The 144,179-nt window shown below is 42.8% G+C and overlaps 3 protein-coding genes and 1 long non-coding RNA gene across 19 annotated transcripts; 2 read left to right on the plus strand and 2 right to left on the minus strand.

Moving 5' to 3' along the window:
* The first annotated feature begins 11,400 nt into the window (after window positions 1-11,400).
* RAP1GAP (RAP1 GTPase activating protein) lies at window positions 11,401-62,505 on the plus strand. 15 transcript variants are annotated; one of them, XM_026852324.1, is made up of 24 exons: window positions 11,401-11,527; window positions 19,519-19,612; window positions 20,068-20,103; window positions 26,063-26,110; window positions 27,213-27,251; window positions 27,349-27,540; window positions 35,768-35,871; window positions 37,850-37,928; window positions 38,229-38,282; window positions 38,373-38,456; window positions 38,669-38,769; window positions 39,420-39,549; window positions 39,800-39,955; window positions 42,230-42,301; window positions 42,479-42,565; window positions 43,214-43,348; window positions 44,910-45,056; window positions 46,277-46,380; window positions 48,656-48,730; window positions 53,458-53,584; window positions 53,671-53,773; window positions 58,860-58,945; window positions 59,099-59,170; window positions 62,394-62,505. In XM_026852324.1, the coding sequence occupies exons 1-23, from the start codon at window positions 11,463-11,465 to the stop codon at window positions 59,120-59,122; spliced, it is 2,142 nt and encodes a 713-aa protein (XP_026708125.1). In that variant the 5' UTR covers window positions 11,401-11,462; the 3' UTR covers window positions 59,123-59,170; window positions 62,394-62,505. The 15 variants fall into 15 exon arrangements, 14 of the variants coding, with proteins under 14 accessions (XP_026708125.1, XP_026708106.1, XP_026708097.1 ...); XM_026852305.1 differs by lacking the exon at window positions 62,394-62,505 and adding an exon at window positions 61,098-61,986; XR_003398779.1 differs by lacking the exon at window positions 58,860-58,945 and having other exon boundaries at window positions 48,659-48,730; window positions 58,986-59,170; window positions 62,394-62,441.
* Window positions 62,073-70,595, minus strand: GSTK1 (glutathione S-transferase kappa 1). Of its 2 annotated transcripts, XM_026852703.1 has the most exons (8): window positions 70,473-70,595; window positions 68,959-69,040; window positions 68,030-68,158; window positions 67,603-67,703; window positions 67,166-67,201; window positions 64,327-64,443; window positions 63,716-63,809; window positions 62,073-62,449 (listed from the first exon to the last, which is right to left on the minus strand). In XM_026852703.1, exons 1-8 carry the CDS (start codon window positions 70,536-70,538, stop codon window positions 62,400-62,402), a joined length of 675 nt encoding a protein of 224 aa, XP_026708504.1. In that variant the 5' UTR covers window positions 70,539-70,595; the 3' UTR covers window positions 62,073-62,399. The 2 variants fall into 2 exon arrangements, with proteins under 2 accessions (XP_026708504.1, XP_026708513.1); XM_026852712.1 differs by lacking the exon at window positions 68,030-68,158.
* Window positions 70,596-70,834: 239 nt separating this feature from the next.
* Window positions 70,835-81,931, plus strand: LOC113482314. The gene is made up of 4 exons (XR_003398819.1): window positions 70,835-70,935; window positions 71,382-71,505; window positions 72,213-72,542; window positions 81,921-81,931. It is a non-coding gene; the product is annotated as an uncharacterized LOC113482314 (long non-coding RNA).
* A 3,197-nt stretch (window positions 81,932-85,128) lies between these two features.
* LOC113482024 (antigen WC1.1-like) lies at window positions 85,129-111,248 on the minus strand (the record flags this gene model as incomplete). The annotated part of the gene is made up of 15 exons (XM_026852209.1): window positions 85,129-86,708; window positions 92,307-92,459; window positions 94,650-94,733; window positions 95,732-95,827; window positions 96,112-96,249; window positions 96,552-96,587; window positions 96,783-97,097; window positions 97,181-97,243; window positions 97,989-98,303; window positions 104,470-104,784; window positions 105,519-105,836; window positions 106,055-106,366; window positions 107,188-107,502; window positions 109,092-109,400; window positions 110,921-111,248. Coding segments are annotated over 15 exons (3,204 nt in total), but the record flags the coding sequence as incomplete, so codon positions are not given.
* Between the last annotated feature and the right edge of the window lie 32,931 nt (window positions 111,249-144,179).

Genomic DNA, 144,179 nt, shown 5'->3' on the forward strand with positions numbered 1-144,179 from the left:
AGGCACCTTTCCCATTTCCCGGGATCCCGCCCAAGGGAGGGGACTCCTGCCAGAGGAGAGAGTCTGGGCTGATGGCTTCCGATCTCCAGGGATTCCCCAGCCTGAGTTGGCCTGACAGGGGCCGCTCCTTGCCACCCCTTGTACTGCAGGATGCTTTAACCCCTTCTGGTCCCTTCAGAATTTCAGGCTGACAGGAGATGTTTGTGGGGAATAGTCCCAGCTGGCTCATACTATCCAGACAGAGAGAAACTGAGGGTAGTTTTATCCCTAATTCTGCAAAATAAACTTACTTGTCCAATTGCCTTTCCACCAAGGCACCTCCCTATTGTCCTCCCCAGCACTGCATCCATCCAGGACTAACCTCCCTTCCTCCCCATCCTGGATATCTTTCTAACAGTCCCAGTGCCAATTTGGAGACTTGTGGATACGAACATAGCACAAAAACTTTGCATGTGTGCCCCGTCCCTCTTCTTGGATTAGACCACTACTATTCCCCTTGTTTGAATACCATTTAATTGCTGCAAACTGTTGAACTTGTTGACCCAACCCAGGCAAGGCCTGTATCTTCACCTGTGTGCTCTTCAGCCTTTCCTCACTCTAATGACTTGCCTTTTCGCTGTAAAAAAAGTCTGCCCATCACTCTGTTTTAACATAACCCTGGCAATGCTGTCACTTCTCTGCCTTGATTTCACATGTAATTCACAAACATGAACTGGCTTCGTATATCCATGTATATGGCCTTTGAGGGACTGGGCTGACTCAGAGTATAAAGAAAGTTTTTCTTTTGTTAAAATTATTAGTTAAAGCCAATTATGAAATTAATTGTGTAGTAAAGCCCAGGAACTAAGTCCTTTCTCTTAAGCATGATTATTATCTAGATAATGCACTACTCTTTGCAAAATATGGGCTTATTAAAGCGCCTTCCTCTGCTAGCGCTGTCCTCACATCTCATGTTTACATCCGCTCTTGTTGAGCGCTTGCGATATACTTCCAGGGCAAGACTTGCTGGATACTAACAAATATCCAAGTAAAAACTCTCTCTGATTTTCAGAGTGCTCTCACATATGCCAAGAAAATTTCTACCCGCTGAACGATTAGAAGACTTGATGACTTCTGGCTAGAAACCAGTGGTGAAGAATTTTGACGTGGTTATGATCTGATACACTGCAGAACTTGAAGCTCTTACATTTCATACTGAAATTATGAACTCTGAGCTTTTGAACTTTCCATGCTACAGGTGTTCTAATGTTACTATAAAAGCCAGCAGAGGAGCTCTCTAAGACTTGTTTTGGAGTTTTAGAAAGCAGGCATTCTTTATTGCTGCACTGGGTGCACATGCAAATAGCTTTGCAAAAAGTGAGCACACCTCGGATCTATAAGCAGCCGATAATAAACAGGGAGATTATGCATATTCATAACTTTTCCAAGAAATGAGTTACATCTGTATTAGATTCCCTGGAATTATTTACAATATCTGCATCGTAATTACGCATGCGCTTTCTTGCTGGGTGGTGGTCTTGAGGGGTCTCTGGTGGTCATTGGTAGTCTTCCTCACCATGTCTGCTGGTTGACCTCTGTGCTCATGCATGCTCACAAAGGTCTGTTTAAGAGGTGTTGTACAGCTGTGTTGTGTCTTGAGCTTTTTTTTTTTTTTTGATTTGTCCCATCCTTGTTCCTGTTATCTTAAAGAATAGGACCCAGCTGTCTTATTTATTACTGTCTTATCTTCAAACCCCTTTCTTCTTTATGAAAGCACTAACCTTGAACCTTCAGCTGTGTCTGCACATTCCAGAAGCTACATTGATATTGACCTACTTTATTCTTAGTAAAAAATATTTAGCAAGACGAAAAGCAAGACAAAGAGGAAAAAAAATGTTAGCAAGACGTTTTGGCTTACACTAACATGCAGTGAGTAAAATCATAGAATAAATTAAGATAGAAAGGTCTCATTTAGTCCAACTACTCTGTAAAAAATGGACAACTTCAAAGCTAGAACAGGTTGCTCAGGGCCTTGTCCATACATTTTCTGAAAATCTCCAAGAATGGAGATTACTCAGCCTCTCTTGACACTTCTTTCCAGTACTGAACCACCCTCATAGAAGCAACCAACTTTTCCTTACATATAGTTGAAATTTTTCTTGGTGCAACCTGAATTCGTCCTTCCGCTGCACACATATGTGAGAACTTAGAAACCACTTCTGTGGAGAAACTACTAACTCTTTTCTGAATCGTGGCCATTCCAGTCATCTCTGAAATTAGCAAGTAATTCCTTAATTTCTGTCCATATGAATTTTCCCTGTTGACGAGTATTCAGAGTTTTACTGCTAAAATATCATCTACATTATACAGTACTGATAGTCAGATAAATTAATAAATAATTCTCTGTCCTGGTTCAGCTAGGAGAGTCAAGTTGTCCCCAGAAGAGAGAGAGGGGGAAGGGATCTCCAGCCGGGTTATTCATACCATGCTGACGTCAGGTGGAGGGGCAGAGCCTTTTTCACCATGCTCTTTGGCGGCACCTTGCTTTCCGTAAACCAGCTAGCAGTATTTCTCTGTATATTGTTTGTCTTGTTCACTGTTATTGCTGCTTATTGTTGTTACCATTGATACTGTTGTTGTTCAAATTGTTCTATCACTCTGTTGTATTAAATTTCTTGTTATTTTAGCCTGGGGTTGTGTCTCACTTCCAGCCCGACCGGTGCGGGTGGTGGAGGGGCAACGGCAACGTGCTCTCCGATCCCGCAAGGCTTAAACCTGCCCATTATTAATTGGCGCCCAACGTGGGGCTCGGAATAAGAATAAAAAGGGACAGACCCTGACCAGAGTGTGATAGAGCAATCTGTTGGGTGTAATTTTTTTTTTTATTTGTTTGATAAGAAAATGTTTGTGATGCTGGCCCACATGTTTGCGTGGTGGGGCTGGATTAATCCTTATATCCAGTGTATAATCCCAGTGGTGGCGTTTGTTATGGGTGGAAAATGTGTAAAGGTTCTTATGTTGTTATATGGGCTATTGAACGCGTATGCTGCCTTTGTATCGCTGTGTGTGTGGGCGGGCCGGTATTTGTTTGCCATTTGGGCTTTTGTTAGGGGTCTCACCTCCTCTGTGGGTGAGGCATGGGAAGAGATCCTCTTGGCTTTGGGGCAGTTCAGCCCTCCCTGGAGCCTGCAAGCCAGCGTGATTGTGGCACTATGCCTTCTGAATGTCTGCCTGATTTCGGTTTTGGCCATATGGTATTTCTCTGATAATAGCAGTGCCCAGAAACCTGCCCCAAGGTCAGATAATAGTGAGTGGCAAGGGGTGTGGGAAAAGATCAGCAAAGGCCTGAGTCGATGGGCACCCCCAATGCTTTGAAACTTGACTCCTGAGCAAATGTAAAGCCCTGAGAAGCTGATGGAGTGCTTAGAAAGGGTGTGTTACCAAACTGGCAAAACCCAGGAGACACAAATCGCTGCAATGTGTTGGGGACTTGCCCATGCATACCGTGTCCTCTTTAATAACACCCACTGCCCTCAAGGGGAAGAAAAGGCCACACAAACAATATCTGAACCGGGGGCACAGGCAGAGCCAGTCTCAGTCGCCTCCACCAGCACAGCGACTGAGCCAGAGAGCCAGGCAGTGCCAGTGTCAGTCGCCCCGATACTGAAAACAAAATATACAGGAAAGTCAGTTCGCAGAGTGAGGGATGAGGATGAGCCAGGCCCATCAGGGGAACAGGAGGAAGGACCAGAAGTGATCATCCGATCTCTGTCCCTGACTGAGCTGCGAGATATGCGGAGAGATTTCAGCCGACTGGGAGGTGAGCAGATTTGCACCTGGCTGCTCCGATGCTGGGACAATGGAGCCAGTGCTTTTGAGATGGAGGGGAGAGAGCCCAGGCAGCTAGGATCTTTGGCCAAGGATGCTGGCATTGATAGGGAAATAGGGAAGCAGACTCAAACCCTCAGCCTTTGGAAGCAACTCCTGTTTAGTGTAAGGGAGAGGCACCCCTACAAGGATGATATCCTATGTCAGCTAGGCAAATGGACCAGCATTGAGAAAGGCATCCAGAACCTCAGGGAACTGGCTGTGTTTGAGATGATCTATGGTGATCTGAATGATGGTCACCCATGGACCCAGATCAGGCCCCTTGCACACACCTGATGTGCCGAAAGTTCCTGAAGAGTGCACCAGAAGGACACTCAAAAGCGCTGGCAATAGTGTCCTGGTGGACAGACACCCAGACTCTAACAGTGGATGGAGTGGTTGGCAAGCTCTGGCAATATGAGGGAAATCTCACTTCATCTCAACATTCCTGGGTCTCAGTTGTGGAGGAACTGTCTCAGAGAGTCCAGAAAATGGAAGAGGACATGTCCTACATTCCACCTGCACGGACTAATGTCTCAGCCATTACAAGTAAACGTTTCCCCACCCAAGAGAAAGGCAGCAGAAGGCACACACCACGAGGCACCCTGTGTTTTTTCCTCTGTGACCATGGAGAGAACATGAGGAGGTGGGATGGACAGCCCACTGCTGCCCTAGCTGCACCAGTAGAGCAGCTGAAAGGGAAGACCATCACAAAAGGGGAGTCCTCCAAGAGGAGTGCAGCTCCAGTGTCCAGTCAGAAATCTCCCAGGCAGAATAGAATGGTGAACGTTATGTCTGACCCTCTTGAGGGGACCAGTAAATCATTCTCGCAAGAAGTGAGTGATGATGAGCAGGATTAGAGGGGCCCTGCCTCCAGCCAGGTGGAGGAAAGTGATAATCGGATTTACTGGACAGTGTGGATCCGATGGCCTGGCACGTCAGACCCACAAGAGTATAAGGCTTTGGTGGACACTGGCGCACAGTGCACCCTGATGCCATCGAGCTACAGTGGGGTTGAATCCATCTGCATCTCCGGAGTGACAGGGGGATCCCAACAGCTGTCCCTACTGGAAGCTAAAGTGAGCCTGACTGGGAAGGACTGGCATAAGCACCCCACTGTGACTGGCCCAGATGCCCTGTGCATCCTGGGCATAGACTATCTCAGGAGAGGGCACTTCAAAGACCCAAAAGGGTACTGGTGGGCTTTTGGTGTAGCTGCCCTGGAGGAGGTTGAACAGTTGTCCACCTTACCCGGCCTCTCAGAGGATCCCTCAGTGGTGGGGCGGCTTAAGGTTGAGGAGCAGTGAGTGCCGATTGCTACCAGGACGGTGCCGCGGCGGCAGTACCGCACCAACCGAGATTCCCTGGTCCCCATCCATCAGCTGATCCGTTAACTAGAAAACCAGAAGGTGATCTGCGGCGGGCGGAGGAAGCAAGCAGGCGATTCAATGTGAATGATAGAGCAAGCTTCAACTTTATTGAAAGAAATCACACCTTATATCAGCACTCTACAATACACTACTTGCAATTCTATTGGATACATTTAAAAGCTACATTATAACATCTCAGCCATTGGCTACATCTAAAAGGTCACACTATAATATCCCAGCCCCTTGTGGCATTTCTGGTATGCATAAACATTTTTCTTGCTGTGAACCTGCTTCCCACCCAGGGCTGTTTTCTATCACCCCCAAGGTCATAATGCGCCCCAACTTATTTCTTTGTTCTCACAACAGTCCTCGTTAGCATCACTGAGCCTTGAATGTCCTTCCTTGTTAGCATAACTGTACCCTGGGTTTTTTCCTCTGTTTACCTCAGGTGGCTGTGATCGACTTCTGCAGGGAGCTATGGCCGACCAGCTCCTGCAGGGAGCTATGGCCTTGCTCTCTGCAAGCTGTTCTCCAACAGTGATCAGCAAAACTCACTCCCCCTTCAACAACCCTATATGGCCAGTGAGAAAGCCTAATGGCGAATGGAGGCTAACTGTGGACTACCGTGGCCTGAATGAAGTTACGCCAGCAATGCGTGCTGCAGTGCCAGACATTATGGAGCTCTAGTATGAACTGGAGTCGAAGGCAGCCAAGTGGTACACCACGACTGACATTGCTAACGCATTCTTCTCCATTCTGATAGCGCCAGAATGCAGGCCACAGTTTGCGTTCACTTGGAGAGGCATCCAGTACACCTGGAATCGATTGCCCCAGGGGTGGAACCACAGCTCCACCATTTGCCATGGACTGGTCCATACTGCACTGGAGAAAGGTGGGGCTCCAGAACACCTGCAGTACATTGATGACATCATTGTATGGGGGAACACAGCCGAGGAAGTCTTTGAGAAAGGGAAGAAGATAATTGAAATCCTCCTGAAGGCCAGCTTTGCCATTAAGCAAAAGAAAGTTAAGGGGCCTGCAAGGGAAATTCAATTCCTAGGGATAAAATGGCAAGATGGGCGTTGCCACATCCCAATGGAGGTGATAAACAAGATAACATCCATGGCCCCACCAACCTCTAAAAAGGAGACTCAGTCTTTCCTGGGCGCTGTGGGGTTCTGGAGGATGCACATCCCGAACTACAGCCTAAATGTGCGCCCTCTCTACCACGTGACCCGTAAGAAGAATGATTTTGAATGGGGCCCTGAGCAACAACAATCCTTTGAACAGATTAAACAAGAGATTGCCCAAGCAGTAGCCCTCGGGCCAGTCCGGGAAGGGCAGGAGGTTAAGAACATGCTCTACACCGCAGCCGGGGAGAATGGCCCTACCTGGAGCCTCTGGCAGAGACCACCTGGGGAGACCCAAGGCCAACCTCTAGGCTTTTGGAGCCGGGGATACAAAGGCTCTGAAGCTAATTACACACCAACTGAGAAGGAGATACTGGCAGTGTACTAAGGAGTTCGTGCTGCCTCAGAAGTGGTCGGCACTGAAACACAGCTCCTCCTGGCACCCCGACTGCCGGTGCAGGGGTGGATGTTCAAGGAAAATCCTCCTCCACACATCATGCAACTGATGCCATGTGGAGTAAATGGGTTGCGTTGATAACACAATGGGCTCGAATAGGGAACCCCAGCCGCCCAGGGATACTAGAGGTGATTACGGACTGGCCAGAGAGCAAAGATTCGGGGATGTCACCAGAACAGGAGGTGACACGTGCTAAGGAGGCCCCACCATATAACGAGCTGCCAGATGAGGAGAAGCGATATGCCCTGTTCACTGATGGGTCTTGTCGTATTGTGGGAAAACATCGACGGTGGAAGGCTGCTGTATGGAGTCCCACATGATGGGTCACTGAAGCTGCTGAGGGATAGGGAGAATCGAGCCAATTTGCAGAGGTGAAAGCTGTTCAGCTTGCTTTGGATATTGCTGAATGGGAAAAGTGGCCAAGGCTCTACCTCTACACCGACTCATGGGCAGTAGCAAATACCCTGTGGAAATGGTTGCAGCAATGGAAGCAGAACAACTGGCAACGTAAGGGTAAAACCGTTTGGGCTGCTGAAGTATGGCAGGACATTGCAGTCCGTGTGGAAAACCTCGTTGTGAAGGTGCGCCATGTGGATGGCCATGTACCCACGAGTCGGGCCACTGATGAACATCGACACAACCAGCAGGCAGACCAAGCTGCTCAGATTAGAGTGTTTCAGGTGGACTTGGACTGGCAGCAAAAAGGTGAACTGTTCATAGCCCGGTGGGCCCGTGAGACCTCGGGCCACCAAGGTAGGGATGCAACATACAGGTGGGCTTGAGATCGAGGGGTGGATCTCACCATTGACACCATTGCAGAGATCATCCATGGATGTGAGACGTGTGCTGCAATCAAACATGCCAAGCGGGTGAAGCCCCAGCGAAATGGAGAGCGATGGCTGAAATATAGATATGGAGAGGCCTGGCCGATCGACTCCATCACACTGCCACAGACCCGCCACAGGAAGCGCCACGTGCTCACAATGGTGGAAGTAACCACTGGGTGGCTGGAAGCTTACCCAGCGCCCCACGCCACCGCCCGGAACACCATCCTGGGCCTTGAAACCCAAGTCCTGTGGCGACACGGCACCCCAGAGAGAATTGAGTCAGACAATGGGACCCACTTCTGAAACAACCTCATAAATGCCTGGGCAGAAGAACATGGCATCGAGTGGGTCTGCCATATCCCCTACCACGCACCAGCCTGTGGGAAGATGGAGCGCTACAATGGACTGTTAAAAACCACATTGAAAGCACTGGGAGGTGGCACCTTCAAAGACTGGGACATGCATCTAGCAAAGGCTACCTGGCTCGTCAACATAAGAGGATCTGCCAGTCGAGCTGGCTCGGCTCAGTCGAGACCTCCACGTTCTGTAGATGGGGATAAAGTCCCTGTGGTGTGCATGAGGAATATATTGGGAAAAATGGTCTGGTTTAGTCCTGCGCCAGGCAAAGGCAAAGGCAAACCCATCCACGGGATTGCTTTTTCTTGCCCAAGGATCTGGGTGCATCTGGTGGGTGATGCAGGACAATGGAGTGGTCCGATGCGTACCACAGGGGGACTTGATTCTGGGTGAGAACATGCCGTAAATTATGCTGTGCCTGTGTAAATTATTACTTTTTTATTGTTAACTGCTAAATGGCAGCTGGACATGACGCAGATGGTATAGAATAAAGGGGTGGATTATGTCCTGGTTCAGCTAGGATAGAGTGAAGTTTTCCCCAGCAGAGAGAGAGGGGGAAGGGATCTCCAGCCGGGTTATTCATACCATGCTGACGTCAGGTCCAGGGGCAGAGCCTTTTTCACCTTGCTCTTTGGCAGGCACCTTTCTTTCCGTAAACCAGCTAGCAGTATTTCTCTGTATATTGTTTTTCTTGTTCACTGTTATTGCTGTTTATTGTTGTTACCATTGATACTGTTGTTGTTCAGATTGTTCTATCACTCTGTTGTATTAAATTTCTTGTTATTTTAGCCCAGGTCTGTGCCTCACTTCCAGCCCGACCGGTGTGTGTGGTGGAGGGGCAACGGCAACGTGCTCTCTGATCCCGGCAAGGATTAAACCTGCACATTCTCATGTTATGATGTTCTACTAGCAGGCAACTTTGCTTAAAACTTGAAAATAAAGTGAGTTGTTATCTATGGGCTCTGTCAGGAGGATGATGCAGTTTCGTGGGCCAGTTTAAAATAGTGTTGTTTGCAGAAAAAGGAGTCTTGCCCTTTCCAATTTCCATCCCCTTCTTTGCACCAGCACTAGCATTCAGGATGTCGCCCCAATCAGATGGCTGATCCGATTGGGACTGTCAGTGTTATATGCAGGTGTCTCAAGCTGTTTATGCAACTGTATTGAAGGACTTTGAGCTCTATTTCCTTTTCCTGGCTCTGGGTGGCAGTGAGGTTTAGTGTCTCTGTGCCAGTTTACCCGTATGTGGAATAGCGGCACTAAAGGAACCAATATCAGTAACATAGTGTGATATCTTCAAATAAAGGTAGCAAGGAAACATGAAGTGTTAATGCTTATATGGAAACAATTTCTTCTAGACTCTTTATTGACAAATGTGAAGACCCAGTCAGTTTATAATCTAAGGGTGATTTAAGTGCTTGTAGAAATATCAGGATATTATAATTTTATTAATCAGGTTATGAACAATACTTATTTAAAATTGCAAGATACCATAGTAGTCACACAATAAGATCTGTATAATATTGATAATAAAATGCATAAATTTGTGTTCCTGTATCTGTAGGTAGATATACAGGTATTGATATCTGCCATTTATTGAAAAGCTAACCAGGACTGCTTTACTAATATTTACAATGCCAGTTTTCTTACTTTTATTGAGTTCTACCATACTTTATTCTTAGCCTACTTTTCTGGAAACAAAACATGTTTTAGCCAGTTTGTGTGGGTGTGTCTGCATACCATTATCCCTTAGTAACCCTTGCAGTAGTTATCTTCTTTCAAAATTAGGGGATGGAGGTCTCAAAGATAGTTTGTTAATTTGATAATTTTCTCAAAATTATATTTTATAAAATAATATCTTTGACATACCTTTGATAATTATCTCAAAAGATAATTTGTCCTCTCATCTCAGAAAAAAGGTTACTATAAACTTAATTAAAATAGTCAACAAGGAAAATAAAATTTCCCATAAGTGCCCCAAAAGAGGGAAAGTTTGCAAAGTGAGCCTCATCAAATATTCAGCACAAGAGAAAGGTCCTGTACGTGCTCCAGCAGATTCAGTCAGAGTTCCTAGACCTGGAACAACTAGACAAAACAAATCCATGGGAAATTCATTGTTGTTCAATCTATAGAACTTGTTGTTTCCCATGCTTATGTGAAAAAAAAAAGGTGCAGACCTTCTTTTTATTTAAAATAAAACATTTCCACCCTGCATAATTGTAGAGAAAGGCTTGACAAAGCTTGATCTGTGAAGGTTTGAAAACAACAACATAACTAAAAATATTTGTAGGTACCATCTTGATACCCTCTTGAAAATTGTTGCTGGTTTTCAGGAGTCTTACAACTGAGCTTGCAATACCAACAATCATTATGCAACAATTAGGCCCTTTATTTTTAATGGAATTTCAGGAATCTCTTTATTACTTCTGGTAAAATTCCTGCACAAATTTTTTCAAAATATGGGAAAAGTTAAACAGGGCAGGAGAGGTAATCATGACCTACTGTTTGAACACTCTAGTGTGCTTTTTTTTTTTTTGTCTCCACAGTGCCTCTGCCCTGGCTATGTTCATGGGAAGAATTAACAGAAGAAACTACTGTGATGTTTGAGATGACTTAGTAGAAGGTCCCCCTAGCAGACTGATGGTACCAGAATGAGTCAGACTGAGTTAATCCAGTGCAAAATTGAGTGGTTAATTTGGCCTGTGAATTAAACCTAATTTTGCTCTGAGACAGATCTAAAGCGCTCACCCAGTTGTAGGTAGTAGCCCCCTACAAAATGCTTTAAATGCCTTCAGCTAGGTCTGCCAGAAGTTATTTTACCCTTGCCTAAGGCTGGTACCACATAGGAAATTCTTTAGTTATCTGCAAAAATTGTGACTGAACAATCATTCCAATCTACGGGTCAGTCTCATGACTCATGAATACCAAAAGCATTTGCAGAAAGTACCATGTCATCCTGTCCCCTCAGATTATCCTCTTTCGGTTCCTTTGCTATGCAACTTAATCAGTACTAAGAAAGCAGTTTGCAGATTTTTCCAGTCTGCTGCTTTCCCTTCCTACTCTGATCATGAATTCACATGACCCAATTCACTGTCACCAAATAACTGTCATTATACTTGAGAAGACTAAAAAAAATAATGTGCTTTTATGTGGAAAAAACCCAAAACAAACAACAAACCCTCTCATTTTTAAAGGTCATCCCTGCAGGTCTGGGAGTAGCAGTAAAAGGAGCAGGATACAAGTGTGCTCCATCTATGGAGCTGCCAGTCTGGCCCCCTTCCCTTAGGACCAATCTTTGCTTAAGAGCAGGGCTGCTCCCCAGACCAGGTGTTCGATCGACAATGATCTCTAGTTTCAAATCCGACAGCACCGATCTCCTCACTCTCTGCTCATCCGCAAGTGGGGGCAGCGGAAGAGAAAGGATGGGAGGGAGAGGGAGGACACTGCAACCTACTTGAATAATTGATGGTGTAAGGAAATGAGAGCAGCTGGGTTCCCTGCCTCCATCCGCTCACCAGCTGGGGATGAGAGATCCTTGCTCAGGTAGGGGATGAATGGCTCAGCTGCTTTTATTCTCATCTTGCCTGCAATTCCAATTAAAGATATTTTTGCATCTAGAAGGAATGGGAGCAAAGGTAGCTGGGGGAGGGTTGATCCAGATCTTCTGTGCTGCTTGGTTGTGTAACGGGTGTACCTTGGGGCAGTTTCCGCCTCAGCAGGGAAAGTGGCTGTATGCTTTTTAAAAGACGTTGTGCTATACTGCATTGTGTAGAGAAGCAGCTGGGGAGAGAGAGAAGGAGAGTGGAAGTGGGGATGCCTGTGTAGGTAATGAGACAAACTGAAGAGGCAGAGGGGCATGAAAGAGGGTCTGTCCAGACTCAAAGGAATGCTACCCTGATTCTGTCAACCTTTGAAATAAAAGGAGTCTAAGTGGGCAGTGGAAAGTGCTGTCTCTGCACACTGGCTGCTATATTTAGAAGCTGTGTGCACAGATTTGTAGAAACAGTTAATGTGAAAACATTTAGGTTTCTATCTATGAGTTTGTGACAGAGTGTAACATTATAGTAAGACAAAAAAATACAAATTCTGCCTTGAAGAGTTTACTGTTGAAGGATGTGCTGCTGTGTTTCTGTGATACTGTGCAGCTTCTGATGTTCTTAAAATGACTCAATTAATAACATTGCAGAGATCAGATTCTGTATTACAGCTAATACAGACTTCTGTGTGAGCAAGATACAATGCTAATTCAGTTACAAGAATAAAAAAACATTTTAACAAAAACTGTGAAAATACATAGCAAAAGGTATAGATGTCAATTACTATAATACATATATTAACATACCTGAAAGATACCTGAAGGAACAGAAACTTGCGTGCCAGTCCCTAAAACACACAGAACTGTAGAATGAATAATGATCTATGCGAATATAGACATATATGGATTACAACGTGGGACTGTAAGTACACAGAATTAGTCATATAAGAATGCAAGTATCAACAGAAATTAAATCTACTTAGTACAACTAAAGGCTTATATTGTTGCATCAGCTGTGTAAGTTGAGGAACAGTAAGGGGAAAGGGGGCCTGTGATTTGTTCACACGTAGAAAGGATTTCATCATATGATTGTTGGTAAAGGAGGCTAATTAAACAGTAATTAGGGTATCTAATAATTGTTCACTGGTTTGCTGGTGCGTCTTGAGGGCTTTGTATGCAACTGGAGTTGCACAGGTTAGGTGAAGCTGTGAGGCAATTAAATGAAAGCAGAGCCCGGTGTGGTTTTGTATGTGAACAAAGTTGGTTCTTATCCGTAGTGGCAAGCTGACGAAGAATGGGAGAAGGACTCAAGCCTCTCTATGTGCTTTGCTTTCACCAGGGCCAGGCTTGGTATTGCTGCTGCTAATGACACTGGGATGGGGGAGGGCAGTAGTTACTGCTGGCAGCCCTCTCTAGCAGCAGAAAATAATGTCTCTTCCTCTTTCCTGGAAGCAGCAGAAGTGGCAAGCTTGGCTCTTTACCTTAGCCCAGTCACAACTCTGCTCAGAGATCCAGGTGGATCAGGAATAAGAACTGCCTGTGCAGACAGCAGCTGCTGTATTCAATACCCTGGACATATCTGGGAGGCATCTGGAGTGAGGAGGGGGCTGCATGAGTTTGCCCATAATCTAGCATTAGATCTGATGGGGAAAAAAAAAAAAAAAAAGAAAAAAAGAAAAGAGGGTGACAAGAGGAAAAGGAAACACCTGGCCTCCATGCAAGCTCCTAAACCAGCAAGTGGATCTTCTCTTTGTCCATTCAAATGTCATTGCCACCTACCTTGATTGATTCCTTACTCCTTACAGTCTCTTTTCCCACTCACAGACCCTTGAAGCCCCCATAATGATTTTTATCCAGGACTTTCATCAGTAGGAAGCATTAGGATGAAATTGCTGCACTCTTATCCCTAAAATTTTGATATAGCTGCTTGCTTTTTTTTTTGGTCATCTATATCAGCTATCTCATATTTTCTGTCTGGTGTCTGTATTCTGCTTTCACTTGTCCTTTGCATCCTTTCCTAGCTGTCTGGCTCGTCCCAAATTCTGTCTCGTTCTGTAGTTCCTACTGTCCCATTTATGAATTAGAACAAACTCAGTATGAGGCAGACACTTGGCATAAGGTTGTAGCTGCTGTCTTTATAGGCCCTGGTATAAAGAAGAAACATTACATCAGCCTATGGAATGAAATGGGGAATCACAGGAAAAAAAGTATGTCCAGAAGAGCTCTGTGTTCTTATTTAAACACAAGTACATACATACTCTTGCAACAGAAGATTCTTATCCTCAGTTTTTATCAGGAATGATGATCTACTGATGAGTGAATGCAGATACACTCTCTGAGGTTTCAAGGTTTCTGACCTCTTAAAATTTGAGCTTCTCTAGAGAATAGCTTAAGTTAGATCAGTGTGCTATTTCATAAGGGAGATGTAGAGCCAAATCTCTGTAGTACTTGATGTAAATCAGCCCCAAATACCAAAGGCTGATGAGTTTGTTACCTTTTTTTAGTGTTCCCTTGAAGGGAGTGGTAGGTTGTGGGGGTCTGCCTTAATGCTCACTTTCCCCTCTGGATACTGAGAGCTTCGGGACAGTTGAGTAAGGGACCCCTCTGCCACCTTTGATCAACACAGTCTGACCATCACTGACAGCCCAGAGTGCGGTTTCTTCCTCGGCTCGGCTGTCCCGGCAGCGTTCCTGTGGGCTGCGCATCACCCGCGGCTTCCCCAGAAAGGGGGGATCTAGGGGGAACTGACCTTCTACAGCAGAAGGGGCAGAAGTCATCATTCCATCCCTCGTTCTTTCATCTTTCCCCATCTCTCCTCCTCCTCGTCCTCGTCCTCTTTGTTTTTCCCGCGGCCGCGACCCGGTCCCCGCTGTGAGGTGGCCTTGCGGTCTCTCCTTTGAAGCCCGGCTTGGGAGGAAGAGGAGGGGTGGGGGCGGGAGCCGGGGCCCTTCTCCATGGCGAGGCAGGAGCGGAGGAGCCTCCTGAGGGGGGAACCCGGGCGCTGACTCAGCAGGGCAGGTCAGCATGTTTTCCCGGGAGCACGGTGTCCCCGCTCTTCCCGGGCGCCTGGCTCCCTGCCCTGCCCTTCCCTTCCTTTCCCCCGGCAGCCCAGAGACAGGGCAGGGCAGCGGCTTCGGGCGTTTGGGGTGAAGCGCTGGACCCCGTCCCGACGCCGGCGGTGGCCCCCGTGTTGTGGGAGTGGGAGGAAGAGCCCTCGGGGGTTGCCCGAAAGAGTGGGGGGCCGAGGAGAGAGAGGCCGGGGAGAGGAAGGTGAGGGACGGCGGGTCTGGCTCTGGCTTTGGGGGCCCCACTCCGGTCGGGAGGAGGGGGGCGGGTGAGGCTGGGCGGCTGCGCCCCTCACTGAAGGTAAAGAAGGGCCGCAAGTGAGCCCCTCTGGCTTTTCCCCTGCCTCCCTGGGAGGGGATGAGTTCTCCAGTTTGCTCTTCCCAGGAGGTGGGAGTGCTGGTGCGTGGCGAGATTTCCCTCGGGAGTTCTCCTTTCTCCTGCCCTGAAGGGTAGTGCCTGGTGAAAGCCAGCCGGGTTCTCCGGGCCTTTGCCATTCCCCGCTCACGTTTCGGTGGGCCTCCTGCACACGTTGTCGGTGCCAGGAGAGGCAGATCCTGAGCAGGCATTGCCCGCATGTGCGAGCAGAGGCTCTCACGGAAGCTCCCCAGCAGCCAGGAAGGGGCGTGCAGCTGGAAGTCAGATTCTGTGGGCAGGGAAGTTTGTAGCCAGCTGAGGGCAAACCTCGTCTCATGTGGAGTACTTGCTTCCTTTTCCTAGTTCTCTCGTGGTAATTCCTTCTCTTGAATTTTAGGACTCTGTGTGAGCAAAATTCAAAGCTGTACACGTGTTCCTAGAGTAAGGCTATTCATGTCATGTTTTCGGCTGTCTTCACTGAACACCTAAAACTTGTATTTGGTAGAGCAAATATGTCCCTCTAAGGGAGGAAGGAGGCAGTGAAAGAGCTGTTGCTTGCTCAAGGGAGGTGGTTGCTCAGAATTTTCCATATGAGCATTTCAGGACTGATCTTGTTTAAAATTATACCTTCAGTTCTGAATTGCCTGTCCTGTCTTAGTGAAGGATTTTAAAAAAGTATCAGTGTCTCGTTGCCATAATCACTCATCAGGCTGGGATTAGTTATTATACTGTCATTCCATAATTAGCTGTAAATCATGCTGTATTGTTTCTCTTATTGGAAGGTTTCCAGATTAGCAAAGGTGTTTATAATAGCTATGTACCCACTTCCTGTGAACTTTCAGGAAGACAGTTACCTGAAGATTTGTCTATTCAGAGTGCCAGAAATGCTCTTTACCTCTGGAGTACCTATGAAAGGATGTATAAAATCTGTCAAGGCCAATCTGTGCTTTTTTCAGAACAAGCATTTGCGTTGATTTGGTTATTGAACTGGCTCAGCTATAGCAGTTAGGAATGATTTTGCGGGAGCTGTATAGAGAGATCCCAGGACTGAAATAGCAGAGGATGCTGCAAGACAGGAATACAGGGCATGAGCAGAGTTGTGTGTATGGAGATAATGGTTTAGAGGTCTGCTAAGGTGCTTCTTGAACTGTTTCAAAATTGAAAGTGGAGTCTTTAGTGGTAGATCAGCAGTGTCTACTTTTGGTTTGGCTACCTACTTGAAATTAATGCATTGGTTACTGTCACTAATAAATCCTAGTTTAGTTTTCAGCATTTTCCAGGCCCTCTGTTTCTCTTTGTTGCCATTTCCTGAAAATAAAGATTCAGCAAGCATACATTTGCAGATACATATTCCACTCCCACTCTGCAGAATTGCTTTTCTTTTTCAGAAGAAAGCTTTTCTGTGATCAGAGTTTGAAGGTCCAATTTGAAAAGAACTGTGTTCTCTTTCTATAGATAGAGCTTAGTGTTTTTTATTCCAGAATTTCAGAATTCATGAATGAACTTTCAAGCAATAGTTGTGGTGGGCCCAAATTTTAGTGATATTTTATAAAAGATAACATAAAATCTGAGTCATTCTTTTGGATTTTTAAAGTCCCTCACCACATTCCTAACCTGAGATCGTGACAGAATTGAGAACATCTCTAAATGAGACCAGTGATTTTGGCATCTGCTGGAGTCATTTTGACAATAGAACTGTACTACAATTAAACGGTAAAGAGCAGTTGCTGCACGAAGTGTTCTGGGCAGTCCAAATTGTAGGGATGAATTTATGCTGAGTGTGCGACAGGACTGGTCACACTGACATCATGTAGGAGCTGCTGGATTTTCATGTTGCAGGTGTGTATTTTACTCTCTTTTGAATGATTCAGGATTCAAACCAGTGACGTGCCAAAGGGAAACACTATAGCATGCAACAAGGCCTTAGGGCATCCAGTTGCACAAAAGTGCTACTTCTCTGGAGATGGTTAGTTGCTGAAAATGAGAATTTATCAAATTAAGTTGTTACCTTTTTAGTGCTCACAGGAACTTCAGTTTTATAAAAGAAATAATGAAAATCTTTCATGTACTGCCTTGGACATACATTTTATTAGTTCCAAACATGCTTCAAGTAAATAAATAAGATAATAAATAAAGCATGTGTTGATGTAAGTATTCATTTAAAATACATTTGCCATCTAACTAGACCAGTATTTATTTAAGGATGTCAAGACTAACTCTTACATCTTGCTCTCATATACATTATGGCTTTAATCTCTAGCTGCATTAAACATCTGCATTTTAGGAGAAATCTCAGGATGGAAGCATTGTGTTACTTTGTTTAGATCAACCTATATACAAGTTACATGATACCATTGGGCTACTACAATAAATTATGAATTGTCAGATAATTGGTAGGCATAGAGACTCTTGGACCTTGTAATAGTCTGTAGCTTCATGATTACAGCAATATGTTACACTTCTGTGCAACAGGGAATGTAGCCACTGGTTTCAAAGCAAGAGTCGGCATGACTTACAGATACTGATCTCTTATCATAGAAGCAGTAGGAGTCATGCATTAACAGCTAGAGGGTTGCAATTGATCTGCACTATATGATCACATAACAAACATGACCACTCAGTGGATAAGGAATTGGCTGGATGGTCACACTCAGAGTTGTGGTCAATGGCTCCATGACCGAGTGGAGAGCAGTGACGAATGCTGTTCCTCAGGGGTTGGTGTTGGGACTGGTGCTGTTTAACATCTTTGCTGTAGACATGGATAGTGGGATCGAGGCACCCTCAGCAGTTTTCTGATAACACCAAGCTGTGTGATGCAGTCAACACACTGGAGGGAAGGGATGGGCCATCCAGAGGGACCTGGACAGGCTGGAGAGGTGCGACCGTGTGAACCTCATGGAGTTCAACAAGGCCAAGTACAAGGTCCTGAACATGGGTCAGGGCAATCTCAAGCACAAACACAGGCTGGGTGAGGAGTGGGGCGAAAGCAGCCCTGCAGAAGGACTTGGGGTATTAGTGGATGGAAAACTGACCATGAGCTAGCAATGTGCACTCGCAGCCCAGCAAGCCAACCGTGTCCTGGGCTGCATCCAGAGCAGTGTGGCCAGCAGGGTGAGGGAGGGGATTCTGCCCCTCTACTACACTCTCATGAGACTCCCCCCTGCAGTGTGTGTCCAGCTCTGGGGGCATCAACATAATAAGGACACAGACCTGCTTGAGTGGGGCCAGAGGAAGCTGTGAAGATGATCAGGGGGCTGGATCCCCGCCCCTGTAAGGGCAGGCTGAGAGAGTTGGGGATATTCAGCTGGAGAAGGCTTCAGGGAGACCTTACAGCAGCCTTCCAGTACTTAAAGCGGGCTGACAGGAAAGATGGGGAGGGGCCCTTTCTCAGGGACAGTAGTGTTAGGATGAGGGGTAACAGTTTTAAACTGAGAGAGGGTAGACTTAGATTAGATACAAGGAAGAAATTCTTCCCTGTGAGGGTGGGGAGGCCCTGGCACAGGTTACCTGGAGAAACTGTGGCTGCCCCCTCCCTGGAAGTGTCCCAGGCCAGGTTGGATGGGGCTTTGGGCAACCTGGTCTAGTGGAAGGTGTCCCTGCCCATGGCAGGGGGGTTGGAACTAGATGATCTTTAAAGTCCCTTCTAATGAAGCCATTCTAAACGTATTCATGGTTGCATTACAAAATGGCGAGTCTTGTATCTTGTATTAGAATCTTGGGCTTTGTTCCCAACCCCATCTACGTGACCTTCATCATGACTTAAACCCCAGTTGTGACTGCTAGTAAAAACTGTGAATGGCATGGAAAGTTTATTAATAGTAGGAGAGCTGCAGCTATCAGTGAGACTGTCCATAGTGCAATGAGCAATGCAATATATGTCTCTTACAGTGTATTGTTTGTGTTACTTTTTGATTTCTCTTCTATGAAATCAAGTAAGTGCTGCTGCTGTTTGTATACACTGCTGCTGTAATAATAACCTATTTTTCAATAGAAGATGTGCAGACAAAAGCCCATCTAATGCGCACGTTGGCTTTGCCAGCAGTGGTAACACAGAACCATGCCTGTATCTTTCCTGGAGGGTGTATTCGTTCTGTTCTAGCACTTGTGTCTGTTATGTTCCTGTCTTGGAGACTAATACCCAGGCTGTGGCAACTGGGGCTGTCCTTTAGGTGCTGATTTCAGTGATATTTCAGAACTTTCAGGTCTTTTTAAGGTGGTTCAGCTTTGAAATCTGATCCCAAAGCTTCCTGTGAGACCTGTCTGCATTCTGCTGACAATCTAAGATAGAGGAAGAACTTGGCAAAAAAGATCATTCAGCACTTGCACAACAAGTTGTGAGGAAAAGTGTGTGTGAACAGAGACAGAGCAATCAGGGCCAGAAGCTTTTTGCTGTTATATCCAGGATGTTTGCAGGTGAGAAGTGGTAAGTTAAGACAGCTCAGGGACTCTCACAGGGTATGACAGCTTCCTCATAGGCAAGAAGTGGTCTGGGGAGAGGAAGCATAAGCAGAACACAGCAGAAGGCACTGCAGGCAAGCACTGGCATCTTGACCCCCCCCCCCCCCTCTGTCTCTTGCAGGAGATCTGAGGAGGGGGTGTGCTGCTTCAGTGATGTTATAGACTCACCCACCCAAGGCTTTCCATGTGCTCTTGCTCCTGCTGTCCCCAACAAGGTAAAGTCAGTCCATGTTCCTCTGGCTCAGGGTTGGAATGTGCCTTGAACCACTGGGCAGAAGAAAGGGCTGAAAGCAAGCTCGTGTGCATGCATGTGTTATAGCTATAGTTGCCCACTTCCGTGAGAACCCTACACTTATTCATTTAATCATTTCTTATGCTATACTGTATCAAGTCAGTAGTCTGACCTCTTGAAAGAGAGAAATTCATGATACCTGTCCAATCAGGGTCCAGGTCAAGCTTTTGCAACACAACCTGAAGTCAGTTTGGCTAGTTGTATTGTCCATGCTATCCATTAAGGAAGAATGATTCTATCTTGTCTTCAGTGTGCAAGTAGTTTCTGTGCCAAAACATGGAAGGAGCTGTTTGCTCTGGTATCTGGGTTACCACAGAAGATAATGTTAGCTTTCACAAGTGTTGAATTCTTTTCCCTGTTGTCTTTTCCTTTTCACAGACTGTGGACTTGTTTGAGATGATTGAAAAAATGCAGGTAAGGAGAAGTTATTCTGTCAGACTTTGATATCTCTTGATTATTCATAGCTAAACAAATAATCAGCTGCTATATCTCTTGTCACTTCACTGCCAATACTCTAATTTGGGCTTGCAGAATATTTAGCTCTTCTAGGCCCAAGCTCCTATACCTACTCTTTCAAAAGCATTTCCTGTGCTCATTTTTCCAACCAACATGATGGAAGGAATAGACTCAAATTATATTAATTCTATCCTTTGCAGAAGTGTGATTCTGAGAGAAAATCAAAGTTGCATTAAGGTATCTCTGGCAGCTTCTTCAAGAGACTATGTTTCTGCTGGGTAGCAGCTGCTAATGACAGGCGATTAATGGGATATTAACATAACTGCATTTAACAAGGACAAACAATTTAGTAAATAATTACTGTAGTCTCTATCTTTAACTTGCGCAAGGAAGAAGGGACTGGCTTAATTCTCTTATGGAAATATGTGCATTTAGTTGCATATATTACATTACAAAACTAAAATAGTCTTAAAGGGGAAAAAAACAGCCTTGCCCTACCAAGTAAAGAGATAGTAATATAATGATATGTTATATATCTAACAACAAAATCCTTAAATTTTTCAGATGATCTGTTCTCAGAGCATCCTTACAGACTACCAGTATTTTCTCTAAGAGGTACACCTTCTTTAAAATGCTGTGGTTAACTTTCACCTAACAGCATGTAACACGACACACAACTCCTCCCTTTTATTATCTGCAGGAATAAAATTATAAGAAACAATTAACTTTTTTTTTTTCTGGAATTTGGCTGATCAAATTATGGATATGAGGAAAATGCAGTAATTTGGTAGGATTATAAAGGTGAGGAGGTGGAAGGTGGCAGCAGAATGCTGATTATTAGAGTTATGAGGCTGAAGTACTATTTGGCAGATGAGAAAGGAGAAGTAGGGGAAGGAGGGGCCTAGGAGTGTATCTTCTGTATATTCATGTGTAGACAGACACAGGCCTTGTTTGGTTTTGGTTGGTTTTTAATTTAACTTGCTTTGTAACCTGACTTGCACTAGGAGAATTAATAACTGCTGCTTAAGTATGACAGCAATTGTTTTGAAAGAAGGGAAGAACTATGTTTTCCAAAAGAAAAAACTCCCCACTCCAATATTTCTTTTTATTATTTGTTGTGATCTTTCTTTATATTTTTCCTAATTATTTATTCTTTTCTGGTTTTACTTTCCCTTTCCTTCCATTTCACTGTCTCTCTTTTAGATTTTTTGAATCATTCTTGAAAATTAAATTTGGGATTTTCATTAGCAGTGAAGTGAGGAAAAGGCAAAGCAGGAGACTTGAACATTTCTCCTGTAAAATAACAACAACAAAGACACAGAATTAGTTTGTGAGTACTTTAACAATCAGGTTGGAGTATAATTTTTTGACTGAAAATTAACATAACCATTTTGTACTATGTGTGATGAATTCACAGGTAAAGTTGTGCTCTCTTTTTAAACTGAAACCTGTCCTTGAGATCTGGGAATGAAGTTTGCACACACCCCCTGCCTTTTTTTAAAAAAAAAATCTTAATAGTCATTACTTGAAGAAAATGGGCTACTGGGACATTGCTCTATGTGTACAGATATAGTGAAGTCACAGTAAATACTTTGTTAAGGACACTTAGGGATACATTGTTCCTAGATTGCTTCACAGTTCCAGCAGTTAAAAAGCAAGCAAATCTTATTTCAGCCAATAAACCCAGATGTTTCAAGTCTTCATGTCCTTACATAGCCAATCCCTCTTCTCTTACCTGCTTTTGTCTTTTATGGTGTGTTGTTCACTACCTCTATTCTGCATTTGTACAGTTTCAACATATCTTTCAGTCTTATTTTCTCACAACTCCTTTAATGTTTTCTTCTTAGGTCCACATTTATATCTAAGTTGTCGGTTCTGAGTCTCCTCAAGGTACTGCTCTTTCCCCTTAAAATACATGTGTTATTGTAGCATTGTTGTGCCATGTTGGACCTGACTGTAGGTCTGGACAGCTCTTTTTTTTCTGCTATCTGTTCTTTCATCCTGCTCAGGCCTGTCTTCCCTGTACAAGACCCTGGGAATATCAGATTCCCAGACTGATGCTGTCTCCAGTACTGCCCAGGGGGACAGTGAGGGAGGGCCTTTTCTTAAAGGTGGTGCTGCAAGCCAAACTAGACCAAACCGGAAGGGTATCTCAACAGGTAGCTGAGACTGCTATACTTTATGCCTGTCCTTTTTGAGGAATGACAGGGATCATCAACCAGTTGTTCTGCCCATGCTTTGACACTTAAACAGCTTATGCTGTACATTCCCTGCAGTCTTGCTTAACCTCTGAAATAAAGCTTTGGACTATACAGACCAGGCCTGTGTTCAATCTTTGCCCATATCTTAAGCTTCACTCTGGAGGAGAGGTTGGTAGATTTAGGCTTATGTCTTCTGCTACCAGGAGCTCCTTTAACACTGCAGTTATGGAATGTGCTGGCACGTTCCTCCACTCTTTGTCGAGGCTCTGATAAAAACAGCTCCTTTACAGCAGCCTGGGAAGTTTTCCCTCAGGCCTCTCTTGAGATGCTGGCCTCCTACCAGGACCTCCTTTGAAACTGGAAAGTTTTTGCAGTTATTGGATCTGCCAAAAATGCCAGGGAACAGGAGAGAGATCTTACACAACTGCCGTTTCCCAGCCTCTGTTTGTGTGTGCGGAAACGCCCAGCGCATAGCAAGTTTGTCATGGTACTTTCCACAGTTCATTCTGGAAGGCATGGGGATGCTTGGGGATGCTTTGTACCTATGTGTCCCTCCTGTCTTCATCCTATTTTGATAGAGCATAGGACTTGTTGCCCCAAAGAACTGTTCCAGAGACCCCTATTTCAGAACCTAGCTTTCCTCATGAGACCCAACACACTAGGTCGACAGGTGAAACTCCAGATCACATCAACAAAACATCCATTTGCACTTTGTCATGTACTCCACTTTCTTGTATTTATGACTTCCCCAACTGCAAAATGGTTACTTACTACCTCTGGAAAAGGTAAAGATTACTTGTCAGCCTCTGTTCCATCTGAATTTCACAACTCGCTATGTCCTGGTAATTTGTTGTTCATTCTGTCTGTGCTGTCATTGCAATTTGAAACAAATCATCTGATTTCCCTATGAAGAATAGTTCTAATTTATTCAGGCTTTGTTTTTGAAAATGCAAATTTAAAAAAAAATAAATTGGGGGGGGTATCTCTCTCTAAGGTCAGCTTTTATAGTTTGATCCTGTGTCACCCTGTAGACTTTTTGGCAAGCTTCTTTCTCCTAATATAGTTAAGGAAAATATTTTTTTTTTACTATTGTTATCTGCAGATTGTTCCTTACTTGCTTTACTGTGTTTCTATATTTAACCAACTAAAACTTGTTGTTAATGCTATTTTTTGAGGTTTTGTTCAGACCTGTGAAGAATACCCTCATGCATCTGCTACTAGTGTCCCTTACCCTGGAGTTTAGCCATACCGGTTTACTTTTGGTGTTTCTAAGAGATTTTTGAAGGTGTTATGTATTTGTTGTGAGCTCAAGGTCTGGCTCCTCATCTTTTAATGAAGGTTATGGCTCATTTTTCAGGTTCTTTTAATAACCTTTCTCATTTTTCTATAACCTCATTTTTATGTGTAGTGGATACCTTTTTTTTTTTCTTTTGTTGCTCCTTCAAGGAGCATCCTGGTCATTATTAATCCTTGATGTAATGTTACTATTGTTCAGTGTTAATGTTGCTGTACTGGCAGTTTTTTCACCCTATAGGGCTGAGCATTGGTGCCAAACTTTTGCTCTTGAGCTTCTTAAATCTCCATAGCAGAGCTCCACTGAGATTTACATATTTCTACCAGATCCTAGTTTACAAGTTAGTTCCACTGTCGAATACTTGTATAGACATAGCTGTTGTAAATCAGATCCTGCTCATTTTCAGAACAAAGTTGAGAGCTGCTTATCCTGTTTGGTATCCCTTATTAGCCAGTCCATTAACCAGTCATTGATGGTATATAAAAAATGTAGTCTCAGCATCATGTTCCAGTATGAGAGTTAACAAGATTTAGGTGACAGTAATTGAATACTCATGTTTGAGTATAAGGGAAAGCTACAACTTCAATCCTGGTCTTCAGCTTCCAGTGCAAATTTTGCCTCTTACTCTTCTGTCTATATTGATGCCCACTGGGACTCTGGCCAGCATTTCATGCAGCCTGTTGGCCCCCATATCTTTTTAGCTTCTTGTGTTCTGGGCCACTGCTCAGTCTGTATTGGGGCTATTCTCACTAAATTTTTCCTGTTGTGTGCTTCTGCTGTGAAAGTGTGGTGGAAGAGAGCTACTGTTGCAATAGTGAGAAGGCAGAGGATAGAATAGCCTTAAGAAAAAGAATCAAGTCTGGATGCCAGCTGCTGTTTCAGGAAGTAATTAGGCAACCAGTAGTCTTTTGCCCTGCCATTCCAACCCAGCTCACATTAACGGTGCCTAGGAAAGCAGATGTTCATTCAAGGCTTTGCTATGTGGCTCCTTGCTGCCTGCAGAAGTCTGTTGCACTAGTCAGATGAATAGATGGAGAGCAGCTCTGATTTTCTGTCTTACCTCCAAGAGACAGATTTGTTCCTTTATGTGGATGGAAGCAAGACACATCATCTGCTTAATAAGAGATTTAAGCAAGAAGACTTAATAAGTCTTCTTGCTTAATCCTAATCCTCAAAACAAGTGTTTGTTACTTCTCTTAACCCTGCTCTGAGGTTCTTTGTGCTCTGCTTGACAGTATCTTCCAGGGAGAGGGAAGAGTAGAACAGGAATGAATGGTCTGAAATGCTGTTCTTTTGTGTTCTGACTTTATCTCTTCCCTTTTTTATTGCTTGGGATAGGAAGTAGCTAGAAGAGATTAGGGAATTAAATAAGAGAATCAATTTGGGAGATAGTTGACAGAAATCTAAAGTATTCTGCTTTTTAAGAAATATAAGGTGGTGGGGGAGCTTTGTCATTTTTAATGCCAAACTAGGGGACTGGCTGTCACATCCCTCTCAGATGAGGGAGACAAGTGACTCAGATTCTCGAATCCCTAACAGAGTGGACAATGGTGAAACAAGTCTCAAAGTCCAACCATTTATTAACTACCCACAGTGTACTAACTGAACACACGATAATTGGCTAAGTAAGTTGTGGTAAGCGATACAGTAAGCCTTGTATTTCTTAATAGAAAAAGGAAAAGAGGGAGATAGAGAGAATAGGGAAATACAGATCACCAGTCTGGGTTTCTGTGCTGATCCTGCCAGTGAGGGTTCCAGGAGGCAGCTGTCTTCTTTGCTTCACTGCACGCTCCAGGACCCCCCTCTCTTTCTCCCCCTTGATCTATACACACTTGGGTCTGTCCCCTAGGTACACCCACATACCTATGTATCCCATGGATGGGAGGGATGAGGTGTTTCATGGGATGATGTAATTAGCATGATCATGACAGCCCTCGTTAGCATATTGAGATGTGTTAACTTTAATATGCATTTTGTGGATAATGAAGCAAATGTAATTCACTGGACAGATGGCCCTTGAAATTTGCCCAGGTGCCCCAGAGCAGAGCCATCCTGTCTCCACAGGGCTCCCTCCTCCAGCTGCATCTTGTGTTAGTGGGACAGCCTTATCAGCTTTGACCTCCACACTATCCAGCCCATGACTCATAGTTTTGTCTTGCGAGTGTTTGAGGCATTCCTTCAATCAGCCTCAATTTTTGCTTTCTCGGGCTGTTTTTCTTAGAAACCAGGCCTGTGAGAAACTTTCTCTCACACTGGCCAAGTTCTAGCTTTATGTCTCCTGTTTATTCCAAATTTTCATAAACTAGAAAATTATATAGAGAGACAAAATATTAATATTTGGCATACAGAGAAGAACACAGAGGGTAAGTGAAACAGACATGCTAAACCACAGGATTCACTGTCTGTGACTTTATGTTTGCAGGGAAGTCGTCTGGATGAACAAAGATGTTCCCTTCCAGCTCCTCTCAAGGTCAGGCCAAGTCATTGTGGCTTCCTAAATTGCTGAGAATGACAGATAATTATTGACCTGTCTTGAAGTGTATTTTCATCTTGGAGTGAACATGGTGCCTACAAACAGCCCAAGAACACACATATGCTTGCGCTGTTTGTTTTTTATTTTTTTCTTATAATGTTGCTGCACAAGAGGGTGAAACTGTGTAGCTGAAATAGAATCAGTACTTCCCTTTTTCAGATTTAAGTGGTTATTAGCAATCTTAGTTTTTGACCAAGTAATTTCTTAAATTTAATTCAGTGTAAGAGTCATAATATTACTTGTGAAGCCACATTGCATTTATTTCAATAGTCTGCTTGAGGACTCATATAGATGCTACTAGGAAGCTGGTTTGTTTCCCTCAATATCAGGCCAATAAGAACAGATCCCCATCTGTAAATTCTCAACTCTTCCTCTCCATTCCTTCAGTCTCAGCTCAGGCACAGTAACGTTAAAATCAACCTTGACCTCGAATTTAATCTTGGAATGATCTTTAAAAAAAAGCCACATAGAGAATTGATACAGCTCAGTTCTGACAGATAGTCAGTGCTCTTTGTGATGATGGAAGGGACATCCAAGAGGTATAAAGTGACTCAGATACTGCTCCTATTCCTGCAGTAATGCCTCAGCACTGCTCAGCTGTATACTACAGGTCTAGCTATGGAGATGATACAACCTTGATCTCAGTGTAAATAACAGTACTATTTCTACCATCCCTACTGTCAGTCTCTATCTGCAGAAGAACAGCAACTGTCTAACAGTGTGAGGAAGGAAAGGAGAGAGACTGTTATTCCTAACCTCATCCAATTTGCTTCTAATTTGGCTGCCTCCTCATTTTGCATGCCTGTATTCTGTGTAGTTTCAAGGAGGAAGGTGGGTGAAATTGAACTCCTAAATACATTGTTCTCAAAGTTCTATATTATAATGTTGAGACTTGGGAAATTAAGTCTAACCATAAATCCTAAAGTATAACTAAAGATGAACTAGGACAGAATGGAAGCTGAGGGCACAGCTTGTGCCATCATGAAAGCATAACACTTTAAAAGATGTCATGATTTTTGCTATTTTTTTTAAATTTCAGACAGAAGAGGAGTATATTCCTTACCCCAGCATCCATGAGGTGAGTTAGTACTGCTCTCCTCTGTTTTTCCTTGGACTTTATTGGCCTTTCAGCTTGTTTACCTTTCAGCTTTCTTGTTCTCTGTCCTCGTGAATAGGTATTACAGAAAGGCTGGCCATATCCTCTCATTATCTTACCCCAGTTTGGGGGCTACTGGATTGAAGGGACCAGCCACAACCTCTCCAGCTTGAGTCCAACTCTGTCTGATGTACCTTTTCCCTGGAGTGGTAAAGTGAAACTGGAAAGTGACCCTACAGCCAAGCTGTACCGCAAACATTTTCTGGGAAAGGTAAGAGTTACCTTCAGAGCCTTCTCTGCCCACCCAGCCTCAAGGCTGAAATGTATCTGAGGCTTTTTCTGATGGACTTGGAGTGGCTGTGCAGTTATGTCTATTTCACCTCCTCATGATGCCTTGGACTAATGTAGATAAGGTATATGCTACCATATGGTCTTAGTGTGTTAGCTTGGTCCTGTCCTCTTGTGGTCTGTTCATTAACAGATGAGAAGGATTTGCACAGGAAATGCTTATGTTTGGTTAAGAAGGTCTTTTGAGACTCCTGGACAGATGCCAACCTTGGTAATAATATTGGAAATGAAGATGGTATTATTTTTAGAGGGGACTTCAACACTGACTGTGCAAGCCCCTCAGTAGTAAGCTAAATGGTCCCTTTTCCTTCGTGTAGATAAGTAGTAAGTACAGTCACCACAGAATATGTGTGAAGAATCTGGACAATGTGTTTTACAGTTGTTTGATTTAAGTAAGTTTGGTGCTAAGTGTTTCCTGACTTTAAAAATTGCAGTCTGACAGATAGGGAAACAGAACTTGACCTCATGAAGTGGATGTTTGGTGGCTGGCTATTAAGGTCCATCTGGGTTGGCCTGTGAAATGCTGGGGCTTCAACCCCAAGCCCCCAATTAAGGTTGACATATGGGTGATTCCCACAGCCCATCACAAAGGGGGGGTGAGTTTACCTTTAAGCTTCCCTCCAGGGTGTGGCTGGCCTTGCCAGGAGAGCCATTGGGTAAATGAGCCCGAGGTGTCCTGCATTAAGTAAGCAAAGGTCAGGTGTCCCACTTAGGGATAAAAGCTGGGACCACTTGCAGGCAGGGGCAGTGTCTGTCTGTGAGGTGGGTGTCCTGTGCAGAGTTTCCTGTTGGGGAAGGACCTCCTGCCTCCCTGGGACTGGGCTCCAGTCAGGTCTGGCCTTTGTAAATGTGGGCTGTGTAAAGATTCAGTGTGTGACTTCCTTGGTCTTATGTATTTGGCTTGTTGACTTGGTTGTCTCCTGTTCCTTCTATGGGAGACTGTGTTTCACCATTTCTTCCCCCCATTGTTGGTCATGTGGTGTCGTTGTTGGGGTCAGTGGGATTGATGTTGATTATGTATAATCTGACTTGTTTGTACCCCCAGCGCTCACCCATATACTGACCTTTTTGTATCAAATACAATTTGGTTATTGGTTCATCTTTATGCTGCCTGTGTCCTTTATGCTAGGCCTAATAATTGGCAAAACAGCCTGTTGATTGGTTTCTAGACTGGATCACAGGATGATAGTAATCATCAAGGACAAGTAAGAACAAACACATTGGCATAAAGAGATAAGAAAGCTTCACTGGCACCTTATTCAGTGATCTCCTACTGCGACTGCTTAGTAAGTTCAAAACTAGGAAGAGGTGAAGTTTTGATCAGTGCTGCTGACCTATTCTGCAATAGCTGGGCTTGTCTGTGTGATCTTGTGTAGTATGCAACACTAGAAACTACTAATAATATAATTTATATATAAAGTATCCTTCCTGGAGGCTTCCTCTCTAGACTGACAGATCTGCTGTACAGTCTGCTAATGGACACTTATCCTGTGACATTCTGGAAGCTTTCAGTATGCCAACTGTAGTTATCTTTCTGTCATGGTAAATTTAGGGTTGTGCTTGAAGGTTTCCACGGCCAGCTAGGATGAGAGGCAAATTGGGGTATGATTGTAGGATTCGCTGCTGACCTGATAGCACAGAACAGCTGAGGTTGGAAGGGACCTCTTGAGCTCATCTTGTCCATACTCCTGCTCAAGCAGGGCCATATCATCATTGTTTGTTACAGGTGAGATACAGGAGTTCCCATATCATTGGACTATAATACAAAGTGCTCAACCACCACTGCTTCAGTACTATAGAAGAACTCCTATCTTCTTCCTTTTCTACAGTGTCAAGTGTTTGGTTTTTTTTTTGTCTTGAGATGAATGTGTGTCTATGTTCAATTAAACAAGCAAGTTTTTGAGCAAGCCAGTGTCAGAAAAGAACAAGGTGAACAGGACTCATCACAGAAAACTCTACCCATGGGTAGAAAACTTTACCCATAGCTTAAAGCCTTAGGTAAGGAGAAAGCTCAGAGCTTTTCCCCACTGACAGTATTTCTTCAGTGCAAAGTTGGAGAGACCAGTGATTCTGATGCTTTGTGGATTAGGTCCTGTTCTTGCTGATAACATGGGGAGGTTATGTCAGAAAGGTAAAGAAAGATCTCTTGCATGCTTTGAATATCTGCAGACAGCTCTTAGCTGAAGCAGAGTCCCTAAGCATCATGCGATGGGAGAGTCATCGCCAGTGGTTTAGGGAGTGTCCTTTAAGCAAGATTAGAGTGTGTGTGGTATTACAAACTTAATATGTATGTCTGTGTTGTGGGTGTGCATATACTAGGTCACTCAAACTCAGAAAATTATTTTGATTTTTTTTGCAGAACATCTTACAGAAGAACCTATAAAACAGCCATCAGAAAAAGTGCTATGACATACAAGCCATAGCTCAGTCCATTTCTTTGTTTCATATTCTATATCTTATATGAAGATTACACAGTAGGATTAATTTTGCCTGTAGGAAGAAGGCTGCAAAACCTTATGTCTTATACTGTGGGAATTATGAAATGTCTATGTTGTTTCTCAAGACTAACAAAGAGAAGTAGCTTCAAGCTAGGAAGGATTTAATAAAGGTATACATTGGAAAGGCCAGGCAAAGAATCTCAGGGTGCAGTTTCACAAGCACTTGAAGCTGCCAGTGCTGATGAGAGAAGCTTTCTTGCCATATATTCATATGTGGTCATGTATTTCTCCATTATGTTGTCCGTTCTTTGTTCTGGTTAGAGTATTGTTGCTGCAGTGCTGGAACTGTTGGGGAACTTAGTCAGTGGAGTCCTCTCAGCAAAAAGCACTGCATCTGAAGTTATTACTGTGTAATTGTAGCATAGCCTAGAACAAAGAGATGGAAACTCTATAAAGCAATCAAAGGACATTTTATTATTAGATATAATTGTAATGATCTTTTATTATTTTAAAGTATCTTTTTTTTTAAATTACTACAGGTCTATGCTTTTAGTAAACGTGTTCTGCGAATTGCTGAGACTGTAGGTGGTCTTATATTCAGCATCATTTTCCTCTGGTATGTGTTTTGGAGCTTGGTCCTGTTTTCCTGTAATGACAAGCTGACATCAGCCCAAGATTTATTTATTTTTTTTTTAAGTTTTGTCTAAGCAGAGGTGCAGAGAGGGCCTGCAATGAGTCAACCTCATTATTTCAGTACCAGCCCAGTCTTAGTGGTACTGTGTTCTGCAATTGCCAACAATGGCAGTAGCTTCTAGGTCCTTGTTGTCATCTGACTGGCAAACACCACCTTAGACTTTTCCAAGAAGGCTTGCTGGAATAATAGTCCTGCCTACTCAGTATTACAACTTTAGTTATTTATCACTGTTGATATATTTGGATGTTCAGGTATTAATATCTTCCTGCAGGTCATCACGTTATCATTTAGCCACCAAAGCTGCTTTTCTTCCTTCTTCAGGGATGAAATCTTCCCATTATTTTACCAGGTGACCAGAGGTTGCCAAGTTTTTTCAAAGTGGTGGTGGTTGTTTTTTTTTTTTTTTTTTTTTTTTTTGTTTTTTTTTTTTTTTAATTTTCAGTTGTCTTGAAGGAAGAGAATGGGCTAATGAACCCATTTTGAATCCTGTAAAGATTTCTTGGCTTCCTATGCTCCTGTTGCTAAAAGAGCTGATGAAACATATCAGGTACCATAGGAAAGATGTCTTTTGTCTGGTTTGTTCATTTTTGGTGCAATTGCTGTTAATGAGTAGTGAAAAATAACTCTATTTTATCAAAAATAACCCAAGTGGCAAAGAACATGGCAGCTATCTTAATAGCTTTATAATTTATAAGGTAAACTGTCAGCACTCCTTGTGTATTCTGTTAGTATTTTTCCTTGGTCCCATGGAAGATACTTAAGTGCTTTTACAGACATCTGTTTGAAATTCAGAACTTCCTTTCAGAGTGCCTTAAATGTTACAGAAACTACTTATATGGCTGCACAGATTCATACCTCTAAGTCATCTAAGCTGCAGGCTATCTTGTCACCACTGAATTGCAATCTTCATTATTAACCCAAAGCCTTTTGGTGGTTGATCTCTAACATCAGGACAGCTAACAACAAATGCTGTTGTATGTTGAAGGACTGAGTCAGCTGCCTTCTGTTACCTACATGTTTTTACAGAGAAAGAAAATCACAGAGGAAAAAAAAGTCATAATGAGGAAATTACAGTTTTGTTCAGGTGTATGATTACTCAGATCTCAGTTGAAAACCCAGGCTTACATTCAGGAAAAAATCTAGGTATCCAGAGTAGCTTTGACAAAAATTCAGTTAAGACCTCCACTAATTCTGGTGCCTCTTCCCCTGTGAAGATTGCACCCCTTTGTGCAGCTCTGCCCAGTTATGCCAGCTGCAGAGCTGATAGCCTAGTCTTCAAAGCAGCTGAGATCCCAGTGTGTCAGACCTGCTGGGGTCTGGCTTAGAAGTCTCATCAAAAGGCGTCCCATTTTCTGGTCTTTGCAGCTCAGTGTTACTTTTTGTTGCAGCTAACCTCAGGCTTTGGCTCCTATTTCTTTGTTCTGCCTTCTAGTCCCAACTTTGGTTGGCATTGTTCTTTTTCCTTAATAGCCTGTCTTGGGCATCCACCCTAATATATGAGTTCCTTGGTTTACAGACTTCTTTTGATTCTAGACTTCAGCTGACCATTGAGCATGCTCTTGTTTTGCTCCTTGAATCCATCTATTCCTCAGCTGCTCTGTCTTTCTGCCGTTAGTCACAGTGATTGCTGTACCTGATTCTTGTTCACATCCCCAAAATCTATTAGTAGACTAAAAGTCATGGTCAGGAGAAATGAGCTGCTCTCTCATCCTTTGTGGCTTCCTTTGATTTCAGCATTTCTTCCCATGTACAGATAAGTTTGGTTGCTACTATTAGATTGTGTGACAGATCACACTGGAATTCTGTGATTTGAACACTTCAGCTAGAGGCCATATTAATCTGTTTGACCGTTTGCTGCTCTTTGCTTATTATACCTTACATTTTTTAGGACCCACTTGTTCAGTCTGCTTCAGCAGAAGGTGGAATATGCTAGCACAAGAAGCCATGGAACTTTTTCCTTATGTCAGTTGCAGGGCAGTTGTGGATGTTGGCTTTCTTCTGCCTCAAAGAGGAGGTGAGGACAATGATATCTCTAATAGAGTTCAATATCTTTATCTTCACATCCAGGTTCAGGGTAGTGACTGTAGTGTTAGTTGTTTGGTTGGTGGTTTATTTTTTTCCAAAGAGAGGATTGGTTTATGTCTGTTGACTTCAAGATGTCTACATTCATATAGGTATAAAGAGTGTTTCACTAAATGTGTCTTTATTTCACAGTGAATCAGAACTATGGCTAATACAAAAAATTGTTCAGATTTTTTCCACAGCAAAAGGCAATCTTGTCAGTGTGTTGAGAAGGGTTGCAATCCAACAGAGATAGAACAGACCTGTATTTTCTAGGCAAAAGTCTGAGGAAGAAATTGTCAGACTGGCAGCTCTTTTTGATCAAAGTACACATTTTGCTCCCACTGAGTCCTTATTATTTAATTTATTGTGTCCAGAATATTCCCTTCATAGAACATGTTGCAAATCATGCAAGTTTGGACTGTACAACTTAACTTACTGTCCCAGTGCACAACACTTTTGTGTCCTTCACAAGGATGCATTTATACAGTGCTTCCTGTGATGCTCCCTCCAAATCTTGCAATCTTGGTTACTGACTTTATGTTCCCTGACCATCTTCTCAGGTTGCAAGTGACTTTTTGATTTGACTACTATTCTGGTGGTAGAACAGCTGTCCTGGTTTCAGCTGGGATAGAGTTAATTTTCTTGAGCTGGGAGAGAGCATAGCCGGCGTGCCTGACCTTGACTGTGGCCAGGATAGAGTGAACTTTCCTTGTTACAGCTGGAGTGCCAGGCCCGGATTGGCTATTGGAGTATTCCATATCATATGACATTATACTCCATATATAAAGGATGTGGGTTCTCTCTTGTTTTGGGTCTGATGGCAGTATCTTTGTTGTGTTGGGATTGCTGCTGGGAGCGGGCTGCTTATTGGTCAGCAGCTGGTGAGCAATCACGTTGTGTGTTACCCGTTTGGACTTCCTACTGTTACCATTGTTTTGTTGCCATCAATAAACTTTTTTTTTCAACCTACAAGTTCTTCCTTTTTGTCCCTCCCCTATTTTGCCAGGTGGAGAAAAGCTGAAGCAACCAGTGTTCAGCTACTGGCCAGGTTCAAACCATGACAACAGCCCATTCATTATTTGCAGGGGAATGCTGTTTTATCTCTCTCCTCCATTTAATCTGACTGTGCATTTAGGCTGAGGAGATCTATGTCCAAACAGCAAAAAACCACTTGTATACATCAGAACAGAATCTGTACAGACTAAAATGTATGCAGAGTGCTTTGATTATAGCTTTCAATTTAACTGATGATGGACAACACTGTCATTGGAAAATATATCAACAAACAAGATAGCAGTTGGTACCTCTTCTCTGTGAAACAGTTGACTAGTGGAATTTGGGAATCAAGCTTGCCAATAAAGTCTGTGCATTTTATCCCCTGGGAGCATCTGACTTCTTAATGAGTGGACAAAGCTGCTTTTTCCTACAGAACCAGAAGTGGAAAATCCAGCTGGGTATCCTGAGATGCATCATCTAGGATTTGGAAAATCCCAAGAGTTGTCTACAAGAGATACCAAAAGAAAGCCTTGGTGTTAGTTTTCTTGTTGTTTGTGTGGGGTTTTTTTTGTTTGTTTGTTTTTTTTTACTGTTGTCTAAACTGTTCTACACTGAAAATCTCTGTGGACACATTCCTGATTCCACCATTAGCAGATTGCTGTATGACTTTATCCTGATTTTTCATGGTCTCAAGGCAAAGGAGGCACTGATTCTGTCTGCTATAGGGTAGCTGAGACAATTCTGGGTTTGGGATTCTTTTTTTTTTTTTAATTTATTATTATTGTGCTGAGTCTTACCCCAACTTCCATCACTACTAGCTCAGAAGTACTATACCAATCTTACTATATTCTCCTGGGTTGGAGGCTAAATACTGGAATGTACTACTGCCCTTTTCAACAGAAATAACAAGAGATTAAGATATCTAATCCAGAGAAAATTGGATCCCCTGCATGACATTCTCATTGGTGTCTCCTTCCTGCTTATGTCTCAATCAGTAGTTCTGGACTGTTTCATGCAAGCATGAGTTCAGTCTCAGCTATCTGGTTAGAGTAGCAGCCAGCTCCAAATACTGATACTGATTTTCCACCAGGAAGATGAGAGCAATCCAAGCATTTCTGTATGATACCCCATGCATAGTATTCTCACTGTCCTACAGGTTTCTGTTCACATCTCTTGTCAAAAGGCTTTAACCTTTTGAGGTTAGAGGTTGTATATATCAATATATATATGTTATAGCAATATATATTTTGTATTTTTTAATATATATACCCAGGCCATTGGAACATGGCTGTATACCCAGGATAAATGTATGGCCACAGCGACCTCTATATAGAGCCTGTGAAAATATTTGCATTATGGCTCATTGTTTGACTGAATGACACTCTCTGTTCAAGGCACATTCTACCAAAGCTCAAGCAGTGTTAGTGGCACTGCTGAGCACAGTCTTCATCTGCAAAGTAGTTACCTGGAGCTCTGACTGCATCCTCTCTGAGATGTGAGTGCTCTTAGAGATCAACTGTTTGGTATAATGATCCTGTCATTACTGTTTGTGTAGAAAATGCCCACAACCACATCCAGCTGAATGTGCTGGAGACCACTACTTAGTCATGTGGAGTGTGAATGGATACAGGAGAAGGCCATGAAAGATACAAATTTAGTTACAAGAAACTTGATTTCTTCAAAATGTATTGCTGAATGTTCTTATCCTGTTCCTCTCAGGAGCCCTTCTGATGATGGACAGCTGAGGAGGAACTGAATTGACAGTGAATGAACTTTGACTGATATGCTCATGCATTGATCATCAAGGGGGCTGGGAGACAGCATATACATGTGTTCAAGCATGCCATTGCTAGTAAAGAAAACATTAGCTAATCTTCAGTGGCAGGTTGTGTGCAAAAAATGTGTTAAACTTCTCTGGGAAATATGTTGGGAATAATGCATTCTCTTCCGATTTTCAGGAGCACCAGAACTTTTACTCCAGTGACATGTCCTTGGGCTATCTGGTACTTTCTGTGAAGTATGAACAGAGTGAGAAACAGGAAAATCTGCGCTTGTTGCTGAGGTAACAGTGCCTGTTGTTGAAGTGTATGTTACTGTGTGCCGTGGTCTAAGACCACAGGGCAACTGAGCACCATGCAGCTGCTCACTCTCCCCTTCCCCGTCAGGACTGGGAAGGAGAAAACAAAGTAAAAAGTTCAGGAATTGGGATAAGGATAGGGAGGTATGATTCGCCCATTGCTATCATGGGCAAAAGACAGATTCATTAGGGGAAGAAGAGAGAGTATCGATTTAATTCAGACAATAACAGCAAAACCACTTCACAGACAGTAGGACAATGAGAAGCATTATCACATCTTAAAAATGCCTTCCCCCCACCCCTCCATTCTTCCTGGGCTCAGCTTTGCTTTTGATTTCTCTGCTTCTTCCCCCTCAGCAACTTAGGACACTGCCTGCCCTTCACCAGGGTCTGCATGGGGGTCTCTGCTCCATTGCACCTCCCCTGCCTTCTCCTTTCTTCCACTGACCTCGGTGTTCAGAGGTATTCTCCTCACAACTCCTTCTTCTCCCAGGTTCTGCTTAGCCTGGCCTTGATGCAGAGGTGGGTCCCAATTGGATCTGGGGGAGCTTCAAGAAGCTTCTCACAGGGGACCACTGCTGTAGCCACCTCCCCTGCTACCAAAACCCCTGCCACACACACAAACCCAGCACCTTGTGCTGTGTCTCTCATCTTACCCTGAGCTTCCTCTGTGTAGATGTGAGTGTGAATTTCATGTCTTTCTTCTTGAGAGGGCTGCAAAGAAACCTTTGAGCTCTGTTTTCTTGCCTTCCACTCTGAGTTTCTTTCAGCAGTTTCCTTCAGGAAGCTGAAGTGCTGTTTGCAGGCACGTCTTTATAGTTCCTGGGTGAAAAACATCTGTTCTTCCCTCAAAAATAAAGTTTTTCTGTTTACTTAGAGACATGTGAGTACATATTCTTTTGGAGAATATGGTTTTCCTGATGGTGGGCAGCCTAGTTTCCTACTTGAGATTAAGTGTCCCTCAAAGGTGAGCTAGAACATTCCTTAGCCTCCCAGGACAGCCTGTGAAGTGCCATAACCTTTAGGACTTCCACAGAGAGCCACTACCTAGAGAGAACTGCTGACTGAACTAGAGGAAGATCAGAGATGTCTTGTGTAGGTGAGAGGCATGCTGCAAAAATGCTTTTTACCGCACAATGGACTGGGTGCGTTTCCACTGTCTGATGTTCTGGTGTCAGCTGCTGGTGACAAGGACTCATCCAGGACTGAGGGAAAATACTGGTTGCATTGGAGTTAGCTACAAAAGAATCACTGGTGGGTTTCCTCCATTATATGTGGAGAACATTTCAGAGTGCCAGGCAAAGCAATAATCTGGGGCAAAAAAGAGAGTGCCTATTCGTGAGCTGTGCCAGGGAATGTTTATCTGAGCCCAGAAATCTTCCTACATGGAAGTCTACCAGTCTACCCCTACAAAAGGGTAGTAATTCCTCCATTTTGCTTAGTGAATTGTTTATAATGGTTTGAAGAGGACTCTGACAACCCCCCCAATATTTCTTATCCCTCAGCTTTTCTCCATCAGCTTTCTGGAACAATGCTACACCAATTTCTGCCTCCTATGCTTTGCATAGATCTTCTTTCCTAGGCTGTCTCTTACAGACCTTTTACCAGTCCTTCAAACTCTCATTGTACGATTTTATGAATCTCTTTTGATACTGTGTCCATGAATTTTATTTCAACATTTAGATTTCTGTGAAAGAACATGGTGGGGGAGAAAAATATTTCTTTAAGCAAGAAAATAATGCAAAGGAGCAAGAGACTAAGCATCCCCGTTTTGTCTTCCTCTGCTTCCCACAAGAAGTGACCTCCCTTTTCCAAATTGTATGCACCAGGCCTGAAATTAGTCCTTTGGAATTAACTGCTTTAGAGATAGTCTGAAGGAATGGGTACTCTTTCTTTAAAGAGCCAGTGTTGCTTATGTTTCCCTTCAGCCTTTATTCTAATGCATTTTTTTGTTGTGTATCAGGACCCGGACTGGCACCAAACATGACCTGATCCCCATTTCTTGTCTGAAGGAGTTTCCCAATGCTGTCCAGATGGCGAAGGTGAGATTTATGCTTGCCTGTGCTCTTAATGCCTCATTCTTCAAGTTATTTTCACCTCTGTCCTCCCATTTCCCTCTTCTTGACTATTCCCCGATAGTACTGTCATATATTTCCATTTTACACCTCAATTTAGCTTCTCTTCTTTGTCTTATATGTTTACCTCAGAATATTTGCCTGAAGGGGCTCCTGTCAGATAATTATTAACAGTCCCTACGCTGTCATGCCCACAGCAAGCTAGGGCACAGGATAATTACACTTCTGTTTCCCTTTCTCTCTCTCTCTCTCTCTCTCACTCAACAGCTACTATGTGAGGATGTGAATGTTGAACGCTTCTTTCCTGTCCTGTACCCCAAGGTATAATGTTTTGCTATGTCTGTACATTCCTTTTCCATCAAGGTCTGGCTAATGATGTCCAACTGATAATTTATATTTTCATTACCTCAGGCTTCACAGCTTATTGTTGCATTTGATGAACATGTCATAAGCAATAACTTCAAATTTGGGGTCATCTACCAGAAACCTGGACAGGTAAGCTCCCTCAGATCCCACAATACTTAAGGCAAAACACAAAGAGTCAGCTCCCTTAGCTTAAATGGATTAACAAGGTCTGTACTATCCTGTGAAAAATACAGATGTCGATCAATTTGATCAGGTCCCCAAAGTTGGTTGAAGTATGTATAGAAATTACTGCCTGTTCTTTGTACTGCTTGTGCTCTTTGACTTCTCCTTTCCTTCTGAAGACGACTGAAGAAGAAGTCTTCAGTAACACAGAAGAGAGTCTGGGTTTCCTGGAGTTCCTGGATTTCCTTGGTGACAAAATTCAGCTGCAGGATTTCCGTGGGTATGTACACAGCACAGTTGGAAGGCCAGATTGAGTTGGGTAGCATCATGTGTTCAGAGTCTGCAACTCTGTTAAAGCCCTGGTTTCAGAAACAGCACTGGTGTGTCCTCTGAATCCCAGTGCAGGTGGAGGAGCCCAGAATGCTTTTGTCAGCCATCCTGTCTGGGAACATGTTGGAACTTAGGTCACTCAATTTAGCTCATTTTCAATTGAAACGTATTTTCATTTACAGGTGTCCTGACCCACAGTGTCAGTAAATATTTTTATTTGTCTGTGTGAATGTAAGTTTTTTTTCACAATGGTTTGAGTCTATTGTTTTAGTTTCTTTCTGTGGGGCAGCCCATTCTTTCTGTAGTTTTAAAAAATGGATTGTGTTTCTCAGAAGAATGACAAAAAAAATGTTCATTTGAGGATCCCTGGTTTAGCTTTATAGCTTTTAGCAAGCATGTATGTTCATCAGCAGAAACATTGTGCAGCTTCAGTCAGTGTATTTGTTTTGGGACGGTTTGGTGTCTCACAGTTACTGATATCTTAAAAATTACCTGTCGTAATATTGATGTACCAAGCTACTATTATTGATACCATCTTTCTTCTCTCCACTTTCTCATCTCTGTCCTGTCTGATCTATGGTGTGGTATGGATTTGTTCAGGTTCCGGGGAGGCTTGGATGTTACCAGAGGTCAAACAGGCACTGAGTCAGTCTACACGAATTTCCGGGGCAAGGAGATCATGTTTCATGTGTCTACAAAGCTGCCCTTCACAGAGGGAGATTCCCAGCAGGTATTGGAAGAAGAACTAAGGAGTACAACAGTGTGCCTGAGAGGGGAGGGATATTTGATGAGGGACTGCATAGAGGGGAGAATACCTAACTGCATAATGTTGGGAATTATGGCTGAGTAATGGTAAAAGTAGTGCTGAGGGGTTTGGTTGAGCAGATGGATTGGAGATGCTATAGGCAGATGGGTGTTTGAGGCCCCATCATACTGTTCTGCTCTTTTTCACCTTCCTTCTCACTTTATTCGCTCTGCAGCTTCAGCGGAAGCGTCACATTGGGAATGACATTGTAGCCATCATTTTCCAGGATGAAAGCACACCTTTTGTTCCTGATATGATTGCTTCTAATTTCCTACATGCTTATGTGGTAGTTCAGCTCACTCATGGCACCACTGGGGACACTCTTTACAAGGTAAACAGAGTCAACAGATTTCTCTGTACTGATTTACTGATATTGATCCTTGAAATCGAAACCCATTCGTGGGCCTTTGGGAGAGGTACAGGTTCATCCAGCTGTCATCTGAATTTAAGTATCTACACATGAAACTAGAATGTAGTTGTGTATTTTTCAAAGCAGCTGATGCAATTCTGAAGCTTAAAGCTTGGGCAATAAAGCGGGACAAATTCAGATAAAAATTTTTATGTTCAAAGAGCATAGGATGTAACTGATCCCATTTTGGGGGATGTCTTGCTTGCATTATGTAAGCCAGGTAAAACTCACTCACCTGTCTGACAGCTTTGTCTGCATTGCACATGCTGCACATCACAATGCTGAGAGCTTGCACTGCCTGAGACTGCAGGTCAGATGCAGCTGGTTGGCCTAATCTGTGGAGCCCGAACCAACTACGTCTCCTTTAGGGTATCCCAGAACTGATGCCCATCTGGCAGGGAAGTGCTGCCTATTAGGGCCCTCCAGCTGAACAAAGCCATGCTAGAACACACATTCCCTCTTTGCAGCCTTTGGACACAGCCCTTTTTCTGTTGCATGACTGTGTATGGATGTCTGCATAACTGTGTTCAACTTTGTCATGCTGAGAGAACAGAAAATATATAGACGCTTGCGTTCTGTGGTGGATTTTCTGTTGTAGAAACATTTTAATCAAAGTGCTATGTCTTGTATTACGTAGGAGTTCTGATTTGGTGATGATGAGTCCTTATGACTTGGGGGTCTACAAGAACATCAAGAATTTCAAAATTGGCACAGGATCCCTATCTCTTCTCCCACCAAAGAGGGTGCTAGGGGTGGAACTACCACCTTCTGTTGTTCCTTATGCTATGGGCAGATGCGTCTGTAGTGATGCGATAGCCTCATGTTGATCAGGGCCATAGGATTTCAGTTCTCCTCTCACTTGCTGTTTTGTAGGGAGCAGAAATTCACTGGATTTTTTTAATGACGAGAAAGAACTGGGGAACTTGCCATTTTCTTGTCTCTTCCTACTATTGTTTTCATCTTTGCCTGTCTGCATTGTTTTTGTCAGTGTAATAAGGTTGCTTGCATCATTTAATGAAAAACAAATCATTCTAGTCGGGACCCTAGAGCCAACGCAGAGTTTTCTGTAAAGGCTTTTCCAAAGGGGTTGTAACTCATACTGCCTTGAGAGCATTCTACTAACTAAGAGACTGCAGTTTGGGAAGATTTTCCCATTCATTGTTCCATTTACTTAAGCTTTAGTGCCTCATGATTGAATTTGAATATTAATGGCAGTTATTTCTTTTAATCAATTTTTGCAGTTAGAAAATTAAAAACACAAAGCAGGATTTTATCTGGTAGGTATCTGTTGGGAGGGAGAGGGAGGCCTTGTAATTAGAGGAGCTGGCCTACAATGTAAGAAATTTAAACTAAATCAAGTGCTCCTTTCCTCCTTCCTATCATTAAACATCTGCCTCTCATTGGCTTTGTGACATTTACAATGGTGTGTTATTTTGAGGCAGTTGCTGTTAAGTTGTTCTGACATTGTTCCCTGTTGTATGAAATGGCAAATAATGATATTGTTACATCTCAAATGTCACACACACACACACACCCCCCCTGTGAAATATTGTTAAGTGCTCTATGTATCTGGTAAGATGGCTGCATGTAATTATAGGTAAATGCTGTGAGGAGCCAAGTGACAGTTTGTAAAAACTGGACTGTATTACAGTTACATTTTTTGGCACTGGTATGTCAGGTGGGAGCATGTTTAAAAAAGAAAGCATACATTTCCTTATCTCTTACTGGGAAAGTGCTGTTATATGTTTACCACATGTGACTTGGAGATGATGTCAGTGAGGTACTCCACTCAATGTGCAGTGTATCTCCACTGAGCATTCTCTGTCAAAAACAATAGCTCAGTTCAACCATATTGACAAAGGTTCTTCTAGTGGGGGTAAATCCTGCAAGCTGCGTAGAAGCATCTTAATTTTTTATTTTAAACACAGTTTATTATTAATATGTATTAAAATTTTTTTTTTTAGGAAAAAACTTTTTGTTGCACTTACTGTGTGCACATCTAGCTGACTGAATTTCTGGGAGATAAGTCAGCACAACCATTCACTGAGTTCAGAGACAGATGAATGCACAGGACAGCATAGTAGATCTCTTCTGGATATGTCAGTGATTCATGAGGGATCATACCTACCATAGTACTTTGAAAGCTTTGATAGTGTCACTTCTGTTATACTTACTTTATTCCCCTTATTGTTTCAGGTTTCAGTCACAGCACGAGATGATGTCCCCTTCTTTGGACCCCCTCTGCCAAATCCAGCCATATTTAGAAAGGTTTGTTGCTCTGGTCCAGTGTTAGATGACAGGGGGATATGGTACACACCGTTGTGTTCTGAGTCATATTGTCATTGGCTAGATGACTTTGGAGGTCTGAAGAGTAGTAAGGCAGAGCTTTTCTCGTATGATATTTTTATTGCTGTTTTCATTTCTGGCCCTCATCATGTCATGTAGAGTGCAGAGTTTCGTGAATTCCTCCTGATCAAGCTCATCAATGCTGAGTACAGCTGCTATCGAGCTGAGAAATTTGCTAAATTAGAGGTGGGTCTCTTAAGTGGTTGTTTCCATTAAAACTATATTACTGCCAAATCAAGGAAATACAGTATAATTTTTTACTTTCTTCTAATTTTGTGTTACTTAAAGGAAAATGGAATGTGATTATACTCAGCCATGTGATGCTTCCTTTGTATTTCACAGCAGGCATGGCAGAATATGAACAGGTACATTCTAATGTAAAGATCTAGTGCTGAAATAAGAATTGGAATACGATGCATACATTTTGCTGGAGGAAATTTTTTATTAGCTGAAACTCAGTATTGTGCTACTGGATGCATACTAATATCACTGATTTTTGTTTCAAGGTACCGAAATTCTGTTCCAGACTCTGCTGCTTGCCTGATCTAGAAAAAACATGCCTCTGTTTCATCACCTGTTAAAAAAAAAAAAAAAAAAAAAAAAGTACTGGTGTCCTTTATGACTACTTGTTTTTTAAACAGTTTAAAATGGCTGGGTATTATTGTAATATATTCCAAAACTATACAGATAAAACCACTTCATACTGTTTAAAGTAATTTTCGTGGTGATTTTTTTTTTTTAAATTAGGATGTGAGACACTGCAAAAACAGGAATAAAAAGAAAAATCCCTCCACTCCCAATAACAGCTGTTTTTCATTCACAATGTTGATGCAGGAAAGAACCCGGAGTGCCCTCTTGGAGAGCCTTTTTGAGGAGCTACAGCTTCGCAGTCGCAGTATGATGGGATTACCCATAGGGGAGGATGACAAGATAGAGAACGGCAGTGGGGGCTTCCTTGAGAATTTCAAGGTGAGCCATAGTGGATTGATGCTTTATCCAGTTGCTCACACTTTTCTCAAGCTCCTTGTGTTTCACTTCAAGGAATATTGATCCTGTTGATCAGCTGTGCTTAGAGTAAGACAGAAAAAAGTCTTTCCATCCATCAGCCTTTCTTTAGAGCACTTTCAGCTGTGCTTTACTGTACCTCTCAAGAGAAGACATTTTTCCCCTTCCTATGCTCCTTCCTACAGAGCCTCAACAAGGTCCAGGGTGGATTTCCATACTGTCCCTGAGAAGTCAGATGTTTCATGCTGGTGCTGGTATCTAGTGTCAGATAGGGTTTCATTCCATGATTTACAGAAAAAGGAGTGTTAGTAAGAGGAACTGTAATAACTAGTAGCAAGCAGATTTCAGTCCTTACAGCAGATCTCTTCCAATTAATTTTCATTATAACTAAAAGAGTTAAAGAGCCACTGCAAGAGTGTTTCTAATATATCTGTTAGTGTACTGTCTAAAAAAGCTGTGTACTTTACTTACTCTCTAAAAGCCAGAGTTAATTTCAGTATAGATGATGCTTTTTTATAATAAATCAGTAGCAGGTGACAAAACTTACATTTAAAAGTGATCGATATGGTATGAGAAAGCAAAGGTTTTGTATGAATGGGAAAACTGAGTTCTGAACTGATTATATAGAGAGAATCTTATATGACTTTCCTATCTACTTCCCCTTTCCTGCTTCTGTGAGAAGTGCCTCACTGCTTCTTTTGTATTCTAAGTTATCTGTCTGGAGAGAGAGATGTATTATGAATAGCACTTCTTCAGATGATCTCCATCTGCTTTGTATGGTGGGCTGGTTAGAGTCATTAAGGGCTCTGAAAGTAATTCATTGATATATAGGTTTGGTAGCTATATGCATAGCTTTGGTCCAAGCTGGGATGCTTTGGCGAGGTGTGTTTTTACTTACAATCCGTCTACCCTGCCTTTGCTGCTAACCAGGAATTTCATACCCATCCATGTCTTACACTAATTAACCAGAAATGTCCTCTTCTGACTTCTAGCAGATGCTGTGATTTGCATGTCATGTACACAGATGAGCTTTGTATAAGGCTGGAAAACGCTGAGTAATCTCAGAAAATGGCTTTTTCGCGTGCTGCAGATTTTGATATGGCTGCTTCCCCTTGAAATCAGCACTCAAGCTTGTGCAAGACTGAGCCTTACAGTCTTGAACCGGAGTTTGATTTCGTGTTTTGTAGCCTGTAGTGAGTAGGACTGCTCCAGCGGATGCTGTCCTACCCACTCTGCTGGGATACTAGTGTGGAGTCTCTATTTACTGCAACAGGACAAGGGAAGTGAAAGTAGAGAATATACTTGAGGAAAAGTTCTTCCCTGGCAGTAAGCTCCATGAGTCGGCTAGGACCAAAAATGGGTAATATCTAAGATGCTGCCTTCTACAAGTTAGGATTTCTGTGGTTCTGGCGTTGGTGTCTCACAACTTTCCACCCAGTCTATGGTGCTTTTCATACTACCCTACCGTGTGCATATCTCCATGTGTATCTGTGTTTGTCTGTTTCCCTGCCTCCCTTCTGTTCAGCGGGTGATCAGAGGCCGCAGCCAGAGCCTGGATACCACAGGGATATCCATGAGAAAGCAGCAGCCAGCCACCCTGCCCAGCCGCCCAGCTACAACTGGCCTTGCCCTTAGTCAGAGTGTCGCCGAGGGCCCTAAGGCCATTGCTGCGGTAAGGTTCTTGGGTGGGCTGTAGGAAGAAATCCAACATCCCTTCTGACCCACCCAGACATTTTATTTCTCTTTCCCTATTAGTTTGTCCTCTTATACTTCCATGAATCTCTCTCTTTGTATCCCATTTCACATGTGGTGACAGGATGTGTTGCAGTCGATTTTGTCTGTGCCTATCTCTAGCCCCAGTTCATCTGTAAACTAGAGCTGAGCTTGACGCAGACTGGGAGAAGAAAGCCAAACATGATTCTACATCAGACATCTATCTCTGCTATCCTGGATTATATCCTGTACGTTGCCATACCTTAAAAAAATGCATGCACTGTGGTTTGACCAGAATGGTACTGAGTTGTCATGGCAAGAGCTGAGAAAATAAGGACACTAGATCCATTTGATTTTCTTCAATTTCATCAATCAGATTATTTTCTGTAATATAAACAGGTGCATGATACTTATTCAAGCTGCTGTTTTGCTGTAAGTATAACTTCCATGTTGGGAACAAACAGCAGAGTTAATGTTTGGGGTGAGAAAAAGTGAATATTTCTAGTCACTATCAAAGCTTTTCTTATTTGATAAGGATACTAAACATACGTAATCAGTGTGAGCATAATAAATCCATGACAAATGTTTCTGGAAGCAAATCTGTATTCCTCATATTGGAGGTGTGGTTCCCATGGCCAAAGTACATCTAGCTGACTGGTCTCTGCACTAGTGATGTCAATATAGGCAAATGACAAAAACCCATCTCTGAATATGCCCTCAAAGTGCCTTTCAGTGTGGAGATTTCCTGGTGACAGTTTACTCAGTTGTATGCATTCTTTATGTCAGCACAATAAAGTCACAGAATAGTAATGACTTGAGTTTGCTGCCTTCTCCTTTCCTTTAACTTCTGATTTTCTCTACCCTTCTGATTCTGCCTCTCCTTATCTCATTGTATGGGATACCTCCCTTCCTGAGCCTCTTTCTCTATATACAAGCTGCATATCTTGCTCTGCTTTGTTTCTCTGTCTCCTTCTCAGACCGTCTTTGTAAGCCCTAGCTTCTCTTTCTCACTGACAGAGCTCCTTCTTGCACTGGTGAAACTGAGCTGTGCTGTTGCATTGCTGAGTAAAGGAGAGGATCTGGATCTGTGTTGCAAACTCCTCCTCCCATGTTTCCAGTTCTCCACAGTTTTTCATGTCTTCCTCTCCTTCCTTTCTGTCACACTTTCCTTTTTTCTAGTCTTTTGCCTTGCCTGGTAGGATCCCAGCACATACCCGAGCCAGCCACTTCCATGGGCGACGGAGTAGTGCCATTGGCATTGAGAACATACAGGAGGAAAAGAGGTATGGGCTGTGGGAAGATGAGACAGAAGTTTTTTTTTTTTAAAAAAAAAAAGGAGATGAGAAAAGGGAGATGAAAAGGCATATATATAAAACCAGAAAGGGAATTGACAAGCATGAGAACTGAAATGAAAGTGGATGGAATGGGAAGAAAAGCCTGATTATTGGCTAATGGAGAAATGGACAAAAAAACCCAGAAAAAAACAAAATTAAAGACATTCAAAAATGGGGATAGTCAATATTTGAGGATAAAGGGAGGAGAAAAGTGGAAGAACATAGTCAGATTGCTCTTAAACATTGTGCAGTATGATCCAGGACTCTTGATTCTCCTGTATTCGCTACTTTTAGATGTCAGATGATAGACTTTTACTCGGGAAAGGGGAATTGGGCGCTTGATTGTTTATCTGTTTTCATGTGAAAACGCTAAGAGATAAAACTTCTGTTATCTTAAAGGTTGTTTTTGAAAAAGCTCCAAGTCAAAATGACTAGTGTTTAAGTTAGATGGCCTGAGAAATAATTATAATTAAGGGGTGACATACAGGTTCAAGGAGTGATTTGGCATATTTGACAGAATGATAACCGCTCAAAAGTCTACGAGTCATGAGAGATTATTTAATTAAATCAATAAATTTTAAGATTATACAGAATCTCAAAAGTCACATGAGTGCTCTGCATCTAATACACAGTTTTCCCAGTTGCAAGAATTCCAGTGAACAACTTAGAGACTCAGTGTAAAAGCAGAAAATCACTAGTTTAATGTGGAAACCAGTGACTTCACAACAGGAAGGATTACTCCATTTTTCTCTTCTTCCTAGTTATTCTCTTGGATCTTTCCTTAATGAGGTGTCAGTGACCTATTCTGAATAAAAATAAAGAGCTTTCTTTGATGAAAATAAAATCTTCCAAGGCGACTTCCCTGTTAATATTCTAAGCCACAGCTCCTCACTACTTTAAATAGTTTTGTACCTTAGGCAGTTGTGCCCCTCAATCCATTACTTTATGTACACAACATCCTTCACTATCCCCTTACAAGATCTGTAAAAGTTTTCTACAACAAGGAAAAATGCTGGATTTATTTTCTTTTTTTTTCCTGCTCTTTGCTAGGAGGGAATTAATAAGCTATTGGGTTTGTTTATCTTTTGCTTATTCATAATCTTAGATATGAGGAACAGTGAGCCTTGTGTTTTGTGAAAGACTTTTTGGGTGATTCTTGAAGGTGCAGTTTCACTAGCAACTGGTCTGTTCTAACAGTTTATTGCTACTGAAGAGCACAGATACCATACCGGCCCTCTCCCAGTGTTTCTTTCAACTACCCAGTCCTGTCCCATTCCTTGTGATGGCTCAGATGCTTCATGACCCTTCATGGAACTGATTTAGCCCCATAATTTAACAGAAAAAAGTATCAACTTTCTTTCACTGGTTTAATTGTCTGCTCATAGAGAAGTCTGATGGGTACCAGGGCTGATGGGAGAGCAAGAGTGAAGGAGGCTGGAGCAGGCGCTCCAGCAACAGTGAGCTCAACATTTCACGTGTGACTTCATCCTGAAGCTGTAGTTGAACAATATGCAAGATTCAAAGACAGAGCTGACCCAGTCCATCCTGCTTGTTCATGTGTTACAGAAGTTTCAAGGCTGTTCTAGTTTCATGATTGTTTTTTGTCAGGATAATTTCCAGTCTCACAAGCAGTTGTATTAGCACAAGTGAGGGTATGAGGATCTGTGATGTGAGGGGTGCAGGTAGGATCAACTGTCCGAGAGAGCAGAGGAGGAGCTTTGTGAACTCCGTCACTGAAGCCACAAAAACCCCCACCAACGAAACCCCAAGTTTTCCAATCCTGTATTAAACACCATACTATCCAGTTACACAGACAGCTTTCTTCAGAAGTATCTTGACAAGTACTAGTAGCAATAAAACTATTGTAATCATCCTGAAATGGGATTTGCTGAATCCTTTTTTCTTTATGTGAAAAATATATAAGCTCTGTAATCAATCCTAAATCTTAAGACCAATGAAATGAGGAGGGTAGAAGGAAAAGGAGAATACTGAAATTAATTTAGGCATTTATATCAATTCAAAAGGAGGTTAAGGTTGGCCATTTCTATCAGTTCCTCAGCAGGTCAGATCTTAAAGTGTCTGCCTTTATCAACGCAACTGCATTTGCTTCACTTTCACGTGCACGTGAGAGATCCAGCTTTATACTATGGCTTGTAAGGAAGTGTAAGAATAGATAGTGATTCACTCTGGCATTGGGTTATAGCTGGTTTCTCTTTTGTCCCAGCAGAGACACTGCAGAGAGAATACAGAAAGTGCTGGACAGTCCCAGCTCTCCAGAGTTCCCCAGCAGGAAGAGCAAGTGAGTTGAAAATAAATTTAATATTTGAAAGATGCTCACTGTGTCTGGTATCATCTTAAGGGTAGTGCATGCCTTGCTCTGTTGAAGTCCTTACTGAGATTGTTCACATCAGGCATTGCAGCATCTTAGAAGTTAGATTTCTGGCTGTGGCACGGTATACATGCTCTGCATTAAGTGAGGAACTCTGCTTTCTTAAACAGCCAGTGAAGAAAGACTGGACCACTTAGAGGTGGTTTTGGCTGTATCTTTACTGCAATGTTAGCTTGCATCCAACAGGATACACAAAGCCCTAGCTGTCCAATTATCCATGCTTACTCATGTGTATGTTTCCTCTGTAGTTTGCTCTGGAGTGATTTTTGGAGCTTCATGGAGAAGCTTGGACAAGGATATGTTGGGATGCTGGGTTGTACTCAAGTTCTGCCTCTTTAAGCAGGATTCATGCTGCTGCTCCCAACCAGCATCAACTACCCCGTCTTCAGTCCTCCCAAAGTGTTACAGCAAAGTCTCATGTGTTGCTCTTATGGTGTGCTTTAGCAAAGACACATATCACACCCAGTGTTCTCCTGCAAAACGCTTCATGTGGTAGTCTGCAAAATAGTTCTCCAGTTTCTGGTAGTCAAAAACTGGAAAAATACACTTTCCTGCTAGTGCAGCTTTGCTGTTGCTAAGCTGTATTATGGTGGGATATGATATTTTTTTTGTATGAGAATTTGGATGAGACCTGTGGCAAAAAGAGAGATGAGTACTTTGTAGTAGAGCATGTCCTTGCTCAGGACTGGGGCTGCTCTAAGAAAATTTCAGGAGGTGCTCTAGAACCAGTCCTCTATGGTTGTAGTTGCTCCAGATGCCAAGTCTGACAAGGAAGGGCCTTCCTTCCAACTAGACTAATGCTCCCTAAGAATTACAGGCTGGTGACTATCTGCAGTAGTTCAGCTACCCAATTGTATGCTTTAGGACTGTCCAGAATTTTGTCACAGCCAAGGGGCAAAGTTCTGGTAAGTATGTTTTTGTGATACTAGTTGTTGGGTTGGGTGGGTGTCCAAAATGTTGGTGGGAAGGAGGATGGGAGCACAGCTCGGAGATACAGACCATTTAAGATGCTAGCTCTGGCAGCCAAGGACAAGAGAGAATGCAGGACATGGAACTGCTGCTTGGCCAGCAAACCCCATCTTCTATCATTACCACATTGTTCCACCTCCCCTTCCTTGTCCTGACTGGGACCTTGTTAATGAAAAAGAAGTTCCTGGCTAGACATGTGTGAGGGACTCTTGCTCTGGTTGGGTAGCTGAAGTAACCTTGCATGATCAGCAAGAATTCTGTCTAGTAAGAAAAAAATCTCACAGCTCAGTCCTGGTTACCCTACTGTAGTATGTGTGCATGTCTTGGGAAAAAAAAAAAATCATGAAGCTTTCTTGACATCTGTTTCTGATTTCCACATTTGATTGTGGGCTTCCCCTACTTCCCAACCCCCATTCTCCATTTGTCAGCTGAGGAGGTGAGATGGCTGCAATGGCTGTTTCAGATTGGTATCACATGCCTTCAGAGAGCAAACATAGAATGGGATTTCACTAACAGTGATATTGCAGAATATTGTTATGCACATGAGGCATGACCTTTATGATTTGTCAGTCTATCTACTTCTGTCCCCACAATTCTCTCCATGCATCTTTTTCCAGTATGAATTCAAACACACTTGTATGATTGCCAGAAAAAGTCTTCTTACAGTTGTTGTGGTTCAGCCCATTCCTGGACAGTTTGTTTGTAAGGTGGGATGTAGCATAGTGTGTTGCACAATTGGTGATTAGGCAGAGTTAGAGTGGAGATTTCAGAGTTAAGGACTAGCCCACATGCAGTCATACTTTCAGCATCATATCTGGGACAGGGAATCAAGGACATGTAACTTCATCATGTAAAGCACACCATTTTCACCAAGACAGTATTAGCACACTATTGCAGGAACAGGCTAAGAGTATAATTCTAATGGTCTGTCTCGGAGACAGTTCTACTGAAGTTCTACTGAAATAGTCTATTAATTGTTCATTAATTGTGGAACCGCAAATCAGGATCATGATGTAAGCATATTTCTAATGCAGAAAGAGTTCTAGCAGGGTCTAGAGTAATTTCCACAGCCCATATTAAAAATGTCATCCGTCCACTCTTGGTTCTCTCTAGGGAGTAGCATAACAGGAAATTTCTCTATCACAAAAATGTCCAGTGTGTTGCTGCTGGTCTTAAGTAATCATTTCAGATTGCAGATTTGAATGAGCAGACTCTTCATCTGCATTCTACTCAAACCAACCTGGAAATAAATGCAAAGGGAACACATAAATAATAGATGAATTCTTTAATAGTAGAGATAAACCAGCACTACTTTCTGTCCTTGCATGCTGATTTCCAGCACACCCTTCTGCAGTGATCAGCCTGCAATCCCTGAATCCACATTGTTCACTTGGGCTAACAGTGTCTTCTCTCCCACATGCAGGGACAATTGTCCTTAGTTTTTTTGCTCTACTGTCCAGGTAGCCTTCCAAATAATCCTTCTTCCCAAGGGACAGACTCAAAAGAATGAACCCAGCCTAAGTAACCAAGTAGCAAAACTCTTCAGGATCAGATGGCTTTCTGGGTTGCATCTGAAATATCAAGCACTGTACTGTGTATGTCCATATCCTAGAAGAAGTACATAGGATTTTTGTGTGTGTTTTCCCTCCTCAGACACATCTGAGTGGGGACATCAAGCCAAACAGGAGTGGATCGGATGCTACTCAGTCATTGGTTACCTCACTGAAGATACTGGCAAGACTTTTGGGGTGAAATGAAAGTCCCAGCTAAGAGGAACATGAACTTACTTAAAGGACATCAAGGACTGTGAAGAGACCAAGTGGCACCAAGTAACGCTCCACTGGCAGTTCCTGGAGCAGGAATCCTGGGAAAGGGAGATGGACAGATAACTCCTATTGGAGCATTTTGGCTCAGTGCCCTTCTCATAGCCTGATCAGCAGACACTGAACCAACCTCTACTAATGATGGGGAAAGGAACCCACCCTGAGTGCTTCCTGTTCTCTTCCCCTCCCCTCAGATGAGTGAGAACAGCTTGGCCTGCAGAAAGCAAGAGCAGAAGAACATGTTTCCACCTCTGTCTCTAGTGCCTTTGGATGACATAGTTCAGGAAGTGCAATGCAGATAATGAGGATGGAGAAACTTGCTGAGGAAGGATGCTGAGAAGAAGATATTTGTGGAAATCTAGGTCCCCAGCTCACTTTAAGTAATTGATTTGCTCTGCCAAGGGAGAAGCATGTTGGCCTTCATTTCCTCCAAAATATATTTCCTAATCACCTGAGGAAATATCTTTGGCCTATATTGGCCCTATCTTTACTGTTCTCCCTATTGCATGCTGGCATGTAATGTGCCTGGACTTTAGGTTTCGTTACTGCTTGTAGGTCAAGACTGGCCATGTTTTGCAGTGTTTCTGAAGGAATAAATATATTTAGTATGTTAAAAGTGTCTAATCTTTCTTGTGTCTCTTAGCTTTTTGGGGTTTCTTAACATTTTTAAGGACTTCATCTCTTTCTTATTAGCTGGTCTCTTGTGCAGGCAGTGAGTATTTCACCATAAATTGTTAGGCTTACATGCACAGTGCACCTTCCACCTTGTAAGTGTCAGCTTCATGGACTGCTCTTTCTACTAGAAGACTGCAAGCAGTGGATCCCAGATTCTGTGCTGGGAAAAGCTGACCTTAAGGGACTTTCTTGACAGTTATGAAACATGTAGCAGTCTACCTTGCTGTCTGTGACATTTGAGAAAGGGGTTGACAAGTGATCCCATACAGGTTGCTTTGAATGTTCCCTTTATAATGACCCTGTGGGAGCTAAAGGTCTAAAGGGATGGACCTACAGGAGCCAGTCTGCTGGCAACTGAGCACATGGAAAATCACCAGGATGAGCATCCTGACCTAGGTTCCCATGCTGTAAGCGGGAGGAGGGGGGTTCTGATCTGTCTGTGCAAGAGCTTGTCACTTGATCCTAAATAGTTTGGCACTGAGACATTCTACAATAATTCGGGTCTCAGTAATTTGTTTCTACCTTCCCCTTGCTTCCTTAACCTTTCTTAGTTAACCACTCCATAATATGGGTTCATGTCTATATGCTTTCCTGACTTCTGTTACAGCTGTCCAGAAACACAGCAGTAACAGTTTATAAACTCTGTGACATTAAAAATGTGCTTTTATAATCCCCTTGTACTGTTTGGAATTCCACCTAAGACCAAACATGATAAGATGAGAGTGGCAGTGGGAGTGGGTGGCCTCAGTGGGGTAGTGCCTTCCCTCTATACTCAGTTTAACAGCTTATGATGTACACAGGCTCCTGAAATCTCTGATCTCTAAAATGAAGGCATCTGTTGATTTTAATGAATGACTAGAGTAAACACTGCTTAAATACAGGTGGTTTGACTCGCTCTGCTTTGAGACACTTAGGTTTGTGACTTAAAATTCAGTTAGTCTTATCCTTTCATCCAGAATGGAAACAAGAAGTGGTGTTTCTACTAAATGAAGTAGCAACCAGAAATTAAGGAAAGCAAGCCAGTTCCCCTGAATTCTGTTCCTAGGTAGAAAAACTATTTGTAACTTATTCTTACTGTTTCTGACTGCTATATAATAATGCTATGTCACAAGAAGTGCAAGCCTGTGTGTAACAATAAGCATGATGATGTTGAATGCTTCCATTTCACAGACTGCTCAGGAGTCAGACTTCAGGATACTGTGTGATGCAGCCGTTCTCACATTCTTCATCCAATGTAAGCAGTTGTTGTAGTGTTTTGAGGGAAAATGAAACACCTGAGGAAGAGGAGAATGACAGGGTGGGTGTATGATCTCTAACAAACAGGCTACCTTCCCTGATTTTACCAAGTGTCTTATTAAAACACATCTTCTTTGCCCTCTCCAGGAGCTGATGTGCTCTCTTGAGGGCACTCCAAAACAGGATTCAGTGATTCAGAGTATGTGGCTGGATGAGAGTGACTGCACACCCAGTACTTCCAGCTCACCAGGTAAAAGAGAAAGAAAAAAAAAAAGAAAAAATCATCTACTTATGCTTCTAGAAGAATATGAGAGGTTGGGCCGTATTTGTTTAGCAAAATCTTTGTATGCTGTACTTAATATTTGAGAAGCATGGGTAAATGATGAGCTCAGAGAAATGGGGAGAGAAGCTAGCATGCAGACTTTATGCTATGGGGAGAGAATGGGAGGGGAAGTGTGTTTCAGTAGTGTGAAATAGTTCCGTACACACTGCAGAAGGAGTTACAGTAGATTGCAAGGAATTAATGTGGTTTCTGTTTCTATGGAGAGCATGTATCTCAGTGACTGTTTTTCTGAATGCAGTGCCCGTACCTCTTTACAAACTAGATAGTTTCGATATGGGAACTAGAGAAACAGTGCTTCCTGAACACAGCAGTGTGCTCCTGAGAAGGTAGATACCCTGCACTGAGATTTTTGACAGCCAAGTCTGGGCTCTTAGTGTAATAATTGATAAACGTTGAGGTAGTTAAAGTCAGTTCAGATCCATTCACAGTGCAGAGATGATTATAGTTATTAGAAGTTCTCTTTGGTCCCATAGCAGGCAGAATTATGGCAGTATCTGTTGTTGAAGATGTATCAGCTGCCCTGATCTCAGACCCTGTTTGCAGCTGTCTTTGTTAAAATGAACTGGATAGGATTTGAAGCATTTCTTTAGCCCAAAGCTAAAATTATGGAAAATGTGAATCAGTTTAAGTCTGTTGCTGAGAAGGAGGCTGAACGGACTGTGTAAGTTTTTGGGAAAGTATGGTTGGAAACACTAAACCTTTGAGATTTGGGTCATTAGGAACTGTGGAAGGCAAAACTTAACATTTGTTGCTAAAAGATTCTGGAATAGAAGCAGGTGGAGATGGTAAGAGATACTAGAGATTATGTGAATGGCAAGGAAGAGAGTTGGTTGGAAGGAACAGTGAAATCTTTATAGGTGTTTTGTGCAAAGGGACTGTTGAGAAAGATTACAAGGGTCAGAAAATGAAGCCAGTTTACTTGAAGACTCTATAGGTCTCTCGATCTCTGCAGCAGCCCTGTCTGAGATATCAAAAGTGGACATCAGATACTGCCCGTATCTTAGCAACAGCAAGGAAGATGTGATACGGTGAGATGTTCTGCAGAGACTTCTGAGATGTTCTCTAAGATTTTTCCACTTCTGCAGAACAACTCCCAGCATGAGTGCTTATACACATAAGAGAACTCAAGGGACTGGTATTGAAACTCTGGAAGAATGGGAAAAACAAGTGGAGAGAAAGAAGAGAGCCATGTGGTATGCTGTAATTAGGAAGTGGGATGCTATATACAAAGCCTGCCTGTCCTGAGGGAGAGACATAAAGGTGTTAAATGTGGTGATGTGAAAAAGCATCATGTCAGGAACTTTTGCCACAGAAGACAGCTAAGGAGCTGCTATTAAGAGGCAGAAGCTGGGAATAAACTTCTCTAGATCTGTGTGTGGAAGACTAGAGAGTGTCATCAGCTCAGAGCAAGAGTGATAAATAAATACTATAAGACCAGGAGGCCTATGTGGTGGTTTAGGCCCTGCCGGGACCGGAGACCACGTTGCTGTTGCCCCTCCCCCACCCTCAGCCAGTTGGGCTGGAAGTGAGGCACAAACCCCAGGTTAAAATAAGAAGAAATTTAATTCAACAGTGTGATAAATAACAACTTGAACAACAACAGTAGCAATGATAACAACAATAAACAGCAATAACAGTAAGCAAGACAAAAGATACAGAGAGAAATACCGCAAATGGTTATGGAACAAGCGCTGTGCTCCCCATGAGCCAAAGCTACAAAGGAAAGAGAGTTCCTGTGCTCCCGCGCCCGGACCTGATGTCAGCATGGTATGAATACCCTGGCTGGAGATCCCTTCCCCCTCTCTGCTGGGGAAACTTAACCCTATCCTAGCTGAACCAGGACAGCCCACCACTATGAAATTGTCTTTTTAGAGGGATCTGGAAATGACACCATTAAGGCTGGTTTGTGCCTGGTGGTGTGAGGGTTTTCACAGTATCACCATGGCATTATCCAGACTACCATTTCCACATATCTGGTGGGATCCTGAGCAGGTCACAGCTCCCCTCACAAACCTTTTGAGTTGTATTCACTCCTGTTGCCTTTGTGGCACTGCACTGAGACCAGGGAGGTGTGAAAGATGGCTCCCTGTCAAAAGTGAACAAAAGGCTTGTGTTTACTTGTGATGAGAAATCTTAATAGGAGCAGAAAATTAGTGTAAATGCAAACTAGTTTGTTTTGCTTGACTGTCAGAAATTCTGTGGCCATCAAGTAAAAGATTTCATGTTCCTTTTGACCTTGTGGGTAAGTGCAGTTCCCCTTGCCCTCAGTTTCTCTGAGAGCACTCCCAGGCAGAGACATAATGCAGTGCTGTTTTTAACAGTGCTGTATGCCTCCCCTGCCGTGGCCCAGTTTAATCCAAGTGTGATCTTTCTACAAATTCACTTACCACTCCCATCTACCTGCATCATGTAAAGTCCAGTGGAAGGGATCCACTACAAACTTTTATTACATTGCTTGTGTTCTCTCTCCTTTTACCCCTCTACTCATGGACCATTTTCCTTCCTGCATTCTTTCCCTTGCCCGAAAATCCTACTGGATCCTCGAGCTGTAGCTGAGCTATGAAAGTTCACATCCAAGTGCAAGTGCTAGGCCGAGCTCACTCTGAGCTCTCAGCTTGCCACCTTGGGGAAAAGCTTCTGACTCTATTTACTTTCAAGCAGCAGAGTGCTTAGCTGTTCCCCTTTTGTTACAGATACTGGAAGCAAGCAAGGCTGCTTTCCAGTGGCCTCTGGTGCTCTTCTCAGATAGTTTCCCTATCTGCTGACTCCTTATTATTCCACAGGTATATACATCATTAATATGCATCACTGAGAATAATCATTACAGAGAATGTGATGTAAAGTTCAACATAATTTTTAGGTTTTATACACTCTGTTGCCAATGGCAGTGATCTGATACTGACACTGAAAAACTTTAACTGTCGTTTCTCACTACCTTAGTATGGTAAGACAGTGGCATCCTGCAGGAGGGGTGATTTTTTTGCTGTACCATATCCACTCTTGTATCTTCAGTACAGAAATTTAAAAAAAAGAAAAAGGTACATGAATAAACATGCAGGTTTGTATACAGACTTCTGATTAATGCTAGGAGAGCCATGGTTGAAAGGGATAAATGTGGATACTTTTCTGACTACTTGAAACACACTCATCTAATTAGGAGACTGTAGAATCACAGAATCATTGAGATGCAGTCTTGACTGCCGTTGTTGACTGCAGTAAGCAAGCTTGATGATGTCACCATCCACACCACATCCACAAGATTCTTTAAATTTTATTTTCCAAAAATACTGACAGTTCTTGAGCTAGAAAAAGACAGGATTAAGAGGAATTTGTCATGCTTAAAATTTTAGGGAAAAAAATATGGATGATTTCTGAGTTGACTTTAAATAGCACCAACATATCTTATATGCCAGTGTATATCATATGAAGCAGAGGTGACTTCCCCCTAGCCTCAAGGTCAGGATATAAATTCAGCTATAACCCTCTTTAACACTTTCTTGAAGACACTTCTAGATTACTTAATATGCATAGTTGCTTTAGGTGTGTTTTAATTCAGTTAGTCTGTTAGTTGTGACCTACAAACATACATCATATTTAAATTTCAAAGTACTGGAGCTGGGATATATACAACATGGAGAAGAACCCTGGACCTACAAATTCATGTTGTTTAAAGCCACAGTTCAGCAACAAATGGCAGTGATTTACCAGTTTTGTTTTTAAACCTCAGAACTTTAAATTACATCATGAATACCTTTGAAAAACTGCTGAAACACAGTTGCATCTCATTTATTCCCTAGAAAATATTGTTATGATCATGTTCAAAAAGAAAAAAATCTTCCTGTGAAGAACATCTTGGCTTACCATCTTATTGCAGCAGTCCCTCATGAGCTGACTTTTACAGCTTGTTTAGCTTTCCTGATTGAATGGTGGATAGGTATGCCATCAATGTAATTCATCTGCACTTCCTGCCCCCTTAGCACATTCCACACTGTCACCAACTCCCTAATTCAAACTCTTGCTATTTTAAAAGTTGTAACACAGATTTACTGTATTATCTAACATTTTTTGCTATACATATACTGTATTATGTATAGTAATACAGCTATACATAAACTCCCAAAACCAATACTATTTATGAAATTAAAATATTTAATACTTTCAAACCATCCTTAGTGCATAGGATGGAGGGTCACCTAAGAATAAATCACAATGGTGTAAGAAAGAAGGCTGTTACATTAAAGACATCATACTCATTTCTTGTGAAATGTGTATGGTGAATATGATTACAGAAAGCAAGAGGATGTCTTAAGTTTGTGAATTTTGCTAAGTATTTCTTCCCTGTTGTAGCCATGATGTTGATATGTGATGACAGGCAAATTCCTTAAACCCTGAAGTCAGATGTGGGAATCTTAAGACAGTGGATAGAGGGAGGACAAAGAAGAGAAATGCTGTGAGAACATAAGATCAGACTCTGCTTCACAAAGTGTATTCTGAAGGATAAGGCATTCAGGTTGCACATTCAGCAATGGCATTTCTTAGCTTGACTGCACGACACTGTTACCTACCGGAACCTGTATTATTTTAAATTATTTTTTGTGTATAACAGTAGACTGATACAGACATTGAAAATGGGACTGATTGAAACATTTGGGAAAGTTGGAAAATGCCTTCATTACTCATTAGATAGCTGTAGATCCAGCTATAGCTTCTTGCCTCAAGCTATAACAGCTGTGGCACTGAAACACAGTCTGGAACCAGTGCCCAGTGATTTTTTTGAGTGAAAGCCAGGTAGTCACTGTCCTTGTGTTTCAAGCTGAATAAGTAGGTCAAGGTTAACATTAGTCAAGTTGGGTGTAGATACAGTCCTTTCACTCTTAACCTGTGGATGAGCCACACATCTGTGAAAAGTCTGTGGTAAAGCCAGCTATATGTGCAGCTCCTTGGATACCCTCTTGATTATTTCTTTATTGTTCTGTGCTTGGTTCCCTTCTAGGAAGCAGGTTGCTTCCTTCTAGCAGTGTTGCTGGCTCCACTGGGAAAGGAAAACACAGCAAAGCAGATGGTCAGCGCCATAATCCAGTAAGTGCTTTAATAAAACGTTTCTTTTTCACTTACACAGAGATAAGGATGGGAGGAAAAAAAGAGAATTTAGGAGGCTTTGCTTTCTGAGTGTTGAAAGGACAATAAGAAGGTGATTGCAGGGGAAGGTTAAAGCATTACCTTGTTCTGCAGGCCTCCATTTTGTGCTGCATGTGAGGTCATCGCTGGAGGACTGTCTCAGTGCGCACCTGGTGAGGAGCACAGGTAACAAACATGGAGAGGTGCTGCAGGCCCGTGGTTCAGGGTGGAGGCAGGCCCCTGGGCCATCCTTAGCCTCACTGAAAGAGGGCAGCAAGTACTGTGTGGCTTCACAGTAAATAGGGCTAATCCTACACCTTTTTCCCCAAATGATCTTTCATGGCTGGCACACTCTGGGCTATTTAATCAACCTTGGCCCTGCCTTTCTTGGTTACCTGCTCCCCCTCGGGGAACAGCAATTCCTGTTGAGACGCCTCTCTCCACCCTAATAATGCTGTTTTATTTTCTTCTCTTTCTTTGGTTTCTTTTGCTCAGATGCAACTTAGCTTTCTCTGCACCTAACCTTTGCTTCCTATGGTTTCATTATTCTACTGAACCACTTTCTTTTGCTTATTTTGTGACTTTGTGCCTATCTCTATGCTTACTTGTTTGCTTTCAGCCTAGTATTGGTGGGACCCACATCTCACCAGTTACACAGCTTTTCCAGACATGGGAAGTGGGACTCGATCTCCTGGTGAAGTCAATAATAGAGCAAAGGGGAACGCCACTCTAAGTTTGTTCCCTAAAGTTTATAGTCCAGTTTTGCCTGCATCACTGAGTCTTTTTTTTGGTGCAGGGTCCCTTTCCTTGCCCAGTGTGTTCTCCGGCTTGACAGCTAAGCATAGTACCTTGCAAGTGATGCAGATATGAGGCTCTCAGGTTTGGTATACAGCTAAATAGAAGAGTTACTACCTTTATGGAAGGAAATTCTGCCAGCTCCTCCTAAATAGCTGGCAGTTCTTATGACTGCTTAGCATCTGGCCGTGCCTGGTCAAAAGACACAAATGTTTAGATCCTCTGTTTTTTTTTAATGCTCAGCTTTTAACCGCCTCGTGGCAGAGCAGTTAGACAACAGCTCCAACTCCATGCAGTGGTAGCCACTGGCGTTGCAGCAGACTGACACATAGACAGCACATCAGAAAGGCAAGCCAGGTAAAAGCAGCTGGTACTCAGCACTGAGACTACTTCAACTCGTGCTATGCCACTGACTAGTACCAAGAATGACAGTGTAGTTGCCAGTGTTTACTGCGGTAATCACCAGAGCATCCACCAAGAGCTCGTGCTCATGATCAGGTCTCTAACACTGGAGTAAGGTTGCCTAAAGAAGAGGCAGTACTTCCTCAAAGCTCTGCTCCCAAACAGGCAAATTTTGCTCCAAGTAGGTATGCAGCCAGAATTGTGACAATATGCATACTCACCAATAACAGTGCAAAGGCTGTAACCACTTACTAGTGGTTACCACAGGCAATAAGCAATGCAAGGAAAATCCTGAGTTTGTATTTTCCTTCTCTCAGTAGTGTTTAAGTACTATTTTAGTACCTAAGGCTTCGAGCATTTCATTTCCACTGATTTCAAGTAGGTCTAAGGGCCTTTAGCTCATTTTGGGAAATACATGGCAGTCTGTAAGATCCATCTCATTTAGTCCATCGCTTGCCAGATGGCATGTCCATCTGCCAAATCAACATTTTGTCACAAAGGCTGGGGTATTTTCAGTCAAGCTGGTTCAAAGGATAAAGTTTCATGAGGCCCTGGCTTTCACCATGAGGTTGTTTCAAGATGAAATAATTGTACCACCTTCCCACTAGAGTTCATTACCTCCACAAAGCGAATTTTACCCATTTCTGAGGCAGGCCTGCCTATGGCATTGGCTCTAGGTCATTGGGGTGATGTTTCAGTCATTCCATTTTTATCACAACCTCAGAATCAGTTTGACAGCACAGACTGGAGACTAACAAATTTCAGGGAGGGGAGGGGGGGGAAGTGGTAAAAGAATTTTCATGGCTTCAAGGGACTCAAAGAAACCTACAGCATCCATATACACAATAACTTCCCTGTCATTCTAACTCCTAAATCAACATAACTTGTATCTCACAAAGATTTCCTTTAATTCCAGGCCGGATTTGCCCAATGTCTAATGGGTGCACTGGTGGACAGGAGGAAGGAGTTCTCAAAATATAGGGTATTTCCTGAGGAGCTGAAAGGTTCAAGAGGGAAAAATGGTGGAAGGTGGAACAAATGATACTCCCACAACACCTGCAGCTGTAAGAACACGAAGGATAATTTTTTTTCTGATGATTTGTTCCAGGATTTGCTGTTCAAGTGAACAAGCATGAATATACTTTACCTTAAAGTTCAGAAAGAGACAAAAAATGGAATTCTAGCTGCTAGTTCTTCCACTTCCTTCAGTGATGCATCAGACATCAAGATATCATGCCTCCTATGAATCAAATTAATTCAAGTGCATTATTCCAATTCAGCAAATACAGGACCAAGTTCAAACTATTTCAGTGTGAAATTAATGAATTTTATTGTTTGCATATCTTTCTCTCTGCAGACTATATGATGGGAAGTCCCCTCATAACCATATGCAAATCACCTTTGGATAGGCAGCAATTAAGCCATCCTTGAGGAAGCAGAACAGTATGGTTTAGTTACCAGCTAAACTTACATGGTGTTCACCACTGTCCTCCATGGACATTACTGTAAAACTGGTGTTAATTAAGAACCCCTGCAAGGCCTTGGGTTTGGTGCTTGAGAATGCATGTGTGTGGTGGCCTCCTCAAATGTCAGTCACTGCAGAACGAAGTGTATAAAGTACTGTCCAGGAAGGGGACAGTTCCTTCTGAAATACCTGTTTCTCTATGTTTCTTTGGGCTTGAATTGTCCCTCTCTCTTCCACTCTTCTCTCTTGTGTCCCCTCCAATTGCCATGCTGCAGAGTAAAAGGAAACGTGAATGCCTTGGCCTGTGCTTCTAGTGTCTATGTTGTACCTTAGACTTAAAGGAGAATGTGGCCAGCTTCTCTTAGGCTGTATGTGTGTGTGTTTCTAAAGGACAAGCAGGAAGATATGAGAAATCCAGAGATCACAGTCCTGTAACAACTTAATCTTCATGCTTTTAGGGGAGGAGAACTAATAAGGGAAGAACAATGATTAATCTTCAAGAAGTTAAATATTTACTGTTTAATGTTAATCATTAATCAGTTGAAAGAAAAGAAGCACACTGGTATTGGTAAAGACCTCAGCAGACTGGTACTACTGTCAAGCCTTGAAATTCTTTGTAATTAGAGATGAGACTGAGTTGTAAAATCAGCTGTTGAGGGTGAGAAAGCCATAAAATTGGATACATTCAGATAATCGCTGAAGATTGTCCATGTACATATATATTTTCATTCTTATGTATTTCCCCAGGATTTTTTACATCTTGGGGCTTGGAACTGATGGAACTGGGCCCAGCCATTTTTCACCTGCAAGACAAACCAGCACAAAAGTTAAAATGTAATACATATAAGCAATTGGCCAGTCACATTTCTGCAGTAGGATGACTGTTCCTACCCTTCTTTTGAAGGGTAAATACTGTTGATGGAATACAGATTTATATCTTATTTGGCACGCTTCAGCCAGCTCCATAAATCTTTCACTGTCTAGTCACAACCAAAGCTCTACAAAATTATTTTCCTCTGTCGCAGATGAGGGATTTTGCAGGTCTGGGACATTCCACATCAAGGTGAAGCCAGTTCTTTTTAGGACTCCTTTTCTGAGGGGCTGGGGGTAAGGAAAAGAAAAGGGGTGGAAAGCTGTGGAGTCAGAGAAACAAAAAGGACAATCTGTTCGAAGTTGGGACTAGAAACCAGGCCATAACATTCCAATTTCCTATTTGGAATTAATTAATGACTACGGTAGTGGGTGTTGGGTACTCATCTTCCTCACTCTCATTTTCATCAAGAATATTTTTATAGAATCAGAAACCCCACCAGAAACCTCAAAAAAAACCCTTCTATTTAAGTCTAAAATAATTTTAATTTACACTAATTAAATTTTTCTGCTGACATTTTTCAGCAAATGCATCAGATCTAATTACGTGCATAACTTCCTAGTGACAAACTTGCTTGGGTGCCAGATCTTGAGATCAATAGTCAAATGCCCTCTAACTCATGTAAAAGTGACTGAGTTTTATTAGTTATCACAACCAATTCCAATTCTCTTTACAAATTTAAAGTTTATATTCTATTAATAGGAAAATTAAAAGGATGGTCAGATATCTGTTAAAAAGTTGTGTAGTTAGGTAATTCCAAGTTATGGATTGGGGAGCTATGATAATGTGATTTTTATTAAGAAAGATGTAAAATGAAAATGTTGAAACTACAAAAACAGTGTCAGCCATAGTCTTAATCTTAGTCAAGACCTAATGCCCAGTACCAAAAGGTTAAATATGGATGTTTTGAAAACTGAAGAGTTTCAGCAGTAAGTTGAGAATGGGATATGAAGCACAAAGCCCTGAAACATACCGAGAGAGGAGGGAGAACTCAAGTTACTTCTTGTCTGGAAAAGGACTACATCTTTTGTCACTAACTGTACTGAGATACAGTCCAGTTAGCAGTTCCATCCCATGAGAAGGATCCCCAACATGTTTAATATTTCAAAGACCTTGAGTGTTTTATTTAACTGTATGACATTTCATTAAAAGAGGGTGAAAGCATGAAACCAAAAGTGATGTTATTAGGTATACTCACCTATAAAGCTGCCTAGCAGCTCTAAACGATCAGAGCCAAAAAAGAGATGAGGTTCCCCCTTAAAATGTGCCACAACAGCAGGCATCCCAAATGCCTATTGAGACCATGGAGATGAAAGAGAACGTTACAATGAGATAAATTTTTGCAGCCAGATGATCAATCTTCAGGAATAAAAAGCAGTAATTTAAGATTTTTTTTTTTCATTCCCTTCTTTTCACCTTCTTCAATCTTAAAGATGAGTTTAATGGAGCCATCAGAACAGCAAGGGACTCTCCAGAGCCTCTGTGGCCATTTTGAATGAGCAAAAAAACCAACCTGATAAATCCAGAGTTTTATGTCAAGTAGCAATAAATGGTATCTCTTAGCACTGGTCCTGTAGCTGTCCAGCTGGAATGAGCTGAATGGGTCAACCTTGCCTTCCCAGATGATAATGAGATAAAACTACCAGCAACAGTGGTACAGTTTTTACATGTTCAAAAGCAAAGACCACGTAAGACAGTGGTCTATACAGTGCTTTCTAATCATCACCTTCATTGTTCCTTGCTTCCCAGTATTGTTCACAGGGCAGGAATGCATTGCTGTGATACCAAATAGCACTGGAAGCATCTCACCCCATATTTTATTGCCTCCTCTGTTGTCTCTTTCAGTCGGTTCTTCACTGCAGGAGATGAAATAATTTCTAGTAGCTTCTGGGTGAGCTCTGATGATAGCCCAGCCTGTCTGGCAACCTGACAAAAGATTATTATAATTAAGAGTACTCAATACAGAATATTCTAATTCCTAGTATGGTCTAATTAATTTCATCGTCAGTATTATCACACAAGGTTTATTACCAAAAAAATTACAAAATACCCATGAAGCACTTGCACAACTGACTTGCTGTATTCCCAACCCATTCATAATTTATCATCTCTCAGATAAGGGATATTTTAAACTTCCAAGCCCCAAATACACCTTTTTTTTTTCAGGTGTTCCTAAACATGAAAAAAACCCAAACAAAACCAAACCAAACCAAACTAAGTTTAACCTCTGATCCAATAAATTGTCAGATAACTTGCGAAAAAAAGATTTCATGCCCTGTAAAAGAAAATCTTACTGTACAAGACTGCCAAGACAAAACCAGTTTGTATGACAATGGTGGCCATGCAGGATCTGTAAGTGATACTGCATGAAAAAGACTGTAACTCAGAGGTTAACCAGTTGCTAGTGTTATTGCTGGATTTTTTAGCCTTCTCTGTGCATCTGCCACACAGGAATGAGGTAGTGGCAAGGTAAAGGTCCAATGTTTACCACATAACATCAAAGTTGCAAGTACCAATTTAATACAGTATTTCACAAAAAGTGTTAGCTTCCATGTCATCTACCTGAATGACATGCCCTTTTTTTTTCTTTAAAAAGTTTTAAAATGCTTACAGTATTGTACCTGGACCAGTAATCCTGCACATGCAGGTGTTAATGATTTTTTCTTTCTTTCTCTCAATCACTTTTTCCATTTAGCTTCCACATTTTCTTGTGCATTCTCTACTTCCACATCAGGGAGATTAGAGTTCTTTTTGACTCTGCTTGAACAGGAGATAAACAAGTGTAGCACTGGAAATGCTGTGTATGCTTGGTAGCCACAGTGTTCAGACTGTGATATTTACACAGACATAGCATCTGGTCTTCACCAGTGCACTGGGGCAGGGTTCAAAGACTATACATTGCTTCTATATAGTAATTTATGTGAGGGTACTGCTGACTGAAAAAAGTAAAATCTGAGAAACTGTATCAAGTAAACAACATTCTTCCTAATTGATGCGTAAAACAAATTAACCTAATAAAGACTCAGATGAAAGGGTTGGGACCCTTCACCAACCCTTAGATGGTGTATTTCCAGAAGAGAGGAAAGACTAGTACTCGCTGCAGGGGTGATAAAGACAGACACAAGCAAACAAGGAGAGGCCTACCTCTGCATTGCTGAACAGACCACCAAACAGGGACTAAATTACACAGAGGGGGTTTTATCAGTATGAACTTCATTCCTCTGATGTTCTGCATGTCCTTGCTTTATCTTTATTTACATAACAATGGATTCAGAGACTATATGAGGACTTTATGTATGTATTTATGTACTAGGTTTGGCTGGGATGGAGTTAATTTTCTTCACAGCAGCTCCTACAGTTCTGTGTTAAAATCTGTGACCAAAACAATGCTGATACCACACCAGTGTTTTAATTATTGTTGAATGGCGTTTGCAGTGTCAAGGCCTTCTGTTTCTCACATACACACACACACCCCACTGTGAATAGATTGGGGGTACACATGCTGGGAGAGGACACAATGAGGCAGATGACCCCAACTAACCAAAGAAATATTCCAGGCCATATAAGATCATGCTCTGCAGTAAGAACTGAGGAGGGGGTTTAGGGAGGTTAGCCACCTTTGTCTTAGGAACTGGCCAGGCATCAGTCTACCTGTGGGAGGTGGCAAGTGATTGCCTTTGCATCACTTGTGGCTTTTTTTTTCCTCTCTTCTTCCACTTCTCCTTTGCTTATTAAGCAATCTTATATCAACCTACAAGTTTTCCTGCTTTTATTCTTTTTCTCTTCCCCTGTCCCACTGGGCAGTGGGGGGAAGTGAGCAAGTGCCTGTGTGGTGATTAGCTGCCTACAAGGGTTAATGTACCACAGTTTAATTATATCCTTCAAATCTTGCATCTTGAAAAGGCAAAATGTAAACCTTTGCTGAAGTGCAAGGACTAGGCTCTGGGAAAACAGTGAGACTGCAAGTTTCAGGTTTTAAACAGGGATGTTGGATAGGAGAGACTAGTCATGGACAATTCCTGTCTTTTCTTTGTATTCCAAGAACTTAAAAAATAAAATAACGTAGAAATGAGAGCTCTAAAGAGGATCTCATGGTATGCTAGCTTACATGCCATTATAGCTTTTACTGCAAAAAAAAAAAATCTAAACAATACACCAAAAGAGTACAATTTCTAAGCATGTAAAAGGGCAATACAGCACTGAACAGTAAAGCCTGGCTCCATCACTCCAAGGAAAGTCAACTTCCCCAAAGTGTTGCATTTCACCTGAAGATTTCACATAGCAGCAAAACCAAAATGCATTCTGGAGACACTGTTCATACTTTTACTACTGTTAATAAAACAGTATTAACAGATAATTAATTGTCCGCCCTGGGTATCTTGCCACATGAATTAACAAAAAGGGAGATTCTGGTTCTAAGTGTCATTCAAAGCATGACCGAAAAAAAAATAAAAAATAAAAAAAAAAAATCATTCCAAACAGAGCTACAGAGCTGCTAGGGAAATTAAATCCTTTTTTTCTAGCTGAAATTTTTCAGAACTCCAAGTAATCATTTGCCTATGTTGTCTTCATGTCTATTACTGATCCAAGCCATCAATAAGAATCTGCATCAGAAGTGCGCAAGTACCAACAAAAAGGAGACACTTACAGCCAATATATTCTCCGGCTGACTGATATCTTCATGCTGGTAAAAGAATAAAATAAATAATTCAGTACTTTAGAACAAAAGCTCAGCTTTGGACTTGAAACCAAGTTTTCTAAGAAATAATGCCAAATCTAGTTACTGGAGAATCCTCATTTCCTGAGAAAAAGTTTTAAGTCACCTAATCTAGGAATGTATTAAGTGCTTTCTGATATGAACTACTGATCCACTCAGCCCACAGGACTCACCATACATATCTAAAAGAAGGCAAATTAAGCTAGTTCTTCCCTTGTAATGGCTCCTGAACCACTGTGACCTTAAGTTTCCTGCTATGACTTTTCATTAAAAGACATTTCCTTTCTATTGCTCAAATTCCACATTTGAACAAAGTGGGACAGGAAGGGTGACAGAAAAAGATGAAGTTCGCTTCATAAAATACTGACCTGTGACCAAAAACGTATCCAGAACTCCCTAGATAAGGGTTCCAAGTATTGTGGTTGTGTCATCTCAGCGGCTGTGATAAAGCGCATGGCCCCAAGAGTGCCTGGAATTAGTGGGGAGACAGAGAACATGCTGAAACAAGGCACAGGATCAGGAACAGTCACACTCTGCACAAGTGGTATTTAAGAAGTGTGATCTTCTCTGTAACAGTCCCCAAACGATTCAGTTAAAGCTCATGTTGATTCATTCCATGGTAATATAATTCACAACAGTATTTCTTCAGAAGTTCCTTTCGTGGTTAAAAATGCAGACTTATTTGCTCACTGATAAGGGAGGAGGCTGTGGACAGAGAATTCATCTTCACCTTTACCAGAGAATTTGAACCAGAAGTGCTAGAGTTGAAAGATACCAGCTAAATCTCTTACTTACTTGTACCAAGGATACGTTGGAAGACATTTTCTGAAAGTTTTACAGGCACTTGGTAGTATTTTGCCATCCTTTTTATATCCTTCAGCAGGTATTCCGCACGCTTTGGCAGCATTGCTGGGGGTTTGTTACCTTTCAGGAAAAAGTTCTGTTGAGATTTTCAACTGTATTATAGTAACACTGGACAAAAGAAAACTGGCTAAATTAGACCTCATACAGAGATATGCCTAAGGTAGTGTATAATTTCCTATTGGCTTACTGAAACATACACAGCTTTTCCAAAGATAATGCTAGGATTTAAACATGATTTATTTTGGTTTTGCACAGATCAACCCTTGAAGTTATCAGAATAATTTTTAAACAAAGGTACAAATGTCCTAGCAGGACTTAATATTCTGACAGATGACTTTTAAGATAAACAACTATTAATGCACAGGTAAAAAAATGTAGACACTTGTTAATCTCATGATTTATAAATCTCACTGAATAATCTGTTCTAGGAAGACCACAAGCAGTATTTTATGGCATACTTGGTTCATTCATGCATATTACAAACTGAAAGTGTTCCACAAATAAATTCTGGTTTGAACTCAACAGAAAACATTTAGTAAAACTTTCCATATCAAATTATTATTATAATCCTGTAATAATTATTATTACCCTATAATAATTTGCTGTGGAATGCCGAAGATCTGAGGAACTCTGGCACAGACTCTATGTGCCACAAACAGCAGCTGTGTAGTTGCAACACTGAAATTCTTTGTGGCTGATTTCTGTCACTACTGAGCTCCACAGTCCTATAGTTAATCTGTTACTGATGCCAAAAGTTTAAAGCTGGCTCTGTGGGCTCTGCGCTCACCAAGAGTGCCGACTAGTGTCCTACTAGAGAAGAAGTTATTTCCCTGCAGAGCTCATCTTCCCATATTGCCTACCAGTTGCTTGCATTATGCCACCAAGGAAAGCTGGACGAAAGCGCAGATCAATATTCCAGATGTGCTGGTACCGGCAGAGCACCTGCAACATAAAAAACAAAAAAAAAAAGCGATGGAGTAACAGTCAGAGGAGATGTCTATAGAGCTGCATGCAGCTAGGAAATAAGTTCAGGCATTAAACAGACACTGCAGATAAATAATTTTCTATTCTAGTAATAGTTCTAAAAGCCTTTTCTGGATGCTGACCAAGAACCCTGATCTCAGAAAGACTGAAAGGACCACATCTGTATTATGACTATGTTGTCCAAAAGGCGGATATGTCACCTAATGTGCAGTAGGTCAATAATCACACACTCAGGAGAGACATTGCTTATTTATTTTAGGGTTGCACAAGCCTAGGTGCTTGGCAGTTTCCCACAAATCAAGCACACCAAGGAGACTTTCTGTGCTATATTTATACACAGAACTTGCAGTTAGTAATTTTCCAAGTCCATCCTCTCTATGATGCTTGGTTAGTAATTTACATACAATTATGATACTGCTGACACAGTACTTGAAGACCCTTGCCCTGTGCATGCATAGTAGTTCACGTGGACAAGGGTCTTCTTGACCTCTAGGTGTGAGTTTTAGTATTAGAATGGGGGCAGTTCAGCTAAGGATTCATGGACTGTGAGTTTGCTTGCCAAGTTGGCAATGTACCCTCTTCAAGGTCTAATGGCTCTGGGATGTCCTTGCTCAAATAAGGCTATCTACTTCTGATTTGGGATGCCTTTGACTTTAACATATACAAAGAACATCTTTCTTGACATAAGCATAATATTACAAAATCACAGAATCATTCAGGTTGGAAAAGACCCTTGGGATCATCGAGTCCAACCATCAGCCCTATTCTACAAAGTTCTCCCCTACACCACATCCCCCAACACCTCATCCAAACGACCCTTAAACACACCCAGGGATGGGGACAGCCTATTCCACTGTCTGACCACTCTTTCTGTGAAACTTTTTCCAAATGTCCAGCCTGAACCTCCCCTGTTGCAGTTTAAAGCCGTTCCCTCCTGTTCTATTGCTACATTGTTCTAAAAGTTTAACCTTCAACAACTGTCCAAGTCTAAGTAGGGAAAAGGTCACGCTCACGAGTGGACGCTTGCATTTGTTAAACATCAAAACTATCCCTCAAGCAAAACGTTCACCAAGAACTCCCAAACATGCACAGGCCATGCTGCCATTTGGATGAGACACATTTCCTTAGTGTCTCTGGTTTTCAACCTGTGAGGAAGAAACCGAAATACCCCCCACAGGTGAGATAAAAAGAAAACCTAAACAAAAGGCGTGCAGGGCGCTGCCTGCAGCAAGGCTCCCGGGAAGGCGCCGCCGGTCGGCCGTACGAGCGGCCCTTCAGCCACCTCCTGAAGGTCGCAGGAGCGACCGCCCGGGCCCGGCGCCTCAGGGAGGCTGCCCCGGGCCGCCGGACAACTGCGGGACGCCCCGGCAACGTCCTCCCTCCGCCTTACCTCGAACCCCAGCCATGAGTAAGGAGACACCACATCGTAAAAGAGCTCCACGAGCGTCCGCGTCATCCTTGCCCTGCCCCGTCCCGTCCCGTCCGACCGCCGCTACCCAGCGCTCCGAGCGGCAGCAGCACTTTCCTCAAGGCAGGCGCGGGAGGGAGGCGGGCCGGCGAGGGAGAGGAAGTCTGGCCGCTCTCCCGCCCCAGTGGGCGGCAGGCTCCGGTCGGCCTGTCGAGCTCCTCCTCTTCATCTTTTCGTCTGTCCCCGCTGTGAGGTGGCCTTGCGGTCTCTCCTTTGAAGCCCGGCTTGGGAGGAAGAGGAGGGGTGGGGGCGGGAGCCGGGGCCCTTCTCCATGGCGAGGCAGGAGCGGAGGAGCCTCCAGAAGGGGGACCCCGGGCGCTGACTCAGCAGGGCAGGTCAGCATGTTTTCCCGGGAGCACGGTGTCCCCGCCGGAGCCTGTGGAGGGTATGTAAAATTTTAAAAAACAAAAAATTCCCCTCGAAAGCTAATCAGTTGTGGTGACAAATTGAAGTTCTTACTAGCCAGAAAAATCATGCAGTTATGAACCATTCTTTTTAAATACACTGACATTATTTTAAAGATTTATTTTAATGCTACAATCTAAAGCAAACAGTAACTACTTTTCATTTTTTTGTATTATCCTTGTTTTTGTATTATGTAACATATCAGTCAAACAATCTGTAAGCCTGTGTTCTTTCTTGATATTTAAAAGTCTTGTCAAGTATGTTGCAGTATCCCACTGAAGCACATGGTGGCAAAATACTATCTTGCTATTTTCCATCTCCTCTTTGATATACTCAGTAAGTTTGTTTAACTCTTACATGCACATGATCAACAGCACAAAGCTCTTCCAAAAGCACAGCTCATGCGAATTCCATTTCTTTCTGCAGGTGAGCATCGGAGACAATCAATCTGGCCTAACAGAACTGAATTTCATCTGCTGCCTGATCTGGAAATGCAGTATGCTTCCCTGCCACCTTCTTCAACCATTATTTGCTCTTTGAGGTAAGTGAGGTACATCTACAGGCTCACGTCTTTACTTCCTCCTTTATATAGAATATTGAATATGCTGGGCTAAATGTAGATCTTGGTAGGCATCTCCCACTGGGTTTTATAGGCTTCCAAGCACTCAGAAGCTCTGAATATGAGCCTGTTCTTCTTCAGAACTTAAAATATGAATGTGTCTAACTTTAGACAATAGATTTTAAATGTTGAGATTCTAACAGTTTACAGCATAGAACTGTAATTGCTTACAGACTTTTATGTATTAGAAGAATAGATCTTCATTATAGCAGAACTATTTGTCTTTAACATGTTTCATCTATGAAACTATATTGATCGATCATTATAAAACTACCCTTGGAAAGGAAAGTGTTGTTTCACATTAGCTCTGAAATGACAATGTAAGGATGGGCCAACTTTATTAACAGCTATAATCAATACATACCTTCTAAATTATTTCAAGTGCTTTTAGAAATGTTACTCACTTGAGTGTTTCTACTCAATTTTTCATTCACTGATACTATAGAGAATCAAGAGTTTCAGTTTTCTCTTGGAGAAGCCAAACTGGCTCAGAATTACTGCTTATATTACATATTATATGTATTTATATAAAGAGAGAGAGAGATAGTAGGGAATATTAAAGGAATTTTGAAATCACATAAGATTTTATATGTAGTAGTCTGAAGTATAAATATCCTATTAATTTACTGTTGTTGCAGGATTCTGATCCTTAATAAGCTTAACAAAACAGTCCTGACATTCAGCCTTTATGATCTGGGGAGACTGAATGGGCATTTGAGCCAGACACTCGTGAACTTCTTGTAGAATGTTATTAAGGAAAACATGAGTAAATATTTGAAAGAAAGAAGTCAAATCATTTGAGATCTCAAATTTGGCTCATGAGCCTTAATAAAGGTGCAGTGATGTTATAAAGGTGTGGAGAAACCATGGCCATCTGCATCTGGAATGACTTGAGGAACAGTTCCTAAAGAATTAATATTGGACCTGTGTTTAAACACTTCAGATAGAGATATCTTCCAAGAAGTTAAGTCAAGATACAAAAGAATTGCTCAGAGAAAACAAAGTCATAGCAAAATACTACCTACACACACGCACACACAAAATCTTTTGTATTAGTGTTTGTTTATAGTAAAGGCAAAGACTGCTTTAAACTATCTTAAACTGAAGTGTGAGTTGAGGGCATTAGAGCAAACACATAAAATGAGCAGTGGCACACTGCCAGACTCCAAGGATGTTAGCCAAGACTTCTAAAGGGACTTTAAATAACTCAATAACCACCAGGGATGTGCAACCTCTCCCTTAGCATCACTTGATTTCAGGAGGATGGAAGGCTGCTGGTGTGATACTGACTTGTAAAAAAGCTTTCAAGAAAAACTATGAAACTATGAATAAGTCTGAATAAATATGGCTATATGACATACTCAAAATGTACAGTTCTCAGAGAAAAGGAAGTCAAGGATGTTAATGGAAATACATCATGCTGGATTCAGTAGCTCAAGCGAGGCACTGCTGTTGCAGCTTCTGGTACAACCGGTGGTGAGGCTAAAGATATATTCCTAGTAGGCACACATATGTACATATATGTATGTACCACAAATATACATGCATACACAGCTGGCCACACAGATCAGAGATGCTCAGAGCGCTCACATGATCACAGCACCAGTGGCCTCATTCTGCTACCCTCTTTGGTTGAGCAAAATAGAAGTCCGCTAATGAGGGTCTATTATATGTGTATGTACAAGGTGACTTCCTCCAGCAGCTGGGCTCAGACACTCCGTCTCCCCAGTTGCTGGCACCTGTAGCCCCAGAGGCTACAGCCCCACTCCAGTTACCAATACAGACTGTCATGGACACACACACATGCACACACACAAACACACAGAGCCAGGACTTCCCATGTCCCAGTAGCTGACTCCTCTGTGGTCTTGCCCTGTGAGACATGTAGACACTCTCACACCCTTCCAGACCTACTCAGTACCCCAGCTCTCAGGTAAGCTACTCACTAGGCTGGTCTGGCTGTGTCTTCATGAGTGATGGCACCCTCACATGCATACCTGCACTCTCTCCAGTTGCTGGCACCATGGGCATATAGGCCCCTGAGACCTGCAGTCTGACACCGCTTGCTGCACTCAGACCCATGTACACACATGTGCACACAGAGTAGAGAGCCCTCACCCAGCAGTGATAGAAATTACTTTAATAAGAAAATAAGAGAGGCATAGGGCATATCCAGACAAGTATACTGATCAACAAACTATGTACATGCATCTGGCCCTTTTATACCCTTACAGTCTCTTTTCCCACATTTGTTCCTCCTCCAGTTACCTAAAGTCTTCCCTTTTCCCACCTTTGCTTCCTCCCCTAACCATCCCACAAAAAGTCCTGTGAAGTCCGAAAATGCTCTTCCCTTGCATCCTGTATTGTGTCACAGTCTGTAGGCAGCAACCCCTTCAGTCCTAAATGTGACCTGGAATATGCTTCTGGTGACTCAACTTGCTGTAATCTTGATTTTCCACAAAGCAGCTTTCTGAAATTAAAGTAACTTTAACTCAAAGATGAAAAATCTGAACTGTCAACAGTAGTTTGTGACCTCTCACTGAAATCTTTCTTAACACCTGGGTACTGTGCAGTGAGACAGTTGTTAAGACAGGATTGTAGAGGGAGCTGGGAAACTTCAGTTCATTTCATTACTTCAAACATGTTGGTAGATGTGGTGGCAAAAAAGAATTAATGAAGAATTGTAAAAAAAAATATCTCTGGAAGAATTGGTAGGGCTTCTATAAAGGAGAATCCTGCCTTATGTTTTTTTCAAGAGTGCTGCCTGCAACAACACTCCCATACAATGCTACCAGAACTAAAAAAATATATGATAATCGAGTCCTGTTACTCTGTGGCTGATTGAGGTTAAGTTTACTAGTGATGACACACCCCTTTGTCACCGAAATCCGGGATAAAAAAATAACTTATCGACACCAATTTGATGTAGATAAGCAGACATTTCTTTACTGACAGCCGGACGTGTAGGGGAGTGCTCTCACCAACAACACGTGCCAGACACCAGAATCATACACCTTATATAGAACTTACTCATACATATTCATTAAGTCTTCATACATAAGCATACAACTTCCAAGAAATCATTGACATATTCTCCTCCTTCTTCCAAGTCTGCGCAGTAGAGGTTAGAAATGTCTAGAAATGGGTCTGGGGTGTAATGTGAGTAGGTGGTCCCTGAGTCGGTGGTCGTGATCTCCCCCTGCCAGAATTACCTTCTGCTTAAGGACACAGTTTTCTTGGCAGGTACCTGCAAGCTGTTACGGTTACTTCCCTCAGTTCCCATTAATCCTGGACCTTGACAACTGCTTGCATTCTTCTAGTCCTATACATGTATTATAAATCAGTTTACAAACCATCTTGTGTTTTGTTACCTAGGTTCTAACCGTTCCTACTAAACAATTATGACCAGTCCCTTCAGCCTTGGTACGGGGCTGTACAGGGGATTTTAGAGTAGCAGTCGGTTGCTAGATTCAAAATACAATAAATGTAAAATGATTTTTACTAAAATATCCCTTAATTCTATACTTATATTAAAATCAAACACAATTTCATTTTAGTTGATAATAAAATCAGTAACACCTTCACCCTCTAGATTAATGAGCACATGCACATTTGTGGATACTTCGAATATCAGCATGGTTCCCTAGCCCCTCCAATGTTCATGCCCTGATCCTGATCCTTCTTGCCCAGTATATGGGTCTTTTACTTGCCACCTAGTCCAGCTCAATACTCACTGGCAAACAGAGGCATGAATTTACACACTTGTCTCGCAAGGACTCTTACACTTGTGGATCCCTTGATTATCAGCAGAGGCTCTCAGCTTGGCCCATGGACTACACTAAACTCCCTCAGCCACCTCCCACTCAGACATGAATCTTTCTAGGTTTTCCTCTTCCTAATCTGGTAGTACAGTTTGAAGTTATTAAATTATCTGATAAAAAACCCTAATCTGCACTCCACAGAGGAGCAGAGAAAAACAGTGGTGGGTGGGGGAGCCCAAGTAATGCTTCCAGGCATATCATAGGAGCATGTTACAGGCAAGCCCAGAGGCACTCAGAGACACAATGGCATGTGAGAAATTTCACCTCTCCCAGAGGTGGAACACAGCTATCTTGGGCTCTTCCCAGGGCTGTCCCAGGACAGACATCAGCCCCAAGGTTTAGGGATAAAACCCATCAAGTCAGCAGGAGCAGGAAATTTGGGGGCAGGGTCTGGGATGCAGGGGATGATAATTTTGGGTTTACAATAGGGATGTTTATGGGAGGAACCAAAGACAGGGAAAGGAATGAATCTGAGTGATTTTGGGATGAGTAAGTATGGGAAAATAGAGGTATAAGGGGATAAAATGGGTCAGTCATATGTAAACATGACTTGGCTAGGACAGGGACAGTAAGCTCTGACCTGTGTGCGCCTGTATGTCTCAAAAGGCAAGAGTAGAGGAGTTTGCTACCAGAGGGGACCAGGGGAGTCCTGACCAACTGCTAGAAAGTTGTGATTCTATGTATATGTGTGTGTCAGTGGGTTAAGAGGTCTGTAACAGCAACTGTAGTGAGGCTGTGGCCTTAGGGGCTTCTGTGACCAAGTGCCAGCAACTGAAGAGACTGGGATCCAGCAGCCACTTACTCGTTATACTGCGTGTCTTAGCCCAGCTATGGTGGGGAATACAGGCTGTACCTAGTGGATCTTCATCCAGATCAGCCAGAGCAGGTTTAGGATGAGGCTGTTGATTCTGTTTGTGTGAGTGCTGTGGGGGTGTCTGACTGTGTTGTGTATGTGTGTTTGCGTGTGTGCTTACTGTTCTCAGTCTCACTACTGGTTGTACCTGGAGTCATGGAGTGGTGGCAGCCTTGCTTCTTTTGAGCTACCACAGAATCACAGAATCATCTTGGTTGGAAAAGACCTTGAAGATCATCCAGTCCAACCATTAAACTCACACTGACAGTTCCCAAACTCCACCAGCTCCTTCAGCGCTGGGTCAACCCGACTCTTCAACCTCTCTGCCCTGGGCAGCCCATTCCAACACCCAACAACCCCTTCTGTAAAGAAATACTTCCTAAGAGCCAGTCTTAACCTGCCCTGGCACAGCTTGAGGCCATTCCCTCTTGTCTTGTCTCTTGTTCCTTGGTGCAAGAGACTCACCCCCAGCTCTTTGCACTCTCTTTTCAGGGAGTTGTAGAGGGCGATGAGGTCTCCCCTCAGCCTCCTTTTTTCCAGGCTAACCCCCCCCAGTTCCCTCAGCCTCTCCCCATCAGACCTGTGCTCCAGACCCTGCACCAGCTCTCTTGCCCTTCTCTGGACGCGCTTGGCCTTTTTATAGTGAGGGGCCCAAAACTGAACCCAGTCATCGAGGTGTGGCCTCACCAGTGCCGACTATAGCGGTAAGATCCCTTCCCTGTCCCTGCTGGCCATGCTATTGCGGATTCAATCTGGGATGCCATTGACCTTCTTGGCCACCCGGGCACACTGCTGGCTCCTATTCAGTTCCAGCTGTCAATCAACACCCCCAGATCCCTCTCTGACTGGCAGCTGTCCAGCCACTTGTCCTAGATTCACCCCATCTCTACCAGGAGATTTCTATTACACATATGCCCCTGTTGTCCCCAAACCAGGGTTGCTCACCTGATGTGCAAAGAGCCGGTTAACACAGAGTCAAGATATTTATTATAGTTCTGCACAGAAGAGGGTGCTATACATCCAAAGTGACCAGCACACTGAGTTACATGCACCAGATTTGTTTCTGAACACACAAACACACCTCTATACATAACTATTGGTTAGTATTTTATCACAATATCATCTATTGGCTAGTTTTATTCCTTGCTTTCATTTAAAGTCACAGTATCTACCTATTAATGTACACGTGCTCAAAGGGTGAGTCGCTTCATGAAGAGATGGGTAACTTAAGCTACAGAGGTGTGGTTCTTGTAATGAGCTAAGTTCACCTAAAGGAAACAAAAATAGGGACTTTCCACAGCATGGTTTCACATCATCATTCTGTTGGTCATAATCTTAAAAACACATTAGTCCTATCCTAGAACTAAGCAACCATAAATTTGTTTATAGCAATATCGATCTGATTGCAAAACAAAACTTAGATTCTGAGCTGCAGATCATATGAGAAACACTACTTTTTTGTCTTTTGCTAAATTTCTGCTTTTATATCCTTTTACAACACAACAATGCACATCAGGTTAGGGGAGAATGCAAATAGAGAGGTGCTTCCAGTTGCTGGCATCCCTGTTACGTGTGCCCTATGACCCATGGTCCCTCCCATTGCTGATGCTGAGACCTCCCACAAAGTTGGTTGCTGGCACCACAAAGACATGGGCTGTTATCACCCATGATCTAACTCAAGTTGCTGGCATTTGATTCAGTTGGTCTGGTGTCACCTAGACCTTTTGTATAGTTTTGGGCTAGGATAATTTTCTTCCCAGTAGCTGGTGTAGTGTTGAGGTTTGGATTTAGGATGAGAATAATATTGATAACACACAGATGTTTCAGTTGTTGCTAAGCAGTGGTCAAGGATTCTTCAGCTTCTCATGCTGCCCTGCTGGCAAGGAGGCCTGGGGGCACAAGAAGCTGTGAGGGGACACAGTCAGGACAACTGACCCAAACTGGCCAAGGGGATATTCCATACCATGTGACGTCATGCTCCATTTATAAACGAGGGGGAAAACAGTCTGGGGACTGCTGCTCAGGAACGGGCTAGGCATCAGTGGGTAGGTGATGAGCAGTTGCATTATGCATCACTTGTTTTGTATATTCTAATTTTTTTTCTCCACCATCTTCTTTTTTTGTCCTACCAAACTGTCTTTATCTCAACCCATGAATTTGACTATTTTTTTTTTCCAATTCTCTTCCCCATCCTACTGTGTTGGGGATAGTGAGCGAACGGCTGTGTGGTATTTAGCTGCCTGCCCAGTTAAACCATGACACCTTTGAACAGTCTCACATAGGATAGAGGGTGAAATTAAAGAGAAAGATATTTAACAAATATTAGTAAGATAAGATAGATTGTGATCAGGCACAGGGCTTATTCAGGCACGTGTTCTGACCAGCAGTTACTTACAGACAAATGGACCATTTTATCCTTTCCCACAACTTTGTTCCTCCCTGGTGTTGGAGAACGGTTTACAGAGAGCAAGGCCATAGCTCCCTGCAGGAGCTGGTCACAGCCACCTGAGGTAAACAGAGGAAAAAACCCAGGGTACAGTTATGCTAACAAGGAAGGAGATTCAGGGCTCAGTGATGCTTACAAGGACTGTTATGATAACAAAGAGAGAAGTTGGGGCACATTAGGCCTTGGGGGAGACTGAAAAACAGCCCTGGGAAAGAGGCAGGCCAGAAGAAGGAAGATGTTGTGACATGCCTGAGATGCCACAAGGGACTGGGATATTATAATGTAGCCTTTTACATGTATCCAGTAGATTTGTGAGTAGTATGTATGATTATTGTAGAGTGCTTATATAAGGTGTGATTTCTTTCAATAAAGTTGAAGCTTGCTCTATCATTCACATTGAATCGGCTGCTTGCTTCCTCCGCCCGCCGCAAGTGGCACACCGAACAGGGTTACTCGAACCCTGCTTTTCCACCGAATTGAACCCGGGAAGTGGCGGGACGGACTCGGAGTAGGAAGGCAACGCTGCCACCTCCTCAGTGCCAGCTGCAGGTGTTCACTCCGAGAAGGGCTACCATGGAAAGGCCGCAATAGGGGACTTACCCAGGAAAGGCCAAGGAATTAAGGAAACTGGTCATTGGCTGCCTGATCGGATGTGAAAGAAGGTCGTTAAGCTACACGGTTCCAGCATTTTAAGAAATTTAAGGAATTTTAGCCCGGGCAGGAACAAGGAACGAGAGGTAGTCCTTAAACTTTTTGCTTTTTAGAAAAGCGGGGAGTAAGTCCGATAAAAACTTAGCCACACTGATTGGTCTGGGCAAGGCTAAGGGACACTTTTAAAGAGCCAAATTTATTGTTTGAAGAAGCAGAATGGTGTGATAATGTTTTACACCCTGATGCTGTAATTCCTGAAAATGAGTCTGGACTGTCTGGTCTGTGTTCTCCCTTAATTGGGGATGATCCGTACATAAAAGTGAGGCGAAAAAAACGTAAAAGTGAGGCGAAAAACCTTGGCACAAGGGAATATAGACGTGGCAAGAACAGTTCTTATTCCTATAAGCTATGAGCCGAGTTATCAGCCACGTTGGGAAGAATGGCATTTTTCTGTTAAAGATTTAGAGAAAAGCATTAATAAGGACAGGCTGCAAAAAGACTACAACAGCTGTACTGGAGGCGATGGCTCAGAGATATCGACTGGCCCCATAAAAATTAACTAACACTTTTAAGAAAAAAAACGGCATTCACGCCGGCACAGCACTCTACCTGGAAAACCGAGGTGTAGATTTCTATGCTCAACATTCGGAGCTGGCGGCGGCCCGGGGCTTCCCCGAGCCCCCCCCCGCCACAGAGCGGCCGCCTGTGGCTGAGCCCGGCACTGCGTTCTCAGCACACACCCTCCCCCCCGCCAAAAGCGGCAGGGCTATGCAGCACAGGATTTATATGTTGTTAATGGAGTCTTCATATTTGTAATTTGTCATTTTATGTTGTGAGTAATAAGTGTCAGGAGCTCCTTTGTGTAGTTGCGTGATTGTGTGTGTGTGTGTGTGTGTGTGTGTGCGCGTGTGTGATGCGGCCGCTGCAGCTGCGGAGTTCTGCGGCCACGGAAGCGGCCGGGGAGAAACTACCGGGTCCTAGTGCCCGCCCGCTGGGTCATCGGTGCTGCGGTTGGTTTGGGCTCAGTGTTATAACTGTTACAGTAAAATACCTCCTCTAGCAGGAGGCAGTAATTCTGTGTTGATTGTTGTTCTGAATTTAGGTGCATACTCTGCGGGGAGAGTGCACCTCTGAACCATCTGCCTAATGGTAATATTGTCAAAAAGTCATCTGCAGCCTTACAGGAGTTGTTTGTTTTACCAGGGGTTGTAGATGCTGATTATGAAGAGAAAAATCAAAATTATGGTCTGTACCCCTGTGTTCAGTAACAAAAGGGTCAAAAATTGTTCAGCTTGCTTATTTTACTGCGGCTCCCACTAATAATATACCAAGAAGCCGCAATTACTCAGGCATTGGATCAGTAGGTACCCCTTAAATATTTTTGGACTTAAACGTGACACGAGGTTAACTTCTGGTAAAATGTACTCTCGTTAAAGCTAAAAAATCTGTTGAGCTGACAGGCGTTTTAGATACTGGTGCAGATGTGACCATAATATCTGTGAGCAGATTGGCTGTTAGCTCTGGTACATCATGATTTTCAGGGTTGGTGTCATGCTGTAGCAATTTAAAGCAAGGATCTCATTCATGTAAGAGGCCCAGAAAATTGGGTAGCAAATATTCATCCATTTATATCAGAAAACCCCTATTGCATTTTGGGGTCATAACTGAATGACTCAATGAGGAACTCAAATTGGATCAAATTTGTCTTAATCAGCACTGTAGCACAACCCACCCTGAAACCCACCCTGACACTAACCTTGTAAACCGAATCACCTGTGTGTATTGTCCTGCAACAACTTAAAACTGTTATTAAGACTTTAAAAGATTTACAGACATTGTTGGGAACCATAAATTAGATACAGCCGTCGTGGGCCTAACTCGTGATGATCTGCATAGCTTATTTGATATTTTGTGAAAAGATCCTTCACTGACATCACCCAGAGTACTTACAGAGAAAGCAAAACAAGATCTTCACCATATATCTAACAAGCATCACAAGTATACTGTATTCCCCCACAGGACAAACCATCATAGAAAGAGCACGCCAGATCTTGAAAGTGCTTTTGCAAAAACAAAAGGGGGGAGAGATCTTGGCTCCAGGTCAACCATATGCTCTGCTGTAAAACGCATGCATTTTTTCCACCAGAATGCCAGAGCAATACAAAACCAGGTTTCTTTATCAAGGCACCAAGCTAAAGACATCACTGCAACTTGCCCTGAATACCAGAAAGACTCCATCTCTTCAAACCATTTAAACATCTCCCCTGTCTTACAGGTGTCACCAATATTGTGTTGTTTTTCATCACAGATACCAGATCAACAAGAATTCCAGAGCAAAGCTAAAGTGTTAACAAAAAAACTTAAAAAGGGGTAACTGGGAAGGACCATTTTCTTTAATAACCTGGGGAAGAGGTTATGCTTGTGTCTCCACAGGTCTCAGTCTCCAATGGTCACTGGCAAGGTGTGTGCAACCACACCTGAGGCGTGAGAGGCAGCCAACACTCAGGATCCAGTTGTGGGTGCTGTGAGTGCCCCTGTGCTGACAGTTTGCGATCTCTTCGACTGATCATTCAAGCAGAATGTCTGAGTAATATTTGCTACTGTAACAGAACAAACTACACTACAGTTGCCAATTCTTTTAAGAGAAAATGCTAACAGTAATTGTAATTTCTTAATGACATATATAAGCTTACTAGTCACTTATGCAAGATGTACTTTAGATAAAATATAGTTATTAATAAGGATAAGATGATGTAAGAATGTGTGTATTCAACTTTCTTTGTTTAGTAATATTAAGAATTAAGAGCTCAAGTATTGAACCTTATTTAGAAACTCCCTTGGTTTTCCGCCTGGAGTGGTGGCCAGGCTCCAGGTGGAACCCAACAGGAGGATGAAATTGGACGTTTCCACTCAAAGGAAGTTGCCAGTTATTTTGGCCTGTTGATTTAAGGGCTGGACCTGCTTGCAGCGACTTGGGATGCCTCACCTATGGATGGACACATCACGTAGGGTTTCCAGCTTGTGAAGAAGGGCACTCTAAATTCTTGCTGTTTCCAGGGTTCTCTAGCCATTGCGGATCTGAATGTTAGCACTTCTATTAATTAAGTGTGCTATTCCATATTTTCCTCACTGTTTATTTTGTAGTATTTAGTCAAATCCTTTGAATATAGGTAATGTGGGATGCTTTGTACTTAATAGGGTACCTTTAACAGTTTATTGCGGTGATTAGGAATAGTATTATTGATTGTAGTAATTATTAAAATAGCATATAGTTGTATAATGAGAAATATTAGTAAATTTATGCTTGTGCAGCCTGCACAAAAAGAAAAAGGCGGAATTGTTGGAGAACGGCTTACAGAGAGCAAGGCCATAGCTCCCTGCAGAAGTCGGTCACAGCCACCTGAATTAAACAGAGGAAAAAACCCAGGGTACAGTTATGCTAACAAGGAAGGTGATTCAGGGCTCAGTGATGCTTACAAGGACTGTTATGATAACAAAGAGAGAAGTTGGGGCACATTATGGCCTTGGGGGTGATTAAAAAACAGCCCTGGGAAAGAGGCAGGCCAGAAGAAGGAAGATGTTGTGACATGCCTGAGATGCCACAAGGGACTGGGATATTATAATGTAGCCTTTTACATGTATCCAATAGATTTGTGAGTAGTATGTATGATTATTGTAGAGAGCTTATATAAGGTGTGATTTCTTTCAATAAAGTTGAAGCTTGCTCTATCATTCACATTGAATCGGCTGCTTGCTTTCTTCGCCCGCCGCACCCTGTTTTCCCTTTTTCCCTACTTTTGAATCTCTCCCTAAATATTCCTTAGTAAGTTTTGATAGTTCCCAGACCTCCACAAATATCCATAATACTCATGTTCTCGTTTCCCCCTTCATATCAGTTACAAAGTCGTAGCTGACTCTCTTCAAAGCCAATCCTGTGGATTCTTGATGGCCCACCAAGAAGTGGTTGAAGAATTTTAGTCTTGCTGTCTCTCTTCCCATTTCCTAGTCATGTTTGTGACTATGTAGGCATAAGACCAAGTTAATATGAACTAAAAAATAGTTCCTTCTGCTGTGGGGAATAAACCTTGCATCTTTGGCTCTCCAGGGTGAGGTGGTGCTTGTCTCTGAATGCTATTTCGACTCTCTTTCCCTGCAGAGACCCCTTTTAAGCACTACTATTTTTAGCACTTTAATTATCAGAAGGGAGGAGTGTTGGTTAGTGGGATGTCATGCAGTGTGACACATAAACTGTAACCTGACCCAACCCGTGCTTCCATATTTAAGTTGTTCAAGGGGAAAATCTTTAAGGTTCCCTAGGAGGGTCAGGCTCTTTAGAAATTGTATATTTTCCCTTAGGTCAGGATCTTTATCCAAGCATCCTCAGAAACACAGGCCTCTGTGCTGCTAAAATAATACCAGCTGACCTTGGGTTGTCCTGTGCAGCCATTTCTTGCTTCCTATCAGGACATATAGATGTTTGTCTAATGACAGGAGCTATGAGAAATTTGTATTTCCACTAGGTACATTATCTATGTTATTTATGGAGTTGTGTTGTTTCGGAGAAAGAATTAAGGGTGGTCGATATAGGTATAGGAGGATTAGAGGGATCAAACTGAGTAAAATCAGGTGAGGTTGAAATCTGTATGCAATACTCAACAGTACTGCTATCATACTTCATGAGGTTTAAATCTCTCTGTAAATTGATGCCATAGCTTTGTATTTTCCTTTTGTAACTGACTTTTTCACAAATTTATAATTTATTAGCCTGATTCTCTTGATTTTCATCCTGCTCATTAGCCAATATTGTCTCTGATTTAATAATTTGAAGGAGTCTGTTACTTATAGGAGGTCTTATACATACCTCTGGAATCATCTGTTTTCATCCCTCAGAGTAAAAATTTTGCCTGATAGATCCCACCATTAAGCCACTTTACATCTCTTGTTATTCTTGTGTTCTGTTAATATGCTTTCAGCCTGGTTACTCCAATCATCCTAATAATTTCCTTGGGCAGGTCCCATTTAGGTGCACCCCTAGTTCTATAAGAGTTTGATTACAAGTTTTAACAATGTGGACACATTTCCACTATAAGTTCACTTGCCACTTTGAGGATTATATACCGTTATATACCTGGGGCGTATTCAGCTTAACTGGATCATGCCAGTGACATCAGTTGTTGCCATCTCTGAGGCCCAGGGGGTTCGTCCTTCCTTGTCCCTGGAGCCCTGCCTGGTGCACCCAGGGAGGGGAAGTCCTGTCCTGTATGGATAATTCTGGCAGGGATAAATAGTGTTGTTCACCTACTTCTGGCATAGATTTAGTTGCTGCCTTTTCCTGTTCCTGGCAAACACTCTCTATTTCCACTTTCCTAATCTTTCTATTAGTGAGCCAGGACAAGCAGATAGCGTGATGCAGTTAAATTACATGGATGTATGTGATCCTCTGTTTCTGTGTCTCACAGCATGCCTGTAGCATGCTTGTCAGGTCTTGCTGATGCTGCTGGAGAAGCAATCAGCAAGAATTCCTTTCTCAAAGACTTGGCTGCTGCAATGGCTTTATGTCCTCCTGTGATTCTAGGTTTAACCAGGGAGGAAGTAAACCACACTTGCCTGGAGCTAGATGTCAAGGTGGTTGCTTTCCCGTAGGATCTCTTTTAATGAAGTGCCTTGCGTTTGCTAGACTTGCCTTTCCTTTTGAATTCCCTCCTCACTACTTCCAGTCTAGCTCAGAAGGGATAAAGTTACACAGATAGAAACATCTTGTGCATCACAGAATCATAGCAGTAGAGAGTACTCTTGGGCTCTCATGATATTCCATAGGAAGCTCCAGTCAGTGCTGAGAGGGAGACAGCCAGGGAACCACAGATTTACCAGGATACCCACTGAATACAAAGAAGTATTTGGTTTATCTCAGCGCAACCTCTTCTGCTTCAGCCCTTGGCACAGGCTTATAAGGTGTTCTGATGCTGGGATAATGAGATTAGTGAGATTGGGAAGAGATGTGTTTGTCTGTGTGTCTTCTCAGCTGTTTGGGATAAACTCACTTTTTTTAAATGAATCATGATGGCTAGAACAACTGTTGTTTTTATGTGCAAATGAGAGTCTCATCTAGATTAAGGTGACTCTCAAAGATATCTCTTTTAGACACATCATTAAATTGGCATGTTCTAGACAAATTCTCAACAGCCTGTGTTTCCACTACATTTATCCTCTGATCAAAAAAATCATATCCGTGTTGAAGTTTCAGACCTTTTTCTTTTGAGATTATTAGTTGATCTGAATAAGGTTCATGAAAAATTTCTGTCACGCTCTTGAATAAATTAGCAGCTTTCTTGGGTGAATAAGGAGTGCCTACTGGAAAGGTAGATCTCAGATTTTGAGGGATAAATGAAGGCCAAGAGAGATGACAGAATGAAAGGGAGGTTTTTTGTTTCAAGACCTAAAAGAAATGTCATTAGGAGCCAAGACAACAATATTTCACCTTCTATTCCATCAACATGTGGACCTTTTCAATCTGCCTTCATATGATTAAAAGAAATTACATGACAGACACTTATAGGTATGACTACTTGCCATTTGTGGGAAGGAATTAAACTTTCTCCTACTATATAATCAGTATGACTTTGGGAGACAATAAGTCATCATGGTACAGAGGGAGAAAATAGGAGAGAAGCTTTTCCCTCCAATCAACTGTGTGATTTACTTGTACATAATTCAAATGACAAACCTGTGTGTAAAGTGAGGACAAGAATAACCTGTTACTGAGGTTCTCATTTCACAAAGCACTATCTCGAAAATTAATTCTAGTCTTCATATTCTGTGTGACAAGCAAGAATATTCAAAAGATGCAACAGAACTTTCATGATTTTCTTACAGTTCAGTCTCCATTCCTAATAATCTCCAGAAAGCTATCCCATGTATCTAGAAGCATAAATTTGAGAAGATATCTTTAAACAGTTTCTAATTAAAAAATCTCATAAGATGAAAAATTAACTCAGTAGAAAAAAAATACAATGAAAATATTTAGAAATAAAAAGCAAAACTGACAGGCAGTTGTGACAATGAGAAACAATAAAGGAAATTAAATTTTCTTAACAGTCACATTTTTATTTCTTCTAAGTATGTAATCATTTCTCTGCAAGTAAACCAAAGTAAACTAAATCCTACATGCAGGTTGTTCTGGTTCTACTAGTACCCTTTTAGCATTTTATGAACAGGGGTATATTTTCAGAGTGGTCAGTACAGCTTAGCAGTCTCTATCAGTGTGCCAGCTCTTCAATGTCATCATAGCCTGTATCTTCAAGAGCAGTGGATGAATGTCTCTCAGCTTCAAAGATCCTGTTTCCTGACACATTAGGACTCCAATCTGAAAACATGAAGGGAAGAACACTGAGATAAATACACATCCTGTATGTATTACCTTTACATGGTTGAGCAGCTGGCAGCATGGGCTGTCAGTTGTCTTTCCCAGAAATAAGAACCTTAGATACACGTGGCTGTGAAAGATGTGAGGACTGCTTGTCTCATCCTGCCCGCTGCTACATGTGCATGTATCGAAGGATCAAGCTTGCTGTTCCCAGAAAACAGGTTACTGTTCTAACTTTAAACACTTCTAATAAGGGCAATTCTTCAAAATCCCTAAATAACCCAACTCTGTTTTACTGCCCCAAGTTTTATCTGACACATTGCGAGTTTAGTAGATCTGTTGTTGTCCATCCCACAGATGTGCTCTGATCTGGCTCCTCCCAGGGCTATCACAGGAGAGTGCTCAGCCCATTGTCTGTGTTTGAAACCCACCTTGCTGACTGAGAGGTGTTGTTGCCCACAAAGGTATGAGACTTGGAGCATCTTTGGAGCATCTTGGGATTATAGACAACTTACTATGGGCTCCTTATGGAAGGAAACAAAAGCACAGAGGGAGGAGCTGTGTAGTTTGGGGAGGAACAAACATGAGAAAATAGAATGATAACAGGATAAAAGGGGCTGGTTGCATGTAAACAGGCTGTAGGCCAGTATGCCTGTTTGGCCATGCCCTGTATCTGATCAGCAACCATCTGTCATGTCTTCTTGTTAAACTCTATTACTTATCGCTTTCCTGACTAAGGGGGCTTTCCGTTCTCTTGTGTGTGTGTGTGTGTGTGTGTGTGTGTGTATGGAGGGTAAGAGGGGTCTTTGCATCTGTGGTACCAGCAACTGGAGAGACCAGAGTGGAAAGAACTCTTAAGTGCCACTAACTGGGGTGGCATCTGAGTCTTGGAGGCTTACATGCCCAGACACCAGCAGCTGGGGGAGACCAGGGGATCTAGGGCCTAGTTGCTTGGTAGACTGCATGCCTAAGCCTAACTACTGCAGGATGTATTGTGCATATGTGTCAGTATTACAGGCCCTTATCACTTGATCCTCAGCTACTGCTTTCTCTAGTGGAAGATCTCTTCCTGTTATAGTTAACATCTGTACCGTTTCAGAGGTCTCACTACTGCCTGGAAATGCCCTTGAAGCCTGGATCTAAAGATGCTTCTCCTTCAGACCACCAGATTAGCAACCCCTACTATCTTCTAAGTTTTAGAAGACAAACAACAGATGAGAGAGATTAGTATATCTTAACTATACACAGTTTTTGGAAACAGCAAGGTTTGTCAAAACAATGGAGCAGGTTTCTATGAAGTCAATGGCAAGTGAGTTTCACAAAGACACTGAAATTCATATAAGTAAGGTAGAAATGTATACAACTTCTGGCAAAATGATAGAATTAATATAATCACTAGCCATTAAAAAATATCTCTAATGTTTCTCTATTCACTTTGAGTCCTATTATTTTTTCATGTCTTCAGTATGTCAGATATATTTATCACTACCCCAAAAGGTGGAGTTCAGCTGCTGATCAGAAGTTGTTCTGCAGTTATATTACACACAGAGAGAAAGAAGAGTCTATCTTAAATTTCTTTTTGTCAATTCTTTTAAAATTAGATGGGCCTGACAACATTTAGTGCTAGGTTAAAACCTAGCTGAATCTGTCCTTCAGGCACTATCCACTGTCTTTAAGAACTCACAGAGAACAGGCTGTGAAGTCTGGGAAAACATGAACAACATATGCTTATTTAAAAATAAATGTGTGGGAGAAGAATGAAGATTAGAAGTTACAGAAAGCTCAGCTTCAGAAATATATGAGAACAAATAAACTACTTGTAAGGAGGCAAGAAAAAAAGGAGGTAGCTAACAAATAACATGGATTTCTAAAAAATAAATCACACCAGATCTTTTTTTTTTTTTAATCTGATTTTTCTTTCGGATTGTCTGAAAGGCTTTTATGAGTAGAGCAAATTGTCATTCAACTACATGACATTTTCATAAGTAAACTAGAGAAATATGGTCCATCTCAAACCTCTGTAGACTGGGTACAAATTCAGTCAAAAATTATGTTCTCAGTGTAGCTCACTGTACCAGGTAAGATTCTTTGACAGCCCTAAATACGACTAAGTATATTTATAAAGTCCTAAGATAAAGACAGATATTCTAACTTTGTTTTCCAGATGAAACCATACTATAATTCAAATGATCCTGGCAAAGTTTTGATGACCACAGAATGAAATTTAATAAGGACACTTACAGGGCAACAGATAAAGGGATAAACAATCAACTGCATAATTAAAATGATCAGTGTCTGGTGGTATGAGGTATTTTACAGAGCAGGATTTGAAGTTGCATCAGTTCAGGCACTGAACTGTCAGGAGTGTCATGCTGTTTCAAAAGAGAGAAACACCACACTAGCATGCATAATGTGTTGGTTTAAGCCCTGCTGGGACCAGAGAGCACAGTTGCAGTTGTCCCTCCCCCACCCTCAGCTGGTCGGGCTGGAAGTGAGGCACAAACCTAGGTTAAAATAAGAAGAAATTTAATACAATAGTGTGGTAAACAATCTGAACAACAACAGTGGCAATTATAGCAACAATAAACAGCAATAACAGTGAACAAGACAAAAGATATACAGAGAAATACTGCAAATGGTCACGGAGCAGCCCCCCACCACCAAAAAGCCAAAGAGAAAGTAAAATCAAAGTTTCCTGCCCCTGGACCTGAGTCAGCATGGTATGAATAACCCGGCTGGAGATCCCTTCCCCCTCTCTCTCTGCTGGGGAAACTTAACCCTATCCTAGTTGAACCAGGACACATAAACAGAAGTATATCCTATAATATGTATTAAGTGCTCCTTCTGCCCTACCTGACACTAGTAAGGTCTTAGTACCTTGCTGTACAAAAAGATAGTAAAAGTTTGGTTTTGAAACACTTTTTGAAAGATATGGACCTGCTTACATCGCCTGAGTGAAGACATACAGAATGAGCAGAGGTCTAGTCAACAAGACCTAAGTAGAAAATTGTCTAATTCAGGTTGCAGCAGTCTAGAGAAACAAAATACAAAACAGAAATGAGGGGAGATACATTAACAGTCTACAGGTACTTAAACAGATACTTAAAGGGCTGTTACAAATTCCTCTATCCCCAGGGCCACTGTAAGAAGTAACAATTTTGCAGCATTGAAGACTCAGGTTAGGCCCCAGGCAAGAATTTTACAGCTCTAAAGAAAACACAGCATGTGTATAGACTACCTGCAGAGGTGGTGGAAGCACTGCTACTGAATGTCTGTAAAAACAGAATAACAGACATCTAACCTACACTCTGTGTAGGTAGTGTTCCTTCCTGACAGGGGTTAGATAGAACCTAGGTGATCTCTTGAGGTACCCTCCTGTGGGAGGCATTGGCCTGTCAGCCTTGCACAGCCTCTGAAAAGCAGCAAGGCTTTGATGAGAAACAGGCCTTGGGAGAAAGATAAGAAACTGCTGAGTTGTGCCAAGGTGGCAGGGAAAAAAAGCAGACAGCTGCAATGCTAAACTGTGGAAAAGTCCTGAACTGTGAGAAGTTACCGCCGTGTGAACAGTGTGTGAACGAGAAGTTGATTGGTCTGCACGATTTTACTGCAGCTCCCCATAACAGTATGCCAAGAACCCAGGGTGACTCAGGATTTGGATCAGCAGGTAATACTCAAATATTTTGGGCTCAGACAGTGACACAAGGTTGACCTCTGGTAAAATGTGCCCATACCAAAGCAGAAGAATCTGTTGAGCTGACAGGCATTTTAGATACTGGTGTGGATGTGACCGTAATATCTGTGAGCAGATTGGCCATTAGCTCAGGTAATTCAAATGCTTTTCAGGGTTGGTGGTCATGCTGTAATAATTCAAAGCAAGGATCTCATTCATGTAAGGGGCCCAGAAAACTGGGTAGCAAATATTCATCCATTGATATTGGAAAACCCCTATTGCATTTTGGGGTCATGACTGTATGGCTCGATGGGGAACTCAAATTGCATCAAATTTATCTTAATCACCACTTCAGCACAACCCACCCTGAAACCCACCCTGAATCTAACCTGGAAAACAGAATCACATGTGTGGGTGGGTCAGTGGCCCTTGCCAAGGGAAAAGTCGTGCCACCTTGATGATTTAATTCAGGAACAATTAAGTGCAGGACGCATCGTACCTACCACCAGTCCCTAGAACTCTCTGATGTTTGTTATTTTAAAGAAAAGTAGTGAATGGTGACTTTTACATGATCTCTGACACATTAATGATGCCATGGAGGATAAAGGTACTTTACAACCATGAATGTCCTCCCTAACAATGATTCCCTGAAACTGGCACCTTGTAATAATTGATTAAAATGATTGATTTTTTTTTACCATTCCCTTGCATCCGGATGATGCACCTAAATTTGCCTTCTCTGTTCCCAGTATTAATGTTAGTGAACCTGCAAAACATACCACTGGATTGTTTTACTATAAGGCATAAAAAATAGTCCCACGATGTGTCAGTGGTTTGTTGCAAAGGCTTTGAGCCTTGTTAGAATGAAATCCCCCAGGCTGTTATATATCATTATATGGATGACATACTTATAGCAACAGAAACACAGGAGATCATGGAAAAGGCTCTTGCTTTAACCAAAGACTTGGTATCTCAAATGGGGTTACAAATAGCACCTAAAAAGGTACAGCGATCATCGCTGTGGCAGTACCTAGGGTCGAGAATTTATAAACAGACCATTGTTCTGCACCGGGTTAAATTTGAAATCGATGTTAAGACTTTAAATGATTTACAGAAACTGTTGGGAGCCATAAACTGGATACGGCCATTGTTGAGCCTAACTAATGATGATCTGCATGGGTTTTTTTTGATATTTTATGAAGAGATCCTTCAATTACAGCACTCAGAGTGCTTACAGAGAAAGCAAAACAATGTCTCCACCGTGTAGCTAATGCCATCTCAGACAGATAAGCATCACAAAGTGTGCCCGGCTATCCGTATCAACTGGTATCATTTAACCCTCCAGGGCAGCCCTATGCTCTGCTGTTTCAGTGGGATGAAACACTTAGTGACTCTCTTGTTATTATTGAATGGATTATTTTTGTCACACCAAATGCACAAGATCACTATTTGTCCAGAAATGTTTGCCAGCCTCTGAAGAGCAGCAAGGCTGTGATGAGAAACAGGCCTTGGGAGAAAGATAAGAAACTGCTGAGGTGTGCCAAGGCAGCAGGGAAAACAATGGACAGCTGCAACGCTAAACTGTGGAAAAGTCCTGAAGTGTGAGAAGTTGAATGAACAATGAACACATGAACTGCGTGTGAACAAGAAGGTGATTGGTCTGCACAGCGTGTGTTAGAGTGGTCTTATGCTGATAGGAGAAAAGGTTCATAACTGTTTAATTGCTGATTTGCTAATTATGAAGTAAGAGCTTTGCTGAGAGCATAAATATGTACTATTAGAAAAATAAATGGCTTTGCTTGTTATAACTCTCATAGAGTTGTGCAGGACCAATATCCTCCCGCAACACCCTGCACTTTGATTTTCTCTGAGTTCTGCATGATAACTGTAGATTATGAAAACTAACAGTGCTGCTCTTCTGGCCTCACCTGTCTGTGAATCCTTGTTTTTGTCATTTTCTTCAAGATTCCAAATGATTTCCTGTTCATTCTGCCCAGAAGGAGAAGCATCTTTAGGTCCAGGATCTTCTGTCACATCATCATAACCATCTTCAAGGGCGTTTCCAGGCAGTAGGGAGACCTCTGAAATGGTACAGGTGTTAACTATAACAGGCAGAGATCTTCCACTAGAGAAAGCAGTAGCTGAGGATCAAGTGATAAGGGCCTGTAATACTGACATTACCATGATGATAATGACAATAATAAACCAAGAATCCTCCTGTGAACTCTAAGGTACTCCAGACAACAATGGTATAGCTACAATAATTGTTATACATTGCTGTAACAAGGTGAAAATCAAAATGGAGGAGGGACATAAGGGGAAGATCTGGAGAAGGAGACAGTTAGTTACAGGGTTTAATTAGAGTAACACTTCCCATTGCATTTAATAATTGCACAACAAATTGCTCCTTGTTTATCTTTGTGCAGCACCTGCTTCCTTGTCTTTTCATTACTTTAGCCACCTTCTGTTAGATTTCTCTGAAATGATCTAGCTAAGTAGCCACCCTTGGCTGTTTGCCTATGTGGATATGTGGCTACAAACTTAGGCCACACTTTTGTGGAAAAGTATCTGCAGTTCTGCTTGTCCAGGCTGAACAGCCCCAACTCTCAGCCTTTTTTCACAGAAGTGTTTTATCCCTCTGATCATTTTCGTGGCCCTCCTCTGGACCTGCTTCAACAGATCCATGTATCCCTTCTACTGCGCACTCCAGAGCTGGATGCAGTGCTCCAGGTAGGAGTAGAGGAACAGAATCACCTCCCTCAACCTGCTGGCCACACTTCTTTTTATGCAGCCCAGGATATAACTGGATTTCTGGGCTGCAGGGGCACATTGCTGGCTCATGTCCAGTTTGTCCCCTACTAGTATTTACAAGTCCTTCTCTGCAGGGCTGCTTTTAATCCATTCATCCCCCAGCCTGTGCTGATCCTGATGATTGTCCTGAGCCAGGTGCAGAACATTACACTTGGTCTTGTTGAACTTCATGAGGTGTGCTTCATTTTGGCCCATTTCTCAGACCTCTCAAGGTCCCTTTGGATGTCACCCCTTCCCTCATGCATATCAACTACACCACTCAGCTTGGTGTCATCCACAAACTTGCTGAGGGTGCACTCAATCCCACTGTCTGTGCCATTGATAAGGACATTGAACAGTCCTGATCCCAGTACAGACCCCTGAGGGACACCACTTGTTACTGATTTGGACACTGAGCTGTTGACTGCCACTCTTTGGGTGTGGCCTATCCAGCCAGTTCCTTACTTACTACGTAGTCCATCCATCAAACTGAGTTCTGTGAGCAGCCAGCTCTCTGATCCCTCCGGGTCAGCTAGCACTCTGCTCTGTACTTAACTGGAATCCATCCCTCAAAGAATATTATTTTTCTCTGGTTTATAGTAGATACATACACACATGGACATACAAATAAGACATATATAAAATGAAAGTCAGTCAAAGCACTCCTATTTCACCTTTTACCTAGTATTCAATATTCAATCTGAATAAAAAAAAAAAAAAAAGAGATCTTATTTGGAATCATTATCTTTGTGATAAGAATTTCAAAGCCAATAAGGAAAAGATGTTAGTTTAATTTTAAATAATAAAAAACCTTAATATAAGGAAAACAACAGAAAATAAAATTAAAGACATAGCACAGCAGAGAGTCTGAGATATGCACAGCTGAGGTCCAAAACTGCTTGTGCCTTTAGCAGTTGATCTCTTGGAGACCAGTCAATAGCTAAGAGCTTTTTGATCAGCTCTAGGAATATGCAGTTCTTCTCCAAACACTTGCTCTTCCTCAGATTTTTCAAATTAAAAAACCCTCACATCTGTCAATCTGCATTTTCTTCAGATCATTCAGATTGAAATTCGGTAATCAACTCCAACCATATGCCAATGTTTTTATTTGGAGCATGTTTTTCTTCTTAGTTCTCCCCATTTATCTCAGAAATGAAGTAACACCTTACAAGCTGTTACAATTGCAATATCTGGGAGAAACTTGTCAAATTGTTGGATTCATGTGACTGGACCCTGTGAAGAGTTCAATACTACCACAAACATGTATTTTCATACAAAAGAAAAGACTAGCACTTGTATATGAGATTGTGTGACATTCTTCCACCACAAGAATTAAACAGAAATTTTCAGTTCACATCAAAACATCACTAGCAGACATGAAGTACAGCAAGAAAACAGTTTTAATCACAACAATGCTTTGGAAATTAAAAGCTACCTTGATTTTCCAAATCTTTCTTTGTAGGATCCCTATCTTCCATTACCTTGAGTTGTTCCAGGACCATTTTCTTCATCACTGTCCATGCTATAAAACTGTGCCTTTGTTTTTGACTTCTCTGAATAAGAATCTAGGCAAATAAGAAAGAATGTGATATCAGATTAAACTCTCCTTAGCTACTAAGTGCATCATGAGGAAGAATAGGCTACAGTAATACCATTCAGGTCCAATGGATTCTTGGTCAGTCAGTATTACTCCTGCAAGGTAATGGGCTTACAGTGGAATAGCCAAGAATCTCTCAGGGGCCCCATAACACCTCTCATGGCTCATGGAGGAGGCAAGCCACTAAGGGAGAAAAGTAACTGACAGAAGGATGTTGGGATTCTAGAGGGCTTTCTGCAAGAGAATGGCCATGTGAGCAATCCTGTGTGAGAACAAGACTGATAAGAGCCTCAGCCGAGCAAGAATGTGATAAGGATGTGACCCTGAATGAGGGGGGAGAAACTCGACGAAACAAACAACCCCCGGAAGGGGTTGGGACGGAAGAGAAAGTTACACAAGGCAGGAAGCCTGGCAAGGCTGATGTGGCACTCTTTATCCAATCATAAGAAGGTTTAAAGCGCGGGCTAAGTTAACTGTCCAATCTTGAGGACTTGTACTGCATGTTACTCACATGTGTGGGAGAACATGATAAAGGGCTTTCTTAGTTGTAATAATGGGCATTGCTTGATCACATTGGTCGTGTGCGTGCTCAGCTCTCCCGCAGAAGGAAGCCTACAAAGACACATAGCTGCTGGGAGGGAGATACAAATTATTCCTTTATTTGTTCCTGCTTTAAATATTTGCAGCAAGGGCCTTTTTTGTTTGGTTGGTTGGTTGGGTTTTTTTTTGTTTGTTCGTGGTTTGTTTGTTTGACCTGTACTGATCTATGCTCTATGGTTGAAGTGAGGACAGCACAAAATGAACTGTCCCTAGGAGAGGAACTGTCAGAGTCCAGTGGGCAGGGAACCCCTCTCCTCAAATCTGGGAGTTTTCAGTTTCCCAGTAGATATGGGAGCTGCAAAGTATCAGATTGGGATCTGGATCACCAGGAAGAATTTTCCCTTGACAAGAGGAAGACATGCAGACCTGAGAGGCCAGTTGTACTCTGCTTTTTTCTCATCAGGTTATAGTCAATCTCTTCATAGACAGCCTCAAAGAAGGGGTCATCAGATAGTCTGGAGTCTGAAAGTAAAAAGCAATGATCACTCACACAGTTGCTGTTCATACTCAGGCTAGGTTCATGAAAAGAAGTGACCTAAGAGGGTCTACACGGCCTGGTTGGTCCCCAGAAAGTCACCGAGAGGTGCTGATGGAGGATAAGCACTGCTGGGCTGTTTCACTGCAGATGGTACATGAAAATCTGTGTGGCAGCGCATGCCATTCATGTCAGTCACCCATCCCCCAGCCACCTAAACACTCTTCAGCCATGTCAAGGAGGCATTTCATACCAGTCCTGAGGGACCCACCTCTCTGCTGTACCCTGGCACTTTGGATCTGTCCGGCAAGAATGGCAAGGACCAGGCAAAGAAGGGCCCCCAGGATAATGCAGAGGATGACAGGTGTTGAAATTCTCTTACTGTCTGTTGCAGGGCGGTGGGGAGGAGCTGAATGGAAATGAAGAAGCAACAGGTAGAGGATGAGGTGACCCAAAGAGCTGCTCCTCTGTAGCCTGCTTCTGTGCCCATGCTAGCAGGCTGAGGCAGGTCACCTACTGCCCAGTTTTGGGTCCTGCTCAAGCAGCTAGAATTCAGCAGCTCTTGATAGTGCTACTTGGCTCTCCTTTACAAAAGGCTGCAGGAGATGCTTTCTGGTGGGCTGGAATATAGTGCTGGTTTACCTGCTATGCAGTAGCAGGGACATTAATTCCTCATTTGATGGGAGAAAGGGGGAAGAAGGAATGTTTTACCTGCTGTAGTGGTTGATGCTGTTGTTTCTGTCATACCTGTAAAAGGAAGGCAAGTCCATATTAAGGAAGAGGCAAGTGTGAAAAATAGGAAGAACATCTTCACATCACTTGTGAGTTTCCTGCAGCCAAAATTATGAAGGGGCTAGTCACTGGGATGTACAGCTGACATAATGTTCCTCCATCCACCTCCTTCAGAGATCTGTGTAATAAACTAAAGGACCAGTCACTAACCGGAGCAATCCACAGCAGCATCTTCCTTATGATCACAGTTTTTGCCAAAGAGGGGCTTGGCAGGACAGTCCCAAAGAGACAGCTCTGTTCCTTTACAGTGCACCTTCTCCAACCAGATGGGACCAGTCCCTTCCCCAAAGGCAGCTTCACTCAGAGCAGACACAGCAGATCCACAACTCAGCTGCCGGCATACAACATTAGCATCTGCCATGTCCCAGGAATCATCACAGACTGTTCCCCAAGAACCTTGGTGCCAAATCTCCACTCTGCCTGAACATCCATCTTCTCCTCCTATGACTCGTAACTTCTCCCTGTCTGCAAAACACAGAAACCTGTATTGCTGAAACAGCAGGAATGTCCATAGGGACCAATAAAGAGAAACAAAGAGATAGAGGTACCTGAACAAGTTGTAGAATTTGGACACTCAGCAAATGTAGCTGGAGATGTTGTCTCTTTTCTTCCTGCAGAATTTAAATACTGAAGTAAATAATTTGATTGTTCTCTGAAAAGAGTGAGGAAGTATAAAATGCCTGAAAATTAACCATCAAGTTAATTTTTTCCTAGAATATATATTAGCCTATTTAGTACTTGGTGGATCACTGGCTAATGCTGTGAATTAAATAATATTCCTGATGGCTGTGCTTGCTTCCTTCTTGTGTGAGGCAGCTGCAATCCCTTTCAGGAGATCTGAATGTCATCTAGAACCCACAAGTATGAAATACTGTCATAAGAGCAGGCATTAGAAATGGACCTTTAGAACTGAATTCATATACTTGTCCATGGCTATGTGCATGCATGTGGTGTACATGGACATACACACTGATACACCTCCATACACATAGAAACACATCCATGCCTCTAGACTTCTTGAGAGGTCTGATCCTAACTCAGATCTCAGAGACTGACTGTGTATCATAGACTTTTGTTTTAAAAATATGCAATGACACCATCCTATCAGGGACTACCTTGGGATTTCCACTGGGTAACTGCACTCAGTGACACTCATGTAATTCTAATTCACTCATTTACATCAAAAATACAGACAAACAAAAAAGTTTATGCCATTTGCATGAAACTAGAAGTAATATATACCAGATAACAAAGTAATCTATACCAATCAAAGTAATATATACCACATAAACAAAGTAATTACTATGTTGTCCATATATGTATGCATAGGTCCTGTACAGATGCATTTCTAATTACCGGTGCAAGAAATATGGGTCTCTTCTGCTCGGTTATCACATGACTGAGGATCCCAGGGGTCTGACTGACATTGCCAGAGAGAATTATGTTGCTTAGTACACTCAATGTGATCCAGCCATGTGGGCCCAGAACCTCTGCCATATTTGAAGTCTCTTGCGATTTCCCCGCCATCTCCACAGTTCAGGTGTTTGCATACAGTTACTGCGGTGAGCTGAGACATGCGATTGGAGCAAATGCTTCCCCATGTCCCATTGTAGAAAACTTCTAGCCGCCCAGCACAGTCATTGCCATTCACCAGCCTCAGAGCCAGGAACTCTAGAAGTGGAGACATAAAAATAGAATTAGAGGGGCCTGATTCTACTAGGAACTTGGCTGTGATGAGTGAAATCCAGAATCTGCCAACAATCCTGTTCATCACTCTGAATGAGAAAGTGCCTGAGGAACCCACTCTAAGAGTGACCAGCACTGAAAACCAAGTCACACAGTGATCCTCTCTGATTAGCCAGCATTCACCAGCATCTACGTCAACCAACAACAGTGATGGCCACACCCCTCAGTTGGAGGCATATTTCTTTGTATGTTGAAGGGTAGGTGTCATGTGCTGCTCTGATTCGTTGAAGTTTTTGGTGTGCAGTGACTTGTTTACAGTAATTTCAGAGCCAGCTGGAATGGCTCCCATGCAGAAGTGCAGAAGCACAGGGCACCCATACAGCCTCAGGTGACTGTTGTAGCCAATATGTTTCACCCCTCACCTGTGTGAAACACCTATTTAAGAAGTGTTTGAGCATACATCCATTATACACTCTATTTTACCACCATCACAGTCATAAAATGCATGCATTATAAACTCTACCCTTAGACCCAGACAGTAGGTATTGATGTTGTAACAATGTTCACATATAGTCAATAAAATGCTACCTCTTATTCTGGGAAACACATTATAGGAGTTGTACCAATCTCAACATATATTTATTACAAGATTCAGACCTTGTACCTGCAAAACACATGAACAAGAACGTAGTTTATGAAGTAAAGTAAGATTACTCTATTTACTTTATGTAAAGGCACACATTTAATTGTTCTTTTTCCAAAGACCAACCAGTAAGTAAACCCTGATCTTCAAAAAATAGAGGCCACTCTCTTAAGGGATTTCAACTGCTGCAGGCTTCCCAGTCCAAGCATCCTCAGGGCTGGCTGGTACTTTATCACCAAAAGGAGCTCAGGCTTTCTTTTGGGCTGCATCAGTTTAAGTAAACCATTGCACAGCTCTACTTTTCCAGCTGCTTGGTGATGTACCCATTCTACTAATTCTTGAATGGTCATATTTTTTGACATGACTTATGTTGTCTGATTCCTGCCTAAGTGGCATTCCATGGTGTGAACAGATAGGTCCTTCTAGGGTGCTACTTGTGTTTTCTGTCTGAGTGGGGAAAGCTTCTAGCCACCCTCGTGATGTTCTGCTGTTATGAGACCATAGTGTCTACTGGTGTTGCTGGGGAGGAAGGAGTTGGTCTATATAATCCACTTGCCAGGCATCTCCAAGCAGTCATTTCTCTCACTGTGCATACTGTTTCATCATTCACACTGTATGTTTTGTTATTGCACATCACAGTGCCTAATTGCTTGCATTATGTCTTTCCCAAGGCAAGCCCAAGCAGCCTTCTTTGTCCTTGATCCCTTGATGCTTAGCAGTTTCCCAGTCTCATTTATCTAAAAATAGTTTTCCTTTATTCTCCCATCCCAAATCTCTACTGACAGGTTGAGCCAACTGATCAGCTTGGTTGCTGTGTTTGTCCTCTTAAATTGCCTTTTTTGGGATATATGCATTATTCACATGACATGCTAACTAGGTCTTTCTTCAAGCAGCTGTTGTACTACTTTCATACTTCTGCTCAAAACATTTTTCATCACTGCTGCCAGTTACAACAATTTCATTCTTCAAGCTATTTTCTTACCACATTATTCACCATCCAGGAGTCTGTATACCTGGGTCTGTTGATGCTCCTGTGTATGTTCCAAGGCTATTTCCAAGGCCTTTCAAACTTCTTTCACGTCTCCTTCCACATGGCAGTTTCTCCTCTAGAGGGGTTCCAAGGGTTCGCACCTCCTGTTTCCTGCTGTGCTTTTATGGGATCCATCAGTAAATTAACTCTGTTGTTTATTTTCAGTACTTAACTCATCATATTATAGGGCTTTAACAGCCAAAGGTGTTTGGTCTTCCTCATACTTTACTGGCCATTGACTTAGTAAATTCAACTAATCCTCGTCTGGAGTTTGAACCAATAGGTGCAGATTGGCAAAGGGCCAGTAGCCATTTTTTGCTGTGTAGCTCCTCCCTCTGTGGTTTTGAATCCTTAAATCTAAAATTCAGGACAGCTAGTCTAGGCCATAACCACAGTGGCACTCAGACACCCTCTGCATATGCAGCTAGGTCTTCTTTTCTAGAAGGGAGTAATTATTTTCTGCTTCTTTGTGGATCTTACACCAGACTGACGACAGTGTCTGTCATTTCTTGAGATGCTCAGTGCCAAACACTCCATATGATGCTTTTCTTTCCTGCATGCATATATAATACTTTTTTTTGCATTGCTACCTACCCATATTGGTCCTAATGCCATGCTGTGGACTATCCCTTGCTTATCAGCTCCAGAGCTTGCTGATGTTCCTCTTCCCACTCAAAATGTGACGTCTTTCAGGTCACTTGATATGTGGATTTGGTCAATTGGCTACTACCAGGGATGTTGCTTACATCAAAATTCAGTAATGTCCAATAAAGCCCAGGTTCTTGTTTATTGTGTGGAGGTCCATGGTGCTTATCCAAGCCATTTGGTCAGCTGGCATGTATTTGTATACATTTTGCATGCCTAAAACCTGTATATCAGGGGGTCATTTATAGTTTGGAGTGTTTAATGCCAAATCTAGCACTGAAAAAAGTAATGATTACCTATAGACCTTTACTTAGTACTTCTGGAGTTGTTCAATATATCATCAAGGTAGAGGAAAGCTCTTTGTAATTCTGTTGCTTTAAATTTTGCTGGATGATGCCATGGCAAATAGCAAGGTCTGTGTTTCCACCCTTGGGACAGCTGGTTCCAGATGTACTACACACCACTCCAGGTGAAGACAAACTGAGGTCTTGCTTCTTTGGCCAATGGGATTGAAAAAAGGCATTTGCAATATTTGTTATAGCATACTAGGTATATTCTTTAGCTTCTAGCTTATACAAGAGCTGCAACGTGCCTGGAACTGTAAGAGCTAATGGGTGTGTGATTTCATGCAGAGCCCTAAAGTCTATTGTAAGCCATCATTCTCCAGCAGACCTCCATACTGGACAAACAGGACTGTTTTAAGATGACTCTGTGTGTAAGACCACCCCTTGTTTTTCCAGGAAAACAGTTATTTGGGGGATTATATTCATGGCCCCTTGGTCAGTTTGATATTGCTTTCAGCAAATTACCTGGATTGACAAGGGACTGATATCTGGGTCTGTTAAGCAAATTCAGCATTGTTTGAGTGATTAGAGAGTCCTGGGGAGTCTCATAGCTGGTTCTCATCTGTGCAAGCTACACTGCCTATTCTAAGAGCCTTTCTGTCCCATCCATGCATCTCTGGTCGTCAAGAAAGTTAATGTCAAGGATGACAGGGGCAGTAGGGCCAGTGGCAGCAAGTAAGATGTACCAAACCAATCTATACAAGCTTAGGTTCCCTTCCTCCAGAGCTGTGCATGCTTCTCCTCCAAGAACTATTTATTTATCACGGCTACACAGAGAGGACAATAAGATTTATTGAGCACCACTATCATTAGGTATAGACTAGTTGAGGCTGCTTTATCTGGACAGTCTAATAACTCTGGTTAACCCCACTGATGCAGTAAGTCCAACTGAGTTGTTAGGGCAATAGGTGGTCCAGAAGTGGAGGTAGGAGAATGGAATAGTTTAAATAAGCTCTCTCCTGTGCTCATAGTGCTTGGTCAATGAAGGGCTTTTCCTCCCAGTGTCTCATACTGTCTCCCTTTTCTTTCAGATGCATCCTTGAGTCTCAGTATGTAGGAGGGGGACATGTAGAATTCTCATTCGCTCTTTAGGTTTTTCCTGAGGTTAACCATACTGCTGGATCCTTGGTATTATCCTCATCTGTGCTTATAAGCTTGCACTCTTCTGGCATCCTCACTCCAGAATGGTATACATAGGCCACTCCTTGATCAACAGCACACTGCACCAGGTGCTACCCAGAGGGGCATTAGTAACTGTGCCCAGCCTTTGAAGATTTCAAACCCTAACATTAGTGATCACAAGCTTTTCAGGGTCCATGTCCCTTTGCCTTAACAATACTCGAGTAGTCTTAGACTGGCTCTTAGGAAGTATTTCTTTGCAGAAGGGGTTGCTGGGCGTTGGAATGGGCTGCCCAGGGCAGGGGGGGAGTCCCCATCCCTGGAGGGGTTGAAGAGTCAGGTTGACCCAGCGCTGAGGGATCTGGTGGAGTTGGGAACGGTCAGTGTGAGGTTAATGGTTGGACTGGATGGTCTTCAAGGTCTTTTCCAACCTAGACGATTCTGTGATTCTGTTAAACTGCAGTTGATTATCCCCTTCTTCCTAGTCCTTTCAAAGGGGTATTTTGTTTGTAGGATCAGCACAGTTAGGCACTGCTCAACATATCTCTCCATAAACTGATGCCAAAGCCCTCCTACATTGTACAGTACCGTCTTTACAAGTGGCTTATGCCCCAAACTCCCCAGAGTCCTCTGCTCTGGTGCCCAGCAATGTCATAGCCCCTGCAGAGGCCTCTTTTTCTGCTCCCTGAATACTGTAAGTTTCTCCAAATTTCTCCATTCATTTACACTCAGAGTACTCTAAGACCCATTGAGTGGATAGTCTGGGGACCAGCATACTCTTTTCTGTAGGTCTCCTTAACTACTGTAACTAGGGTTGCCTGAAAGGACTAATTTTTTAATTCATTATGACCCCCTAGTTTCCCCTCCCAAGGTGTCAGAGCCCCCCTCCAGGTCAATTAGTCTAAGCTGTAGGTGCTCCCACAAGCAGCCTGAAGCTTGCAATTTGACCAGTTCAGTGCTACTAGCTGCTAACTTCTGACCAGAATTGTCCCTTTTGTGCTGAACACTAGTTAACACCATTTTACTGGACCATTACTCTGACAGAGACCATTGACTAGATTCCCCAGCTCTACTAAGCTGTTCCAGTGCCTCTTGAAGCCCTGCTGCGAGTACATGGTAGGCTCTGTGTACCCCACAGTAAAGTAACACACCCCTCTTCTGGGGTTTCACAGGCAACATAACCCCTTTGCATCTCATGGGCTATTCTTGGACACAAAAATATCCAGACTCCAGGCCACTACAGTTCTTCCCAATCATCTTCCCTTCCAACAAGGTCTGTCAGACTCTCCATTCTTCCATTTTTACACATAGATTGTACCCTTCCCCACACTTCCCCTGTCCCAACAATGGGTGTACCATTTACATGACAGAACAAGACAAATTTTGAATAACAGAATCAAAGTCCCAGGGCATGACCGATACTAGTGTTGCCAGTGTCTCCCACACTTACTGTCTGCTATCATAGGCAAAACAGTTGCGACTTGGGAAATTTAACCTAATTTTATTTTTTGAAGTTAACAGAATCTTAATTATTGTTTGAGTAATGAGGGAAAAAAGAAAACATTGACAATTAAAAAATCACTTAGGGAAACACCTTTGATCCACTCCATTAATCCTAATTTCCTTTGTTTTCTCTCTCAATTCCTTCAATGAGGGTGGCAGTGCAGGAAGTTGTAGTTTTTTCTGCTGTTCCTTGCTTCTTAATAATTTTCCTTTGCTCCAGCATGGATGCTACACAGGCTGCAGTCCCTTCAGGGATTTTATTTGCTCCATTGTGGACTCTCCAAAGGCTGCAGTCCCTTCAGCAGTATGTCTGTTCCAGTGTGGCTTATCCAGAGGCCACAGCCCTGTCACAGACACAGAAAGTGTGTCTCCAGCCATGTCCCCAGCAGTGTCTTTTTCCACTTCTCCTTCATTTCTCCTCTCTCTTGCAGTTGCCACTCTGTCTTAAATACACATGAGCAGAGCCACCATAGGCTCCACTTTGCTTTGGTGCACAGAGGGTTTTTTCCACTGGTTTCAGAGCCAGCTGTAACTGACTGTAACGATCACATCACAGTTGATGACCTAGTCCCACACAAGAAACACCCACAGCCCCTTGCTGAGGAAATCTTTACAGGAACTCTTCAATTTACCCCCTAAATATCCCACCCCACCACACACTTTTTGTGTGTGTGTATGTTAATGCAAAATAAGGACTTCTGTAGACCCTTTGCATCTTGGTGGGACCAAGGGCATGTTCTGACCAGCTACACTTGTAGTCAAGAGAGCAATAGGCTGTCCAAGCAAGTCTCGACTATTCTCTTCTTCCCCTTCATGTAAGCCTCCCCTTTCAACCCACAGGCTCAGAAAATGATTTCCTGAACACACCTGAGCACAGGACTCCGGCATCCTCTTTGTGTTGGCAGTTGTGCTGGCCCCATGCCCTAGAGGGACATGCCCAGAGATCAGATTCAGCCCCGGTGCAGTTCACATCATCCAGCCAGATCTGTCCTGAGCCTTCACCATAATGAGCAGAGACAACTGCCTTGATGGCGTGTCCACATCCCAGCTGTCTGCAAACAACATTAGCATCTGATAGATCCCAGTTATCATCACAGATGGTACCCCAGATGCCATCGTGATAAAGTTCTACTCTCCCAGCACAGCGCATTGTTCCATTCACCAGCCTGATCTGTCTGCTACCTGCAGGAAGAAAACCCAGCTGTCAACATACGATATAACAATAATGCACAGGTCAGCATAATGGCTGTGTGTTTAAAACACTTCTAAGGCATCACATTCTTGTTATAATCCAGTTCTTCTGTTATGGTTTCTTGGGCAGAACTACTGTGATGCTAAAACTGCATAAAGGGAAAGGCATGCTCTTGCATCAGGTAAATGTTTGAATAATTCCTGTGAGATGTTGCAAGCAAGAAGGAGTGTGTAGTCATACTAAGTATATACAGACATCACCTTATCTTAGAAAGCTGGAGAAGCTATTTTCTGTCTAAACTCAGTTAGACAGAGCAGAGACAGAAACAGTGTCTGTTACAGATGGGTTACAAAAAAAAGAGAAGAGCAGAAACAGTTTAATTTAGAAAGGTTGCAGGTATCTATAAATAGGGAAATGTCACAAAATAAAACCTATTTAATTCCCAAGTGAAAAAATGTATAGCAGTCATGGCCAAATTAGTGTTCTTATAGCTTCTGTTCTATTATTTCTTTTTGATTCTGTGAGATAAATTCTTTAAGAAATTCCTGTGAAGAAAGCATTATGGAAATTACCTCCTGAACTATCATTTGTCCCTTAGAGTATACAACCAGGTGGGTATCACAAGCTCAGACCCATGGCTGTTTAAGATCTGGTGAGACCACAGCACAAGGTGGGCTAGAGGCAACCCCATGAAGCATTGTGTACCTTTAGGACAGTAACTCACCTGAGCAAATCACACCAACGTCTTCAGCAACTCCCATTGGCACCATCTGAGAATAGGAGGTCTTACAGAGCATCAGCTGAGTCTCATTCCCACCACACTGGACACTTCTTAAGCCAACAGGACCCATGCCTCGCTCAGATCTTGGAAGGTAATAGGCTTTCCTGGCAATTCCACACTGGAGCTGTCTGCATATCACATGAGCATCCTTAATGTCCCAGTCATCATCCAGGACTCTACTCCACATGCCGTGGAGTAAGATCTCCACTTGCCCTTCACAGCGGTTCTCACCACCTGAGAGTCTGAGTGATTCAGCAAGACCTGGGCTCAATAGAGTTGGAAAATGTATTGAATATCATGTAGTAGAGAGATGGAAGACAAATTTCTACGTTGGTAAAAAAAGAATTCTCACCACTGGTTGAGGAGACAGCCTTCATGCAGGGGAGAGGGAGGCTGACATACTTACTTGTCAGAGTGAGATCACCCACGCTGCTTTAGTCTGAAGTTGCAGTACCTATAAAAAGCTATTCCTGACTTACCTGAGCACATAACAGTGGCTGCTTCTCTGGCTGAACAGGTTGGATTGCCCAAAGTCATCTGAGCACAATCCCACAGGCAGGACTCTGACCCTTCACAGTGAAAAGCATCTCTCCATACAGACCCATTCCCATCCACAAAATGATCTCCTGTCTGGATTGACTTTGCATAGCCACAGTTCAGCTGATGACAAAGAACATTGGCAGCTTGTAAATTCCAGTGGGAGCGGCAGAGTCTTCCCCACATGTGTCCATGGCGGATCTCCACTCTGCCAGAGCATGCAGTGCCATTCACCAACCTGCCCCCTGGGCACCCTAAGAGAAAGTCAGTACTGAGATGTCATGTTCATAACTGCTCATGGGCACAACCTGGGAGTGACTGGGAAATGGGAATGAGTTTTCTTTATCATTCAGTAGTAAATATGACTTCAGTGGGCCACTGGAACTTCCATAGTCATAACTACACTTCAGTCCACCTTATTTTACTGAGAATGACTAGAATTCAGGACCTGTTCACCTTTGCAATTTTTAAATTCAGGGCCTCAGGGCACTAGGTTTCAGGGCTCTGGATGAACCAGTAGACCTTAATTGTTCTGACCAGCCTTACCTAGGGTCTCCAGCTATGCACCCACAGACTACTGATCCAAGGCCTCACTTAAACCTAGACCAGACCTTCAGTCCTTGCCTCAATTATGTGACTGGTGTAACTGTCTCCAGTCTTGTCTCCTGCTACTCCTGACTGTAATCTCCAGCTGGACTCTACATTTGATTGATTGCTTTGCCTTGTCTGGGACTGTCCATAGACCTTGTTATCAGTACCTTCCTCTGTCCTTTGTGCAGATGCTTTGAACTGTGCCTTGGTGAGTAAGGACACTGCCTGTGTTGTTCTGACCCTTTGCCTCCCGCTCATCCTACCTTGTGGAGCAGCCCTGTTCTTGCTGTTCCCTGACATTAGGAGCATTTCACAGAGAGCAGCCTTGTGGTACAGGTGAAGTGCAGCCTCAACTCCTGGAAATGCCTGTAGCAGCAGACAAATATGCAGCTTGGCTCCACAGACATGCTCTGGATTTTGGGTCCATTTTTTTCCTCAGAGAAGGAGATTTTCAGTTCTCCTCTTAGACCTTTCTGCTGCTCACCTGAACATATTACACGAGCATCTTTTCCAGCAGGGCATTCATCATGACCTAGCTCACTGACAGGACAGTCTCTCAGGTGTGAGCCATTCTTCTTGCAGCTGAATGTGCCATTCCAGACAGATCCATTTCCTTTCCCAAGTGATTGTCCACCTGGTATCAGTAGGGCAACTCCACAGTCCAGCTGCTGGCATAAGGCATTGGCAGCTGGCAAGTCCCACAGGTAGTCACACAGGGTTCCCCATGTGCCTCCATGAAGAAGCTCTACTCTCCCTGAACATGTGGTGATGCCATTTGCCAGCCTGTACCCACCATAGCCTGCAGGAAGAATAAAAGAACTTAGCAGTTACTTTTTTTTTTTTTTTTTTTATATGCTATTGAATTGAAAATTGTAAGAAAGTTATATCTGTAAGGAACTAGATGCAAGGGACTAGCACTCACTATGTCTCAGGTTACTGGGAAGCATGTTAGACCAGGATGCTCATAAGCCAGCTCTGAAAAAAAAAAAAGTCTTTATTGCCATGTTGTAGCCTGCACTACAAAACTCTTTTCAGCCTCTTCTCCTCTCCTCTGTTCTGCTCTCTCCTTCCCACAATATTCAAACAATTCTGCAGCTGCCTTGCAACATTCTTTCTTGTAGAGGCCATTCCAGCATAGCCTTGCATTTGGAGCATGTGAGAAACTCAGAGTAGGAGTTACCAGTAGCAGTCTCTCCCAGTAGCTGGTTATCTCACATTACCTGGCAAGCAGCAACTGTAGTGTGCAATTCTCAGTTTTCATCCATGCCACAGCATACGGGTCTGAGCACAACAGCCCATGCCCATCAGTGTATTTTCAGTAGTTTAACTGTGGCATGGGTAGGACTATGATGTCCTGCTGCCAGCCCCATGAAGTCCCTCTGTCTTCTCACACTGTTACTTCTTACCCTTGCCTGTTTCTTGACTTGTACTCCCCCTAATGAGGCCTGGGTTTCTTCTCTGAGCTGTGACTCTTGCAAGATGGAGGCAGGAGCCAAGACCTGTCAGTTACTGACACCTTAACTGGGCTGTTCGGCTGCCACAGCTCCCCAGTCAGAGCTCTAGATTGCTGTGACTAGTGGGACAGTGTCCAAGGCAGTTTTGAAAGAACTGCAGTCCTTTTCAGGCTTGTTTGGTGACAGGCTGTTGCCAGCAGCTCTGCCCCATGTTCAATTTACCCCTTTTGATTTGTGCCCTCAGGAAAAAAAATTGTATTTGCTAGGTCTAAACATCACTTCTGTAGTGGGTAGCAATAAATTAGCTGTATTTAGAGCCACCAGCAGCCATGACTGTGTGGTGTTCTTAAATAATGTTACCTGGCAGTCACAACTAAAGTCATCCAGGCCTCTGACAGCTTTCTCTCTCTCACTCTCTCTTTTTTTTTTTTTTTTTTTTTTTTTTTTTTTTAATTTGTAACTTTTGTCTTCTTTGACCTTTTCAAGGGATGGTACCCCTCCCAGTTTTATAACCCAAGTACCAGGGATTAACATATTCTCTGTCAGCATAGAAAATAAATTCATTTCTCCATGTTCCTGTTTGTCTGCTCTGGCCATCTCTCCTTATATGTATATGAGAAAGACATGGAAGGAATCCTCAGTGCTCTTGAGTGTATATCTCTAGTAGCATAAAAGAAATTACAGCCCTTTTGAGATCTGCATCCCTAGTGCAGAAGTGAAGTGGTTAGAATAGCCCATGTTAAATGCAGACTCTCAGTAGAGTGAATGAAAGATTGTGGGACTTCTCTCTGGCCTTCCATGGGTGGCTCAGGGCATGATAGGTGAAGCACCCAAGAACCCTGAGCATCACAGAAATATGCGGAGGCTGTGGCTTGACAGAAAGAAGACATATATAGGACATACATAAATTGCATCCATCAGTCCAAAATCTCACCTGAACATACAACAGTGGCATCATGAGAGCATGTCTTACTACTGTGCTGCATCCTGGGACAGTGTGCAAGGTGAGTCTCATTCCCTACACAGTGAAACTCTTCTTGCCAGATCAGTTCATGTCTGTCTTCGAAGTGAGTTCCTCTCAAGATATCCACAGCTTGGCCACATTCTAACTCATTGCATATAACAGAGGCAGTTTTGAAATCAATGTGTGAAAAACAGACTGTAGCCCAAGTTTCTTCTTGCTTTACTTTCAGATGTCCTGAGCAGGCAGTGTTTCCTCCAGTCAGACGTAGTCCAGAGAAACCTGGAAAAAAAACCCAAAACCCCAAGAAATCCAACATCAAGGGTCGGTTGTACTGATCTAATTTAATAACTCCCATACCTTCATGGGTAAGACACATGTCACTCCTCTGAGGACCAATGGCACTTTTAAATAACCATTGTGTCAATTCCTGTATGCCACTGACAAGAGAGTAGTGTGTGGGAATGCTTGTGTCTTACTGTGTGAAAATACTAAATCCTTGGGAAGCTACAGAAGGAAGGAAGATATAAACATCTGTCAAATGCTTGAGAAGCAGCAATCCCCAAATAAATAAATAAATAAATAAATAACCGTTTACTAGATTGTGCCTTCAAGAATTCATTATTCAAATGAATGGGAAGCTGAAGCACCCCAGAAGAAGGAAACAGGAAAAGTTGCACCCATCATCAGAAAAGACAAAAAAGACAGTCTGGAGATCTGTAGGCTGCCCAGCCTCACTTTGGTATCTGGGAAAAACATGGAGTGAGTCCTCCTGGAACACATTTCTGGGCACAAGAAGGTGAATGGGAAGTGTCAGAATGGATGATCTTACTACTTTTTCTGATAGAAGTGACTGGATTTGTGGATGAGGGGAGACCAGCATGTGTTACCTCACATTCAGCAAGGCCTTTGACATTGTCTTGCACAATATTCTTTTGTCCAAACTAGGATGGGTGGGTGGACAACTAGATGGTTAAAGAGCTGATTGGATGGTCAGGCTCAGAGAGTAGTGATTAGTGGGTTGTACTCTACCAGGAGGCTGGCAACAAGTGGAATACCACTTGTTGGGTCTTTCCTAGGAACTGTGCTGTTCAGCATCTTTATCAACAACCTGAAGGAGGTGATGGAGTGCACTCTTACCAGTTTCAGGAGTAGGGGGAGATAACCCCAAGGGCAGAACACCAATTTAGAGGAAACTACACAGGCTGGATTAATGGGCTGACAGGAACCTTATAAAAATCAAAAAAAGACAAATGTAAAGTCCTGAAGCTGGGAAGGAAAAACCTCTTGCAATGGTACTTTATCTAAAGAGCAAAATCAAGTACATCCTGAAGATGAAGGCAGCCAAACAGACATTGGATTTGTTTCCCATTGCAGACTGTCCTATTTTAGCTTACATGAAGATCTGGAGAAGAATGACAGTTTTATGGCATAACACAGCATTTTCTTGCTTCTCCATCTGTCTACATATGATTTTTTAGCCCCTATTTGTGGTCAAAAACAAGTTTAGTACTGCTCTCCTTTTGCCTGGGAGAGCTGTGGTAGAAACAAATAGTGTTTCTTTTTCTGTTCTATTTCAATTACTGTGTCCACTTCCATTCTATGTCATTGCTATGCCCAGGCAAATGACACATACACTTGTAGTCAGCAGAAGACTTCATGCTGGTGCAACTTGTTTTGGCTGAGAGGAGGCCATGGAGAAAGTGTTACCTCTGTGCAGTACTTGACTTTATCCAGAAGGACAAAGTTTAATCTCAGCCTCATAGCATTTTTGTATTATACAAGGATGGATGACTTCTTACCTGAGCAGATAACTCCAGTATCAAAGTAATGAGGGCAGGTAAAAGCACCCCATCCTGGATGTGAGCAGTTCCAGAGAGTGGATTCATCACCACGGCAATTAACTCGATACAACCACGTTGGTCCAGATCCTTCTCCAAAAGGAGCTCGATTAAGGGCCTGAATGGCAGATCCACATCGTAGTTGCTTACAAACAACCTCTGCATCTTCCATGGTCCAGTCACCATCACACACTGTTCCCCACTGCTCCTCATGTTTTATTTCCACTCTCCCAGAGCAGGGTCCAGTTCCATTTGACAGCCTCAATTCATCAGCACCTTCATACACAGAGACAGAGCAAGGTTATGGAAAGGACACTGCCTAATCATTGTTATCTACTGCAGATGGTTAATAAGATTATTATTATTATTCTTAAATAAGATATATTTGGTTCACCTTTCTAAATAGTCCAACTTAAAGATTTTTTTGCAGGGAGTTGTGTCTGTATTTACAAGTTTGAGTTAACCACACTGCTAAAATGTAAGTTATTTCTAATGACAGGTGAGCTTTCTCTTCTTCTGACCTATCAGAGCTGGGAGATGCTGACTAACATCGCTGCTGCATGATTCACAAAGGCTTTGAGAGAAACTTCTCCTTTTGCTTTGTTTTTCTGCTATGGTGATACCCAGCTGAAAATGTTCACCAAGTCCCAGTTTCTTCATTTTCATGTTCAGTATGGTGTGAAGAAGCACTTTCTCTTGTCTGCCTCAACTTCTTCCTCTCAGACATACTATTACTTGCAACTCAGTTTTCCAATAGTTTTTATTCTTTCCCTCCTCTCTTGCCCTGGACACAGGATCCCCTAGTCAGGGGTACCCAATGAGAGAATTACTCATGAGGGGTGGCAAGCTATCTCAGAAGATGCAGAAGCAGCAGAAGACAGACAGATAGGTCTTCATGTTGTTCCTCATGACCCACCATCTCTTGGGGTGGGACTGATGCCCAAGAACCCCCTTTTCCAGATCTGCTCCCAGATCTGCCTCTTTTCTTCGATACGGATACACATTTCCCAGTCCTTTTACCTGTGTACTCAGAAAATAATCACGGAGCTCTTGATAAAGAGCCTGACAGAAGTTGGTTTCTTGTTTTATGATGTTGGACTGCTATTATAGATGCTTCAAATATCTTACAGTAGCTTAGCACAGGGACTTAAAAGACAGGGAGATTTTTGTTACTGTCAAATGCAGGTATGATGGTAGGATAGAAGCAGTTCTTAGGAAGCCAGACTACACAAAGGCCTGCTAGGACCCAAGAAAGATGGGGGAACAGGTCTGAGTCTGTGTTTTACACAGACACAATAAACACTGGAAAATCAGAAACCTGTAGCTTAAGGTGTAATGACATGTAAAGAAAATAAGTGGACTTGCCCAGGGATTGTCTTTTTTTTTTTTTTTTTTTTTTTTTTTTTTTTTTTTTTTTCCAGTTAGGAATTTTAAGGCAAGAGTTTTGGAGCATCTTTTCATAAAAAAGATTTTTCACTTACAGAAATGTTCATATCTACTTGAGTAAACAGCATACACAGAATCACAGAATCATAAAATATGTTAATATTCTGAATTGATATAGACAGTGATTTTCTGTAGATGTTTGTGAAAATAAATGTTGAAACAAAAAGAACTCCAAAAACTTCTGCCAAATTCCATAAAAACCAGTCACTGTTGTAATTAAACAACAGTATGGATGGCATTCGTTTGTTAGGTTATGTGATAGAAAGATTGTATCCAATGTGGAAGGGAGGAGAGAGGAACAAGGGCAGGTGGGGAGCCCCAATAATCCAGTCAGGACCCTGTTCTGACCTCATACAGGGCTCTGGGACAAAGCCATCACCCCAACAGTCCAGGTGTGAAACCCACCAGATGAAACAACATGAGGGCCACCTTAGAGACTGAGGATACAGGACACTGCATGAGATGCAATGGAATTGCATCTTGGAACTGCACAAGGCTTATTATGAGATGTTTAGGAGATAAATCAAAAGTAGGGAAAGGGAGAGATCAAGGATGTTTGGGTAGGAGCAAACATGGCAAAATAGAAGGTGGGCCAGAGGCGATGGGCACAAACTGAAACAGAATCAGAGAATCATCTCGGTTGGAAAAGACCTTGAAGATCATCTAGTCCAACCATTAACCTCACACTGACCAAAACACAAGGAGTTTCAGTCTGAACATCAGGAAACAGTTTTTTTACTATGAGGATGACTAAGCATGAGAACAGGTTACTCAGGGAAGTTGTGGAGTTGGCTTCCTTGTAGATACTCAGAAGTGGTCTGGACATGGTCCTGACAACTGGCTCTAAGTGGCTATTCTTGAGCAGGGAAGTTGGACCAGATGATCTCCAGAGGTCCCTTCAACCTCAGCCACTCTGTGATTCTGTGAAAAGCAGCCAGTGGTGGGTAAGAGGGTGCTGGTCAGTATGCTTATCTGGCTATGCTCTGAACCTAACCAGCACTGTCCATTTTGTCTTCTTATTAAAATCTATTACTAACTGTTTTCCTGGGTGAGGTGACTCTACTCTGTGTATGGAGGTCTAAGTGCCAGCAACTGAAGCTGGATCACAGGTAACAGAAGCATGTGTCTTTGGTGCTGTACTGGTTTTGACTGGGTTAGAGTTAATTTCTTCATCATAGTATGTATGGGGCTGTATTTTGTTTTTGTAATAAAAACAGTGTTAGCACAGGGGTGTTTTAGTTACTGCTGAGCAGTGCTTAAATGGCATCAAGGCCTTTTCCGCTTCGCATCCCACCCCATCAGTGAGTAGGCTGGGGTGCACAAGAAGCTGTGAGGGGATACAGCTGGAACAGCTGACTCCAACTGATCCGCGGGATATTCCATACCATATGACATAGTGCTCAGCAATAGAAACTGGGGAAGAAGGAGGAATGGAAGATGTTCAGAGTTGTGAGCTTCCCAAGTAACCATTATGCATGATAGAGCCCTGATGTCCTGGAGATGACTGAGCATCTGCCAGCCAATGGGATGTAATGAATGAATTCCTTACTTTGCTTTGCTTCTGCATACAGATTTTGCTTTACCTATTAAACTGTGTTTATCTTAACCTACGAGTTTTTCTCACCTTGGTCTTCCAATTCTTTCCACAATCTGTGACTCTTCACTGAAGTCTTGCTCAGATTTTGGCTAATGCAGCTCATGCTAAGGCCTGATATATGCTGGGAGCAGTGCCATCAGGTCAAAATGAGATCACCAGGTAGGAGGGAGAGGTGCTCAGGAAGAGCAAAACCGCCATTATTGGCATCCTGCAGCCATTTTCTTTTGTCTGGCATTTTTTTTTTTTTTAATCTTTTAACTTATGGAAACAGAATGGACAAAACTCCTAAGCTGGAATATATAAAACATCAACTTGTTGCTTAAATTCAGTCTCAAAAGAACCCTCTAAGATTTGGTTTGAAGTTTTAGAAGACAGACATTCTTTATTGCAGCACTGGATACATGAGGGATCACTCCACATAACGTGCACACAGTAAAACAAAAGTTCATCCTTTAAATAACTTAAAGACATGTATATTCATACATTTTCCAAGAAGTCTCTGCCTTTCCGCCTATGTACTACATTTACATAATGCTGGCATTGCAAAAATACACTATGCATGCACAGGGGTCTCAGGTGCTCCTTGGTGGTTGTTTGGGGAGTTAGATCCCTACTCCTTTTTCCCTTTCCAGACTCCTTCTCAGTCATTTGAGGACAATTTCTTCTCCTGGGATGTTTCGCAACTCTGTTGTCCAGCCAAGCTGTTCTTTCTTACCCATCTTGTTTGAGCAATTCTGCCAGGATGCATCTATTCTCAAGGTTAGGATATCTTCTCTGTATACTTTAATCACTCAGGCCTTGTTAAGTTCAAAGTATTTTGTTTGGTAGAAGAATTTCTCAACATTTCCCCCCTTTGAGACTTCCAAAGTAAGATCTCTTTGTGAGTCTTGCCTAGATTGCATATTTCTGATAATATTGTCAACTTCCAGATATACGCAATTGGGTACAACATGACCATATAAGGTATAATGAAATGGTTTTGTTATCACTGATTGTTGCAGGCCTCAATTTGCAGATGCCAACTGCATGAGCTAGCAGGCATCAAGCTTACCCAAAAAGACTTTGAAGCAGATTGAACAGCAGCTGGACTGCTGAGGCTTTCATGCTTCACAGTATGATATGGGGGATGCCCTGACGGTGGTGGAGGAGGAAGGATGAGCCCTCTCACTGTTGGCTAGGTTATTAATTCTTTTTTTATTTTCTCATAAGTAACAAATTAAAAGTTACAGGTTATGAGATATGAAACTTTATGACTCAAATGATGAATGGCTGATCAGATTTGTCAGGAGCCTGCCAGATGGAAGGCTTCTTGTGTGTTAAAGAAGGGGAAAGGGAAAGCTGTTATGTGCTCTGTACTCGGCAGTTGTCTTAGAGCAGCAATGGATATGATTGATGTATTGAAAGGGGAAAATGTACAGTTGAAAAACGAAAATGGAGAAAAGAAAAAGGGAAAGAATACTTGGAAGTAAAGTGTAAACAATTAGAAATGTAAAGCAGACTGCTTGAGTCAAACATTCAGTCCCAGATAACTGCAGAAGCTGGAGATTGTTGTGCCATGTATCATAGCAATTGGGATGGGGATGTCTGGAAAGAAGCAGACCGGCTAGCATGGATCTGGACTGCAGAGCCAACCAGCTCCACCTCACCCCAGTTGAAGCATGATTCTTGCACTGTGTCCAAAAATCTTGTGAGATACTGTGGGGCCAAATATTACTGGTCCCTTATGGCCTAGCATTTTGTTCTGAGGACACATTATGCATCCTGCTGACTACGGGGAGAAAAGTTCATGGTCTTGAAACTCAGCAACCAGCCTGCAAACTGCCCTACTGAAAATTGCTCTTTTAGATGAATTAGAAGGACCAACATGTGCTACCCTGGGTACTCGATGACCCCATTTGACAGAACCAAATCCCTGGGAGGTAGTTTGTGAGCCATAATAAAAGGAGCTACGGGGGTGTTGAAATGTTTAGCTTTAGCCATTGTTATAAAAAGTGCTAGATTTAAATGTAGTAAAAATAGAATTTTAGAAGGTTGTGTGATGTGAAACTTACTTATAGAAACTAGATAAGTTTTAAGAACCATATTTATTGGTTATAATATTTTGTTAAGTGTTATGTGACTAAGGAAATTTGCTATGCACCAATGATGCTGCTTGAAATTCCCTTACCTTTACCATCTTGATTTAAGGATCAAGAAATCGAGTGAATAAAAGTGATTAATGATAATAATGATGATATAGGTGTTGATAGATAGATATATAAAATAAAATCAGACTGATCAATAGTAAAATAAAATAAAATTTTAAAAAGAGATAATTTAGTTAAAGTAAAAATTGTAACCTAATAATCTTCTATACATAGTGGCTAGTGGAAAATTTAAATTATTAAATACTTGTAATAGATTAACTTAGTGATTCAGAAGAGAATAGAAAAATAAATCTTAATGACAGGTACTGGCTAATGCACCCTGATAGAAGAAAGAATTGTTCTGGACAGAACTGGTACAAGTTAAGCCAGAAGATGGGAATTAGTCAAGTAGAAATAGTGCATGCACAAGGATAAGGGTCAACCAGCAAACACCTTCATGAAGACTATTGGAGACCACCAGAGGACCCCTGAAGACCACCTAATAACTTAAGTGCACATGCAAGAAGGACATTTATATATATATTAATGAATTCCAGGAAAAGTGTTGAATATGTTAATAATTTCTCAGAATAATACTGAATATGTATGATTGGTTACTATATAAGTTTTTACTTTTGAGAAGATTGGGGTGCACACTTCAGGAGGAGCTATCGCCTGTGCGCCTGGCACTGCGATAAAGAGTGCCTGCTTTCTAAAACTCACAGTGAATCTTAGAGGGTTTTCTCATACCGGCTTTATGGCAACACCATTAAGACAGGCTCAAATGGTATTACTTTCCAAGAGGGCCTTTAATATACCCTAGCAGATTTACTACCATATGCCCCACATGATAAAAAACAGGGGAGAAACTCAGCCAAAGTAAAGGACAGCCCCTGCTTAGTAAAGCAGTTTGTTTCCATTGTAGGTGTTAATGGAAAAATCACTACCCACCCACTGGTTGGGGCTAAACTAATTCTGTCTAATGGACAGACAGTCTGCCTGACCTTACCTTTAGGTTCCTGTAATATATTAGGCAGGGATGTCTTGAAGGGTCAGTCATGAGTGGACTTGTAGGGAAAATGGGAAATAGGGACACCACCCTCTTTCCCTCACAGTTTGCCTCTTACAGATGCATCCCTGACTGTTAATCTGCTGCAAACAGCTACTCCTTTACCCCATAGCAAGCTAGTTTATATTCCATAATACAAGTTACTTTCTGATGCTGTTCATACTGTTAGTGAATTGATAAAGGAGCTGGAAGAATGGGGAATCATTGCTAAATCTAATTCCCCCTTCAAATCTCCTGTACAGCCAACAAAGAAACCTGATGGCAAGTGTCAGCTAACAGGGGATTACAGAGCCTTGAATACTGCCACTGAACTCCTCACTACAGCTGTTCTCATTATAAATGATAGAGAAAATTATCTTAATGAACAATCTCCTGCACTGAACAATACCAGCAGAATGCTTTTAATACGTCTGCGTGGCATCCAAGGGATCAGGTGAGAATACAGAACCCATCATTGGAAAACACTGGGCCACTTTGCAGCGCTTTTGAGGGAAAGGGATATGGGAAACTGTGGATACAGTTGTAGTGAAATCAATCATTACTGAGGCTTAGATATGAGCAAAGACCTAGGTCTTCTTTCCCTCTCCCTAGGAACTAGTGAACTCCTGGATGGATAACTGAAAAGCTGTCATTCAACCTACATACTATGGACTATCTAGAAAGTACACTAAACATTCCCTGGAACTTTTTTTTATACTTTCTATGGTGATATGTTATCACTGGAGATAATGTTGACAATATCTGAAAAGACAAGAACCTTCATTTTATGGACTAATCCTCACATTGGGACATCTAGCATTCTGTCACATAAATGTTCATGCACAATACAATAATCAAACAGACCCACGGAAGCTGGTAACCTCTGTCATTATGTGGACAGTGAGGCCTGACATGACCAACACCTCAGATCAGTGCTGGTGGAATTCTGTCCTACAACTTGGTCTGGACCAATATAGGGCACAGAGTATACTCTCAAATTGAAGAACTGGAACCCTTAATCACCAGCTCTGAAAAAGCTATTACATACCAAAACCAAGTGATTATTGCTATCAAGCACAATACTGTCCAGATTGTCAGAACTGCAACAGAAACTGAACAAATTGCTGAACATCACTGGTGTGATATTTTTATGGGATATGTACTATCTGCAACTGGCATATTACTTCTTATGTTACATACTATGAACATTATATTATTATGTTCTGTTTTATTAGTTTGTCTTTAGTATGCTTGTATATACATGTTTATTGCTTATCTCAGCGTGTTAAAAGCATGCACCATCAATTGTTACCTCATTACAAACTGTGGAGCCAGACTTCAGTGGAAAAACTCAGAACTTTCCTCTCCCATCACCCCCAGTGAGGCAAGAGGAGTAAGAGTACCTCCAGCTGCCGAGTCAATGGGTTTGCTAGTCAATGGGTCTATACCAAGGGGTGAAATGTGACTGTTCACTCAAGTCCTGCTCAGATTTTGGCTAACACAGCTCATGCTAAGGCTTGATGTACGCTGGGAGCAATGCCATTACGTCAAACTGTGACCACCAGGTAGGAGGGAGAAGTGCCCAGAAAGAGCAAAAGGGCCATTGTCACCTGCAGAGTGCTGTCTTCTGCAGTCATTGTCTGTCAGTTTCTTCAGACTCTGCTAGTTTATGGAAATGGAATGGATCAAACTTCCAAGTTGGAAAAAGTAAAACATTAACTTACCCAAAAAGCCTTTGAAGCAGATGCAATAGCAATTGGATTGCTGTGTGATACAGGGGACACCAGCATTGTGGTGGAGGAGGAAGGGTGAGCACTCTCACAATCAGCTAGGTAACTAATTCTATTTTTTTTTCCCTATAGGTTCATGAATTAAAAATTATAGGTTATAATTAATGAAACTTTATAAATTGAATCAGTGAATTCACAGGACAGACTGGTCTGGGCAATGAGAAAATGAGCCTGTTATGTTTTTTTGTTGTATTTCTTAATGAACTCCTAAAATAAAGTTTAATTCACAGAGTAAGTTGTCCTGTAAATCTGAGAGATGCAAATGGACTGTGACACCCATCCCACTGGGGAAGAGTGAGTGAGCAGCTGTGTGGTGCTTAGCTGCCTATTGGTGTTATACCACAACAGATGCCAGCAACTGGACTGAGTGAGGGTACTGCATGTCAGATCATGATTGTTAGCAAATATCAAGCTGGACTAGTCAGTAAGTTAATTGATCTGGGAGCCAAGTATGTGTGTGTGATTCTGGAACTGAGGTAACTGGAGGAGTTAGCTACCAGAGGGGCCAGGCCAACTATTGGAGAGATGGTCATGGGTCACTCAAAGACCCATTTACATGTGTGCCAGCACATGAGGCAACTGCAGACACTGAGAATCCAGGACTAGATACTGGATGCACTGAGTGTCTGGAGGAATCCAAATTGTATTTATTTATATATTTCCCACTGTTAGACTTCTATTCTTATCAGTCAGAGAGGAAAACACAGAATTGTAGAATTACAAAATGGGTTGGGTTGGAGTGGGCTTTAAAGATTATCTAGGTCCAACCCCCCTGCCATGGGCAGGGACACCTTCCACTAGACCAGGTTGCTCAAAGCCCCATCCAACCTGGCTCTGAACACTGCTAGGGAGGGGGCAGCCATGGCTTCTCTGGGCAACCTGTGCCAGGGCCTCACCACCCTCACTGTAAAAATTGTCTTCCTTATATCCAATCTAAAACTACCCTTTTTCTGTTTAAAATCATTGCCCCTTGTCCGGTCACTATGAGCTGTGGTTAAAAGTCTCATTCAATCTTTCTGATAAGACCCTTTTAATTATTGAAAGGCTACAAGGAGGTGTCCCTGGAGACTTCTCTTCTCCAGGATGAACAACCCAAACTCTCTCAGCCTTTCCTCATAGGAAAGGTGTTCCATTCCACTGATCATTTTTGTGTCACTCCTCTGGACCCACTCTAACTAGTCCATGTCTCTCTTCTGTTGGGCATCCCAGAGCTGGATGCATTACTCCAGGTGGCTTCTCACCAGCATGGAGTAGAGGAACAGAATCACCTCCCTCAACCTGCTGGCCACACTTCTTTTTATGCAGCCCAGGATATAACTGGATTTCTGGGCTGCAGGGGCACATTGCTGGCTCATGTCCAGTTTGTCCCCTACTAGTATTTACAAGTCCTTCTCTGCAGGGCTGCTTTTAATCCATTCATCCCCCAGCCTGTGCTGATCCTGATGATTGTCCTGAGCCAGGTGCAGAACATTGCACTTGGTCTTGTTGAACTTCATGAGGTGTGCTTCATTTTGGCCCATTTCTCAGACCTCTCAAGGTCCCTTTGGATGTCACCCCTTCCCTCACACAACTCAGCTTGGTGTCATCTACAAACTTGCTGAGGGTGCACTCAATCCCACTGTCTGTGCCATTGATAAGGATACTGAACAGTCCCGATCCCAGTACAGACCCCTGAGGGACACCACTTGTTACTGATCTCCATTTGGACACTGAGCTGTTGACTGCCACTCTTTGGGTGTGGCCATCCAGCCAATTCCTTATCCATTGAATATTCCATCCATCAAACCCATATATCTCCAATTTAATGACAAGAATGTTATCTGGGACCATTCAAAGGCCGTACAGAATTTAAGGTAGATGGCATCACTTGCTCACATTAAGGCCATTGATGCTGTCTGTGTTTGTGCCACTGTTGCATGTTTCTTTCTGTATGGCCAGCTATGTATAGCCATTCTACAGGGGTGTGTACCTGTGTGTGTGTGCATATCTGTATATCAGCATATGTGTGTTACTTGTGTGTGTGACTATTGGGACTACAAGTTAGCCTTGCTACTGGTTGGACCTCAGGAAATAGAGCTGTAACTGTCTTGTCTCTTACCATGCTACCAGGTTCAGCAACACCTGCACAAGAAGGGTTTTTAAGAAGTGCTTTATCAAGCAGTAATCAGACATTTAAGCAGTGATAACATGAGAAAGATATATGCCTTAAACCTTGGGATAAAGGCCAACCTAAAATTAAGTCAGGCTGTAATTATTTGATGGACATAAATGCTCAATTGATTTACACATAGAATATTGAAACATTTGAAAGGAATTTTATGTTTTAGAGGAAAGGAATCTCTGCAGCATTTGTGAAGAAACTAAGAATCCTAGGGCACTTTTAAAAAATTTAAGTCTGCCCCTTGACAACTAAATTGTTCTGTACTCATGTTCATCTGCTAACCATTGCTGTCAGCTCACACACTTCTTGGAACCAAGTTGCTAGATATGAGCTCTGTGCTTCTCAAGGCGAAAACTTAAAGCATCAAATAGAAAAAAAAATGCTATGTTTGGCATTACCAAACCATGTAAATTGAAAGCCGCTGGAGTTTAGAGCATGAAAGAGGACATGAAAAAATGGGTGTAAAATCAAAACATGCAGGACCTTGGTATTTCCAGCTACAAGATAAGTGTGCACAAGAATCAGGAAGAACTTGGCCACCACATCTGAGACTCGTCTTCAGTTTGATCTGATGCGAGTTTCAGCATGTTATGAAACAGGTAAATCCCTGAAGAGGGCTGGCAACTTCTTTTGGGACCTGGAGTATCATTCAGATTGACCATATATCTAGAGTAGGTTTACAGGAAAGTCACATAAGAAGCCTAGTAACTTTGGTCCCAGATTACCACTGTTTCAAAACCAGACACACAGTGGAAAATTAAAGCAAATATCTATAGGACAGGTTTTTCCAATTGTCAGTGTCCTGAGGGCATTAATAATTCTTAATGGCCTTGACTTTCCCCCCCCTGGGATCTCCACCCACAGACTCTGCCCATGTGGCCAGGCCTCTGTTTAAGCACAGACCTGGGCCTTCTGTCCCTGCCTGAGCTACACTGTAGATGCATCTGTGTTCAATTTAGGCATAGCCATGCTTGGCCATGGTCCCTGTTGACCTTTGATGCTACAGACTGACTTCTCAGCTTGACCTTGGACCTGCCTCATCACCATGAACTTGCCTGATGATCTGAGGCAAGTTGGCAACAGTTGAACCCAGCTACCATCCCTAGGTCTGCCTGCTTGCCCCTCTTGAGTACTGCAGGGCTGGACCCTGGCTGGTGAGGCGCCTGCCCTGCCAGCTGTGTTACTGCAGCTAGCCCTTGCTGTACCCTCATACCAACTCTACAGCTCATGACTCATAGGAGTCACCTCTCCAAAGGTGAAACAGTTAGATAAGACAGACACAATTCCTAGTGTCTTGTGTAGTAAGAGTGCAATAGATGCAAGAAAGGTATCAGAACCTGACCAGGTACCAAGAGAAACCTGCAGTACTCATTATGACCCAGGACTGAACACTAAGAGCCTTGGGTTTTCCAGCAAGAGTTTTCAAAACAATCTGGTGTGGAAAATATCACCTTCCCTGTCTTCCTCAAAAGAGAGGCATTCCCACATGTCACACTGCTTGCTGTAATTTGAGACTGTAAAACAAGAATATATAATTTTTCTTTGCATCTGAAAACAAATCTTATTCTTCTCTCTATTCCCTTTAATTATGACACTCAGCTCATGAACTAGCACACAGCCACTTCCTTCAGTAACTAACCATTATTTAATTTCTCATTCCAGAGTAAACTGCTAGCAGTAGTCAACTAAAAGGCAATTTTGCCTCCATCTCCATGTGGTCTGTAGCAGGCCATTCTTCCCTGCTTCATCAGACACAGACAAGATATCTTTGACACATGATCACTTCTTATACATAGGCAAAAGTTTTATCTCTTTGCTAACGCTGCTGCACTTCCTCATAATTACCTGCCTACCATTTAGATTTGGCAACACAAAAAGTTAAGGGAGATTATTCAAGTGACTAACAACTAGTAACTTTCAAAAACTAGTTTTTCTGCAAACTTCCCTCTTTCCTTAAATTTCCTGAGTAAGAAATTCTCTCACATACTTAATGCAAGCCTCTGATAACTGCAAAATCCCTTTGTACTTGCAACAGGTTATCTCAGAAGTCTTTCTGTAACAAGTCTTTTAAGACTCTTCTGAAAGATGTTCTGGAGAACAACCCACAGTTTATTTGAAGAACATAGTCCAAGAAAGAGTTTTCTTGGCTAAAAAATATATACATTCCAAAGACAACTGATTTCTAAGAAAAGTTAAACTCATAATATATTATTAAAGGAACCAGATAACCTTTTTCCATTAGCTATACCCAGAAGTAAAACAAACAGTTTCTCACTTGAGTGACTGACCTTTCTGCACTTGAATTTTAAACTAATCCAACATCTGATGTTTTCACCATGTGACAGCATGCAAGGCTGCATGCAGAGGTAGGCATAACCCGATCAACAGATTTAAATATTCTCTAATCAAAGCTATAATTTGTTGTAATAAATCTTATGTGAATTTGTTATGATACCTATAGGCTCACTCTTCTGTATTTCTTCACACTCCACAGCACATCCCACAAGTGCCTTCATTGAATCCATTGGTACTAGTCACAGAGTGAGGTTCTGCTCGGATAAGAAGGCATCAGGTTTTGTCTTGCTCCAGCCGAAGACCTGGTTCCCCTTGTAGGCCAGGGATGAGAATGAGCCATGTACCCCTGTACCCAGATCCTAAGTGGAGGTTTTCAGCACACACATTCTGTCTCAACTGCAGGTTGCCCACTCCCTCCCTGAATGCTGTGCCTCCCACACTGCCTGTGTGGGGCACCCTTCCTGGGGGACTGCAAGGGGCTGCAGTAGCGTGGAGAGTGCAAGTACTGCCAGAGCAGAAGCCTGTGCCTCCTCTTCCCACTTGAACCGTGACTGCATCCACACAACTGGTGAAAAACTTTAAGACTAGGACCATGCTACACCAAAGTATCAACCAGAAGTCTTGTTCTAATCATATGGGGATGTGACCATCGTCACCACCATGCCATAAAATCTGTTTCTCATCAAGCTTCAAACCTGTACACATAGGTCTAGAAGAGCAGAGAGACGAACAGCAGTAAGATTCAGATATATAGGAACAACCGAGGGGACGGTATGTTACCGAGCCAAACGCCACTGGACATGCAGAGCATAGCAACATAATTTAACGGGTGTTGAATAAAGACCTGGAGTTATTCGTTGGGTCTACACAGAGCTCAACAGGGGAGACAAGACAGTAGTAAGAATACCCAGCTGGTTTTCATTACAACTTGGCTGTTTAAAAGTTGCACTTGAATTCTTATGAGAATGGCCAGTCACTGATGTCTGAGTGAAATACAAAACTATTACAAATGGCTTACCCTTCTTTCCCTCAGGATCACCAAGGAGACTGAATCAAAGACAAAAGTGTATTTAAACACCTTCTTGATACTTTGCCTTACAGGTTGATACAATAGCAACCTATATATATTGAATTTACATTCTTTTCCTATCTCACTGCCTTATGTGAAATAAGATATATACTTACCCAGGGAGACCTGAATGGAAAGGAAAAACAACCACAACACTGGAGTAGAAAGATGTACTTTTGTTGCCATCCTGATCGCAGACAGATGAAACTTCACTCTGTTAGGCACTGTCTAGACCAAACTCTGCATGGACTTATCTCTGTCTCACAAATGACTACAAAGGAGGAAATATCTAGATTCACATGCTAGCATGAACTACATGAAGGAACCAATAGAAATATTGTTCACCTTTTTAGACATTATCAACAGATTAATCTCAAATCTGAAAGAACCAAAACATCCAATAAAATTTAAAAATTGTGGCTGTGACCTTATATGAAGCATGACTGCACTCCTGATGTCATCATCTGTATTGTCTTGTTTTAATATGGGACCAACATAGGTGGTACATGCAGAGTAGTAGGCAAAATGGTTACTTCTCACCTGACAAAGCAATGTGAAAGTGCAGAACATTGGCCATTTTATGAATCACTCGAAAAGAAAAGGCAAAGAAAAACCCTAAAGTTGTAGCTCATCCATCTCCTTGGGAGAAATTGTACTCTCACTATAAAATCAACAGAAGTTATGTTTATCACTAGCAGTAGTTCTGTGAGTAATAAATGACATCTGCTCTGTCTTTGAGGCAAGTGCCACTCAGAGTTTCCTTATTCAGTCAAAACTTGGAAGCTGTATGGGCAGAAGCTCTTGAAAGACCATCTTCGTCAGGATGTGAATTACAGGACTTGTTTTTCCTCTGCTGAGTTTCTTTCTGTTTCAGGTTATGTATGAACATTGCTGGTAGTTCTGCCCACTTTCGTTCACTCTAGAATGATTAATTTAGGAAAATAAAAGATGCTGTTAATCAAACTGTGGCTACTTGACTGATTCTTGGAAACTGCAACAAATTGCAGTGTGCTATCTGTTTACCCAGTCTAAGTACAAGGTCTTCTTTATGACACTGACACACATCCTCGTTTTGTCTGATGGCATCTATCTGGTGTTTATCCGGAATCCCAAATTCAGTGACATCCAAGCTGTTAGATCCTGAGTACACCAACAAGCTCTGCAATTTCTTCCCCTTCTCACTGGGTTTTGTCTTCCTGTTCAAGGTGTGTATAACCTTGCAGCAGTGTAACCTTGGATCAGACTGCTGTGAAAAGAGATGCACGAGGAAGAGCAGAGAGAATTCTGACTAGAGGCTGCCCGTTCTTTGCTCAGGAACTCAGGCACTTGCCCGTGGTGTCTGCTAGAGAAATATGGCAGGCAAGCTTGGGTCTGGCCATGAACTTGCTAATACTGACCATGATCTGCTGACTTGATGTTATGGCTTAATCTTGGACCTACCACTTTGCTATGGTCTTGTCTGGATTATCCAGACTTCTGACTTAGCCTGGCTGCAGTCACCAGACCTATTCTGTTCTTCTTGTTCAGGTACTATGGGACTGCACCCTTTGGTGAGGATCCCGCCTTGTGCCTGGCTTGCTGTCAACTTCAGTTCCTGACTGACCTTCCCATGTAGAGCAGCCTCCTCCTACTCCCTGACAGACCCTTGAAAAACAAAAAGCCACCACCACTCCATTGGAAATGTGGTAGGGGTGAGGAAAAAAACACTGCAGATGTGTTAATAAGACATAGACAAGGTATCCCTTATAACATATGTTCCTATACTCAGGTTCAGTGGTTTCATTTAGCAGTCTTTTCCTTGCTGATTAGTGGCCATCAACAGAATTCTCACCGACATTTTAAACCCACTCCAGGAAGTCTAAGAATGAGATATGTTTCTCAGCGTGCAGGCACTTGAAGACCAGAGTCTCCTTCATGGGCACTATGACCAAGTAACCAGGTACATGCCAGTGCCCATGGATGATAGAACTCCAGAATTCTCACCCGTGTTGTAGCTGGTACTCCCCTTCTCTTTCCCATTGCAGACAGGGATGTCATGAGGATCAGTATGGGTTGAGACTGGCAGCATGAATTCCCTGTGCCCACTTGGCATGAGGGCTTACCTGAAAACCACAGTTCCCCTGATGACTTTAACAAGTCCTAAATATGTCTGGTGACACCGGGATGTGCTTCTAATTGAATGAACAGGAGAAGACATCTATTCAAGGACAAGTTCAATGGCAACATGACATCATGTCTGTCATCCAACCTTGTCTACCTATCAACGTTTGTGAAGGACTGTGGGTGCATATGTGGGCTTGCTGGACTTTCTGCACCCACTGACAATGCGAAAGTACAACCAGCATTTGTGTCAGAAGATATATGACGTCTAAAAGCAAGACTGCCAGAAGAAAAGAATGTGCTTGTTAAGGAAGAAATTGATAAATGTCCTGGTTCAGCTGGGATAGGGTTAAGAGAGAGAGGGGGAAGGGATCTCCAGCCGGGTTATTCATACCATGCTGATGCCAGGTCCGGGTGTGGGAGCATGGGAACTTTTTCGTTTGTGGCTTTGGTGGTGGGGAGCACATGGCGGGCTTGTTCTGTAACCATTGCAGTATTTCTCTGTATATCTTTTGTCTTGCTTACTGTTATTGCTGTTTATTATTGTTATTGTTGCTACTGTTGTTGTTCAGGTTGTTTTTTTATCACACTGTTGTATTAAATTTCTTCTTATTTTAACCTGGGGTTTGTGCCCTACTTGTGTCTGAGGGTGGGGGAGGGACAACGGCAACGTGGTCTCTGGTCCCGCCAGGGCCTAAACCACCACAGCATTTTTGGCGCACCAACATGGAGCACAAGAGGGTTGAAATAAGAATCAAAAAGGGACAGACCCTGACCAGAGTGTGTTAGAGCAATCTGTTGGGTGTAATTTTTCTGTTTGTATTTGTACTGCTTGATAAGAAAATGTTTGCAATGCTGGCCCACTTGCTTGCATGGTGGGGCTGGATTATTCCGTATATCCACTGTGTGTTCCCAGTGCTGGTGTTTGTTGTCGGTGGAAAATGTATAAAGGAGATTGTTTTGTCATACTGGATACTGACTGCTTATAATGCCTTTGTATCGCTGGGGGGGAGGGGGGAGGCGGGCTGGTACCTGCTTGCTGCCTGGGCTTTTGTTAGGGGTCTCACCCCCTCTATGGGTGAGCCAGGGGAAGGGATCCTCTCGGGTTTTGGGAGTTTCATTATCCTTGGGGCATTCAGGCCGGTTTATTTGCGGCACAATATTTTCTGGGTGTCTGTTTGGGGCCATGTGGCACTTCTCTAACAATAGCAGTGCCCAGAAACCTGCCCCGAGGTCAGATAATAGTGAGTGGCAAGGGGTGTGGGAAAAAATGGGCAAAGGCCTGAGTCAGTGGGCACCTCCAATGATTTGGAATTTCACTCCCAAACAAATGCAGAGCCCTGAGAAGCTGATGGAGTGCTTAGAAAGGGTGTGTTACCAAACTGGCAAAACCCAGGAGACACAAATCGCTGCAGTGTGTTGGGGACTTACCCATGCCTACCGTGTCCTCTTTAATACCACCCACTGCCCTCAAGGGGGAGAAAAGGCTACAGAACCTGAGAGTGAAGTTCCTGGCACAGTATCTTGGCTGGGGGAACAGGCAGAACCAGTTTCAGTCGCCTCCAGCAGAAGAGCAGTGGAGCCAGAGAGCCAGCTAGTGCCGGTATCAGTCGCCCCGATACTGAAAACAAAATATACCAGAAAGTCAGTTCGCAGAGTGAGGGATGAGGATGAGCCAGGCCCAGCACGGGAACAGGAGGAAGGACCAGAGGTGATCGTCCGATCTCTGTCCCCAACTGAGCTGCGAGATATGCGGAGAGATTTTGGCCACCTGGGAGGCGAGCAGATTTGCACCTGGCTGCTCCGATGCTGGGACAATGGAGCCAGTGCTTTTGAGATGGAGGGGAGAGAGGCCAAGCAGCTGGGATCTTTGGCCAAGGATGCTGGCATTGATAGGGAAATAGGGAAGCAGATTCAAACCCTCAGCAGTTGGAAGTGACTCCTGCTCAGTGTGAAGGAGAGGCACCCCTACAAGGATGATATCCTATGTCAGCTGAGCAAATGGACCAACATTGAGAAGGGAATTCAGAGTCTCAGGGAACTGGCTGTGTTTGAGATGATCTATGGTGATCTGAATGATGAGCAGTCACCCATGGACCCAGATCAGGCCCCTTGCACACACCTGATGTGGTGAAAGTTCCTGAAGAGCGCACCAGAAGCACACTCGAAAGCATTGGCAATAGTGTCCTGGTGGACAGACACCCAGACTCTAACAGTGGATGGAGTGGTTGGCAAGCTCCGGCAATATGAGGGAAATCTCCCTTCATCTCAGCATTCCTGGGTTTCAGCTGTGGAGGAACTGTCTCAGAGGGTCCAGAAAAAGGAAGAGGACATGTCCTACTTTCCACCTGTACAGGCTGATGTCTCAGCCATTACAAGTAAACGTTTCCCCACCCAAGAGAAAGGCAGCAGAAGGCACACACCACGAGGCACCCTGTGGTTTTTCCTCAGTGACCATGGCGAAAACATGAGGAAGTGGGATGGACAGCCCACTGCTGCCCTAGCTGAATGAGTAGAGGAGCTGAAAGGGAAGACCATCACAAAAGGGGAGTCCTCCAAGAGGAGCGCAGCTCCAGTGTCCAGTCAGAAATCCCCCAGACAGAATAGAATGGTGAACGTTATGTCTGACCCTCTTGAGGGGACCAGTAAGTCATTCTAGCAAGAAGTGAGTGATGATGAACAGGATTAGAGGGGCCCTGCCTCCAGCCAGGTGGAGGAAAGAAACAATCAGATTTACTGGACAGTGTGGATCCGATGGCCTGGCACATCAGACCCACAAGAGTATAAGGCTTTGGTGGACACTGGCGCACAGTGCGCCCTGATGCCATCGAGCTACAGTGGGGTTGAATCCATCTGCATCTCCGGAGTGACAGGGGGATCCCAACAGCTGTCCCTACTGGAAGCTGAAGTGAGCCTGACTGGGAAGGACTGGCATAAGCACCCCACTGTGACTGGCCCAGATGCCCCGTGCATCCTGGGCATAGACTATCTCAGGAGAGGGCACTTCAAAGACCCAAAAGGGTACCGGTGGGCTTTTGGTGTAGCTGCCCTGGAGGAGGTTGAACAGTTGTCCACCTTACCTGGCCTGTCAGAGGATCCCTCAGTGGTGGGGCGGCTTAAGGTTGAGGAGCAGCGAGTGCCGATTGCTACCGGGATGGTGCAGCGGCGGCAGTACTGCACCAACCGAGATTCCCTGGTCCCCATCCATCAGCTGATCCGTCAACTAGAAAGCCAGAAGGTGATCAGCAAAACTCACTCCCCCTTCAACAGCCCTATATGGCCAGTGAGAAAGCCTAATGGCGAATGGAGGCTAACTGTGGGCTACCGTGGCCTGAATGAAGTTACACCAGCAATGAGTGCTGCAGTGCCGGACATGATGGAGCTCTAGTATGAACTGGAATCGAAGGTAGACAAGTGGTACGCAACAATTGACATTGCTAACGTGTTCTCTCCATTCCGATAGTGCCAGAGTGCAAGCGACAGTTTGCGTTCACTTGGAGAGGCATCCAGTACACCTGGAATCGATTGCCCCAGGGGTGGAACCACAGCTCCACCATTTGCCATGGACTGGTCCATACTGCACTGGAGAAAGGTGGGGCTCCAGAACACCTGCAGTACATTGATGACATCATTGTATGGGGGGACACAGCCGAGGAAGTCTTTGTGAAAGGGAAGAAAATCATTGAAATCCTCCTGAAGGCCGGCTTTGACATTAAGCAAAAGAAAGTTAAGGGGCCTGCAAGGGGAATTCAATTCCTAGGGATAAAATGGCAAGATGGGCGTCGCCACATCCCAGTGGAGGTGATAAACAAGATAACAGCCATGGCCCCACCAACCTCTAAAAAGGAGACTCAGTCTTTCCTGGGCACTGTGGGGTTCTGGAGGATGCACATCCCGAACTACAGCCTGATTGTGAGCCCTCTCTACCATGTAACCCGTAAGAAGAACGATTTTGAATGGGGCCCTGAGCAACAACAATCCTTTGAACAAATTAAGCGGGAGATTGCCCAAGCAGTAGCCCTCGGGCCAGTCTGGGAAGGGCAGGAGGTTAAGAAAATGCTCTACACCGAAGCCGGGGAGAATGGCCCTACCTGGAGCCTCTGGCAGAGAGCACCTGGGGAGACCCGAGGCCGACCTCTAGGCTTTTGGAGCCGGGGATACAAAGGCTCTGAAGCTAATTATACACCAACTGAGAAGGAGATACTGGCAGCGTACGAAGGAGTTCGTGCTGCCTCAGAAGTGGTCGGCACTGAAACACCGCTCCTCCTGGTACCCTGACTGCCGGTGCTGGGGTGGATGTTCAAAGGAAAGGCTTCCTCCATGCATCATGCAACCGATGCCACGTGGAGTAAATGGGTTGCATTGATAACACAATGGGCTCGAATAGGGAACCCCAGCCGCCCAGGGATACTAGAGGTGATTACGGACTGGCCAGAGAGCAAAGATTCGGGGATGTCACCAGAACAGGAGGTGACACGTGCTAAGGAGGCCCCACCATATAACGAGCTGCCGGATGAAGAGAAGCGATATGCCCTGTTCACTGATGGGTCTTGTCGCATTGTGGGAAAACATCAACAATGGAAGGCTGCTGTGTGGAGTCCTACACAACGGGTCACTGAAGCTACTGAGGGACAAGGTGAATCAAGCCAGTTCACAGAGGTGAAAGCCATCCAGCTTGCTTTGGATATTGCTGAGCGGGAAAAGTGGCCGAGGCTCTACCTCTACACTGACTCATGGGCAGTGGCGAATACCCTGTGGAAATGGCTGCAGCAATGGAAGCAGAACAACTGGCAACGTAAGGGTAAAACCGTCTGGGCTGCTGAAGTATGGCAGGACAAAGCAGCCCGTGTGGAAAACCTCGTTGTGAAGGTGCGCCATGTGGATGGCCATGTACCCAAGAGTCGGGCCACTGATGAACATCGACACAACCAGCAGGCAGGCCAAGCTGCTCAGATTAGAGTGGCTCAGGTGGACTTGGACTGGCAGCGCAAAGGTGAACTGTTCATAGCCCGGTGGGCCCACGAGACCTCGGGCCACCAAGGTAGAGATGCAACATACAGGTGGGCTCGAGATCGAGGGGTGGATCTCACCATTGACACCATTGCAGAGATTATCCATGGATGTGAGACGTGTGCTGCAATCAAACATGCCAAGCGGGTGAAGCCCCAGCGACATGGAGAGCAATGGCTGAAATATAGATATGGAGAGGCCTGGCAGATCGACTCCATCACACTGCCACAGACCCGCCACAGGAAGCGCCACGTGCTCACAATGGTGGAAGTAACCACTGGATGGCTGGAAGCTTACCCAGCGCCCCACGCCACTGCCTGGAACAGCATCCTGGGCCTTGAAACCCAAGTCCTGTGGCGACACAGCACCCCAGAGAGAATTGAGTCAGACAACGGGACCCACTTCCGAAACAACCTCATAGATGCCTGGGCAGAAGAACATGACATCGAGTGGGTCTGCCATATCCCCTACCACGCACCAGCTTCTGGGAAGATGGAGCGCTACAATGGACTGTTAAAAACCACATTGAAAGCACTGGGAGGTGGCACCTTCAGAGACTGGGACATGCATCTAGCAAAGGCCACCTGGCTAGTCAACACAAGAGGATCTGCCAGTTGAGCTGGCCCGGCTCAGTCGAAACCTCCGCGTGCTGTAGATGGGGATAAAGTCCCTGTGGTGCGCATGAGGAATATATTGGGAAAAATGGTCTGGTTTAGTCCTGCGCCAGGCAAAGGTAAAGGCAAACCCATCCATGGGATTGCTTTTGCCCAACGACCTGGGTGTACCTGGTGGGTGATGCAGGACAATGGAGATGTCCGATGCGAACCACAGGGGGACTTGATTCTGGGTGAGAACATGCCGTGAATTATGCTTTGCCTTTGTAAATTGTTATTTTGTTATTGCTAACTACTAAAAGGCAGCTGGACCTGACACAGATGATATAGAATAAAGGCGTGGATTATGTCCTGGTTCAGCTGGGATAGGGTTAAGAGAGAGAGGGGGAAGGGATCTCCAGCCAGGTTATTCATACCATGGTGACATCAGCTCGGGGTGTGGGAACTTTTTCCTTTGTGGCTTTGGTGGCGGGGAGCACACGGCGGGCTTGTTCTCTAACCATTGCAGTATTTCTCTGTATATCTTTTGTCTTGATTATGGTTACTGCTGTTTATTGTTGTTATTGTTGCTACTGTTGTTGTTCAGGTTGTTTTTTTATCACACTGTTGTATTAAATTTCTTCTTATTTTAACCTGGGATTTGTGCCTCACTTCCAGCCTGACCAGCTGAGGTTGGGGGATGGGTAACAGCAATGTGGTCTCCGGTCCTGGCAGGGCTTAAACCACCACAATAAAGAAGGGACTCATTGGAATTAAAAAAGCAGGAACTGATCTACTGTCTGTGTTTGGGTAGCAATGTTTGTGGGACGTGCCAAGAGGAGATATTTTTTTGAAATGAGCATGTGCAAGAGTAACACAAGGTAGCAACAAGTATATTAGGGCTTGCTGTTATTTTTAGAATGCACAGCAAGTATATAAGTGTTTGCCGCTACTTTTAGAATGCACAAGTACGTAAGGACTTGCTGCTGTTTTTATTATGCACAAGAATATATACAGACTTGCTTTCTAGTAAAGGAGGGAGCATGACTGTTAACCATATTGCTGTGTGTCTTGACTCTGGCCTCGTCCTGCAGAAAGGGGTTCCTGCTACAAAGTACCTTAAGGGTATCTTCTCACTAGACTTGGACACAGAATTTTCCAGTGTGGAAAATTAACCTATTGGTTACCATTGCACAGCCCATCATTACTGTTGGTATCCTTTGTCTGGATAGAGGGGCATTCTGGGACACCATCTATGCTCAGCAGAAAAAAATCCAACACCACCTCCACTAGGCACAAACATATTTGTCTACATATCCAGAAGTTCTGCTCCTTCCTCAGATGGATGAAACCTTTCTTCGCTGAAGAACTCACCTACACTTCCTCAGTTCCTTCCTCTCCCTTCTTCACTTCCTTTCCTGGTCACTCATAAACTAGTCACAGGCTGAGGGTTCTGTCTCTTCTTTCCTTGAAATAGGGATGCTGACAGGAATCTTGCATTTGTCTTTAGAGTTCACCTGTCATAAATTAACTACCTGTTTGGAAAAGATTCTCTGCCATCAGTTTCATCCCTCTGGATGTCCTTCCCTGCCTTTTCAGAAGTATTCCCTGATTCTTTCCACACTGTATTTTCACTGTTGGCCTTAGAAGTAGATGCCCTCTCCTCCACAAGGAATTGGTCATGACAGCAAAAACCTGTAATGGGGCAAAGAGGGGAAACTGAAAGTTTGAAACAAGACCAGCTAATAGTAGGTCATCAAGTAGTTTTGGAGGACTAGAAATGACTTCAAGACTTATGAAGAAATAATGAAGTATATTTGCTTTAGGTTTAGTTTTCCCAGTGTGAAGATATATTGCTGAAATCTTGGTGCTCTATTTTTGATTTCACATGAGTTTATGGGACTTCTGGATGGATTGTGTGCTTGTGAAGGTTCTTTCAGGATTGGATTCCCCATCAGAACAGCCTGGGAAGATGGACAAATAACAGCCTTTATGGTCTGGAAGCATGCAACAAAATGTGCTGGGGACAAGACTTATCCTTTGTGTGCTTGAGAACAAACTTTACAACTTTATAACTCAGTAACTAAAAATCATATTGCATATGAAGTTGCAGGGACACTGCTTAGCACACATGCTTGGACAGGAAGATGTAACTAGTGTTGGTGTCTAGAATCTGAAAGAAGGCCCTCACATGAGCCCTAATAAACTGTGAAATTTTGCAGACAATAGTTAGAGTGTATGAAAATGTGGGAATTAAACATGCTGCATGAGAAGCTTCATATTAGAATCATTCCATGACTTCCCTACTACACATTCTGAGAGCAGAATGAAATATATTTCTTCACAGAAATAAAAAAGGGGTCTGAGGATACTGGTTGACAGTTGTTACTTTGTTTGCCAAGTAGGTGCTTCAAGACATACTGCTCCCCAAGCAGCACCTTCTTCCAGGGGCTCCTGTTGTCAGCTCTAGGGGTACCTTCTGGCTAAGGATTACTTCTTGGTTATTTTACAAGAAAAAATAATTGTATTGATCCAGTTCTCCTTACTGGGATGAGCAAAAATTAAGAGATGGGCAGAATCCATTGCTTTCTAGCTTGCAAGGAAGGAAGAAGAAAAGTAGATATGGCACAGGGCTCCAATCTGGTTGGAGTACAGAGTGAAGCTTTGTTGTTCTCAGATGGCTGCAATCAGCTTCTGCAGAGACCCATGGCCTTGCTCTCTGCGAGCCGTTCTCCAACACTCAGGATCTGTCCATATACTGGAGGTATGTTCCTGCAAAATGGACATACATGGTGAGAGCAGCCCAGTAATAGCCCACATAGGTGTAGTGAAGGATTAGTAGGGTAGAAGAGATGGACCCGTCTTCTGATTCTCTTCAGTCCTACCACTCTGCATTTGCAAAGAAATGTAGCATAGGGAACTGCCATACATAAGGATATTCTGGCAGCGTGGGTGGTGCAGCAGGAGTAGCTGGAACACTCTTGTGGCAAGATTCTGCATCTGAGGGGTGTGTAGGGACTGCTTTCCCACAGACTCACTTAAGACAGCAAATACCATGGAGATAATACTGGGGCTTTCATCTCCTGTTGCAAACAACAAAGGATGTGGTTAGAGGCTCATCTCATTTCTTAAGCAATCGGGGCAAATGTTGTCTACAGTGCCAAGTAAAAGTTGGTCAGGGTCTGGTGTCTAGTGGCAGAGACTGACTTGCACCCACACCGCATAGGATTAATTCCCTCTATATCATATTTCTCTTGAAGTTGGCCAAAGCAAAGCTAGAGACTGAACCAGCACATGAGCTATGGACAGAGGTAAAGTACTTGAGTTTTCTTGCTTAATGTGCAGTGTAGGTGTACCCACAGGGTTCCTCCCATCTCTCCTGCTTCTGAAGAGCTCCCTGATCTTCTTGACACCTGCCAGGATTCATCCCCATGACAATGTGGGGGAACAACCCCCCCCATGCACAAGAATATGAGGGATATAGAGTAGGAAGTCAGCAAGAAATGCCCTTCCTTGTAGTCTATAAAAATTTTTCTTTCTAAAAGAGTTTTCAAGACCTGTCAGTACAGAGCTGTCTAGTGGGAGAAATGTTAGGAAGCACTTGTAGTGGAGATGGCTAAGAAGACCCATTAGCAGATCACCTGGACTGCACAGGAGCCTTTGCAGGATTCCAGGTATGCACATTAATGCATGGAAAGCAACAAAGGATGCAGTATAGCCCCTTTTAGAGGATGGGAAAGGAAACACAGAAAACATTTGTTAGAGACTGTCTTCTGAGAAACAGGTGAAGTCACAGAGGAATGGGAATGGGTACCTCAGCTGTACTGGCACACGACTACTGTCCAGCAGGTAGAAACAGGTAATCTATGGGGACAGGAGATCCAGTACCTCATCAGATCTGCAGATTACAAAAGGCTTGGTGTCTCCATCTTCAACACTGGAAGGTTTGATCTCTGCACACCAAGAAGCTCTCCTGTCACAAATGCTTCAAGTTCTACCTCAAGGCTTTTCAGGAAGGCTAAAATAGGGATGTCAATGTACATAATTTCTGATGCTCCAGCTGCCAGAATCTTTGGTAATGAGGGAGCAACAGAGATGCCATTGTCATCCTCAGCTCTACACACATCAGTATGAGACCTTGATGAACCTTTCACACAGCAGACACAGTGGCAGTCTCAGCAGTAATTCAGAAGAGGAACTTGCTTTCAAAAGCATGGGTGAGCTGCTAGGCCTGCCATTTGCTATTTCCTAACCATTTCTGCAGAGGAGCACTGAGATATTGCCAGCCTCGCTATAACCAAGGGGATAGCCTTAGGGTGGCTAAAGGCACAGGGATGACAACATGTGGTGACAAGAGAACACAGACAGGCATCATGTCCCTGTGAAGTGCCTGGTCTCTCTTGCAGCACCTGGAAGCATGCCAGTTGCTTTGCTGAGATAAACACATTTTGTGGTATGCAATTGTGTGAGAGAAAAGCTGCTCCTTCAGTCAACAGCTTAGGCCAATGGTACCTAGAAGATAAGTGGGAACATGATGAAAAAAAGTCACTGTTTTTTTTTTTTTTTTTTTTTTTTTCCTGTGACAAGCTGCAGCTTCATTAGAACCAATCTGATGTCCACTGAAGGAAATAGCAAGTGAAACCCATTCAGGGGTCAAAGGACTGATAGAACGATCCAAAGCTGCACAGAGGCCAAAAAGGGGAGTGGTGTGGCAGCACTGCAGAGACAGGTAAATATGAAAGGCAGATACACCTTGCTTCCCTTGAAGGTCTTATCCACTGCTGCAATACAGTAGAAGGACCCTCTTCTCATATATCTGTGAAGGTTGCTAAAGCAGGTTAGGACACTACTGGTACAAAGGCATGAATATTTTCTTGCATGCAAAATAACATTCTATTTTGTGGAACAGCTTATCTTGAATGCCATTATGTGGCACATGCAGCACAGCCAGGTGAGGAGGCTCAGTCAGCCTGGGTGCTTCCTCCAGATTCTGAAATGCACTTCAAAATTACTTGTGCAAAGTAATTTCCTGTCATCTGTAACACATCCTGAATCCTTACTTGAAGCACTTAGAAACGTAGACACTGTGACTGTGTTAACAATGTTACTTACTCCAGGCTAGATGCTCCTTTACTGGGATTTTAGCTGTGACCCTGAAGAGGTTCTAGTATGGACTGCAACTTGTAACCGATGTCATAAAACATTACTTTGTTAATCATTACCACAGAACTCCAAAGACACACTATTATACATTTACAGAAAGTCAACCCTGAAAAACGGTTATTCTTAATTTTTCCATTTGTGCTCATTGGCTTTATTTCTGATTCACAGTTTTAAAGACTCCTATCTATCATTGTCAATTAACCCAGGTCACAGCATGTTTTGACGACAACTTGGAACCACGGTTCCTTTTCTCCCCAGTGAATTTTGGTGTCCCACTTTCTCCGTGTATGAGGTGTAAAGACAGCATCCCCTGCAGCACTGTAGGGGGTGTGCTCTCCTTCCTCCACCTTACAGAAGGCTGTTGCAAGTCAATATGAACATACAAGAACATGTGTTTGACCCTATGTCCAGCACAGCCAGCATCAGCAGCCCCATGCATTTCTGTGTATGCTTGGGGAGGGCAGCTTCAGAAATATATGCATGAACTTTCTGGTAAATTTAAGGCCTTGGATTCAGAACTATGAAGAATGCACAGGAGGTTCGTGGCTTCTCATTCAATATTAAAGCTGCAGGAGCAGGCCATCCCTAGGTACAAAAAGACAAGCTGGCGGGGAAGAAGAATGGCCTGACTGAAGAGAGAGCTTTGTCTGGAACTCAGAATAAAAATTGGAGTTTATGACCTTTGGAAGAAGGGTCAGCAACTCAGAAGGACTACAAGGATGTCATGAGGTTATGCAGGCAGAAAATTAGAAGGGCCAAAGCCCTTAAAGAACTTAATCTGACTAGTACTGTAAAAGATAGTAAAAATATTTCTATAAATACATCAACAACAAAAGGAGGACTAAGAAGAATCTCCATCCTTTATTGGATGCAGGGGGAAATATAGTGACAAAGGATGAGAAAAAGGCTGAGGTACTTAATGACTTCTTTGCCTCAGTCATTAATAGTAAGACTGTTTTTTTCTCCAGGCACCCAGCCCTCTGTGCTGGAAGGCAGAGATGGGGAGCAGAATGAAACCCCCATAATCCAAGGGGAAATGGTTAGTGACCTGCTACACCACTTAGACATACACAAGTCTATGGGGCTGAATGGGAGCCATACAAGGGTGCTGAGGGAGCTGGTGGATGTGATCACCAAGCCACCTTCAATCATTTATCAGCAGTCCTGGCTGGCTGCATAAGTCCTGGTCTTTTCTGGCATGCATATATCATCACAACATATGCGTGCCTCAAGGAGAAATCAGAGTGTTTTGGGGCAGAGCTATCTCCCCAGTGGCCTTCAGGAGGCACAGAAAAGGCGTTGAGGATCACCATCCAACCGGCAGTGGTTTTGTACACTTTTGGCCTGTACTGAGGTTCACATTCATGTGGAAAAAAAATGCTTCTGTACCCTGGACCAATGTCTGGATGTTCAAATGTGAGTTGCCAAGATCGCCTTTTAGCACACTCCTTCACGTGTCTTTGAAGAGCTTGGGAGATTTGATGGTGTTTCCTGGCCTTAGCTGCCCTTGATGTCTTTGGGGTGGCAGAAGTGAGGGATCTAGAACCCCTGTTGTCAAGTCTGAAATTTTTCAACATTTGGTGTTATGATATGCCACAGCCTGGCTCTTTTGTGTACTGGTAGCTCCTCCACCATAACCAAGCAGCTCAGAAAGAAAGTCCAAGGCCACTGGCTACCTCATGCTTGCTGGCTTTTTTGAGCACAGCTGTTCCTGGGCCATTATCTTTTGTTCCTTCAGAAGGAAGTTTATATCCATGAGGTACCACCCCTTCCCTGGGATTTTTGGGCACAGCTGATTCCACTGCATCTCCAGGAGGTCCACTGTAGTATTTTGATTTCAGCAACTGGCTGACACGTATTTTTGTGATTTTGCTAATTTTCTGACTTTTCAGGGTGTTTTGTAGCCTCATGTGTGTGGCACCATAGATGCAGATGCAGATGTTCATGGTTTCTTTCACACTTTATGCCTCCCTGCCCCTTTATGGAGGGTCATAAGTCAAATCTGAGATCTACTGAAGGAGTGATTGGGTTTTTTTCAAGTATTTGATAACACTTTTTCTAACAATAACATTTAAGAAGTTCAATAGTGTGTGCTCATTTAGAGTTTCCATAGTGTAAGTACTAAATCTCAGAACTACTTTTTTAACCTTTTTAAGGATTAACATTCCTGAGACACAACTAAGTTAATAGGATATGTATACTTCAGATTAATAAGTAAAAATCTGTTAAGAATATCTGGCTAATGGCCATGCAAATACACAGAAAGCAAGCAGAAGAGCAGTGACAAATCAAGCCAACCTAATCCCTCTGAATCAGCTCCTCCTAAAACCATTGAAGATGACTAATTTAGCAGTTGCTCCTGTTGTAAAACACTTAATGGTGATTCAATTCTCTTTGGAATGCAATGCAAATGAAGGCAGACTAGTACATAAAGGACTACAGAAGGTAAAATGGGGGCTTGGGGAAAGATGAGAATTTGAGGATTAAACAGTGGAATTTTGGGAATGTAGAGGATGAATTATGGGATGTTTACAGGGAATGGGAAGGATCATGTTATGAAGGAAAATGGAGAAATGGGAGGAGTAGAAAAATGTCATTGCACATAACCAGTAAACTTGTCTGGCCAGTCCCTGCACCTGATCACTAAAGAATGTTCTGTCTTCTTATTAAATTCTAACTGCTTTCATGTGAGCATGCTCTCTATTTCTTCTCTGTGTGGTGTGCTAGCAAACTCAAATCTGGTCTTGCTGGTGAGTAGAGTAAGAAGTTTAGGAGCTAGGTGCTGGAGAATCTGAGGGTTCAGAGGTCAACTACCAGAGAGACCTGATCCACTGGTTCTTACATCTGCCTTCAAATTCAGGGATGAAAGATTTAAATATTTAGAGAAAAAGTTTAGAAACCTTATCTTACTAAATGGACAAACACAGATATGCACACATCACCTTCTTCCTGTTGAAACTTGAAAGAATCATTTTGATCTTGAGAACTCAGATCCTGGCAATTAATTAAAAACTAGAAGTGACCTCACAGTCACTGAAGCAAAGGTCATAGCATACTTCACTAATTCAACTTTTCAAAGGCCATTGGATCTGTTGTTCTGTCATTAGTTGACTGCATACTCATCATGAAAGCCTGGACAGTTACCTCAAGTTAATTATACTGTATATGGCTTGAATATATAGTGATTTCATGACTACTTGGAATTAATTAAAAACTGGAGAGAGAGAGAAAGAAAGTAACAGAGGATCATATTAAAAGATTTTTTTTTAAATTATTTTAAGGAAAAATAATACAGAAAAAAAATAATAGCCTCAAAAACAAACCACCAAATTTTCCATGTATCATTAAAATGTCTCAGAGAATGTGCACCAAAAACATCTGCCTTAGACCAGAGTTCAAAGAAGTCACTAAAATTTTCTATTTGTTTAGCTCTTCAGAACAGAGACATTTAATAGATCATAAGATCAAAATATAGTTTATTCTGAAACTGAATGACATCTTAACTTTTCTTACAATATAAATCATATTGGCTTGCACTTGAGCCCTTTCTAAAAACAAATGTTGTCAAATATATATCTTTTTTAAGTACACTTTCCTCAAGTCATACTTTTGTATTTTCTGACTGACACTTCTCTAAAAGCATTTGGGCCCACAAGAGAGTAACAAAATGTATGACTAGATTTTGGAAGTTTTTGAAAAATACATTCATAAAGATTCACAAAGGTAAATGCCACTCCAGATTACTTCATTTCAGGTGTTTGTTTAAACCACTATCAGTTTGAGTTACAGAGATTAATCCTTCTCAATGCTCAGGTTTAACTTAATCACAGGATACATCTCGTTTCTCTGAAACTCAAAATCCCTCCAACACAGCCCAAGTAAGGAAGAAAGTGGTTTCCTTCCTAACTGCTTTTTTTCCTTCAGAGTCCCCCATTTTTACCTTAGCATTAAGTGTATTAGCTCCATATCTTAGCTCCATCTATGTTCTGTTTCAAGATAACAGCAGTTCAAAGACACATATATAGCCCAAAAACAAGTTTTGAAGCAGCTTGTATTAACTTTGGACCACAAGACGAGTTTGTGTGTGTGTGCATGTTTATCTTCCTCACCCACTTTCATAGATGTATGGGACTGAAGGTCTTAAGACCTGGAGGAGGCTTTTAGAAACGTGTGTGACCTTCTGTACGAAAGGGTTCATATTCTGATTAAATCCATTTAATAGCACTGTAGGACAAATATTTTAAAATTTTGTTTCACCTGTGAGCCTAGTAGCTTGAAAGCTTACTAGAAATCCTTACTGATGGCACTGTCTGGTAAGCAGAGAGTACAACAGCTCTTCCCAAATACAGCAGAGCAATGGTGTTGGGGCAGTAGCTCCTTCACCCTCACCTACCTTTAGCATGCTAGCTGGATAAGCAGCCAAGGGGCAGCAAAAGCAGCTGCAGGAGGACAGTCACTGGAATGCTGTCTGACTGTGCTAGGTGGAGACCAACAACTCACAGACAAAAATTTGCTGCGCTCTGCCAATTTTAATTGGAGATCTGTGTGCTCCTGGAGTGAAAAGCATGGAAAACAGAGCTCTATAGGGATACAGTGCCTGTCACTTGAGGGGAAACACTGCATCAGCATGTGGTAGAGAGACTTAAAAATTCAGGCAAGAGCTGTTTGCCTCTTAGTTATGTTGCAATGAGTGACACATTTTAAAATTCTAAGTTTCAATGTGCAGCAACCATAAAGATATACATTTCACATAGATACAAAAGAATTGCGTGCAGAGGGACTGGAGGTAAAGATTACTGCTGTAAGCTGAAATTACATGATAGGGGTGTCTTGTGAGATACATGTTGGTTTATGGATTAGCTCAGATACAGCATTTCTGTCATAAAAGCCCGTACTGGGTCAATTTGCATGAATGAGCAGTGCCTATGTGCATGAATGGAAAAATAGTAACCAGAAATCAGATTAACGAAAGGATGGGTAGATGCTGAAAGGCAATGTGTAAAAATCTGCCAAGAATACATAAGGTCTGGAGACACTCAGACCCGTGGGTCTAGAAGAACAGAAAACCTCAGAACATCAAGAATCACAAGTCTGTCAGGGCCACCAGCACACAGTGATACCAACAGTGGGTTGTATCACTTAGACCACATCCTAGGATGCAGTGACTTCCGTGTACAAAGATAACAGAATTATATACACACCTGCTGAAAAATGGGCCCTAAAGGACCTTTCTGAGCTCAGTCAGGAGCCTCTGGCATGACAGTCCTTTGCTTTTGGAATGGACTTCCCAGCTCTTGCTCTAAACAGATAAGTGTCTGAGTATGAGGCAATAATTGAGCATACATTGTGTTATCTCCTATTAATAATAGCAGCTTGATTCTATTTACAGTTTAACTAATAAAAGGTGATCTAATAAACATTGATTGTGATCTTTTTCTCCCCTGACTTGAACAGCTATCAGGAAAATTTACAGTTCTACTCATTAAACCATCCTGTCCTTGCTTGATTTTAGGATTAACACAGAATCATCAGTGGTTGTCTGCCTGAGTCCAATCTGTAACTCACTTGTTTAATAAATATTCCATTAATACTGCTTATTCCTCCTTCACTGGCCAGCCTCCCTCGCATTTTATTGGTCATGGTGTAGGCAAATCTGAGATTTTGCATGTCCACAGGGGAGAGTCTATTGTCACATGTCAGGTGAAAAAGCTACGCAGTTGCTATGGAGTAAGGTCTTTTTGTCTGCAGCAGTCTTCTCTTGTTCATATTCATATTCTATATAGTTCCAGGAAACAGAGGATGTTGTAGCTCTACCATATCTTGAACTATGTAGTCTCCATGTTTTTACAGCAAAAGTACGATTTATACAGAAGGTCTGTTGTGGTAATTCCTGATTTATGAGGCAAGGGATTTAAGGGGACCACATCTGTCATCAAGTCTATACTTGTGTTAACTGAAGAAAACATGCCGTGTAATTCCTTTCAGTGATTATGGTCTTGGCCATTACCAGAAAAGTTTCTGTTACCATTTTTATTGGAAGTTATTCCAGGCCCTCATTTTTTTCTGATTGATAGAAGCCTCCTTGTGACATTCAGTTTTACATGTCTTCACAGCAACTTTATACTTTTCTTCACATTATACAGCCCTTGTTCTCGTTAGTGTTAATTTGTCTGAAAAAACTTAGAAGCAGAAGTCTGTTTTGTTAGACTGACATTTTTTTATTGTTATCTTCATAACCTTTTGACTGTAAAACTGGTTTGTATTCCTCTGATCATCCTTGAAGCCCTTCTTTGTATTGTTCCAACTCTAGTACATCATTTGGGTTATACATGAGCAAAATTGTTTACTGTGAAAAATACTCTGTAGTCTTAATTATCCTCTATCTGTACTGTAAATTCTCAACTGATACAGCCCAGAACTGCATTTGGCTTTTTTTATAATTATATGGCTCCTGTTCATTGATTACAGAATTACAGGATGTAGGCATTTTTCTTTCTTTTCTGTTATGATGTGTTTCAACCAGCCACCTTACCCTCATCCTCAAGTTATCTCATTTGTCCTTGGTACTGTTAAGGCATCCTATCTGTGAGAGCCGAGCAACCAGGCCTGTGAAAAACTAAGACAAACAGCCTGGGAAAGCAAGAGTTGAGGTTGATTGAAGATTTGCCTCAAACACTCCCAAGACAAAACCATGAGTCACAGGGTGCTTTCTGTGGAGGCCAAAGCTGATAAGGCTGCCCTATGTATCTGGGGGAGAGAGCCCTGTGGAGATGGAACGGCTCTGCCCTGGGGCACCTGGGCAGATTTCAAGGGCCATGTGTC

Source organism: Athene cunicularia (genome assembly GCF_003259725.1).
Source record: "Athene cunicularia isolate RWA chromosome 1 unlocalized genomic scaffold, athCun1 chr1_part1, whole genome shotgun sequence".
In the NCBI taxonomy this organism is placed as follows: domain Eukaryota; kingdom Metazoa; phylum Chordata; class Aves; order Strigiformes; family Strigidae; genus Athene; species Athene cunicularia.

Bases quoted from the DNA above. Each gene is read 5' to 3' on its own strand.
- RAP1GAP (XM_026852296.1), top strand. From the start codon at position 11,463: ATGAGAGCAGCTGGGTTCCCTGCCTCCATCCGCTCACCAGCTGGGGAT. The intron at 20,104-26,062 runs GTAAGGAGAAGT...TTATGTTTGCAG, and splicing joins AGATGATTGAAAAAATGCAG to GGAAGTCGTCTGGATGAACA. The intron at 37,929-38,228 runs GTGAGATTTATG...CTCACTCAACAG, and splicing joins ATGCTGTCCAGATGGCGAAG to CTACTATGTGAGGATGTGAA.
- GSTK1 (XM_026852703.1), bottom strand. From the start codon at position 70,538: ATGACGCGGACGCTCGTGGAGCTCTTTTACGATGTGGTGTCTCCTTAC. The intron at 67,704-68,029 runs GTAAGTAAGAGA...CACTAATTCCAG, and splicing joins CCAACGTATCCTTGGTACAA to GCACTCTTGGGGCCATGCGC. The intron at 63,810-64,326 runs GTGAGATGCTTC...TGGTCTCAATAG, and splicing joins AGGAGGCAATAAAATATGGG to GCATTTGGGATGCCTGCTGT.